The 144,179-nt window shown below is 42.4% G+C and overlaps 2 protein-coding genes and 1 long non-coding RNA gene across 3 annotated transcripts; 2 read left to right on the top strand and 1 right to left on the bottom strand.

The window, feature by feature from the left end:
• Positions 1–9,195: 9,195 nt before the first annotated feature.
• LOC126106888 (uncharacterized) lies at positions 9,196–9,930 on the top strand. The gene is made up of 3 exons (XR_007523415.1): positions 9,196–9,308; positions 9,463–9,573; positions 9,733–9,930. It is a non-coding gene; the product is annotated as an uncharacterized LOC126106888 (long non-coding RNA).
• A 20,466-nt stretch (positions 9,931–30,396) lies between these two features.
• Positions 30,397–92,114, bottom strand: LOC126106824 (general odorant-binding protein 72-like). Its single transcript, XM_049913219.1, has 7 exons — positions 91,989–92,114; positions 62,489–62,567; positions 51,809–51,861; positions 51,539–51,574; positions 43,737–43,851; positions 36,528–36,592; positions 30,397–30,664 (listed from the first exon to the last, which is right to left on the bottom strand). Exons 1-7 carry the CDS (start codon positions 92,055–92,057, stop codon positions 30,647–30,649), a joined length of 435 nt encoding a protein of 144 aa, XP_049769176.1. The 5' UTR covers positions 92,058–92,114; the 3' UTR covers positions 30,397–30,646.
• A 12,544-nt stretch (positions 92,115–104,658) lies between these two features.
• LOC126106178 (uncharacterized) lies at positions 104,659–106,704 on the top strand. The gene is made up of 2 exons (XM_049912416.1): positions 104,659–105,107; positions 106,249–106,704. The coding sequence occupies exons 1-2, from the start codon at positions 104,760–104,762 to the stop codon at positions 106,702–106,704; spliced, it is 804 nt and encodes a 267-aa protein (XP_049768373.1). The 5' UTR covers positions 104,659–104,759.
• The last annotated feature ends 37,475 nt before the right edge of the window (positions 106,705–144,179 follow it).

The raw sequence follows: 144,179 nt of genomic DNA, 5'->3' as shown, positions 1-144,179 counted from the left end.
TGATTGTTGCTTGGTCTCAGGTGTAAAGTGGCATGCCAAGGTTTCGTCGCCCGTGACGATTGAGTCAAGAAAGTTGTTCTGTTGGGCTGCAAGGCGGTGAAGAAATGCGCGGGAAGCATCAACTCGTTGCCCCATGTGGTCCTCAGTCAGCATGCGTGGCACCCATCTTGAACACACCTTCCGGTAGTTCAATGTTTCCGTTAAAATTCTGTGAGCGGTGCTTCGGGAAGCCTCAGGAACCAACGTGCAGAGATCATCCAGGATGATCCGCCGATCTTCAAGCATGGTTTGCTCAACCTTCAGCACTGTCTCCTCAGAAATTGACGGTCTCTCGCTCCTTGGTTCGTCGTTAATTTAGGTCCTACCAGCTGCAAGCTCTCTACACCACTTACGAACATTTTTGACATCCATGCACGACTCACCATACACTTCCGTCAGTTGGCGATGGATCTCAATCGGCGCAGTGCCCTTTGCGTTCAAAAACCGAATAACTACGCGCAATTCGCACTTGGCAAAACTAGCACTCGTGGAAAAAACGGTATTGCTTATCCACAGCCTGGGGGATGTTTCCAGAATGAGATTTTCACTCTGCAGCGGAGCGTGCGCTGATATGAAACTTCCTGGCAGAATAAAACTGTGTATCCCAGGCTGTGGATAAGCCATGACTCCGCAATATCCTTTGTTCCAGGAGTGTTAGCACTGCAAGTTTCGCAGGAGAGCTTCTGTGAAGTTTGGGAAGTAGGAGACGAGGTACTGGCAGAAGTAAAGCTCTGAGGACGGAGCGTGGGTCCTGCTAGGGTAGCACGGTTGGTAGAATACTTGCCCGCGAAAGGGAAAGGTCCTGAGTTCTAGTCTCGGTCCGGCACACAGTTTTAATCTGCTTGGAAGTTTCAGTGTGACCAACTGCCACGCAAACAGAGTTCTGTGCTTATAAAAAAATTGGAGACCTTACTTTTGGGATTACCGTCGTAATTACAATCGCACATCATTCAATGCTAGTCCACCGTGTATTTCAGAACCTTACAGGATTTTGTAAGCAATAATAGTTACATGATCACGTAAATACAATTTACATTCACAAACGTAAAGAAATATATGTAATTATTGTTGTTATTTTGCACTTAGTAGTGCGGTCTTCATCAGGACCAAACGAACAAGCAACCGAAAAAAAAGAAAAAAAATAGAGAGAGAGTGAGAGAGAAGTTGACGATTTCCAGTTCCACTTTTACACATTCTTTTACATTCCTTTCTCTACCAATGGTACCAACACTACCGGTAATTCTACCATTTACTATCTTATTTATACTGAGCTGACTGAAGTCATGGGATGCCACTTAATGTCCTGTCGGACCTCTTCTTGCCCAGCGTAGTGCAGCAGATCGACGTGGCATGGAATCATCAAGGCTTTGGAAGTCCCCTGCAGAAATACTGAGATATGCTTCCTCTATAGCCCCACATAATTGCGGAAGTGTTGACGGTGCAGGGTTTTCTACACGAACTGACCTCTGCGTAAATGTGGATGGGGTTCACGTCGCACGATGTGGGTGGCCAAATCTTTCCCTCGAGCTATCTATAATGTTCTTCAAACCAATTATGAGCAGCTGGCACACAATGACATGGTGAATTGTCATCCATAAAAATTCCATCGTAGTTTGTTAACATCATGACCAATAATTGCAGCAAATGCTGTCCAAGTAACCGAAAATAACGATTTCCAGTCAATGATCGGTTCAGCTGGACCAGAGATCCCCGCCCGTTCCATGCAAACACAGGCCACACCATTATGGAGGAATCACCAGCATGCTCAGTGCTTTTCTGAAAGCTTGGTTCCATGGCACGCTCGATCCCTACAATAAGCTATTAGCCACGGAAATACCGACTCATCTGGCCAGGCCACGATTTTCCAGTTCTCTACGGTCCAACCGATATGGTCACGAGCCTAGGAGAGGCGCTGCAGGCGATGCGCTGTTAGCAAAGGCACTCGCGTCATTCGTCTACCGCCATATCGCATTAACGACAAATTCCTCCACACTGTCGTAACGGGTACGTTCGTCGTACGTCCCACATTGATTTCTGCGGTTATTTCACACAGTGCTTCTTGTCTGTTATCACTGACAACTCTACGCAAACGCCACTGCTCTCGGTCCTGAAGAGAAGGCCGTTGGCTGCTGCGTTGTCTGTGGTGAAAGGTTATAATGAAACGGCCTTACCCAAAAGTCATAGGAAATGTCTGATACCACCCTTTTTGTATGCATCCGGGTGGTTGTCGGACGATTTGGTGCTTCCTAGGACGTTACAGAGATACACATACAAGTGTCATTCGACTCAGTTTACTAGAAAGCTGAATATTTTGTGAAGACTTGTAAAATGGTTTTGGAGGAACGTATATTGTCATCATTATCAAGAAATTGATGTCATCAACAAAATTACGTACAAATGCTGGATTGAATGTATAATAAAGAAACTGAAGGGATAAATATTTTGCGGAAAATATTAAAATGCTGTGGAAGTGTTTGCATAGGTGGCTGCGCCTCTAATTACCATAATTACAATCGAGTAACGAGTTAACACAGAAAACACCTTTATCTTAAGAAGCAGCTTGAAAGTTATTGCCAAGCGATGTATTTTCATTTGTTATTTGTTTTCATGTCTTCCTTTGCAATTAATAGTCTTTGTAATTACCTTTATTATTAACTCTCCAACTGTTTACATTTCACAGTTTTCCAATTTCAGAATTTGACCCTTTATTTGTAACTTTTTCGTATCCAGTCGGTTAAAGCACACGATTTGTAATATCATTGAATGTTAGGAACCAAATCCATACTGTAAATAATTACGAAACTAAAATATACGAGAGACATTGTTGTAATTCAAGTTCAGAATGCCGGCTGGTGTGGCCGAGCGGTTCTAGGCGCTTCAGTCTGGAATCCCGCGACCGCTGCGGTCGCAGGTTCGAATCCTGCCTCAGGCATGGATATGGATGTGTGTGATGTCCTTAGGTTAGTTAGGTTTAAGTAGTTCTAAGTTCTGGGGGACTGATGACCTCGGATGTTAAGTCCCATAGTGCTCAGAGCCATTTGAACCAAATTCAGAATGATTTTCTTATGGAAAACTAAAGATATTATTAGAAAAGATTGTTATTCAAATATTGTATTTTATATCTTATTCGGCTGTAACATCAGTTTCTTTACGTTTTGTAAACTTTAGTTGTAACAATGAAATTTTACAAATTTAATAATGCTTTTTTTTGGAAGCTATTGTTAAAATCCTATATAAATCGATGCAGCGAAACTGCGAGTCAGTTGTTGTTGTTGAGTCTGCTTGAGAGTACGTTTGTCAAAGAGCTCAGTGATGTCGGTGAAGTGCTTTGTTTAAACGTGTCGAGCAGGGGGGCGCAGAAAGCTATGCGCAGAAAGCAACGTGTTTTCTCAGTTGTGCGCATGACGTCACGGTGGAAGCAGCTGTGCCAAACAGTACACAGTTCGAATTGTGTGTGATTGTTTTTCTTGTGTTGTTTTGTGTTTGAAGGAGTATTTTGTGTGGTGTCACCGCCAGACACCACACTTTCTAGGTGGTAGCTTAAATCGGCCGCGGTCCATTAGTACATGTCGGACCCGCGTGTCGCCACTGTCAGTACTTGCAGACCTAGCGCCACCACATGGCAGGTCTAGAAAGACGGACTAGCACTCGCCCCAGTTGTACGCCGACTTTGCTAGCGACTACACTGACGAAGCCTTGCTCTCAGTTGCCGAGAGACAGTTAGAATAGCCTTCAGCTAAGTCCATGGCTACGACCTAGCAAGGCGTCATTAGCCTTACAGTGATTGTAATTAACCGTATCTGGAGATAGTCTCATTTGTATCGTCAATAGCGATGTACCACAAGGATGAATTAAAGTTAAGTATTCAAGGAGCTGCATACTTTTCTTATAGCATTAATTAAGTATCCTGTTCCAGAACTCATGCCAGCCGGCGTGTGTGTACGCGTGCCTTTCGGCTACCTCAAAGTGGCGTGGCTGTTTTGCTACGCCACAACATTTTGATTGAGTTCTTTCTTCTGAGGTACTCAGTCAACAGCGGAAACATTCGGAATTCGGGAGTGTTAACGGTTTTTGCTGTAATTGATATTTGATTCGGAACTGAAATAGTTAGCGATAGTGGACAGCGGGATCAACATTGTGTTCGCCAGCTCTATAGTTTATGGTTCGTCCTGTGAAATTCTTATTGGAGAATCTACAAGTGAGTGAGAAAATTAATTTTTACAATGCCAGGCTGTGCTGTAAGGGGCTGTTTTTCCTACAATTGGAGCACAAAGGGAACTGAGGTAATGTATCACAGTTTCCCGCGTAATGAAACATTACAAAAACTGTGGTTGTCGAAATGTTGTAGGAAAGACAGTGTAAATGTTGCGCATGCAAGAATATGTTCTCGCCATTTCGCAGAAACAGATTACTTAAGGGATTTTCGGTCTGAATTGCTTAATTTGCCCCGAAAAAGAATGCTCAAGCCAGATGCAGTTCCTTCGTGCAATTTGCCGTGCAGTAGTGCGACTGTCAATGTGTCACCCGCAACAGAAGACAGAACCAAACGGTATAAGAAACGAGAACTACATAAGAAATCTGTGGGAGCCCTGGAAAAGCTGTCACCAAATAAGAAACATCATAATAAGAGCACATGTACAGATGACAGTTTTTTTTTTCAGACACAGGTAAAGTTACTTTGATGAATACTATAGCGGCTTTAGAAAGAAGGAATGCTGTTCTTACAAACAAGTGTGTGCAACTTCGAGCTCTTAAGTAAATTCATTTCAATGCGATTAAATGAATAGTTTCTGATTTATTTGAGCCGAGGTTTCGAATTTCAAGTGTGTGTCAGTGTGGTTGTGATCTGACATTTTACCGATGTGTGAGGCATAAGCTGCGAAAGAATATAACTCATCAGTTTTAACTGTAATATTTTAGCAGCAGAAAAGCAGTGTAGACATCTCATTTCTGGTATAAACAAAATCTTCCGCCAAAAACTTGACGTAAACGCGCATGCCGTATCGTCTGCTTGTGAGCGCTTGCTTCCACTCTGACGTCACTAGGCCAGCCAATGGCAGAGCAGAGCGCTTACTGCCCAACCTTATTATTTAGTAACCTTGGTGTCGAGAATGCTGTTCTGTTGCCAATAAATAATGAGAAGTTGGAAATTTATGTTCTTTCATCAAAATAAACTCCAGGAAAATGTTAAGTAAGTAACGATCAAGAAGATTGTAGTATCGTTACAAGGTGATGCCTAAAATTTTGTATTCCCAGCACACTCTTGACCTGTGGATCTCGGAATGTTGAAGTCTCTAAAGATTTCCGGAAAAGAAAGTCCGATACGTCTAGCTGCAACTTTCAAAGTGTGTTAATTACCTTTGTGCAGTCACAACCACGCTGTAAATCTTTTCGCATGAATCAGCTGACTGTGAAAGACAGCTGCGCCAGTCAGCCACCCTTTTATACCTTGTGTATACCATACTTACCGCCGTTTGAATATGTGCACATCGCTATCCCATGTCTACCGGCTGTGTCTACGTCGCATACCTAAACTATTTATCTGTAGTTTTGGTAGAGCGCAACTCTACATACGATTCCATGTCACACTGGTGGCGATTGGTGGAACTCTTGATGGCACTCAAGAATCTACTGCGTTCTCATCTGACAGCATATTGGTGACGTTTCATCAGTGGCACCTATAGCACGTGTCTCTATAAACGGACTGCGAGATGTTGATGTTCTTCCTCTGACCAACCCTTCCAGGTGCTCCACGTTTTTGTTAGTAAGTGTGTAAAAGAAGAAAATCAATTTATGAAACTTGTCGATAGCTCTTTCGTCGTTGCGTATTCCCGTATTTCTGATCGGCATTTCAACGCGTTATTGGGCCCGCATACTACCTCTTGCCCCGACGCACAAGCTTGTACAATCGTATGTGGCTTCTTGTGGGCCACTTCCGTTCTGAGCTAAGCTTCTGTCGTTTTCCGTCGCTCTCTTGTAGGTATTGGCTCAAATGGCTGTGAGCACTATGGGACTCAATATCCGAGGTCATCAGTCCCCTAGAACTTAGAACTACTTAAACCAAAATAATCTAAGGACATCACACACATCCATGCCCGAGGCAGGATTCGAACCTGCGACCGTTGCAGTCGCGCGGTTCCGGACTGAAGCGCCTAGAATCGCTCAGTCACCGTGGCCGGCTCTTGTAGGTATTATGTCTTACGCTTGACCCGGAATGCAACACCTTGGTGTCTCCCTTGCGATAATAGTAGTGAATTAATATCGTTTGTGGGTGACAGAAAGGACAGAGAACGTGCTCAGCGCCGAGATGTCGTTAACACACAACACAAGGGAGAGCTTCCATCGGTTACAGATACAGTGGCCGTTGCCGAACGCCGATATCTGATAACGTGACCGTTAGGTCAAGGTTGAATGATCAGTTATTGAACTGTTAAGATCATCATCGCTCCTTGGCAAAGGTCCACCATTCTCCAGAAAAGCCTGGCCAGTGTGTCAACCTTGGAACATTGTGAACACATGTCCTAAAATGCCACCCGTCGAGATTTCAGCAGGATTGTCCCGGAATTTTAAATACTGTCCAGGACACAGGGTACAGGAACTCGGTACATACTTTCATTGCGTCTTGGACCTAATTTGCGAATCATGTGTGTGGTGTCACCGCCAGACACCACACTTGCTAGGTGGTAGCCTTTAAATCGGCCGCGGTCCGCTAGTATACGTCGGACCCGCGCGTCGCCACTGTCAGTGATTGCAGACCCAGCGCCGCCACACGGCAGGTCTAAAGAGACGTCCTAGCACTCGCCCCAGTTGTACAGCCGACTTTGCTAGAGATGGTTCACTGACAATTTACGCTCTCATTTGCCGAGACGATAGTTAGCATAGCCTTCAGCTACGTCATTTGCTACGACCTAGCAAGGCGCCATTATCATTTGCTATTTATCTTGTGATGCATGTACCGTCAGACCGATGTTCACCAATTATGGATTAAAGTTAAGTATTCCAGAAGCTACGTACTTTTCTTCCTACTATAAACTCCTATAACTGTTCCAGACCTCACGCCAGCCTGCGTGAGCTTAGACGCGTGCCTTTCGGCTACCAATCATAGTGGCTTGGCTGTCTTGCCAAGTCACAACAATGTGTACGAAGAGAAAGAATAATTTGTTAATTTTCTCTCCCCGTCACTGTAGATGATTTAAAATACACATTTGTCTTATGTTAAATTAGGGTTTTTTAGATAGTTAAGTTCTCAGCGGATTTCATATCCAATTCGAGCACTCTAGAATCAGAAACGATAGGCATTCGGGAAAAATACTTCGTCCCGGAATGATGGAGACAGTTCGTCAAACTCGTCAGCCCCAAAGAATAAGGGTAAAAGAAATACGGCTTTCAACAAAGACGAGTTTGAAAACAAAGATTTTTCCATACATGGTTCGTGAGAGAAAACAACATCAAAACAATGTATGTAATTTTCCCTGTTGCGATTTCGAGAGAAAATCTGAAGGAAGGAAAGCTATATTCAATCATCATAAGACAAAAACATATTCGACACAAGGATAGTGTCATAAAAGTAAAACAATTACAACTTTCTTTGTGAAGAAACATAGTCTGAGGAAGATGCCGTGATATGTGCGTAATTTGCATCTGTTTATCACACTGTCTGTAAAACACGCCCTTATCTATAAGTAATTAGATTGCCAAATGAAATTGCATCATTCCTCGTTTCCAAACAATAATACTGCATCTGAAATTTCTTGTGGCAGAACTAACGCCATAGAAACAGTCACGCTTCATGAAGCATTATATTTTTCAGCGTCGGCGCTAATGCGCTGCTTCCTGGACTCACGTAGGTGCGCTGGCCGCAGATCTAATCCGCCTGGCGGATTAACGACAAGGCCCTGGATGTGGTTCTTAGGCAGTTTTCCACATCCCATTAGGTGAATACCGGGCTGGTCCCCATGTCCCACCTCAAGTTACATGACCTACAGACATTTGAAAAACGTTTGCGCTATTTCATGAATTACACTCGACGCAGACAGCTGGGATACACTAATTCCGTCCCGGGGGTACGGGGTGGTGACAGAAAGGGCATCCAGCCACCCTCTGACACTAACGTCGCCAAATCCATAGCCAAAAATTATTAATACCTGAACTTGGATGTGAAGGATCATGTGTATAACCATTATTTATGTCCGCCCCAGTAGCTGAGTGGTCAGCGTGACGGATTGCCGTCCTCCGGGCCCGGGTTCGATTCCCGGCTGGGTCGGAGATTTTCTCCGCTCAGGGACTGGGTGTTGTGTTGTGTTCATCATCATTTCATCCCCATCCGGCGTGCAGGTCGCCCAATGTGGCGCCGAATGTAATAAGACCTGCGCCAAGGCGGCCGGACCTGCCCCGCGAGGGGCCTCCCGGCCAATGACGCCAAACGCTCATTTCATTTCCATGCCATTATTTATGCAATCTTTGCTCCAAAAATCAATCTGTAGTGATTTATCTGAATTTTGCATCCGAAAATGATAAACTGAACTTAGTGATGCAGTGCCATAACATAAAACCAATAACCATTGAAATGAATGTCCGCACTTAAAACATATTACACAGCGAGCAAAAAACAAAACCGTGAAAACTTACATGTGCATATTCCGGCAAAAACAGTGGCAGAAAGCGAAACATGTGGAAATTCAATAAACTCCCGCGTACAAACTACGTTATTGGGAAGTAAACAAACCTATGTAAACTCGCATATGCAAATCCCAGTGAAAACAGTGGCGGAAAACGATTCGTGCGGTAATCTGTAAGCAAATATAAGTGGAAAACTGTGGCGTATAAGAAAAAAGATAAATGTGAAAGAAATCAAGCAAAACAGATCGACAAAAGTGATTTCTTTGTCATCGGCGATTCCATGTTAAAAAATGTAGTGGTTCCGAACTGTAAAGTCGATGTTCGCCCTGGAATCCGACCACAGCAGATTGTGAAACATTTCAACAACATTAGGAACTAGTGATGGGGTAAACTGCGATTTTCCGATATCTGTGATTTCTGTGAATGCTACTTTTCAGTATCTGTTATTCTTAACTGTGATTTGTCGCAGTTAAGGAACATAGGTCGTGTATCCCTCCGCCACTGCTATTTCTGCGATTTCTGCTACTTCCGCGATTTCTGCGATTTCTGTGACTTCTGCTACTTCTGCGATTTCTGCGACTTACCACCGTATGAAAAAGTTACATCTGTCAACACAGAAAATTGCATCTCAACAAACCTGTCATTGGCAAGTATGTTTTACGTTTTTTCTTCCGTTGGCTTTAATTTTGTATTAAAGAAACAACTGTGAAAATATTAATAGTGTAATTAATATGTAAGTAGCCGTACAGTACCGTAATAGTTCGTATTTAGAAAATGAATTCTAACATATTGTTATGTTCACAGGTACCTGAACTACATTTCAGTCACTCAGTAAAGTGATAACTCAAAATATCATTGTCAACAGATCTGAAGAAATTGCCACTGCGTCTTTAGACCGTTTTCGTCAGACGAGAGGTTAGTTTTTAAGCGTTTCGATGGACTTAATTACTTCAGTGAGATCGTTCTTGCAAATGTGATATTTATTATAGCAAATATTAGCAATCTACTCTGTCAATTATATTGCTAGTAATTAATGACAGCAAAAATTGTTTAATAATCCTTGTGTTTTTGCAGACACAGTTCTGACTCTGATTACTGGTTGCTGTATGTATCTATCCACATCAAGGCTGTTTTTGAGAGAGACTCGCGAAGATTCAAGACAGCTCTTAGAGGATTTGCAGTTTAAAAGTGAAGTAATTGTGAAATAAGTGTGTGAATGATTAAACTGTGTTTTATTGACGTTGTTGTGCGATTTTAAAGGAATAATAAATGTCAAATACAGTGAGTGAATAATAAAAATCTCATTTTCCACATGTTTAAGCCGTCCTATACCCATAATTTTCCGCCACTTACTTATTGGTAAACACTTGTTGGAGAGTGACATGCCCCCCCCCCCCCCCCCGCCTTTCTCCACAATCTTGGTGTGACACTGACCTGTAACATATCCCGAAGTCTACAATATGCATTTTGAGGCTGTTGATATGAAAGTGGTAAGTACAGATCTTCCAGTTAAATCAGGAATAGCTTAAGTGCATTACTTGAAAATAACACAGGAAAAGTTTACTTATGTAGGTGGTAGTAGTGTCGGCAAAAAGTTCTTGTGTGTGAAGTTGCCATGTAGAACACCAGGTGTAAAACTTTTCTCCCGAGTCTTGAACTGTGTCGGAACGAAAGTGAGGCATTCATATGACTGTTTTCATTTCTCTACACTTATACAGATGTCTGAGTTCTGCTGTGTTAGCATTGCAAAGTCCTGTAGGCATGTGGAGTATTAACCAAAACTGTCATATTGGAAGCAGAATCAAACACATTTGTTACGTTACTTGATATTTTCAGGAGAAAAAGGCAATGTTGCTTCTTATTAATATAATACATTCAGAGTCACAGCAGTATTTGACTAACCATAACTGATGCTGAATGTGCATGTCGTCATATAATATGAAGGGCTTATTTCAATAGTGGTACAAGTCCATTACCTCCACTTTTCTGTCTTATAATGCTTCTGAAATTAGTGATCCAAACAAACATAAATAAAGGTTCATCTCTAGCAAGAAGCCATATGTTTGAATATTTCTGCTATCTCAAATGCAGATTTGTCAGCGCTCATTTAACTTTATGACTCTGTATCTCAAAATGAACAAAAATGGACTTGTACCACTATTGAAATAAGCCCTTCATATGCACACACAGCACATCGACCTCGTGAGGCACAAGGCTCTCATAACGAAGTACGTACGTCGGTCAACAGATGACACTAGGAATAATATGTTAACTGCGCTTTTTAGTTGCTACTTGCGACTCTTAGTTGCGATTTGTCACAGAAATCGCAGTTTGACTGGTAGCGAATAGCGTAGTATGAACTTTGCTCAACAGATGGCAGTGCTAACTGCGCTTTTTAGTTGCTACTTGCGACTCTTAGTTGCGACTTGTCACGGAAATCGCAGTTAGACTCGATACCGTATCGCAGAGATGGACGTAGTACAAACTTTGGCCATCAGATGGCACTGTTAACTGCGCTTTTTAGTTGCTACTTGCGACTCTTAGTTGCGACTTGTCACGGAAATCGCAGTTGGACTCCATAGCGTACCGCAGAGATGGACGTAGTACGAACTTTGGCCAAAAGATGCCACTGTTAACCGCGCTTTTTAGTTGCTACTTGCGACTCTTAGTTGCGACTTGTCACCGAAATCGCAGAAAGCAGTGCTTAATTCGACCAATAGATGGCTCACGTCTTTGAATATGAAATATTACTTGCGACTGCTAATTGTGACTGAAATCGCAGTTAGAATCTGTAAAGTTGCTACTGTGATATCTGTGACTTCTCAGTCACTGTGATTTCTAACAGATACGCGATTTCCTGCCCACTACTATTAGGAACACGGAAAAATCCAACCAAAACAACAATGATTCCAACACAAAAAATTTTAAAGGCGTGATAATTCACGTAGGGACAAACTCTATTAGAAGCAGCAGACAAGAAGAAATCATAAATGATATTCGTAATGTAATTCGGTCAGCCAAAGGTTTGTTTACAAGCTCCAGAATTGTTATCAACGGAATTCTACAAAGAAGATCGGTGAGTAACGCGTATACAAACAAAATAAACACTGGCATTAGGGAACAGTGCGACGAACTTGGTGTTGCATTTGTTGACCCAAATAAATTTCTCGACGACAAATGTCTGGGTAGGGATGGCCTGCACCTAAACAGACTAGGTGCAATGACTTTCAGTAAAATGCTCCTGGATTTATGTAAAATTATAAAAAATAAGGGAAACTAATACGGGCTGCAGGGGGTGACTATCCAAGAATACCATATGCAAACAAAAAACGTGAGTGTAATCATAATAAGGAAGCAGTTGAACCAAAACAGAACGACATTAAAACGAAAAAAAGTGGGAATGCAAATAGTGCCGGAAAAAGTTACTTAACAGTTGTTCACCAAAATATATTTTCCCTAGCAAATAAGACCCAACAGCTAGAAGTGGAGCTGGAGTCTACAGAGTCTACAGAGCTAGGATTATCTGATCACTCAGCTCAAATCATTAATATAAAAGTGGCTCCAGAAGAAACAAAGAAAATGCATATTTATAGACGATTTTTTTCTAAAAAAAGAGACATGAGTTTGCCAAACAGATAGCAGGACAAAAATGGGACTCAGTATACTCAGAGGTAGATGCAAATGAAAAATTCAAAAATTTCATGACATTGTTCAAATTAAATTTTGAAGAAACATTTCCTAAAGTATTATGTCCATTATCAACAGCAGGAAAAAGCAAGTGGGTCACAAAAGGAATCAAAAAATCATCTGAAACACTAAAGTACCTGAGCTCTATTAAACACAGCCAAACTAATCCTGCTTTCTCACTCTTTTATAAAAGATATAGGAAAACATATAGGAAAATACTGCTTGCAGCAAAGAGAGCTCACAACTCCAAAATAGTGCACTCTGCTGAAAACAAAACTAAGGCAGTATGGAAAATAGTGAAGCAGGAAACTGGTACCAGGAAATTGAATCTGTCAAACTTGAAAATCAAAGAGGAAGGGACTCTAATAAAAGACCCAATATATTTGACAAACTATATAAATGATTATTTTAGTGGCATAGGAATAAAATTACAGGAAAATTTTCTAACAGCCCCTCAGGTCAAAAAGCCAAATAATGGTGTATCACACTCAATGGTGTTATTCCCTACAACACAGGAAGAAGTCTATAAAGCAGTCAGCAAACTGAGAAACAAAAACTCAGCTGGTCTGGATGAAGTTCCCATTTTTATAATTAAGGACTGTATCAAGAGCCTACTTCCACCTTTAGTTGATATTATAAATCAATCTTTCAAGCAGGGCTACTTTCCAGACTATTTAAAATATGCGAAATTACTACCTCTCTTCAAAAAAGGTGATGCAGAAATAATTGAAAATTATAGGCCAATTTCTCTACTATCATGCTTTGCAAAAATATTAGAAACTATTATGAAAGATAGGCTAATGAATTATTTAAATAAATACAACTTATTGTCTGTTGACCAGTTTGGATTTCGATCAGGGAAAAGCACAGAATCAGCAACAGCACACCTCACAAAACACATTCTAGAAGCATTAGATAAAGGGAACTACACAACTGGTATATTTCTTGATCTAACTAAAGCGTTTGATACAGTAGACCACAACATATTGTTAAATGAGTTAGATGAACTTGGAATAAGGGGACTTGTGAACAAATGGTTCCAGTCATACCTAAAAAATAGAAGACAGATAACTGAAATCTCACATATTTCAAGTTGCTCAAACTATATTGTTAAGTATACTTCAGACCCAAATTATGTAAATATAGGTGTCCCACAGGGTAGTGTCCTTGGCCCAGTACTATTCCTCATTTACATAAACGACTTCCCACAGAGCATCAAGCATGGACAAACAATATTGTTTGCAGATGACTCAAATGTTCTAATCAGTGACAAATCACCAGATGCACTAAAAGAAAAAGCCAAACAAACACTAAACAGTGTATGTGAGTGGGCATCCAATAATAAACTAACACTAAATCTTAAAAAAACAAATGCTGTTAACTTCTATGTCTGCAAAAAACCACACTATAACAACTTTAAGTTAAACAATGAAACTATAGAATGTGTAGACTACACAAAATTTCTTGGTATGCATGTTGACAGTCAGTTAAAGTGGGAAGAACATATTAAAATACTTAGTAACAGAATCACTACAGCATGCTATGCTCTGAGAATTCTGACTGCAGTTTGTGATACTACATGTGTCAGATCTGTATATTTTTCTTATATCCACTCTGTTATTACCTATGGAATAATATTTTGGGGAGTCAACAGTAAAAATATTCAAATAGTTTTCAAATTACAGAAAAGAGCAATTCGTATAATAACCAAAAGTGGCAGTAGGGCTCACTGCCTTGAACATTTCCAAAAGCTGGAAATCCTTACTGTCCCCTGTGAATACATTTTTCAAAGTGTTATGTATGTAAAAAAAAATATTGACTGCTATATGAAAAATTCTTTAGTACACAGCTATGAAACTAGAAACCAATACAATCTGCATCTAGAGAGGAAAAATAAAGTTAAAACTCAGCAGAGCTTGTTGTACAATGCTGTTAAATTATATAATAAATTACCCCAAAAAATAAAAGATATTGACACAATCGGACAGTTCAAAACAAAACTAAAATTTTTTTTATTAAATAAAAGTTATTACGCAGTAATGGACTATCTGAATTAAAGCATGTAGTGTAATTAAAGTAGCCTGCATTGTAATACATGAGGAAATAATTATAATATGAAATCAAAATTGTACAGTACTATAAGAAAATTACAAATTACACAAGGATATAAAACTAATTTAAGATACCTCAAAAATGTGTGTAAATACAAATTTTATATGTATAATTGTAGGTATATTGTATTGTATATGATTTTGCTGACGAAATCCACACAATGTAAATTGTTACATGGATTAATAAAGAAATCAATCAATCAATCAAAGCATTTCTTGGCTTCACTAATCATCAGAGTTTCCTTGTAAACCACTTGTTTAATTTTCTCCTCATATAAAAGTCCAGATGTACCAGGTCTTTGTTTATCCAAAATGACTGATACAGCAATCTCCAATTGTTCAGTTAAGAAGGTCGAGAGATCATAGTGTAAAAATACCTGCATGTTGGTTTGAGTGGGCCTGTAATTACGGTGTGGAGGACAGGGTCCTGAGTAGTTTCAGCAGACGTTTGAGCCATGCAAACATTCTACATCTACATCTACATCCATACTCCGCAAGCCACCTGACGGTGTGTGGCGGAGGGTACCTTGAGTACCTCTATCGGTTCTTCCTTCTATTCCAGTCTCGTATTGTTCATGGAAAGAAGGATTGTCGGTATGCCTCTGTGTGGGCTCTAATCTCTCTGATTTTATCCTCATGGTCTCTTCGCGAGATATAAGTAGGAGGGAGCAATATACTGCTTGACTCTTCGGTGAAGGTATGTTCTCGAAACTTCAATAAAAGCCCGTACCGAGCTACTGAGCGTCTCTCCTGCAGAGTCTTCCACTGGAGTTTATCTATCATCTCCGTAACGCTTTCGCAATTACTGAATGATCCTGTAACGAAGCGCGCTGCTCTCCGTAGGATCTTCTCTATATCTTCTATCAACCCTATCTGGTACGGATCCCACACTGCTGAGCAGTATTCAAGCAGTGGGCGAACAAGCGTACTGTAACCTACTTCCTTTGTTTTCGGATTGCATTTCCTTAGGATTCTTCCAATGAATCTCAGTCTGGCATCTGCTTTACCGACGCTCAACATTATATGATCATTCCATTTTAAATCACTCCTAATGCGTACTCCCAGATAATTTATGGTATTAACTGCTTCCAGTTGCTGACCTGCTATTTTGTAGCTAAATGATAAAGGATCTATCTTTCTGTGTATTCGCAGCACATTACACTTGTCTACATTGAGATTCAATTGCCATTCCCTGCACCATGCGTCAATTCGTTGCAGATCCTCCTGCATTTCAGTACAATTTTCCATTGTTACAACCTCTCGATACACCACAGCATCATCTGCAAAAAGCCTCCGTGAACTTCCGATGTCATCCACCAGGTCATTTATGTATATTGTGAATAGCAACGGTCCTATGACACTCCCCTGCGGCACACCTGAAATCACTCTTACTTCGGAGGACTTCTCTCCATTGAGAATGACATGCTGCGTCCTGTTATCTAGGAACTCATCAATCCAATCACACAATTGGTCTGATAGTCCATATGCTCTTACTTTGTTCATTAAACGACTGTGGGGAACTGTATCGAACGCCTTGCGGAAGTCAAGAAACACGGCATCTACCTGTGAACCCGTGTCTATGGCCCTCTGAGTCTCGTGGACGAATAGCGCGAGCTGGGTTTCACATGACCGTCTTTTTCGAAACCCATGCTGATTCCTACAGAGTAGATTTCTCGTCTCCAGAAAAGTCATTATACTCGAACACAATACGTGTTCCAAAATTCTACAACTGGGGAACTTCTGTATGTGGGTTTCAATGTGCGATAGATTTCTAGGCAGGAACGCTGAATATAGAGGACTTCAGGGAAAGAACTTAAGCTCTTATATTGCAGCCCAGCTTGGAAAACTTTTGTGGCAAATTGCTCTAGAAATAACACAGGACAAGATGTCTATGTGTGCAAATGGGACCAGAGTATTTCCAGTTACAAACATTCTCTGTTAGTGGTACTTAGCCGTTGCGTTACATATCTGGGAAGATTAGCTGGGCGATACCAAGGGGCTTAGCCAGCAGGCACTGATGCACCTTCACTGATGTACAGACAGAACTGTCACCAGAAGCTACTGAGATTGAAATTCCACCAAATAGAACTTACCTACAAACATTTAGTGCAGGCACCACAACATGCAAAACTAGACACATTATTTCTAAACTGTGACATCCTTACTCAGAAATTAAAAATATGCAAATTATTTATGTCTTAGGTTATCAATAAAATATTCATGTAAATGTAATGTTTCATGACGAGCTACATATGCATTTTAAATACGTAGTGTTTGATATCATTTTGATCCACATTTGAGTATTTTTTTTATTATGAATGAATGATGATTCATTCGTAGTAAAAAAACTCAAATGTGATTCAAAATAATATCAATCACTACATATTTAAAATGAATACTCTTTTAATTAATGGTGGCTGGTTGCCTAAAAAGATTTTTTAAACCGCATCATCTACATCTGCATGCATACCTTGCAAGCTACCATAACATGCGTGGTGGAGGGTACCCTGTACATCTGCTAATAATTTCCTTTCGTGTTCCACTCACAAACAGAGCTAGAGAAAAATGTCTACCTACATTCCTCTGCATGAGCCCCAATTTCTTGTGTCTTATCTTCATAGTCCTTATGCGAAATGTGTTGGTGACAGTAGAATTTATCTGCAGTCAGCTTCAAATGTCAGTTCTCTAAATTTTCTCAATTAATGCTCCCTGAAAAGAGTGCCACCTTCCCTCCAGGGACTTCCATTGAAGCATCTCTGAAACACTTGTGTGTTGTTTGAACCTACCAATAAAAAGTATAGCACTCCACCTCTGATAGCTTGATGTCTTCCTTAAATTTGACATGTACGGATCCCAAACACTCATGCAGCACTCATTAATAGTTCACACTAATGTCCTGTGTGTGGTCTCCTATACAGATGAACCACACTTACCCAAAATTCTCCCAATAAACGTAAGCTGATCAATTACCTTCCCTAACACAGTCCTCACTTGCTAGTTCCATTTCAGGAACTCGGATGTATTTGTGCATCTCCACTGAAGTTGGATTCATTGCCCAGCTAGGCCTATCGAATTATATGGATGTGTGGTATCTGTTCTTTCAGATATGTTCAAAAAAGCAGACACCAGACAGAATCCACAGCCGTTATACATTATATGTAAACTGTAGATTGAGAGGGGAAGAAAGGAAAGAAAAGAGGAGGGGTCACTGCTGTCATCTGCATTGGGACATTACGTGGAATTGGCAGCAATGTGTAAAAATGTGTACCGGACCAGGATTCAAACCCATGATCTCCTGCTTACTAGGTGGGTGTGTAACCACGGCACCATCCAGGATACAGAGTTACCGCAACTGCACGGTCTATCTCGGCTCGCTTCACGGCCAATCCACATTCCTATCGAGCATCATCTATCCACAGCCCCTGTCCGTTTCCTCCATATTCACTCTTCTGAGAATCCCACAGGAGGTCAGATGTATTAGTGAATATGCACTGAAGAAGGTGGATTCACTGCCCAACTCTATCAAATCATATGAATGTGTAGGACTCTCGGAAGAGCAAATATTGAGGGAATGAACGGGGACTGCGGGTAGGTGACACTTGATGGGAGTGTGGACTGGGCGTGAGACAAGCCAAGATAGTCTATTCAGTTGTGATAACACTGTGTCCCGCATGACGCAATGGTTACTGCGCATGCCTAGTAACCAGGAGATCCCAGGCTCGAATCCTGGTACTGTGAACATTTTCAGTCATCACGCCGAATCTGCATGATGTCCCAATGCAGCCGATAGCAACGATCCCTCCCCTTTCCTTTCTTCCCCTCTTCACCTTCAATTTACGTATAATGTATAACAGCTACGGATTCTACACGGTTTCTGTTCTTTCGGACATCTCCGAAAGAGCTGACACCACACATTCATATAATTCTATGTTATTTACGTATTTTTTCGTGAGTTTTTTTGCCACCACCATGGATCCTTGCTCCTTCCATCTGCGTCAGTACAGAAAAGATTCCTGATCCCTAGCCAGAACCCAGTCCCACATACTGTTCCTTTGTTGTTGCTTGGCTCGTGGAATCCCCCCCACCAAATGGCCTTAGCACCAAATTACCAATCCCCAGCTGCACCCTTCCTTCCACAATGACCTCCATCTGTTTAGATTCCACCAATCCTTAGCTCTCACCAACACAATCTTGCAAAACCATATCAACTAGGTCCAAACCTCCTTGCAATATCCTCTCTCGATTTGTAAAATTCCCAGATCTCATAGCACACACTGAAACTCTTGCCCTAGAGGAATTAAAGCAACACGCACATCGCCACCTCAAAAAACTCTCCAACCTGCTCATTTTATCCCGCCTTGGACTTCCACCGTCCACCACCTCTACAACAACCTCTAAACCTCCACCAAGTCCCCTCATACCTGAGAAACAGTCTTGCAGACTTACTACTTTTACTCCGTGCTCCAGAACTCCCTCCCACCACTAAACAGAATTCAGATCTGAAACACAGTCATGAACCTTTCCTCCAAAAGCCTTGGCACTGCAAAAGCATCAGTCCTTTTGAAAAGCATCATGTTTTTCCTCACCTCAAGTTCAATCGTGCATGGCTTATTAAAGACCTTCTCCCCTTCTCTACTGTAGAAACACTTTTCTGTCACCAATCCTACCAAACAGACTGAACCAAAGACCATTGTTGAGCCCTGCCTGACTCACTTCACTCCTCTATCCAACCGTGATCCACCTTCACTGCTCCCAAATCATCCCCTATTAATTTTCCAGGATTTCTTAACTTCAAACCTTGCCTCACCATCATTCCACAAATCTCTCAATATGCAAACCAACCTTAAATCCTTCCTAAACACCCAGAAACCCAAACCCCTCAGCTGGTTCAGATTCATTGATGACATCTTTGTGATCAGGCTCCAAGATGAGGACACCCTATCTCCATTCCTCGAGAACCTTTACACCTTCTCCCCCATTCACTTCACCTGGTCCTAAACCCATCAAGCCACCTTCCTTGATGTTGACCTCCACCTCAAAGATGGCTATATCAGTACCTCTGTCCATTCAAATCAACCAACCATCAGCAATACCTCCACTTCGGCAGCTCCCACCCACTCCCACACATTCCACACCAAGAAGCCCCTTCCATAAACCCCAACCACATGTGGCCGTCACATCTGTAGTGACGAGTGGCCTCTCTTGAAGTACAAACATCAAAATAAAATTTGCTCACATCTGTCCTAGAGTTCCAGAACCTGTACAGAAAATCTGAATAGAAATCAACATAAACATCATTTCTGCCCTTGTTATTGCTCATGAAAACCACACATTGCATGTTGTACCACCATACACCATACACCCCCCATGAACCATGGACCTTGCCGCTGGTGGGGAGGCTTGCGTGCCTCAGCGATACAGATGGCCGTACCGTAGGTGCAACCACAACGGAGGGGTATCTGTTGAGAGGCCAGACAAACATGTGGTTCCTGAAGAGGGGCAGCAGCCTTTTCAGTAGTTGCAGGGGCAACAATCTGGATGATTGACTGATCTGGCCTTGTAACATTAACCAAAACGGCCTTGCTGTGCTGGTACTGCGAACGGCTGAAAGCAAGGGGAAACTACAGCCGTAATTTTTCCCGAGGACATGCAGCTCTACTGTATGATTAAATGATGATGGCGTCCTCTTGGGTAAAATATTCCGGAGGTAAAATAGTCCCCCATTCGGATCTCCGGGCGGGGACTACTCAGGAGGACGTCGTTATCAGGAGAAAGAAAACTGGCGTTCTACGGATCGGAGCGTGGAATGTCAGATCCCTTAATCGGGCAGGTAGGTTAGAAAATTTAAAAAGGGAAATGGATAGGTTAAAGTTAGATATAGTGGGAATTAGTGAAGTTCGGTGGCAGGAGGAACAAGACTTTTGGTCAGGTGATTACAGGGTTATAAATACAAAATCAAATAGGGGTAATGCAGGAGTAGGTTTAATAATGAATAAAAAAATAGGAGTGCGGGTTAGCTACTACAAACAGCATAGTGAACGCATTATTGTGGCCAAGATAGACACAAAGCCCATGCCTACTACAGTAGTACAAGTTTATATGCCAACTACCTCTGCAGATGATGAAGAAATAGATGAAATGTATGACGAGATAAAAGAAATTATTCAGGTAGTGAAAGGAGATGAAAATTTAATAGTCATGGGTGACTGGAATTCGTCAGTAGGAAAAGGGAGAGAAGGAAACATAGTAGGTGAATATGGATTGGGGGGAAGGAATGAAAGAGGAAGCCGCCTTGTAGAATTTTGCACAGAGCATAACTTAATCATAGCCAACACTTGGTTCAAGAATCATAAAAGAAGGTTGTATACCTGGAAGAATCCTGGAGATACTAGTAGGTATCAGATAGATTATATAATGGTAAGACAGAGATTTAGGAACCAGGTTTTAAATTGTAAGACATTTCCTGGGGCAGATGTGGATTCTGACCACAATCTATTGGTTATGAACTGCAGATTGAAACTGAAGAAACTGCAAAAAGGTGGGAATTTAAGGAGATGGGACCTGGATAAACTGAAAGAACCAGAGGTTGTAGAGAGTTTCAGGGAGCGCATAAGGGAACAATTGACAGGAATGGGGGAAAGAAATACAGTAGAAGAAGAATGGGTAGCTCTGAGGGATGAAGTAGTGAAGGCAGCAGAGGATCAAGTAGGTAAAAAGACGAGGGCTAATAGAAATCCTTGGGTAACAGAAGAAATATTGAATTTAATTGATGAAAGGAGAAAATACAAAAATGCAGTAAATGAAGCAGGTAAAAAGGAATACAAACGTCTCAAAAATAATATCGACAGGAAGTGCAAAATGGCTAAGCAGGAATGGCTAGAGGACAAATGTAAGGATGTAGAGGCTTGTCTCACTAGGGGTAAGATAGATACTGCCCACAGGAAAATTAAAGAGACCTTTGGAGAGAAGAGAACCACTTGTATGAATATCAAGAGCTCAGTTGGCAACCCAGTTCTAAGCAAAGAAGGGAAGGCAGAAAGGTGGAAGGAGTATATAGAGGGTTTATACAAGGGCGATGTACTTGAGGACAATATTATGGAATTGGAAGAGGATGTAGATGAAGACGAAATGGGAGATAAGATACTGCGTGAAGAGTTTGACAGAGCACTGAAAGACCTGAGTCGAAACAAGGCCCCGGGAGTAGACAACATTCCATTTGAACTATTGATGGCCTCGGGAGAGCCAGTCATGACAAAACTCTACCATCTGGTGAGCACGATGTATGAGACAGGCGAAATACCCTCAGACTTCAAGAAGAATATAATAATTCCAATCCCAAAGAAAGCAGGTGTTGACAGATGTGAAAATTACCGAACTATCAGTTTAATAAGTCACAGCTGCAAAATACTAACGCGAATTCTTTACAGACGAATGGAAAAACTGGTAGAAGCCGACCTCGGGGAAGATCAGTTTGGATTCCGTAGAAATGTTGGAACACGTGAGGCAATACTGACCTTACGACTTATTTTAGAAGAAAGATTAAGAAAAGGCAAACCTACGTTTCTAGCATTTGTAGACTTAGAGAAAGCTTTTGACAATGTTGACTGGAATACTCTCTTTCAAATTCTGAAGGTGGCAGGGGTAAAATACAGGGAGCGAAAGGCTATTTACAGTTTGTACAGAAACCAGATGGCAGTTATAAGAGTCGAGGGGCATGAGAGGGAAGCAGCGGTTGGGAAGGGAGTGAGACAGGGTTGTAGCCTCTCCCCAATGTTATTCAATCTGTATATTGAGCAAGCAGTAAAGGAAACAAAAGAAAAATTCGGAGTAGGTATTAAAATTCATGGAGAAGAAGTAAAAACTCTGAGGTTCGCCGATGACATTGTAATTCTGACAGAGACAGCAAAGGACTTGGAAGAGCAGTTGAACGGAATGGACAGTGTCTTGAAAGAAGGATATAAGATGAACATCAACAAAAGCAAAACGAGGATAATGGAATGTAGTCAAATTAAGTCGGGTGATGCTGAGGGAATTAGATTAGGAAATGAGACACTTAAAGTAGTAAAGGAATTTTGCTATTTAGGGAGTAAAATAACTGATGATGGTCGAAGTAGAGAGGATATAAAATGTAGACTGGCAATGGCAAGGAAAGCGTTTCTCAAGAAGAGGAATTTGTTAACATCGAGTATAGATTTAAGTGTCAGGAAGTCGTTTCTGAAAGTATTTGTATGGAGTGTAGCTATGTATGGAAGTGAAACATGGACGATAACTAGTTTGGACAAGAAGAGAATAGAAGCTTTCGAAATGTGGTGCTACAGAAGAATGCTGAAGATAAGGTGGGTAGATTACGTAACTAATGATGAGGTATTGAATAGGATTGGGGAGAAGAGAAGTTTGTGGCACAACTTGACTAGAAGAAGGGATCGGTTGGTAGGACATGTTTTGAGGCATCAAGGGATCACAAATTTAGCATTGGAGGGCAGTGTGGAGGGTAAAAATCGTAGAGGGAGACCAAGAGATGAATACACTAAGCAGATTCAGAAGGATGTAGGTTGCAGTAGATACTGGGAGATGAAGAAACTTGCACAGGATAGAGTAGCATGGAGAGCTGCATCAAACCAGTCTCAGGACTGAAGACCACAACAACAACAACAACAACCACCATACAGCGAGACCTTCAGAGGTGGTAGTCCAGATTGCTGTACACACTGGTACATCTAATATCCAGTAGCACATCCTCTTGCATTGATGCATGCTTGTATTCGTCATGGCGTAATATCCACAAGTTCATCAAGGCACTGTTAGTTCAGATTTGGCGCAGATCCCTCGCCAAAGTGGTTGGTGGGTCACATCGTCCGTAAACAGCCCTTTTCAATCTATCCTAGGCATGTTCAATAGCGTTCATGTCTGGAGAACATGCTGGCCACTCTAGTCGAGTGATGTCGTTATCTTGAAGGAAGTCATTCACAAGATGTGCACAATGGGGGCGCGAATTGTCATCCATGAAGACGAATGCCTTGCCGCTGCTGCCGATATTGTTGCACTGTTGATCGGAGGATGACATTCATGTATCATACAGCTGTTACAGCGCCTTCCATGACCACCAGTGGCATACGTTGGCCCCACATAATGCCACCCCAAAACAGCAGGTAACCTCCACCTTGCTGCACTTGCTGGACAGTGTGTCTAAGGCGTATATCCGGACCGGGTTGCCTCCATACACGCCTCCGATGATTGTCTGGTTGAAGAGAATGTGATGCCAATCCTGAGTGATGCATTTGGCATGGTGAGATGGTTACAAAGCTGGCCCTCATCATGGACATCAGGAATGAAGTTGCATATCATGCAGCCTATTGCGCACAGTTTGAGTCATAACACGATGACCTATGGCTGCACGAAAAGCACTATTCAACATGCTGGCAGGGTTCCCCCGAGCCATAGTCCATAGGTAGCGGTCATCCACTAGTTCCTGCCTCTCTGTATCTCCTCCATGTCTGAACAATGTTGCTTTGGTTCACTCCGAGATGCCTGGACACTTTTCTTGTTGAGAGCCCTTCCTGGTATAACGTAACAATGTGGATGTGGTCAAACCATGGGTTTGACTGCCCAGGCATGGTTGAACTACAGACAACATGAGCTGTGTACCTTCCTTCCTGGTGGAATGACTGGAACTGATAGGCTGTCAGACCCACTCCGTCTAATAGGCACTGCTCATGCATGGTTGTTTACATCTTTGGGCGGGTTTAGTGACATCTCTGAACACTCAAAGGGACTGCGTCTGTGTTACAATTTCCGCTGTCAACGTCTATCTTCAGGAGTTCTGGGAACCAGGGTGATGCAAAACTTTTTTCGATGTGTTTATATGGAAGGTCTAATTGAGGCCTTTACAGATTGTAATTACCCTCTCAACCTCGTACAAAAACAGATCTCCCATGACTCCTCTTTCCAGTCCCCCAACATCTCCCAAACCTCCACCAGCTGGCCACAGAGGAGTATTCCCCTCGCGACCCAGTACCACCCAGGACTGGAGCAACTTAATTTCCTTCTCTGCCTGGGTTTCGACTACTTCTCGTTGTACCCTGAAATGAGAAGTGTCCTTCTCACTATGCTTCCTGCTCCTCCCACAGTGGCATCCTGCCACCCATCGAACCTACATAATATCCTCATTTATCCCTACACAACCCCTGTTCTAAGCCCCTTGCCTCATGGCTCATATTTCTGTACTACACCTAGACCTGTCCCATACATCCTCCCACCACCACCACCCACTCCATTACGATCATAAACATCATCTATTCCATCAAAGACAGGGCTACCTGTGAAACCAGTCATGTGATCTACAAGCTATCCTACAATCACTGTGCTGCATTCTACATGGGCATGACAACCAACAAGCAGTCTGTCTGCATGAATGGCCACCAACAAACTGTGGCCAAGAAACAACTGGACTACCATCTTGCTGAGCACGCCACCCAACATGATGTCTTTCATTTTAATGACTGCTTCACAACCTGTGCTATCTGGATCCTTCTCACCGACACTGGCGTTTCTGAATTGTGCAGGTGGGAACTCTCCCTGCAATATATCATATATTCACGTAAGCCTCCTGGTCTCAACCTTTGTTAGTCATTGTCCTTACCCATCTAGCCCCTTCCTCCTTCAAATTCAAGCACTACACAGCCCTCTATTTCACCAGCACACTCAGTATTTTCAACTCTCTTCTTTTCTGCTAATACCCCCCTCTCCCCTGCCCTCCATCTAACCTCCCGACTGCAAGCAGCTGCTTCAGTCTCCACGTCATCCCTGCATGCTTACAGCAGCTCTTTACCATCCCCTGCCCCTACCATCATATCCCTGCACCCTCTGCCCCAGCCTCCTCCTTAGCCCCACCCGTTTGCGTCTACCATAATGCCCTGCTGTTCACAGTCTGGCTCCAGCAGCCAGAGACTGTGATCATGTATGTGTGAGTTGTGTTTGCATGAGTGTGTGTGTATCTGTATGTTGTCTAATTTTTAAAAGGGCCTTGTTGGTCGAAAGCTAATTGTGTGACAGTGCTTTTGTTGTGTCTTTCTGCGACTCAGCATCTCTGCTATATGGTGAGTAACATCTATCCTTTTCTTTGTATTGTTACATTCCAACCTGGATTTTCTATTGTTTCATTTTGTAGGGGATAGATGTGCATATAAATGTAGAAGTAAGTATGCCAGAATGTGTGAGGATGTGCTGAAGTGTAGTGTCTTCGTTTTTTTTTTCTCTCAATGTCAGGAGAGGTATTACATGTGATGCATATGACTTGATCAACTTTCCTGCTTTGCTGACAAAAGTTACAACCCTCTGCCACTAGATGACCTCGAATTGAAGCATATAAGATGATAGTGCATAACATAACTATGAGAATATGCAAGAAACAGAATGCTGTATCTGAGTTTCTAACTGCAGAAAACATATTTCCAATTGAAATCCATATAACAATGAAAGCTGTGTACAGTGATGATTGTCTCGACATCAGTAATGTATGACATTGGGTTATTCATACATGAAATTAAAGGTATGATGGTGCTAATTTCAACGTGTGTGACAGAGCTCAGAGTGGAAGACTGTGTACAAAAACCAACAAGACCCATCAAACTGGATTGATGAACTCATCAGAGAAAATCATTAGGTAACACAACACAGCTATCAGGTATGTGTAGAATGTCACAAGAGTGTGTACAAGCCGACATTGCAGAAATGCAGTGCAGAAAAGCTGTGTGCTCAGTGGGTGCCTGAGAAGTTTGGCAGCTCAGTGAGTGGGGGAATGCTGTCAAAGATATAAGTTTAAGAATAGTGTTAACAGTTTAGTGAAGGTAGAAGATGTGACAAATTGTAAAGAGTCTGAGGATAAGGCAAATTAGACATGTAACAATCAAAAACTAGTCAGTCATATGAAATTGTGCCCCACAAAATAGCTATGGCAGAAATTGTTATACATTCATATCTCTGACTCATATTTTGCAGATTCAGACAAACAATAATGAACTTTTAACAGCAGAAGTAGACTTTCAGATCTCTGACTCATATTATGCAGATTCGGGTAAAAAATAATGACCTTTTAGCAGCAGAAGTAGACATTAATTGCCATACACTAGATACAGCACTGAGAGTAAAATTTCATTGGGTCCAACTGGATAACAAATTAAACTGAAGTCAACACATGGATAAAGTAATCAAGAAACTCATTTCAGAATATTACACCCTTAGAAACATCTCTCACTTGTTGACCTAAAGACAGTAGTGCTGATTTATATTTCATATCTTCACTTTCTATTGTCTTATGGAATTGCACTACTGGCCATTAAAATTGCTACACCATGAAGATGATGTGCTAAAGATGTGAAATTTAACCGACAAGAAGAAGATTCTGTGATATTCAAATGATTAGCTTTTCAGAGCATTCACACAAGATTGGCGCCGGTAATGACACCTACAACGTGCTGACATGAGGAAAGTTTCCAACTGATTTCTCATACACAAACAGCAGTTGACTGGTGTTGCCTGGTGAAACATTGTTGTGATGCCTCGTGTAAGGAGGAGAAATGCTTACCATCATGTTTCCGACTTGATAATGGTCAGATTGTAGCCTATCGTGATTGTGGTTTATCGTATCGCGACATTGCTGCTTGCGTTGGTCGAGATCCAATGTCTGTGTTGTGACTCGCCGATCATTCAAAGTGCTGCCGCACAATTACGCGTGTCCTCTATGTGCGGTGCTGTCTGCCAGCCATGCAGCAGCGGCACCACCTAAGCGGCCAGCCGAGCAGCGGCCGCTAGACTGGGACTCAGTGCTCATTCGAATGCTAACGTGTACACATGTCTTGCTTGTCAACTTACTCTGTGACTTATATGTGTTGTGTCGTTCTGAAATATATGTGTTAAACTTGACGTTATAACAGTCTGTTAGCAGAATATGGAATTGGTGGGTTCAGGAGGGTAATACGGAAAGCTGTGCTGGATCCCAACGGCCTTGTATCATTAACAGTCGAGATGACAGGCATCTTATCCACATGGCTGTAACAGATTGTGCAGCCACGTCTCAATTCCTGAGTCAACAGGTGGGGATGTTTGCAAGACAACAACCATCTATACGAACAGTTTGATGATGTTTGCAGCAGCATGGACTATCAGCTCAGAGACCACGGCTGCGGTTACCCTTGATGCTGCATCACAGACAGGAGCGCCTGCGATGGTGTACTCAATGACGAACCTGGGTGCACGAATGGCAAAACGTCATTTTTTTTCATGTATCCAGGTTCTGTTTACAGCATCATAATGGTCACATCCATGTTTGGTGACATCGCGGTGAACGCACATTGGAAGTGTGTATTCGTCATCGCCATACCGGTGTATCACCCAGCGTGATGGTATGGGGTGCCATTGGTTACATGTCTCGCTCACCTCTTGTTCACACTGATGGCACTTTGAACAGTGGAGGCTACATTTCAGATGTGTTATGACCCGTGGCTCTACCCTTCATTCGATCCCTGTGAAATCCTACATTTCATCAGGATAATGCACGACCGCAAGTTGCAGGTCCTGTATGGGCCTTTCTGGATACAGAACATGTTCAACTGCTGTCCTGGCCAGCACATTCTCCAGATCTCTCACCAACTGAAAACGTCTGGTCAATGGTGGCCGAGCAAGTGGCTCGTTACAATATGCCAATCACTACTCTTGATGAACTGTGGTATCGTGTTGAAGCTGCATGGGCAGCTGTACCTGTACACGCCATCCAAGCTCTGTTTGACCCAATGCCCAGGCCTATCAAGGCTGTTATTACGGCCAGAGGTGGTTGTTCTGGGTACTGATTTTTCAGGATATATGCACCCAAATTGCGTGAAAATGTAATCACATGTCAATTCTAGTATAATATATTTGTCCAATGAATACCCGTTTATCATCTGCATTTCTTCTTGGTGTAGCAATTTTAATGGCCAGTAGTGTTTCTTATGGGGCAGTGCATCTAAAGTAACTGAACTGTTTGTTTAGCAGAAGTGAGCAATAAGAATATTGTGTAAAGTATGTAAACATAAGGTTTATAAAAGCTTTGTTACAGATCTCAGAATTCTTGCACGCACTTTGAGAATGCATTTACTCCTTAATGGTGTTTGTTGCTGATAATGAAAGTCAGTTTCATCTCAACTGTGGTTTACGCAGTCACAAATACAACACAAAAATAATTCACTGCAAGCTAGCATTATATTGGTTAGTGCTATTAATGCTTATGATACCTAAACTGTAGGAAATGAATTAGCGAGAAAGCTGTTGCTTTGGGAAAATACTGCTACCTCCTCAGTTTTTCTATACAGCTAATTTTTATCTGTTATTAGTAGCTTAATATTTTCTTGATTCCAATGGTATTTTCTCACATCTGTAAATGCTGAACCTTATTGACAGGATGTTTTTACTTGTCATGCAGATTTAATACAAACACTGTTGCTTGCAATGTAGCTATTAGATGTTTTCAATCCCTGAATCTAGATATTCAGGTTATATTTAAAAATAGTATCTTATCAAGTATGTTGTTAATTTCCTTTTTATGTGATGGGAATTCCCAATTTCTTGATTTGTATTAGATGAGAACTTGTTGAATACCTTCTTACCAGGGCATATAGTTCCAATGTAGACCCTAAACTAAGAGGCGAAATCTACATCAAAATTAACCCTAAACAAGGAGGCAAAATATACATCAAAATTATTTTTGTGTCTTGTAATAGTGTGTGATGAAAAGTAATGCCTCCAAATGTTTTAAGATTTTTAATATACAACAGATGTTGCTAACATTCAACATCTTTATTCTTCATGTCTACATATTTGCAGCCTTCTGAGACTAAAGGGCTCCAAATTGCAGAATGTTTGTGCAGGAGAAAGAGTGTGCTGTAATTGAGCTTTGAAGGCTTCGTCCACATGTGGTGCACCCTTCCCTTTAACATTACAACGCCAGACCACACACAAGTGCTGCAACATTTGCAACAATCTGACTCTTGGGTTTGCTATCATCAGTCATTCTCCATACGGCCTCAACTTGGCCCAATTCACTTTTAATCCGTTTCCAAAACTTAAAAGGTCACCTTCAAGAAATTCACTTGAATAATTATGAAGTGGTGCATGCAAAGGTGTTATTATGACCCTTGAAACAAAAACAAACATTCTACAGTGATGGTATCAACAAACTGGCCTCACTTTGGGAGAAATGTGCTTGTCTCCAGGGTGACTATATTGAGAAATAAATATGTAGGTATGAAGAGTAAAGTTGTAGAATGCTAATAAAATTTAAAACGGTCTAAGAGTTTTCACACAAAATATTGAGAGGTGTGTCCATATATTTATCATCTTGTATTGCTGCTAGATCTACTTCCATATGTTCCTTCAGAAAGTACAACTATTTTGTCTTTCTATTAGTTTCCAATTACTTTTAGTCAAGACTCTGTAAGAGCTTATTTAGCTAACATGTGGCCATAGGCAGTATACTGCAGTTAATTTTGTTTATTGCTTCATTCTTGCATAACTCACAGCTTTGGGTCTCTGCAGATTAACCTTCAGTCTTTATGTTCCATATATATTATGTGAATGAGTAAATGAAAGACTGAGTGCATGGTCTAATTCAGTATGTGATTAAATACTTAACATTAACTCAAAGGTCTCCTGCATACCCACAATAGTTTTACTACTCTGGTGTAGATAAACACACATTTGATTATCTTACACAATGCTATCTGCTAGAACAAAGCGTACTCATTTTCAAACTGACAATGCTTGTTTACGGCTTTCTCCAGAACACACTCTTTGTGCTTCCAATAAAATAACATTTGCTGTTTTACAATGCTAGTTCAACACAATATAAAACATGGAAAATTTATAATAGTAAAATTCTGCACATTATATCATTTAGAAAACACAGTAATTAATTTAATGGAGTCAGCTCTTTATTTTTTATGTTTTCATGTGGTCATCACAGATTTGGCATACATAACATATTTACATACATATTAATTTTAGTATATTGCTCACTTTTGGAACTACCATCAGATGATCATTGTGACTCATGCTACAAGAAAGATAGAAAATACTGTCTCAGTCTGCTCGTGTAATTAATGCTGCTACTTCACTGGAATGAAAGATGAAACCATGTGATGTTTGGCAGGTAGTGCACATCATGGGAACAAGAAAATCTAGAAAAGAAAAAGAAAAAAGTATCATTAGTAAAACCTTCTTGTAAGAACTGAAATGTACCTATTGTTCAGTGTGTAGAACAAAATAAGAAATAGAATAATTTAATTAGGAAATATTAGACTTAAATAAGATATTTAGCATGAGCTGAAGTGTTCTAAACATTGTTCCTCCTTTTCTCTTATTTTGCTCATTCCTAGACATAAAAAATTTATTTTACATAGTAAGGTTTTCATGGTATATAGTCAGTAGATTTTTGGGAGTCCAACAAAGCTGACAGTTTAGTCTTTATGTACGGTATTTTGATGACCGATTTGTTTGTCCATCTGATTATGCATCAAGAACAACTAATATCCGTATTTACAACAGCTGACAAAAATGGTTTGGTCAGTCATCAAAAACTGTACACAAAAATTGAAATTATCAACTCACCTGGGAAATTAAAAATACACTGTCATTTGCCTAATGTTAAGTATTATGGGCCAACTACAGTCTAATGCTCAGAAGGAAATAGTATGCACTTAAATCAAAATGGAAAGAAAGTCAATCAATTCTTGTATTACTAGTTTGGTGATGCAATTAGTCGATGCCTATCAGTGAAAAAATGGTGTAGAGTATCTTCATTTTCTGAACTCATGTTTGTGTTGTGTACTTTGTGTACTTGTGGTTTCCACCAGTGCATTGCATGTTACATTTGGCAACTATCTTCTTGTAGTGTTGCATGTACTTAATTGGTGATTTAATAAAGTGTGTGGTTTTAATATCACTCATACATTACTGTGGACTGAAGTACCTACAAGCAGTGGCTTCAAAGAAGGCCATGGACGATCAGGAACCCATTACACAAAAGGAACATATGGTGACCTTATAAGTTAATGGCAAGCCTACGGAAGTTTCCATCAAACATTTCAAGCCGGCCTATCTGAGCCTAGAGGCTTACACTGTAGGTTAGGCTCCCTATTGTCACCTGATGCCTATGTCGTATAATGTAGCAGTGCACAAGTCTATTCTGTTCACCAGACCAGTCTGTACATCCAGTGTTTACATCAACTGATGCAGTTGCTGATGAGACTACGCCGTCAACTGATCAGTCACCAGTTTCTCCTGTTCTATGTCCAGTCTGCAAGAGGGCTGGCAGGATTGTGTGGCACAAATCTCTCTTCATCCCAGAAACTCCACTCTATGAGGGGGAGGGTGTGTGTGTGTGTGGGGGGGGGGGGGGCTGTGTGAGGGGACAATTAGTTGAAGACTGAGAAGTGAAGTGCAGAGTATTTTTGTTTACTGAATTCATGTTTGCTCTGGCGCTTGTTTTCCCTGTCAGCACATTGCATGGTTTGTTTAGTGAGTATCTTCTTTGTAGTGTTACATGTATTCAAGGGGCAGTTTAATAAAGTGCACGATTTTAATATTGTTTATGCTTTGATGTGGATTTTGTTTCTGACAATCATGGCACATGTAGTTCGGAAAAAAGTGCGCTGAAGCAAGGTATTGTTGTTGTCCTGCAGATTTTGAATCTCTATCCTTTGTTCTTTATATACTTAGTGAAGTATGCTACATAACAATGAAGGATAATGGCAGAGCAGACTGTACAGTAAACATCACTGAAACATGACAGCCTAACTGTTTATAAATAAAAATCATGAAAAATGTCTTTCCTGGGATTTGTCACAGTGCTGCAAGTTGGCCAAGTAAGTTGGTTATCCACAGGCTCAAAACTAATGGAACGCAAGACACAGCACATTTTTTCCATTTGATTTACAATTATCATCAATTAAGTGTTAATTCCTATTTTCCCACGTTTGTTGGCTTCTTATCCTGCAAACAGTCTTTCATCACATCAAGATTTTCCCATTTCTTTGTTCATTAGACTACTTTATTCTTACCCTGCTACAGCTGGAATCACTAATGCAAGGAGTAGTCATAAGGTTTTAATTTTCACCTCAATGAAGAAACACACATTGTGACTATATAATTTGCTGTTGGTGTTAATCCTCTGCATGTCCGCTATGCATTGTGACACATTCTTACCAATTGTGGATCGCTTTGAGGAGATTTTGGTTGTGGAAGTAAGGGTGAGGGGAGCACTAATTGGCAGTGGGAGCAAATACACCTAGATGGCCAGCTGCCTGTGATGCCCACCTACAAACTTGTCATGCTGTTTGGTATTATGTTTGTTTGACAGTTTTCCTCTTATGACTGTAATATCTTAGGACTACATCTTGGTAGTCCCAAAAGACACTCAGTGTACCCTGCCTGGTCACAATCAGGTCCTCACCTTTTTCAGCAGAGGGGAATCCACATATTTCCACTGCTTGCTTTGCTCCTTTGTTTTGCGTCAAAGTAATACATCCAGCACTTGTCCATGGTGATTAGGTGGCTAAAACAATCATCTTGATTGGCATAACACAGCTTCAACATTTCTGTTGCTACCCTGCTCCATCAAGGTTTTTGAATGTGCATGAGAAGTTGCAGAACCCGATAAGGGGCAAGCTTCCTCTTGTTCAAAATATCCTACAAGATTTTGAAAACTGGTCTGTGGCTAAATTTCATGTTTTTCACTGTGAGCTGGGTTATGATGTGCTGTCGTTCCTGATTACTAGACTTTGCACAAATGCCCAGCACTAAATTCCAAACTTCTGGTGTCTCAGGGAGTGAGGACTCAGGCACGGTCTATAGTGAACCATCTTTTGATGTGTATGATAAGCTTGGTGCAACCCTCCCCCCGCTACTTCCATGCCCCCAAACCCCCACCTCCTTTCACCGTTGGTGCCCATCTCTTTGATTATCATCAACAAGAGAAGACAGTTTGAAGGCTGTCTACCATGCACTATTTGGGTCTGCCATGAGATATGACCTGATCTTCCAGGGAAATATTTCAGAGTACTATGAAAGTTTTATATTAGAGAAATAAGCTATGCAAAGAATGACATCTAAGAAGGAAGATAAAAACTGTAAACTGCTGTTCCAGTTGTTGAATATCTTACCACTGCCATGCATTTACATACTTAAACACATTAATTATACAAAAAACACTTAGAATGCTTACACAAAAAATCTAATTCTCCCTCCCCCCTGAAACTATAAACAAAATGCAATTACAAGTTATAACATATAACTCAAAAGTATATGAAAATGATGTCAAATGTATTGGAATAAAAATATACACTCATCTTCTAGCAAACAACATATTAATCAAGTGTTCAATAAAGAAGAATCAAAATAAACAAACAGCTATTAACTCATTGTTTCTATTCTACTAATGAATTTCTAGAAACAAAATTGTAATCTTCAAAAAATCTCTAACTTCTCTCAGTATTGTTGTGTGTTCTTTCTAAGCACATAGATACAATATTTTACGTGGCATGTTTCTTTGTGAAGCTGAAATGTTACAGGTAAAATTGTCCTGTACAGTTACATTTATCACTACATTTAGGAAATCACCACAGCCTCACACATGTTAGTCTAAGTATCTACAGCTGGATATCTTGACTGCTGTAGCAGTAATTTTGTTTACAGGCCACTGTGTAGAGTTATGATTAAAATTCAGAGAACAACATTAAGTAACTGAATATCACCACTTTCATATAACTTAAACAATTTGGGCAGCGCATGCCAGGGAAGTTCTCTGGAGGCTCGAATCTTATTTGTTTCATATTTAATTGGTGCTTGGAGTGACATCTCATCGCAATGATGGGAGGTGTGAGCTGCTGCACTGATCAGTCTGTCCAATTACAGTGTCAGAAGGGCATAGTTTGCCCAACCACAATAGAGTTTGGCGTGAGCTGAGCTACTTTCTCACTGCCGAACTCCAGTGTGAGTCCAGTGTGAGCTACATTTTCTGTGCTTCCTTTTCTCAAACTAACTGCGTACCAAAAGCTCTGATCTTATCAGCTCAATATCTGACACATACTGCTTTGCAGGTCATTTAGGAAGCCAGTGGCAGCTCTCACCAGCCAGTCAGTTGTGGTAGCTCTTGCCAGCCTGGCACTACGGTTGGGTGTCTTATTTGTATCTCCTGTGCCGATACACATTCCTTGTGAATCAGACTCTTTATTAGTGGATACTGTATCAAAATCTCTACAGTAGTTCATGAGATTATCACAAAAATACAAAGAGGAACTGTGACTTTAATTTATACAGGATGTCTCACAAAGGTGTTAACACTGTTTGGATCTTAATAACCAAGAAGGTATTAATGATAACGTAATGCAGTTATGCTTATATGGTGCTCCCTTGACTAGTATGTGTAGCCATTCATTTGTTTTTCTTCTGTTTATTTTTGGTTGCCAGTAACTACACATAAATAACAAAATGGCTGGAAACTTGTCCTTCAACAAAAGAAAGTGGATTTTAAAGTGTTACTGGAAATGTGAAAACATGAAAGAAGTGGAGATATGATGTTGGACAGATTTTGATGCTACACCACTGTTACATGTAACAACAACAAAATTACATGGCAAATTTGTGATGGAAGGAAGTGTGTGTGATTTGAAGAAGGGATGTTGTGGTAAGATGAAATCAGGAGTGGATGAAAGAGATGTGGATGTAGTTGTAGAAGCTTTCACAAGATCCCCAAAGCAGCCCACACGTCAAGCTGCATGTGAAACAGGTGTATACAAATTGAGTTTTAAATCCAGCAGAGTGAAAACCCTACATTGCCAGGTTGCTTGATATGATGAATGAGAAGGACACAGATAGGCACCTTGAATTTCGTGAATGTATTTGCAATAATGAACAGTTGACTGATGTTATTGTTTGGTCTGATGAAGTGACATTTAAATTGAATGGAACCATCATTCACCATAATTTGTGCAAGAGACAAGCCCCACATTACAAAAGAATGATCTGATAATCTGGGGTATGGTATGTCTGTCAGGGGACTTGTACGATGCCCCCTCCCCCATTAAAAAAAAAAAAAAAAACAATGACAGGAATAAAGTACCTTACCATGTTGCAGGAATGAATTGTACCAGCTGTTCACTGAGCTGAAGATTGTTTTTCCAACAAGATGGTGTGGTAATTCTTGAATGAAATATTTGTTGAGAGGAGAAAGGTCAAAAAGGAAGTGCTGAGTTTTCACCCAGATTTCCCAATCAAACACTAGTGGACTTATTCCTGTGTGGTACTCTATGCCACAAGGCCATGTTTGCAGGATGACTTGAGAGAGGTGATTGTGACTGCCTGTGAATCCACTCCAGTGTCAACCCCAACACATGTGTGTTGATCTGTTCTGCAGTGGTGCATACACAGTATTGGGGGTGATGTATGGATTAGACATTGTAAGAAGAAAAATATTCTGCAATGAGGAAACATTATTCATGATACATGTAAGCCTTATATCACAAAAAGATTAGATGATCTTACTTTTCTGTTCTGTTGACAAATTACTGATTGAAGGGGTCAGTGAAAGAAAATGCTAACCCTCAACTTAGTAAGGGTCACTTGATGTGTTGCTTCTTCAGTGGACCACACACTGATACAGAATAGTTCCCTAAGAATTGTTAAAAACATTGTCTTCTACATATATTGTTGTTCATTATTGTATTTATGTTCTTGTCTTTGAATTTAACCGAACATTTAACACACAATGTCTCAAAATGGTCCTGTGGGTTAGCACTTCCATCCACTGACCCTTTCAATCAGTAACTTGTCAACTGAACAGGAAAGTAAAATCATCTAATCTATTTTGTGACATAAGGGTTAAATGTCTCATAAAAAGTTAAATCATGGTCTCTGTCTTTCCTTGTGGCAGGATATTTGTCTTCTTACAATGTCTAAAAGTACTGCCCTGCTTCTCAGGATTAAAATCTGAAACTCTTTCACTGATGTATTTTCAAACTTTTATAATGAACCTCAATCACTCACCTCTTTGTCAGCTTCATAACTGCATTTAGTCAACTGATACGCCATTTCACAATCATCTTCTCCAACTGCAACAAAAACAGTCATTTGCAGTAATTTTGTTATGTACATATCCTTGGTGCCAAAACCATATCAGGCTTAAGTAAGTGAATAATAAGCCCACAAAGAAATAATCACAATATTTTAGGAATCTTGAGCAAAATGCCAAACTGAATAATGAATCAAAAGGATTTCATATATATTTTTCCAAATTAGCCTCTTTTCTACTAATTTTAGTATTTTGAATTTAGCCAAGTAGATGACAACAGTCAAACAACAGTTGATAATTACAGCAGATTCTAAGAAATGCTTTGCTTTATTAATCCACTACCTGATAAACCTGGCATTGCCCAGGTATTCAGTTTACCAGTTTTCTATTAGAAACAAAAACAAAAAATTAACTGTGTTTGTAAATATAAAAAAAGTTCCCCTCCTTGTATTCATGAAAACACTTGTGAAATTATGAAACAGTCATATAAAGAAATGCACGTTGTACAAACGTATATATACAAATGTATATGTATGTACAGTACCAAAACTAAGAAACATAGTGCACAAATTACAAATTCTCTCTAATGTTTATTTAACTCAGAACTTGATTATAAACAATATTTGCAGCTACATGTCCAGGAGCTATGAGGAATCCATTCTTGGGTGAGCTTGCCCTTGAGAAAGCAAAATAACGTTGTCAGTGAGAAACACATGGAGATGTCAAATCCACTACACAGTATTTAATATACTGTGCCTGGGACTTGTTAATTGTAACAACAAATGCAAGGCTCACTGGAAACTGCCGTCTCTTGAAATGAAAGGTGAGACCTGTCAGAGTAAGAAGTATCTTTTGAACTATGTGTTGTAAAATGATATATTTGTGTAGGCACATTCAGCAACATATGTGGATACTGTCTGTGAAATATGTTATGAAAAGAGTTACAAGCAAAGAATTAATAAATTTATGCATCATTTACAATGTGGCAGTTTTTGAATGAACTCAGTGACATGACAATGAAATGATCACACGGTATTGTTGGTTCGGAGGTCCCATCCAGGGAAGTTTGGCTGTCAGGTTGTAACTCTTACTTCAGTCAATACCACATTGGAGGAGTGTCAATGACGATAATGAAAGGTTAACACATTACCACTCAGCTAAGCAGGTGGACACTCAGTGACATATCTTCTAATCTAGGTGTCATATAGTGGCATAAAATACATACATACATTTTTTGACAATGGAGAATCCAGGATGGAAAGTAACAATATCATGAAAAGGATAGTTGTTACTCATCATATAGGGGAGGTGCTGAGTCGCAGATAGACACAACAAAAAGATTGTCAGAAAATGAGCTTTTGGCCAACATGATGAATGAATAAAAGAAAATACACTGCTTTTGATGTGGATAATCAATGCTACACAATGACAAAGTCATTCACAGAGGTTCTTTTACTTTTTGCTCTTTGTGTAAGAGGAAAGAACTGCAATGCAGCTACCAAACATGTTTATTTTACATACCCATCATAAAATTGCTTGACAAACAGTAAAAACAGTAATGTGTTGTAAACAACACTATGTGTTAACAGTCATAGGTAACTATTTTCTTTGAAAAATGTCAGCATCATCAAGTAAATATGAATCTAAAATAATAGAGATTTAGTATAGCTGAGAAAGCAGCAGCTTTCGATCATTGTACTTAGTGAGTAGCAAGAATAGCATTATGCAGAACTGTGACAGTTTACTGTTAATACAGTTCACATTAAGATTCTCTGATTTGATGGTGTTTTGCTATTGTTTACCATCACTCATTACATATCCTTGAAGATTTTCCTTCTTGATTGGATCACCAGAATATGATGAACAAGTGAATGAATGAACATTATACCTCCAGTTCGCATTGCATTGAAAATGGAGCAGTAAACGAATATGCCAAATAAATACACACTGACTAAAAAAAAGAAGCACCCAGAAAGGGCTTCTCCTTCTTGAAAAGATCTTCAGAATATTTTGAATGAATTAACACTATACCTCCATTTTGTATTGCACTGAAAATGGAGCAATAATGCTTTGAAACCAATATGCAAAATAAAAATACACTGCCTGCCAGGCTGAAGGAAGCCAGCCCATAACTGTTGTAACTGGACCTTGATGTCCTGGATACTTCAACTCAAATGGGGTTGATGTTTGAGTTGACTCCACATAACCTGTATTGGAAACAGATCTCGGGATCCTGCTACTCATGAGAGTATCCCAGCATCATGCAGACAGGTTGTAGACACATATGTCACACATGTCCTTTTGAAAAAAGGCACCACAATACTGTCACATGATAAATAACACATTGGTACACAGGTTGTTCATGATGTACCATCAATCGCTACCAGCTGTGGACCTAAAGTCATACCCAATGATTCCCCACACCGTGACACAGGAATAGCAGAGCAGTGTCTCCCCAAAAAAATTGGAAGAATCCAAATGCATTGACAATGGTCACTGGGGATAGTGCAGAACCGTGATTCATCTCTGAATATAATGTAATGCATTCATCAGCAGTCCATGCTTCCTGATGATGGCACCACTCCGAACACTGCTGACCGAGTGAGGTGGTGCAGTGGTTAGCACACTGGACTCACATTTAGGAGGATGGTTCAAATGTGCATCCAGCCATCCTGACTTAGGTTCTCCATGATTTCTCTAAATTGCTTTGGGCAAATGATGGGATGGTTCCTTTGAAGGGGCATGAAGGAATTCCTTCCCCATCCTTCTCTAATTTGATGGGACCGATGACCTTGCTGTTCGGTCGCCTCCCCCAAATCAACCAACCAAACACAGCCATCTCACAGAACAATAATTCTGTCGTCTGTCTGCCCATAGTCTCCAACCGATTTTGCGTGGTGACAGAGAATGTTGCAGGGTGTGTATTACTTATTCTTGAATGGCAGATGCAGATGTGAAGGCATTATGATGGGTGTAGTGCATAATACAGTGATCCTCCCTTGTGATAGTCACATGTGGTCAATTGGTGTGGGGCAGCAGAGGATGGGGGGGTGGGGGGTGGGGGTGGGGGTGGAGGGCAGGTGGGCTGCTGTGGCCTGTTGTGGACCACTGTGGGCTATGGCAGGACAAAGCCTCTCCATCGTTTCTAGGTCCGTGGTTCAATACACAATACACAATATGAATTATGTAAGTATTTCATAAAGTATGAATGTATGATTTATGAACATCTTCAGTGCAGTAGTGTGATCAATGTAAATAAGTTTTGAACACAGATTTTTCTCTATGATCATGCATGGCTACAACAGCTCAGTGTACTGAACATCTACATTTTGTGACAAATTTGTTACTACATTTTAAACAAAAATATGTTAGAGATTTTTTCGACTTCTTCCACATACACATGGACTGTGGATCTGGAATCTGTTGAAGGTACATTAGCGTACTTTATCTTTTTTCTTTGTAAATATGTATTGTGCATTTATGTTTTAGGACATACACATCCTAGGAGATCATTCATTGTGGGTCTATGTAATGAAAAGTACATCTAATCCAATCAGTAATTGAGAAGGGAGTGTGACAGGGTTGTATCTATCCCTGATGTTATTCAGTCTACACACTGAGCAAGCCATGAAGGAAATCAAGGAGAAACTTACAAAGGGAATTATAGTACAGGGAGAAGAAGTCAATACATTGAAGTTTCCCAATGATATTGTAATTTTGTCAGACAGCAATATCAATTTAACAGAATCAATAGTCTCTTGAAAAGTGGTTATAAGAGGAAAAGTCAACAAAAGCAAAACAAGGATGATAGAATGTACTCAAATTAAATCACATAATGCTGAGGGAATTAGATTAGAAAATGAGACATCTGGGCAGCAAAATAAGTGATGGTGGCAAAAGTAGAGAGGACATACACTGAGCAGATGAAAGTCACAGATAACTCATAATACTGCGTCGCACTTCCTTCCGCCAAGTGTAATGCAGCAGCTCGACATGGCATGGACTCAAAAAGTCATTGGAAGTCCCCTGCAGAAATATTGAACCATGCTGCCTCTATAGCTGTCAGTTATTGTGAAAGTGTTGCTGGTGCAGGATTTTGTGCAAAAACTGGATCCTCAACTATATCCCATAAATGTTTGATGGGATTCATGTCAGGCTCCTGAATTATTCAGAATATTCTTCAAACCAATTGCAAACAATTGTGGGCCAGTGATATGGCATATTTTCATCCATAAAAATTTCCATCATTGTTTGGGAACATGAAGTCCATGAATCACAGCAAATTTTCTCCAAATAGCCAAACATAACCTTTCCAGTCAATGATCAGTTCAGTTGGGCAAGAGGACCCAGTCTGTTCCATGTAAACACAGCCCACATCATTTGAAGCTAGCAGCAGCTAGCACAGTGCCTTGTTGTCAACCTGGGTCCATGGCTTCATGGGGTTTGCACCACACTTGAACCATACCATCTGCTCTTACCAACTGAAATGAGAACTCATGTAACCAGGCCTCTGTTTTCCAGTCATCTAGGGTCCAATTGATATGGCCATGAGCACAGAACGGGCACTGCAGGTGATGTTGTGCTGTTAGAAATGGCTTTCGCATTGGTTGTCTGCTGCCATAGCTTGCTGACACAAAATTTTGCCGCACTGTTCTAACAGATACACTCTTCATATGTCCCACATTGATTTCTGCAGTTATTTCATGCAGTGCTGCTTGTCTGTTAGCACTGAAAGCTCTACACAAACACTGCTGCTCTCAGTTGTTATATGAAGGTCATCAGCCACTGGGTTGTCTGTGGTGAGAGGTAATGCCTGGAATTTGATATTTCCAGCACACTCTTGACACTGTGTGTCTCAGAACATTGAATTACTCAATGATTTCTGAAACAGAATGTCCCATGCATCAAGCTCCAATTACCATTTCATGTTCAAAGTCTCTTAATTCCTGTCATGCGGTCATAATTATGTCGGAAACCTTTTCACATGAATCACTTGAGTACCAATGACAGTTCTGCCAATGCACTGCTCTTTTGTACATGATACTGCTACCGCCTGTATGTGTGCACATACCATGAATTTTGTCATCTCAGTGTAATTTCAAATGTTTGAACATCTTTTCTGAAGTTCCTTGTCGGGAGCATTCGGACAAGAAGGGAATAGAAGACTCTGAAACACGGTTGTCCAGGAGAATGCTGAGCATTGGATGAGTATATTGGATAAATAAGGAGGTACTACTGAACTGAATCAAGGAGAAAAGAAATTGATGGCACAACTTGACTGAGACATCAAGGAGTCTTTCAGTTTGGTAATAGAAGGAAGTGTGGGGAGTAAAAATTGTAGAGGCAGACCAAGGCTTGGCTACAGTAAGCAGGTTGAAATGGTTGTAGGTTGCAGTAATTATGCAAAAATGAAGAGGCTTACACAGGACAGACTGCATCAAACCATCTTTTGGACTGTAGATCACAACAGTAACTTAGCTTGATATGAGTAAATATTAAATATACATTATTTTCATTCTGGTGTTCAAAAAACCAATGTTTATAAAGGTTGCAGCTGGTTCTGGTTCTTTGATGATAAGTTCGTGATCTGGACTCAGGCCCAAGACAACCTATCTTCATTCCTTCAAAATCTCAACACCTTCTCTCCCATGTGCTTCACCCAGTCCTCCTCAAGCCGGTCTACAACTTTCCTAGATGTCGAAATCCTCCTTCTGATGGCTCCAATCATACCTCTGTCCATGCTTAACCCACCAACCACCCACAGTACCTGCATTCCAACAGCTGCCATCCCATTCATACCAAAAAATCCCTCCCCTACAGCCTTGCCATACAGGGACTGAGTATCTATACTGACAAGAACTCCCTTACTCAGTATGCTGAGTGTCTCACCGAGGACTTCACAGACAGGCACTATCCCCCAGATTTAGTCCACAAATGGATCTCCCATGCTGTTGCTCCTCACACTCATAATCCTCTCACCACTCCCAAGAACCAGACTCAAAGGAATGCCCCCCTTGTCACCCAGTACCACTCCAGACTGAAACAATTGAACCATACCCTTCACCAGAGCTTCAATTAACTATCATTGTGCTCTGAAATGAGGGACAACCTACCTTAGATCCTTCCCAACCCACCTAAAGTGGTGTTCCATCACCCACCCAACCTCTGCAACATTCTAGTCCATCTCTATGCCGTTCCCAATCCAACCCCCTTGCCACAAGGATCATATTCCTGTAGAAGATCCAACCCATCCATCCAACACTTCCTATTCCAGTCCTGTCACAGGCTTATCAGAGGCCAGGCCAGCTGTGAAAGTAGTCATGTCATCCACCAGCTCTGCTGCAACCATTGTATAGCTTCTTATTTTGGTATGATTGCTAAGTGGCTGTCCACCAGGATGAATGGCTACTGCCAAACTGTGGCCAAGAGCAAAGTAGATCACCCTGTGACACAACATGAAGCTGAACATGACACACTTGATTTCAATGGCTGCTTCACTATCCAAACCATCTGGATCCTTCCCTCCACCACCAGCTTTTTTGAACTGCACAGGTGAGAGTTATCCTTACATTCTCTGCTGCCATGATTATTCTGGTCTCAACCTATGGTAACATACTGTCCCCACACCCTCCAACCAGCAGTTTCCACCCCCTCCGTTCTGGCACCCCCTCCCCATTCTTATCTCACTGTCCTCTGCCAATGCATCCACCCATCCTTCCCTACTCCTCTCCTTTTTCACTCCATTTTCCCCAGCTACCTCCCCCACAACCTTGGGGAGTTGCATCTGTCGGCAGTCTAGTTCCTTGTACACTCTGCCAGACAATACTCCTCTCTCTCCCTCCACCCATTTACTGTTATCCTTCCTCCCCCCCCCCCCCCCCCACCTCCCCCGCCACCTCCAGATTGCTGCTTCCATTATATGTGGCAGCTGCATTCTGTCTGAGTGGCTGGAGTTGGTGGTCATGTGTGCGTGAAGTGTGCTTGCTTTTGTGAACAAATAGTACATATTTCTCTTTCTTTTTCTGATGCAGGCTGTGACCAAAGTTTATGTGTAAGTGTCCTTTAATTGCTCCTGTTTGCAACTTAACGTACCATCTTTATGATAAGTAGCACTATCTTTTCCTAAATTGTTGACAGAGTTTCCATTGTTTAATATATAGAGTGCAGAGAAGAGGGAGCAGTACCTGCTTTGTCGCTGCAAGCATCCAGCATAGCTAGGAATCTGTCCTTGAGGTCAGGGGGCAGCATCTTCTCAGCCTGGTTCTTCGCAGCGTTGACATTGTAACGGCCCTGGCGCAGCTGTAACAGGCATGTGATATACACTCTGAATGATGTAGCCATACTTACTGTCCTTTCTAATAAATGGGAAGACTTGTCTCTAATTATATAAATTTGAACAGTTCTCAGGTCCATAAACAAAAGTATTTTCCATTTTTCAATCACATAAGTATTTTTAATACTGATTATTTTATTTTGCACTTTGTATACTGTTTGCATTCCATTTGTATATCCAACCAAGCCTACAGTATCATTTTTTAATGTGTTGTATAGAAAGATTTGCACTATCCAGCAAGTTTTATTTTCAATAGGCTTCTAGCAGAACTAAAAAAAAAAAAAATTCATTGTGGACTTTCCTTGTATTCTGTAGAGGTGAGTAGTTGGGAACCTTTCTCTGTACTGTGTGATTCATATGATTGCTTTCTTTTTTATTGTGTTTTGTTAATTCTTTAACTCTTTGTTTATAAATTTTCTAATCAGCACTCTGTAGACTATGCAGTGACTCATACCATTCTCAAGTAAGTTTGCCTCAAGTGGTTCCATGGAACCTTATAAATAAATAAATTCTTTATATAAAAAAGGTAGGACTTGGAATGGATAGAGTAAGGAAAGAGATGATGAGAGAAATACTGAAAGAGAATCCCATGTGAGATACCATGCAAAAGGCAAGGTTAACACAGTATGGGCATGTTATAAGAATGGGAGTTGCCCACATACTGAGACAGGTCCACTGAATGAAAATAGTAGGCAAGAATCCCAGCAGAAGACAGAAAGACAGATGAATCAGTGGAGTGAAGGAATGTGTCAAGAAGTGGGGAGAAGACTGGGGCAGAGTAAAGAGAGAAGTGTGTCAGGGCAGGGAAAGATGGAAGTGGTGGGTGGGGGAGGTCTCTATGTTCCAACCAGACTCAGCCAGGGCTGCAAACCGAAGAATAAGAATAAGAAGAAGAAAAGATAATGTAGTATGAATAGAGATATGGTTAATGAAGATGGCAGAATCTGAATAGGAATGATTGAACCTGGGGGAAAAGTAATGCAAAAGAAATAGCAAAATTATTTACAGAATGCCTGCAGAATAAGATAATGTAACTACTCATGGAAAAAGCTGTAATTTTTGTTTTGACTCACATACCTGTAGCAATGAAAATGAATTACACTCTGACTGGGATTCATATACTCTGGAAAAACTATTGATCTGGTATCAAAAACAAGGGCTATCTATCTCTGAGAAAGAAGGAGATGTTTCAAACTATGGTTGTGTACCACTAGCTATATAGAGGGTGGCACAATGTCATGCATGGGTTGCAATGCCTTAAAATTTTTTTTGTAATTTGCTAATTTATTTTTTTGTTTTCAGGATTGTGAAGTACATTTGGGACATGTACCATGGAGAGATTAAGTCATGAACAGTGCATGAAACTGATAGAACGTTATTTTCAAAATCAAAGATCTATCATCCATAGAGAACACAATGTTGGCACTTCAATGTGTGCAACCATCCTCGTCAGACTACAATTCTCCATTTTGTAGCTTGCTTTTAGCATCATTATTCAGTTTGTGATCACCCATGAATGGGCAGATGACATTCAGTTCAGACTCCAAAAAATGTTGGAGTGTGGTACAGAATTAATGACAACCCCAAACATCAAACTAGAGACATGGTACTCAGCTTGGAATGGATCAAAGGTCACTGCAAAGAATTTTAATAATGGAGTTGAAATTGTTCCCATACAAAGTGCAGCTGGTGCACTCTGTTGCATACCTCTGAAATAAAGCAATTTCAGACAAAGCTTTATTTAACATGTTACTCTTATTTTGATGCATACATTACACCCATGAAGTGTGTACAGTGACTTCTGAATCACACTGTATATTAGCACTGGAAAACTGCAAAGTATCTGTCTTCTTTGTGAAATAATGAACAATGTACTATGACAAGCTGCTCTTTGTGAGACTGTGAAGGGCAGTCATTTGAAAGACATAACTTTTCCCATATAGTGTTTCTACATTCCCCAACCATATACCTCATATTGTAGACAGGAGTAAATATATGCATTTCCAAACAAGAAAGTTATACGCTATACACACCCATGCACAATTTCTGTGTCATTCCATATATCAGTGCTGCAGCCTCCATTACATGTCATTAGGATAGTAGGAAATTCAGAATCTGTAGCAGAATCAGGCAAAAATATTCCACAACATCAGAACTTTTATCAGCAGCCTTAGAGAAGGACTTTAGATTCCTACACTGGGAAAAAGAAGAAGGAATTTGTTGTAACGGTGACTGGAACGGTCGCGGGGTTGAAGTGACGGCCAGTGCGGCGGCCCATGAACAACAGCACAACGGGAGAGGACGGACATGACCAACAAAGGACAGAACGAACAATAACAAGATCAAAACAATGGAGTCAAGAAAAACTGACAACCATGCCCACTCGTACACAAAACAAGAAAGTAAATAAGCTCTCTAAGGTGAGGCGATGTGTCCACAGATGTACGCAAGGTTAGACTGGCTGGCTGAGTGAGAGGCAGGCGCTTAAATACTCAATTGGGGGTGCCGCTATTGGCTGCTGAAACCATATGGCATCCTCACACTAAATGCTGGCCAGGAGGCATGCACCACCACAGCTTACGGCATGATGGTTCAGAGACCTCTAGGGGTCTTCGACGTCCATGACGTCTGGCGAGGATTCAAATTCTGCGGCGTGTGGTACCAGAGAATTTGTTTCAACCATCTTCATTTTGCTTGTGGCATTGTGGCGTTTGCCTTCAGTGCACATAAAATCAACAAATAATAGTGTAAGTTTAAAAGTAGACTGAAAATAAGTTCTAACACTAAAAACCTATAACACTGGGGGACAATTTGTAACTTAATTTCTGTTGACTTCTATTCTTAGGCTGTTTTAGAGGTAAATGGACATGCTGATTCCAAAACTGTAATTAGTTTTTTCCTATCACATCAAGTTTTGTTTCTGCAGTTGTTGTGCATGTGATTATGCTTGTGACAGATAACTAGTTTGTTACAGAAAGCAGTGCTGCACTCTGTCGGTAAACCTTAAACCAGTGACGACTGGAGGGGATACGGATGCGACGCAACAGGTTTAGATTCATATTGCCTAGACTAAAGTGGTCAGTTATGTATGAGACGCTGTAGTAAACAGGTGTACTTGTCACTCTGATATAGTGAAGCCAGTTTCCAACACGTAGTGCAAGAATTTGTACTTACACAAGATTAGCAGTATTTACTTCTTATTCATATACAGGGTGTTACAAAAAGGTATGGCCAAACTTTCAGGAAACATTCCTCACACACAAATAAAGAAAAGATGTTATGTGGACATGTGTCCGGAAACGCTTACTTTCCATGTTAGAACTCATTTTAGTTTCGTCAGTATGTACTGTACTTCCTCAATTCACCGCCATGATTTCATATGGGATACTCTACCTGTGCTGCTAGAACATGTGCCTTTACAAGTACAACACAACATGTGGCTCATGCACGATGGAGCTCCTGCACATATCAGTTGAAGTGTTTGTACGCTTCTCAACAACAGATTCGGTGACCGATGGATTGGTAGAGGCGGACCAATTCCATGGCCTCCACACTCTCCTGACCTCAACCCTCTTGACTTTCATTTATGGGGGCATTTGAAAGCTCTTGTCTATGCAACCCCGGTACCAAATGGAGAGACTCTTCGTGCTCGTATTGTGGACAGCTGTGATACAGTACGCCATTCTCCAGGGCTGCATCAGCGCATCAGGGATTCCATGCGACGGAGGGTGGATGCATGTATCCTCGCTAACATTTTGAACATTTCCTGTAACAAAGTGTTTGAAGTCACGCTGGTACGTTCTGTTGCTGTGTGTTTCCATTCCATGATTAATGTGATTAGAAGAGAAGTAATAAAATGAACTCTAACATGGAAAGTAAGTGTTTCCGGACACATGTCCACATAACATATTTTCTTCCTTTGTGTGTGAGGAATGTTTCCTGAAAGTTTGGCTGTACCTTTTTGTAACACCCCGTATAGACAAAAAAGTTTCTTTATGTCTGCCACTGGTAGTTCATGTCGTAAGTGCTTAAACGGCCTTGATTCGTTTTGTTATATATGTGGCAGTTTTATCATTCCCTGTCAACAGACAAACATCAGTAATTTTGTCAGGGAAGCCTGTTTTGCTTATTTTAAAGTAAAAATTGGTGACCAAAATAAATCATGGGCCCTTCACAAAGTCTTCAAGTAGTGTGTGGAGAGTTTGTGAATGTGGACAAAAGGAACATGCGATAAACTTCTGTTTGGTATACCAATGATTTGGCGAGAACCCAAAGACCACTCCAGTGATTGTTACTTTTGTGTAGTAAGAGCGTCAGGATATAACATAAATTACCCTAGTTTAAAGTCAGCTATACACCCTGTGCCACATTCTGCTGAAATTCCAGTGCCAGTGTTTCAAGAATTACCCTCTTTGGAAATACAATAAGATGCGTCAGGCGAAGATCGAAGTGACTGCACCGACAAAGATTTTAAAGGTGATGATGATTCTGTTTGTAAAGGATTTAATCAGCATGTTATTGGTATGGGATTTGGGACTATCCAAAAAAGCATCAGAACTTCTAACGTCAAGACTGCACGAAAAAAACTTGTTAGAAAAAGGAGCTAAAATCACCTACTTCTGATCGAGAGAAAGTGCATTTCTGCCATTCTTTCAGAGTGTTGATGCATTTGTGTACTGCCACAACATACCTGTTTTAATAGAGGAATTGGGAAGTTCAGACTATAATGCAACCAAATGGCGATTGTTTATAGATAGCTCAAAACGTAGCTTGAAGTGTGTTCTCCTTCACAATGGAGATTTATATGGTTCAGTCCCAATAGGCCATTCAGTTTTCTTGCATGAAAAATACGAAGGCATAAAGAAGGTCACTGATGTGTTGCAATAGAACTTGCACCAATGGATCATCTGTGTTGACCTTAAAATGGCTTCTTTCCTTCTTGGCCAGCAACATAGATATACCAAGTATCCGTATTTTCTGTGTATGTGAGACAGCAGAGTTTGTGAGAAGCATTGGGTGCAGTCAAAGTGGCTGCCAAGATCTGACCTGAAACCTGGTGATCCAGACATTGTAAATCATCCACTTATCGACAGAAAAATCATTTCTGCCTTTGCTTATAAAACTAGGTCTCATGAAGCAATTTGTTAAGAGCTCTGTCAACTGAAGGGGACTGTTTTAAGTATATCATTTCGGCATTTCCTAGCTTGTCATATGAGAAGATGAAGGCTGGTGTCTTTGGTGGGCCACAGATTCAGAAACTTATTAAAGATGAACGTTTCATAGAAACAATGACCAAACTTGAAAAGAATGCTTGGTTGGCATTCAAAAGTATTGTCAAGGACCTTCTAGGAAATACGTGAGCCCAGAATTACGTCGAAATTGTTCAAAAACTCTTAGGGAGCTTTAAAAAGCTTGGTTGTAACATGAGTATCAAGCTGCATTTCTTACATAGCCATCTTGCTAACTTTCCAGAAAATCTTGGTCTTGTTAGTGATAAACAGGGTGAGCGATTCCACCACGATTTGAAGGTCATGGAAGCAAGGTATCAAGGTAGATGGGATGTCGGAATGATGGCTGACTACTGTTGGAGCATCAAGCGAGAATGTCCCCAGATGGAACATTGTAGGAAAAGTTATAAGTGAAAATTTATACCCTAATATCTTTGTTTTTATTATTTTTATAAACACAATGTAAGTTTGAATATTATAATAACCTTTGAATGAATAAAATATTCTAATATTCTACTACATTTGGTTAGTACCCACTTTATTTTCCTTTTTACGCCAAGTTTTAATTACTTTTAGGGTCAAGAGAGAGTATCCTGTAGTTTAAACACTTGACATGATAGAGAAAAACTACTAACAGTTTTGAATTAGAGACCAAAAATTAGTTAAGAACAAGTCACAGATCTAGGACAACAAAATGGCTGTTCCCCAGTGTAATCAGTAGTGAAAAGAAAACTGGATAGAGCTACAATCAACTCATAGAACCAGTTGATGAGAACTGGTCTCTGTTTTTAGGGCACATCAATACAGTGGCTCGATGGTCAACAAAAGAAATGATCAGAACAGCAAGTATGATCTGGAGTGGTGCTGTAAACCACGTAGAGTTTTCTATACCATGCTTTCAGTGTACTTGAGACACAAAGTTTATAATCAGTATGTAATACAAAATTCATTGTATGGCACTGAGACATGCCATAATCACTCAAAAACTGATGGCCTACCACTGAGCTGTAGAGATATGTATACTGAGAATTATGAGTAGACAGAACAGAAAGCAGCATCAGGTGGTCACTAAGCAATACATTGTCAGACTGGATAAAACACTGACTGCGAGCAATAAGTGTGAAGAGATTAAATCAACAGTGTATAAAGAATTTTCATGTTATTAAGCTAATTTGTTCCAAGTATGTATAAATGTAAATGAATTATACATTAGGTATAACTGAATGAGTTGGTGCATTTTTTAAGACACTCACCTCAGACGTGGGACAATGGAGTCTTATGCTCTGTCTGACCATTCTGATTTATCATTTCCATGGCTTTCCTAAATTACTTCAGGAAAATGATGTAATGGTTCCTTCAACAAGACCACTGCCAGCCACCTCTTCTGTCCTATCCTCATTAAACACGTCTGGATGCTTCATTGTTTCACGGGTGTTGCGTTGGATAATGTTGTTGAAGCTGCTCAATATTTCGATGACACAGCTGCTTGTCATATCCAGTTGCTTACTGTAAGCACCTGAAGATGACAAGCAGCTGTCTCATCGAAATATCGCACAGCTTCCACTACAGTATCCGATGTAACACTCATGAACCAATGGAACAGTTACTATGTCGGGAAAGTCTTAGCACACATGGCTCGTGTGTCTATACTTGTATGTCTGTATATATGATAGATGTTTTACTTTTCATAAGCTGACAGATTCTATATCATTGTAAAATGAGCCATGGATGAATAAATTAATAATACCAATACTAACATTAGACTCCTTTTGCCAGTGACCCGCCGCTCACACTGGACAACAATCTCAAGTTTCAAAAAGACGTATTTGCAAGCTTTACATTCTCTGGGGGAAGACACAACTGAGACAGAATGCTTAAATCTTGTGACATCACATACCTGACAAGCAGTTTGGTTGTTTGCCATTCATCTCAATAACTGTTGTGACATTAATATACTCTATCTTTTCAGATGATACTTCCCTCTACCACTGGCTTGAAACTCACATAATTATTCAAGGAATGGTCAGGAATATTCACACAACTGGGTTGGCCCACAAAATTCAAAAACTTAGCCCATTTGAAAATCTGAGGGACCATCAGGAACAGTGTATCAAATGTCAGTTACAATGGCTATAGCATCCAGTTAATTTGTACAAGACGTTGTGACAGGAGTGTTGACTCCTACATTTGGTATGTTGTCAAGCCCATCCCACATAAAATCACAATACTGATCAATACATGTGGCGGCATAGCATGTTAGTAGTGTGTGAGTGTGTGATGAACTCATTGTTTTATGAGCTTCAGTATGTTGTCTCTTAGTGAAGTATGTTAGCTGCATTACCTGATTTTTATATTTACAGTTAAAATAAAGTAAATGCCACTGGGAAGATAAAAATGAAGAAACTAAATACACAAATACACTTACCACCTGCATTGCACCCATGCAGCATTTCATGTAACACTGAAATAAAAAAGAAAATGGGATGTTACTTACATGTGTCCACATTATAATGAAAATTTAATTATGTAGCTTATGAGCATACAAAAAGAAACAGACTGATGCTATCATCTCTTACGACAAATTAAACTTATGACTGTGATTATCTCAATCAGCTGTTTGGTTGTTGTAATGTGTAAAGTATTTTAAGTAAAATATTTAGACAGATCAACAAAAATAGAAGAAATGGGAACTCACTTTTAGGTTTTGGTCATCAGGAAACTTCCCTTCCTGGATTCCTTCCACAAGTTCTGAAATACAGGAAGCACATGGCATAACTCATTTAGTATTTAGTGTAGTTACTAGAATTTTGTACATAAGGGTCTATCATTTTGTAGATACATAACTGCTGTCAGAAGGCACTTCTTGTTGATTAATGAGTGATAAACCAGCCAGAAAAGCACAGTGATCTATTTATTGCAAAAAAAGAAAACTGAATAAATCAAATTTAAGGCATGCTTCTCCTCCTCTTTTCCTTTATTTTTCTTCAGCATGGTGCTGGGCTATCACAGAGAGAAAGATATAGAAATGTAGTTATATATCTGGCAGCCCTTATGATTCACTACCAGACAAATTAAGACAAGTTAACTGATCTGTAATTGCTGCATTATGCAGGGTAAGTAATTTTCACTTCAAAATTCGTATTGATATTTTACAAATGTTATTGGTTTCAGTGTATGGGAATGTATGAAAAGTGTCAGTATTTATGGGCTGGAATTCTGGGATAGGCCTGTTCATCAAATAATATGTGAAAATATGAGTCACTCAATTACCTACACATGCTTTGTGTCGTACAAACATCCATGGATGTGTAGCTAATTAACTATATTACAACAGAGGTGATGAAGGATTTCTGTGAATTACATTAATAACTAACTACAGTTAGAGAGGACCAATTATTTTGTTTCTCAAAGCAACTTGGAACACTCTATTACGATTTCAAACACATTATTTTATATATCATAAAACAAGTAGAAACATGGCATCTTTAAACAAAAAGGCTGCAACTGTTTTAGTTTTACTGTTGATGAACTACGATTTAACAGTTATGTGAGAAGATTGATTGTTGGTGATGAGTAAGAGTTATTATTCACTATATTATGGAAGATTATTTCCAATAATTTTAAAATGGATTTGCACTAGCAAACTCCAGATACTCAGATACATTGTAGGTGTACCTCTTGTTTTCTGTTGATTATTTGTCATTATATCATTTTACATGATATCATGAGAGTTTAAAACAGGGAGAGCAACCCTAAGCTGTGGCTAAGCCATGTCTCTGGAATACCCTTTCTTCCAGCAGAGCTACTCCTGTGAGTTTCACAGATGAACTTCTGTGAAGTTTGGAAAGTAGGGGATTATGTGCTGGCAGAAGTAAAGCAGAGAGGATGGGTCATGAGTTATGCTGTAGCAGCTCTGTTGGTAGAGTACTTGCTGATAAAACGTGAAGTTCTTGGGTTTGACTTCCGGTCTGGCAAACAATTTTAATCCACTAGGAAGTTTAATATCATTACACACTTCACTGCAGATTGAAAATCCATTCTTGAAACATCCCTCAGGCTTTGGCTAAGACACCCTCTTCAATATCCTTTCTTACAAGAGTGCTAATCCTACAAATTTCATGGAGGAGGAGGAAAAGGAGGAGATTAGTGTTTTACATCCCATCAACAAAGAGGCCATTTGCGATGGAGTACATGCTAGGATTAGGGAAGAGTGGAGAAGGAAAGTAGCCATGCCCTTTCACAGGAACCATCCTGGCAATTTGCCTTAAGAAATTTAGAGGAATCATGGAAAACCTAAATCAGGATGGCAGGATGCAGGTTTGAGCTGTCGTCCTCCTGAATGCGAGTCCAGTGGGCTAACCACTGCAATAACCTACTCCATTCAAGTTTCACAGGAGATCTTTTGTGGTGTTTGGAAGGTAGGAGATAAGGTGCTGATGAAAGTAAAGTAGTGAGTTTTGGTGTCGTACCTAAAATGTTGTTATATGTATATGAACAAAAAACATTATAAAACATGAAAGTAATAAAAGATTTATTATCTTACACAAAACATAATATTTTTTTAAAAAAATACTTATTTCAAAATTTAGGCATTGCCACTTAAAATTATTATGACTAATTTAATGTTTCTGCAATTGTTTTGAAAGATAACATAAAAATATTTTTAACATAAGCAGTTAATCATATTTAAATTTCTCTGGATGTAAAAAATCAATACTTTTTAAGATTTCTGTGCTGTGCATTGCTGTTGAGTTAACATGTTTTGGTGTGAGTAAGTAATGATTGTCTGGTTGAGTTAGTTGTTGTCTGTACTGGGTATGTGAGTCTGTCCATTCTTGGAGAGAGAAATAAGACATATTAGTTGGTTAAAAGCTGTGTAAATTGAAGTTGTGATGATAAGACTGAATAAAAATTGTATGAAGAACTCTGATTTTTCATTAGCGTTTTAATGTAAATGACTCTAGCAGAACCTAATTGGATCTTAACAATCAAGCAAAATCAGAATCATATCTTGACAATGAAGCCAAAATGACAAAGAGCCTACAATGGACAACAAAAGTGAAGTTCAGTAAGTTCCTCTATTATATTATTCAGTTGGATTAACACTTGAGAACACAAACCCAAACTAAATCATGTTTTAATGGGGTTTAAGGTAACATCATATGTTATTTTTGTAAAATCCAGTAATAAGTAATGGTGGAGGAGGTTATAGCAGGGAGTTAAAACGATTAGGTTAGAACGGTGGAGCAACTCATAAGCCAGACATTTCTGTAGTCAAGCGACACTTGAGGTGGTGTGAAGAATAATGCCAATGGAGAGTGGATTACTGGAAATGAGTGATTTGTGCCGTACCCTGTAGCAGTCCAATGGAAGGGTTTGGGTTTGGCAAATTCCTGGAGAATCTCCACTGCCATCATGTGCAGTGCCAACATTGAAGTATGGAGGAGGTGGTGTTACAGTACGGGGATGTCTTTCACGGTCCCCTAACTGTGCTTAAGCAAATGCCAAATGTGGAAGGATACAAACAAGTGTTACAGTAATGTGTACTGCGTACAGCAAAGGAGCAGTCTGGAGACGTTGATTGTTTGTAGCAGCAGGGCAGTGAACCCTATCATAAATTAGCTTCTATGGGGCAATGGTTTGTGGACAATAATGTTCCTGAAATGGACTGGCCTGCCCAGAGTTCTGATGAGACCAGTGTAACACCTTTGGGATGAATCATTACATCTACATTGCTCCAGACCATAGCGTCCGACATTACTATCTTTTCTGGTTTTGGCTCTTGACGAAGAATGAGCTTTCATTCCTCTAGAGGCATTCATACACCTCACTGAAAGTGTCTCCAACAGAGAAAAAACAATCATAAAGGCAAAAGCTGGATACACTCCATATTAATGCCCACTGATACATGTCTAGATACCTAGATAGTGCTGAAAATGTTAATATTTTGAGGCCCCTAAATTTTCCTCTGCAAGATTTCATCGGATATATTTTTGCAGTACACCTCACAGCTTTGTTTTGGAGCTTAATCAGTCTCTCTATGAGTGTGTTGGCAGCACTCATGGTAGACACAGGGAATGTGAAAAAAGAACAGAAATTGGAAATAACATTGGAGAGATGTACAACCAACAAGAATTCTACTTTCACAAGATAATTTGTAGGTTTACAGATGTATTTCAGAGTCCAATGAACACAATACTTTTGCAAACAACTGCATTGCCATTGTCAGGTGTGCTGATTCCCTTATGGTTCGTAGACTGTGTCTCTCTCTTCCCTCAGCTATGTACTTTGGTTGCAAAGTATTCAACAAACTCACATTTAACATAAAGCAATAAATTGAGTATCTCTACCAATTGGAAAGGCAAATTAAAAATATACCTCAGTGACCACTCTTTTCACAAATTGTCTGAATAGGTAGATTCAGGGTCTTCAAAAGTGCAGTTAGCAACATGGAAAGTAGCAGTGTTTGTTGTAAGGTTGGATGACAATTAGTAATGCACTGTAAAAAGGCTTAGAATTTACAGTTGCATGTAAATACACGCATCAAAAAAAGTTTTGCATCACCCCGGTTCCCAGAACTCCTGAAGAAATACATTGACTGTGGATACTGTATCACAGACACAGTCTCCCTGACTGTTCAGAGATGTCACAATATCCACCCAAAGATGTAAACAACCATGCATGAGCAGCACCTATTAGATGGAATGGAGGGGGTCCGACAGTCAGTCAGTTGCAGTCATTCCACCAGGAAGGAGGTACATGGCTCGTGTTGTCCGTAGTTCAACCATGCCCAGATGGTCAATGCCGCAGTTCAATTGTGTCCACATTGTTACTTTCTGCCAGGAAGGGCTCTTAACAAGGGAAGTGTCCAGGCGTCTCAGAGTGAACCAAAGTGATGTTATTCAGACATGAAAGAGATACAGAGAGACAGGAACTGTAGATGACATGTCTTGCTCAGGCTGCCCAAGGGCTACTCTACTACTGCATTGGATGACTGCTACCTATGGATAATGGCTCGGGGGGAACCCTGACAGCAATGCCACCGTGATGAATAATGTTTTTCGTGCAGCCACAGGACATCGTGTTACAACTCAAACTGTGTGCAATAGCCTGCACGATGCGCAACTTCACTCCTGAAATCCATGGTGAGGTCCATCTTTGCAACCACAACACTATGCAGCACAGTAAAGATGGGTCCAACAACATGCTGAATGTACCACTCACCACTGGCATCACATTCTCTTCACTGATGAGTGTCCCATATGACTTCAACCAGACAATCATCGGAAATATGTTTGGAGGCAACTCTTCAGGCTGAATGCCTTAGACACACTGTTCAGCGAGTGCAGCAAGGTGGAGGTTCTCTGCTGTTTTGGGGTGGCATTATGTGGAGCTGACGTATGCCGCTGTGGTCATGAGAGGTGCTGTAATGGCTGTACAATGTGTGAATGCCGTCCTCCGATCGATAGTGCAACCATATCAGCAGCATATTGGTAAGGCATTCATCTTCATGGATGACAATTTGTGCCCCCATCGTGCACATCTTGTGAATGACTTCCTTCAGGGTAACTGCATTAGTCGACCAGAGTGGCCAGCATGTTCTCCAGACATGAACCCTATTGAAAATTCCTGGGGTGTATTGAAAAAGACTGTTTATAGATGACGTGATCCACCAACCACTCTGAGGGATCTACACCGAATCACCATTGAGGACTGGGACAATCTGGATCGACAGTGCCTTGATGAGCTTGTGGATAGTATGCCACAATGAATACAGACATGCATCAATGCAAGAGGATGTGTTACTGTGTATTAGAGGTACCGGTATGTACTGAAATGTGGGCCACCACCTCTGAAGGTCTCACTGTATGGTGGTACAACATGCAATGTGTGGTTTTCGAGAGCAATAAAAAGTGCTACTGATAGCAGCTAAACAGAAGCTGTAGTGTAACTGAGGGGGCAGGAGCTTTTTTTCAAAATAGCAGCTTTCTTAGCAATGTAATGGATGAAATTTAGATGGAAAAGTATGAACTGCATTAAGCAACATAGTGGTAGTTTTTGGTTGACACATACATAGATAAAGTTTCTATGACTTTTTTGTGTTGTGTTAATGTGTACTGAGCTGTACAGGCTCATATCGATAACCTTTCTCTGGAAGTTATTTACGCTGGTTACCCAGCAACAAGTCTGGGAGTGTCCCCAGAGAGGGCGCAGCCTGTTGTCTTGGAGGAAGCTTGAAGGTGCTTGCATTCAGGTTGGATTCAGTCAGTTTTTCAGCCTTGCACTGGAGTGGCTTGGTTCATAAGAGTCAACTATGGTCAAGCACTGGCTGAAGACACTGTTTCAGTACTGTACTATGAGAGGAAGTGTGCATTTTTGTGTGTTCTGGGAAACATGCTTGTGGCTGCACAAATTTGTTTGCCTTCTTGTATCAGCAAGTCAGCTTCTTTGTTGCTTAAAGTTTTATGAGTTAAATTATTTATTTTCGTGCTTCAAGACTCCTTTCAATTTATTCAACTTTATATTCTCAATTCTTGTAACTAACATTGTCAAGTCCCCACTCATGGCTTTAAGATTGTTACTGTTTTTAAAATTGTTAGTTCTAAGGATCTGCGCTAGTGAATTATTCTGAATTTAATGTAATTTTCTTTACAATGTTTACAAAATTCTTGGATCTTTACAAGGAATTAGTTGCCCCTATTTAAACTGTAGATTACTATTTTATTCTTTTTATACTCTGTTTTAAATTCAATTGTTTCTTTTTGTTGGTGTAATTATCACTCTGTTGAATTCTTTATTGCTGGTGTTTCTGGCTGTTCATATTTTGTTAGTAATTGAGGCTTAAGAATCACCAGAAAAATTGTCCTGGTTTTCATGTAAATTTGGATGTTGTAGTATGACCAGTGGCTGCATGAACGTAGATGGAAATTGTGTGGGCTGGCACCTCCAGTACTGGTGGTCAGAGCTAATTTTTTGCTGAATGTCTTATCAGTTTATTGTAAAGCACCTCTTTCAGTACTTGTGTTTGATTTTTCAACACCCATGTTTTATTGTAAATTTTTGGAGGTTTTTGTGTTAATCACTCTAGACATGACCTAAGTAAATAAAAATTTTCGACCTCTATATGAATAATGTTTATTTGGCCACCTGGCACTTCCAACTCCTTTCTCACTTGTTTGACATCTGTGAAGATTCCTTCTAGAGGGGACCTACAGAGCATGATGAATGGATGAATAAATGAATGAAATGAATGTGTTCCCTGGGACTCCATATGTCCTCAGTTGTGATGGTCATGAGGTGTTTGGATCGTCTTCTTAATGAAACAAAGAATGGGTTTCATGCCTTATTCATATTGCAGCCAAAGTCAGACCTGATCATCTGGTATCTTATTTAAATCTAAATGGCTCCTTCAATGACACAGTTTAAGTATTTAGACATTTTTGTCAGAAATTTATTACAGTTGCAATCCAGTTCACATAATTTGAGCAGACAGTGTTTTATAATAACCAAATTGTTAGGCTGCAATAACCAGGCTGCTAAGTTCTGGTTGCAGTAGTAATCTTCAACAACGTGCACTGTTTGCCCAAGTAGCACCCATATTTTATTCAGTGGGCAGAAAGCAGTCTTTACATGGCGTTTCATGTGAAGGCATTTTATTTGTTTCTGCCAGTTGTATTGTTGGTACAGGGTGAAGGGCTTGCTGAATCTGCCAGTCTGCATAGTCATTCATAGAAAAGACTGCCTTCAAGTGCTCCAGTTCTCAAGTGAAACTACCGGTACCTGTACATGAGTGTGTGCAAGGCATATGCAAGAACACTTTCCATATCGTGTTCTCCTGTGTTAGACAGTGGCAACTATTTATGTGCAACTACAAATAAGTGTGCATCTTCTTGCAGTACAAGATAACCTGAGTCCAGCACAGAAACGTGTTCTCGCCCTGAGTGCCAGGTGAATCGACCCTGTAGTTCCAAAGGGGCAGCTGCCACAGTTGAATGTCACGTATTCACTTGCACACTTCAGTCATTTAGTCTGCTGTCTCATTACTACACAGAATGACAACCTAGTCTTCAAACACTATGGACACAGAAATGTGTGGTTGATAGGATTGCAGGTACTGCTGTCGGAGGTTCAAGAACATTTTTCCGCATGAGAGATTTATCTGTTGACACCTACCCTGTCACTTTTTCCCTTTTACACTTTCACTCTTGTCAATTTTTGCTGATAACTGAGATATGCACTGTATACATATGGTAATTCTGAGGTGTCAGATATTCTGCCAGATATCAGCGTCATTCACGCATAATACTTTGACAGCACGACTCATTATCTTCACAGGTGTTAACCTGAGACTGCTCATCAAGTGGAAAGGATCTGGTATTTTAGCTATGATCAACTCCATTCACGGTCAGTTCCAGGTGTTTGGTCTGCAGTCTGCTGCCAATAGCAGTGTTCCAGGGAATTCTCTTTCAGTTTTGCCGTTTGGTGCACCTGTCTCCATGCTATCATTCTGTTTTTGGTGCTGTGTGGTGCGAGGTGTTCCCTCTGCAGTCCACTCTCACTAGAAATGTTCTTACATGTTCCACCTTTGGTCCAGTGCTCCAGATATAATGGTGGTGTTTTGTCTTTGGTCTAGTGTGCCCATCAGTGCAGTGGCATTCTTTTTTTTTTTTTGTCCAGTATGGTTCTAGGCGTTTCTTATGCAGTCCACTTCCACTAAAAATTTCCTGTGATATTCTATCTTCAGCTGGTGCATCTAGCACTCTGTCTGGGGTTAGTTCCCCATGGCTGCACCATCAGTTCTTCTTTTTGTGGAGTTCTGCTATTGCCCCCATTGCACTCTCAGCAACTGCAGTACAGAATTGCAGGCTCTCCAGAGTTGGTACCCAGTGTCACAATTCGTTAGGATTTGCGTCACCTTTGTCTCAATAGATTTTCTTATGTCTCCATGCTATCATTCTGTTTTTGGTGCTGTGTGGTGCGAGGTGTTCCCTCTGCAGTCCACTCTCACTAGAAATGTTCTTACATGTTCCACCTTTGGTCCAGTGCTCCAGATATAATGGTGGTGTTTTGTCTTTGGTCTAGTGTGCCCATCAGTGCAGTGGCATTCTTTTTTTTTTTTGTCCAGTATGGTTCTAGGCGTTTCTTATGCAGTCCACTTCCACTAAAAATTTCCTGTGATATTCTATCTTCAGCTGGTGCATCTAGCACTCTGTCTGGGGTTAGTTCCCCATGGCTGCACCATCAGTTCTTCTTTTTGTGGAGTTCTGCTATTGCCCCCATTGCACTCTCAGCAACTGCAGTACAGAATTGCAGGCTCTCCAGAGTTGGTACCCAGTGTCACAATTCGTTAGGATTTGCGTCACCTTTGTCTCAATAGATTTTCTTAGAACACTGTCCCAGCATTTGGGTGTCTGTTCCAGGAATGATTGAGTTCCAGACAGTGCTTGGCAATGGTTGATTTAGTTGCCTGTCTTCTGTCCTAGTTGTTTTGCTTTGGTTGCTCCTTTGTTTATGTGATTTTTCCTTTTTAGGTACTTTAGTGAGAAATTTTTGACTTCAAACATCTATAGCTATCAAATTATTGGTGGTACGAACACAACCCATTATGAGACTGTTTACAGACTTTACAACTGCAGCTCACAATTTATACAAGGTACACACTTGTAAGCAGGCTTCAGCTGTCAAACTTCACCTCCACTACCATGAAATGGCCATTTGCAATGGAGCCCCCAGCACCACCACTGCGGCTGTTCCTTGCCCTACCTCCAGTTACAGGCCAAGTTTCTTCTGTTCTCCATTTTACCAGGGCATTCAGCTCTCCACCCACTTCATCTTCCATGACAAAAGTTACATTTGGAATTTCATCTTAGAGCTGAAGATCACTTTATGTCCGTGTTCACATTCAGATAGCAAGGTTTTGAAAAGAGAACTGTCTTGAGCAAACACACTCTTATTCTTTTTTAACCTGTACATGTTTTGGTGAAGTTGAACTATTGTCACTGGCTTAGTTTTCTCTTTTAATAGCACATACTGACATTCATGTAGCTGTCAGCCATCTGCAGCACAGCTGATATTTTGAAACAGTTCATAATCTGCAATTTTTGCTGTTCCAGGGTGTCATGACTGTACTCGCAAACGCATACTGTCACACTGTTTGCAAAATATTTGGACATATGGAGTTGACAAGAGCGATGAATTCATCCAGTCTGTCTCCTCAATTTGGCCATATTACCTAGGTATCATCACAATAACAGAAGAAACAAGTCAGTTTCTATTGAGATGATACCAGGGCTTCCTCTGCAAAGTGCTCCAAGTGGTTATTGATCTCAACCAATGAAACTTCCCATGTCGTCTCCTCCCATCTGGTCTAGAAAGTACTATTGCGAAGAAAATATGTTGGTGTTAAGACATGCATGAAGAAGTTGAAGATGTACAAGTAGAATTTTTGATCAATAAGTTCCAAGGACTACAGCAAAAAAAGGGATGACATCAAAGCTAATAAGAATGTTGGAAATATTCAGCTTTAAGATGCTGCGGTATTGCACAAAATCTACAGAATTGAGAATATGATGTGAACATTTACCAACATAAGGGCTATGCATGTGCTCCAGGTACTTAATGCATAAGTACATTGGTGTTTCAATGTTGCTCACACTTGGGCACAAAGTGCTCTTTCTTCTTACCTTTAGGCATATTGGATAGCTTCAAACGTGACTGTATTCAATACACTGGAGGTATGAATTAAAAAATGCCTTCAGTCATAACTTCCCGTTTTTTATTAAGTACTAAATGCATTTCGGACCCTGTGGTTCCTTCATCAGGTGTAATTAGCGTGGCATGTATTAAGGCAGATTACACCTAATGATAGACCCACAAGGTGCAAAATGCATTGTGTACTTAATAAAACACAAGAAGTTGTGACTGAAGGCATTTTTTAGTTCATACCCCCCGTGCTCTTTCTTTATGAGCTTTGGGAACCCCAGAACTAGTGCTCTTAGTTGTAGCTCCTTAATTATTTCATCTAGTAGGGCTGGGGCTTCTGTACTTTCTCAGTGGAATCAGTGACCGTCTCCTGGTATGCATTATCCTCTACCAAACATTGCATTTACTTGATGTAGTCTTTGTTGAACAGCACTGCCGTTGCATTGTCTTTGTCAGAAAACAAGATGGTTCTTTTCAAGAACTGATCAGTTTCATAGGTTTCATTCACTTCCTCATCTGTTTCACATGGCAATCTACTAAGTTAATAATGTAGTTTGCCAAAATATTGTGCCCACTGGCTTTCCAATTTGTCATGTGTTACACTGGGAGAAACTAAATAGTGACAAGGTGTTTACATTAATCAACAGAAGTTTTCATATGTGGCACACAGTACCTAGGTCGACTGATGTCTTCTTGAGGCACATGTTCCTCACTATTTTGCTTGTCTGCCTCAGCTGCTCCAGTGACAGGGCCTACAACAAAATGGCCAAATGATTTAGATAGAAAGTTGAATCTACATATCAAAAAACACAAGCTGCAACATACTCACAAGTAATAACATTGATGCAGGAAGTATAGAACTACATTACATTACATTTACATAAAATAATCCTTGATTATGAATACAACATTTCGTAATGATGTGGAACTTGTTGCTTTAGTCAATTTAGTATTGATCACAAGAAATTGGCGTGAGACCAGTGATTTTGGCCAACAATGACCATTTTCAGAAGTCAGGAAAAGGGAAACCAAATACAGTTGCTGGACAATGTTCATCTTGTAAACACTAAACCCCGAAATAATGAAAAGATGCTATAAGGGTGTTAACTAGAAGAAAAGTTTCTGCACTGACATGACAGGAAGCGGAGCAATCTGTTCTCCCATTCCCATCTGTCATGTAGAGATAGACAATGTGGCACTGCTGCATGTGGTTACCATGCGTCCTGACACGCCCTTCAGATGTTCTTCACAGCGAATCTTGCTCTCTTTCCAATACTCTTGGCTCCATTTGGATTGTGTTGCATATGTTGGGCAGATGCTCCTGTAACATCTGTACATTGTCAATGGGCTATGCATACACCAATGCTTTTAAATGTTCGCACAGCCAGAAATCGAATGGATTCAAGTCCCGTTAACAGGAAGGCAATAGCACCGGACCTCCTCGGCCAGTCTATTGCCCACGAAACACTGCAAAGATCTACTGTCATACGCTCTGTTCCATCATGCATAAACCAATCATTCTCTTAAACCAATCATTGTCTTTGTGCAAGGGTAACATTCTCCAGTAGCGCTTGTATTTCGTTGTGCATACGTTGGTGATATACATTACCTGTTAAATTGTTTGGTAAACTGCATGGACCTATGAGTCCTTCACTGACAACTCCTGCAGTTATATTGATACTGAAGAGCCCCTGACGGCTATTTCTCGACAGGTATTGGTTTCTGGACGTACAAAGGGCATTCAAAAAGTTTTGCAGAGTCGTCTCTAATTTTTTTATTTTTGCAGGAGGAGAATGAAATTTTTTGTGAACATACTTGGAACATTTAGCCATAAGTTGGTGTATAAAAGTATTTTCTTTTATTTAAAGGTGAGCCATAACGGACCGTGAAGTAGATGTCACGTTGTGACAACGGTTGGTGATGCGAGTCCCTCTTCAAGACTGGCGATGACGCTGCCACCTCGATTCACAGGAAGATGCTCCCTGTTTATGGGGAGCACACAGTGAATTGCAGCAGTATCCAGCGGTGGTTGCAGAGCTCTAAAGAAGGTGATTTCTCTCTACTGGACAATCCGCGATGCAGTAGACCATCGACGGCAGTGAGTGACGTGAATAAATAGACCATTGATCAAATCATCCAAAATGACAGACGTGTGACGACACAGCAGCGTGCTGAAATGAATCGTTTGTCATTGGGTAGTGTGGTATCTCTGATACAGTCACTAGGGTGCAGAAAAATCTGTGCACGCTGGGTGCCTAGATTATTGACAAGAGAAATGAAAATGATGTGGAAGAAGACGTTTACTGAAGAGTGGAGTTTTTTGATGGCGTCATTACCCAGGACGAAACATGGTTGTTTTTGTCTGAATATGAGAGCAAAACCCAATCCATGGATTGGCATCATCCGGGTTACCCTTGGAAGAAGAAACCAAGACTTTCATGAACAGCAGGCCGAAAGGTGACGGCCTCCTTCTTCTGGGACGGAAAATTGTTGCTCATCCTCCCTACAGTCTGGACTTGGGTCCGTCTGATTTTCACTTCTTTGGTCGTCTGAAGGCCCACCTGCGTGGTAAAACATTTGATAGTGAGAAGGACCTTATTTCCTGGGTCAAGCGATGGTGTAAAAGTCAATCTCCAGAATTTTACCAAAGTGCCTTTACGTCATGGAAAGAACGTTTGGCCAGATGCGTCACAGCTGATGGAGGCTACATTGAGTAGGCTCAATGTATAGCTAAATGTTCCAAGTATGTTGACAAAAAATTTCAATTTCCTGCTGCAAAAAATAAAAAAAATATAGAGACAACTGTGTAAAACTTTTTGAATGCCATTTGTATGTTTATAGGACTTTTGACCAGTACTATCTCCTAGAGGAATATGTGACATCATTTTTAACAAACTGTATATAGAGTTTAAAAATATGATGAAACATATCTCATTGAAACAGACAAAGCCCTATATTATCTTAATATGTTTAAACCAAAGTGGCATCGTCGATAGATTTAAACAAAATTACCTTGGCGGCTTCAAAAGGGTGTAATAATGTAAGGGACGACCAGAAATTTTTGGTTTGAGGGTGTTGCTGCACCATATATGCTACATAGTGTGCCTGCGATGCCGGTATATAAGCACCGTTTTTCCGACGTGCATTTGGTAAATGTGGAAACGTAAACTATGGTCACGTTATTACCAAATTTACAAAATGTGTCAAAACAGGACCAACGAGCTGTTATTTTGTTGGCTAAAAAAAAAAAAATGAGCGTATGGCATTGTTGGCGGGGAGGCCCCTATTCGGGGAAGTTCGGCCACCAATTGCAAGTCTTATTTTATTTGACGCCACATTGGGCGACTTGCGCGCCGGTGATGAGGATGAAGTGATGACCTAGCGTAGAAAATCTCCAACCCGGCCAGGAATTGAACCCGGGCCCACTTGCGTGGGAGGCGAGCACGTGACCAACGAGCTAAGCACGCGGACTTATTGTCTGCAAAAGCACACCCACCGGCTGGCGGGTGCGTGGGGCAGTATGTCTGTCGAAACCAACCGTTGTGGAATGGTGTGGCAACGGGCGCCGCTGCTTCAAGATAACGCGCGACGCCATATCGCAGAGGTTATGCTAACTGAATTGAGAAACACTCGAGCACATGCAGTATATTCCTGATCTCTCCCCATACAGTTGGTCCCTTAAAAAAGGTCTTGAAGGGCTGACGATGCCTGTCAGTAGAGTATGTGCAGCAGGACACGATGTTTTACCAAACGGTTATCCTTAGACAGGTGCGTCAGTGGGATGATTGCTTCAGCGCTCACAGCGATTTGACCTGATTGGCATACCGATTCTGGACTGTATGGCCTTCGAATGGAATTTTTATCACTCCTTATAAATTGCAAGCCAGGCCACAGTGCAGGGAGAATCATAATGTGAATGGCTTGGTGTTCTTAGCAAATGGACTTGTACTTGTCACACAAAACCATGTTTCTGAAATAGTCGCAGCAGGTGTCGTTACTATACACATATGTACAATTACGTAAACAACGTACAAATGGTTGAAATGGCTCTAAGCACTATGGGACTTAACATCTGAGGTCATCAGTCCTCTAGACCTAGAACTACTCAAACCTAACTAACCTAAGGACATCACATACATCCATGCCCGAGGCAGGATTCGAACTTGCGACCGTAGCAGCCGCGTCGTTCCGGACTGAAGCACCTAGAACCGCTCGGTCACAGCGGCGGTAAAAAGACGTACAATGTACTAAAAAACTATGGGGGCGGGGGGGAGGCGGGAGGAGCAGAGAACTAGGCTATTCACTCAACATTTGTTATAGGTAGATTATCTTGATTAATTTCATGATTACCTTCAAAGTAAACCTTTTCGTATTATTAAAGCGACATATTTTTGAAGATCAAATACAATATGCTTTTACGATTAAATCTAATATACAAGGGGAAGTCAAAAAGTAAGGGGACTTTTGAGTAAAGGAATTTTCGTTCTGATGATACAAAACTGAAATGAAGATTATTTTTCTACAGAACCTACCTGCACATCAACGCACTTTGTCCAACGTTTCGCAAGGTTTTAGATTCCGTCGAAAAAACAGGTTTTTTGTTGTAACCTATTTTGCACGGCTTCCGCATTGGTTGCAAATCTTCTTCCCCTGAGCGCTTCCTTCAGTGGTCCAAACAGATGGAAGTCGCTTGGAGCCATGTCTGGATTGTATGGCGGGTGTTCCAACAATTCGAATCCCAACTCCTTTATTGTTTCGGCCGTTCGTTTGGCAGAATGTGGCAGAGCGTAATCTTGCTGCAGGATGACACCTTTTCCCAGATTTCCGCGACGTTTGCATCCGATTGAGGGTTTCAGTTTAGTTCGCAACACATCACAAATAGTTCTCACTGTTCACAGTTTCGCCTCTTGGGGTGAAATGAACTACCACACCTTCCGTGTCCCATAATAGTGTTAGCTGATAAGCTGATGGTTGACATTTAAATTTCTTAACCTGTGGTGATGATAGGTGTTTCCAAGCCATGCTTGCTGCCTTACTTTCCGGTTCGTGATAATGTACCCACGTTTCATCTACAGTGACGATTTTCTGAAAAAATCCATCTCCTTCGCGATGATGACGTCCCAAATGCTTGTGAGAGATGTCCATCCTTTACGCCTTACGCTCCGGTGACAATTCTTTCGTTAACCCACCTTGCACACATTTTCCGAAAATTTAGCCTGTCGTGTAAGATGGAATACGCTGAACCATGACTGATATGTAAAGTATTGGCGATCTCCTCCACCATCAGCTCCAAATTGTCCTCAGTTGTTGACGCCGATGGCCTTTCCGGTCCTTCCTCGTCACACAGAGAAGTTCTTCCTTGTTTGAAGCGCTCTATCCATTCGCAGATCATCATTCGCGATAAACAGTTGTCACCATACTGCGCTTGGATTCGACGAATAATTTCCGCAGGTTTAACACCTTCCGCAAACAAAAAGCTAATCACTCCCCTCATTTCCTCCTTGGTGCGCAGCGACAATGCAGTTGCTATGTTTCACTGTTTGCTACAATACAACGAGTAACGCCGGAATAAGAGTGACTTGTTGTATAGAATTGTTGCAGACGACAACACTTCAACGCTGTATACCAGGAACATTACCATACCATACGACGAGAAATTGCAAAAGTCCCTTTACTTTTTGACTTCCCTTCGTCATTCAACGAAATGATAAAGCTGTAAAATATTTAGAAAAGATATTTTTATTCTATACCACTAATGTTTATCGATGCTGAATGTGAAAATTCTGATGAAAAATAATCAGCAGTGACGAGCGTTTGATTAATCTTACTCGACGAAAGTAAAATAAAATAAAAAAAAAACAGAGAACAAATTTTAAAATGGCTTATATACTGTTTAGTTACGCAGTTACCGCTAATGAAAGATTTAGCCTGAAATTTAGCAACTTCGTTGACATGAAGCCATCGCAAAACTGTACGAGGTTAAAGTAAAGCACGATTTCCATTTATTTTGTTGTTATTGGTCTGGTGAATCCAATAAAACATGCCCCAGACGTGTATCTGCAGAAGTTTTCCAGAAAATCCGGAGAAGCGGATTATTATACAAGTAAATTTGTTTACTTTCAATGAGAATGTAGAAACGTTAATGTCTTGTTGGCAACCATTAGTGAGTTGTGTCAGTCGTTTCCTAACCTTGAAACGAGATAGTTTTCTGTGTTGTTCAGCGAAATAACATACCAACAATAGTGTATTTAGTGAAACCACGTAGTAACTTTTGTAGTTTGCGGATTATTTATGAAATCGGGATGCCTTTCAAATTTACGACAGCGGAATACGCCGATATGGTGTTTATTTATGACAAACTTGATGGTAATGCTACAGCTGCAGTTAACGAATATTGCGTACATTATGTAACTCGGAGGATTCCTAATGCACGAACCATTAACGGAGTATTTCGAATGTTACGGGAGACAGGTTCTCTACGTAACGTTCATAATCAGTAGGAGCACTCGATAAGTGAAGACGATGATGGGTTTGCATTAACCTTATACAGTTTTGCGATGGCTTCATATTAGCGAAGTTGCTAAATTTCAGGCTAAATCTTTTATTAGCCGTAACTCCATAACTAAACATTTTCGGACCTATGTTTATATGAACGTTTTTCTTTAGTTTTACTTGTAGAATGACATATTAAAGTACTTGCCTACCTTCGTGAATCACCCTGTATGTCATGCTTATTACTCACAAGGGAACCTCCCCACCGCACCCCCCTCAGATTTAGTTGTAAGTTGGCACAGTGGATAGGCCTTGAAAAACTGAACACAGATCAATCGAGAAAACAGGAAGAAGTTGTGTGGAACTATGAAAAAATAAGCAAAATATACAAACTGAGTAGTCCATGCGAAGATATGCAACATCAAGGATATTCTGAGCTCAGGAGCGCCGTGGTCCCGTGGTTAGCGTGAGCAGCTGCGGAACAAGAGATCCTTGGTTCAAGTCTTCCTTTGAGCGTAAAATTTTATTTTTTATTTTCAGACAATTATCAAAGTTCAGGCACTCACACATAATCAACTGCGCTCTCCAAAATTCCAGGACATGTTCGGATTTGCTTGGACAAATGCAGGATTTGACGGTCTACACACGGAAAAATTTGAAAACGTTAAAAACATATGTTTTGACAGAGCACAGGGAAAAGTGTGTGACTGTGAAACTGTATGATTCATTTGTTGCAGTTTATGTGACAAACTCTTATGTTTTCATCACTTTTTTGGGAGTAATTCTCACATCCACAAGAAAACCTAAATCGGGGAATGTAGAAGAATCTTTTTACCCATTCGCCGAGTGTACAAGTTAGGTGGGTCTATAACATATTCCTGTCATGTGACGCACATGCCCTCACCAGTGTCGTATAGAATATATCAGACGTGTTTTCCTGTGGAGGAATCGGTTGACCTATGACCTTGCGATCAAATGTTTTCGGTTCCCATTGGAGAGGCACGTCCTTTCGTCTACTAATCGCACGGTTTTGCGGTGCGGTCGCAAAACACAAAAACTAAACTTATTACAGTGAACAGAGACGTCAATGAACGAATGGACAGATCATAACTTTGCGAAAATAAAGAAAAATTTTTCATTTGAGGGGAGACTTGAACCAGGGAACTCTCGTTTCACAGTTGCTCACGCTAACCACGGGACCACGGCGCTCCTGAATTCAGATCTTTGAAGGTCAACGAAGGCCAAAAAGGTGGTATGAACGTCCATTTACAGAAGGTGTTCGAAGTGATGACCATTGGTATGAATGCAGTGCTACAATCTTCTTATCAGGGATTGAGTGGTATTCCTTATCACTTCGGCACTTATCGAAGCAGATGCTCTGACAATTTTCTCTCGTATATCGTGCAAATAGTAAATATTCGCAGAATATGGCGTATCCATCTAACGCGCCATTGACATGTAAACACCATTCGACGGTTTCGCAATACAACACTAATAGGAACGATAAGACTAGTATCGTCGAATCAAGCGAATGTGAATGATGTATTCCTTCGAAGCACAAGACGATATGCTTCACACTTACGGAGAATGCCAACGAAATTCAGTGAGAGCTAGAGATTTATATGCTGAAAGATATCCTCAACGTACTCCCCTGCGCGTTGTACATTTAAATATGTGTATGATAAATTGAGAACAACTGGATCTTAAACGCATCGAAAACATATCCGGCAAAGGAAAGTTACTGACGAGGAAACGGAAATTGGTACTCTTGCCACTGTGGTTCGAGATCCTTGTGTTAGTTCGCGTTAAATCGCAAGGGAATTTTGCGTGAGCCAGAGTAGTGTTGTTCGTTTTCTTCATTGCCATAAATATCATCTTTACCATATAAGTCTCCACCAAGAATTAACTAGTACGGATTGTATGCGTCGCATTAAATTCTGTGGATGGGCTCAACTTCAGATTCAGAGGGATGACACATTTATTAATTGGACTATATTTTCTGACGAGGCTACATTCACGATTATATTAATTAATTTGCATAGCATGCATTATTGGGCAACTGGAAATCCATGTTGGCTGCGGCATGTCGCACACCAAAAACCGTGGTCGGTGAATGTATGGTGTGGGATTCTGGAGCACAGAGTTATAGGCCCCTATTTCACCGAAGGAAATCTTAATGGTAGGAAGTACACCACATTCCTGCAAGAAACGTTAAGTCTGTTATTGGAAGAAATACCTTTAGGAACAAGGAACAGAATGTGGTATCAACACGATGGGTGTCTGGCACATTTTTCGTTGATGGCTAGAAATGAGTTGCAGAGACAATTCCCCAATCTTTGGATTGGACGCGGAGGAGATGTGTCGTGGCCGGCTCGTTCGCCAGACTTGACGGCTCTGGATTTTTTCTTGTGGGGATTCGTAAAAGACATTGTTTATAAAGAAGATCCAACTACACCTGAAAATATGCGAGAGAGACTTTCAGAGCATGTGCTTCGATAAGTCCCAATGTGATAAGGAATACCACTCAGTCCATGATAAGAATATTGTAGCACTACAATGATATCAATGGTCATCTCTTCGAACACCTTCTGTAAATGGACGTTCATGCCACCTTTGTGACCTTCGTTGACCTTCAAAGACTTTACTGTTACACATCACTGGATTCGTCTCGATAGCCGCTATCAGAAAATAAGTACTAAACTATAGCATCCCATTAAAAAAAAAGTCAGAGTTGACCTTCATATACTTGACGCGAGCCCACCTAGCAACAAAAAGCGTCATATTATGGCCCCCGTTGTACCATGCAACTTTGTTCCACAAACTTTTCAGCTCCTATCATACTTTAGGAGTTATTCTTGGTGGCAACAGCTAGTGACTCACCCTGTATAATGATTCCAGGTACTTGTTGGTTCAAATGGCTCTGAGCACTATGGGACTTAACTTCTGAGGTCATCAGTCCCCTATAACTTAGAACTACTGAAACTTAACTATCCTAAGGACATCACACACATCAATGCCCGAGACAGGATTCGAACCTGTGACCGTAGCGGTCGCACGGTTCTACACTGTAGCGCCTAGAACCGCTCGGCCACCCCGGCCGGCAGGTACTTGTTGTTTCTACAGTACAGATGTTTGTTATTCTCTTATTATTAGGTAACAAACAGCTCTTGGACCGCAAGTTTCGCCAGGTCAAGTTACTACTTGGTTCTACTCAAGATTTTGTGATCTTATTATTCCATATAATTATGTCGTCCTGCAGTTGTAGCCAGATGGCCTATGTACATAAGGATGTCCCATTTTTGGCGTTTTAGAATACATTTCAGTTAAACAATTAACTCTCCATTTTCTGCACTGTGGCCTGTATAGTGGCGCAAACTGCCGCTACCCGTTTTGTTTGTGTTGCAGTGTCTCGATATAGATCAAAATGGTTCAAATGGCTCTGAGCACTATGGGACTTAACAGCTAAGGTCATCAATCCTCTAGAACTTAGAACTACTTAAACCTAACTAACCTAAGGACATCAGACACATCCATCCCCGAGGCAGGATTCGAACCTGCGACCGTAGCGGTCTCGCGGTTCCAGACTGACGCGCCTAGAACCGCACGGCCACACCGGCCGGCGATATAGATCAGTTGCATATTTTCACACCAGTGAGTGTCGCGAATGTGTATGTTAGACTATGGTTCCGAGTGTGATATTCGTTCGGTGGTTACACGCTCACGCGCATGTGTGTGTGTTTGCGTGTGTGTGCGTGTTTGTCAGTGGTGCGGCCAGCTCTGAGACAAGAGGGAAATTTTGAGTGGAGCAAATCGTAAATGAAAGTATTTTTTAAGTGCATGTAGTAGAGAGATTAAGAGGATCTCACCAAGAAAACAGAGGTTATTCACTGGAGAGCCAAAGAAACTGATAGCCCTGCCTAATATCGTGTAAGCCTCCCCGCGAGCACGCAGGAGTGTCGCAACACGACGTGGCATGGACTCGACTAATGTCTGAAGTAGTACTGGAGGGAATTGACACTATGGATCCTGCAAGGCTGTCCATAAATCGGTACGAGTACACAATTCCGAAGACGGCAAGAGCTGACAAGTGCGAGAATTATCGCACAATCAGCATAACAACTCATGCATCGAAGCTGCTTACAAGAATAATATACAGAAGAATGGAAAATTGAGAATGCGCTAGGTGACGATCAGTTTGGCTTTAGGAAAAGTAAAGGGTCGAGAGACGCAATTCTGACGCTACGTCTAATAATGGATGCAAGGCTAAAGAAAAATCAAGACACTTTCACAGGATTTGTCGACCTGGAAAAAGCGTTCGACAATATAAAATGGTGCAAGTTGTTCGAGATTCTGAAAAAAGTAGGGGTAAGCTATAGGGAGAGACGGGTCATATACAATATGTACAACAACCAAGAGGGAATAATAAGAGTGGACGATCAAGAACGAAGTGCTCGTATTAAGAAGGGTGTAAGACAAGGCAGTAGCCTTTCGCCCCTACTCTTCAATCTGTACATCGAGGAAGCAATGATGGAAGTAAAAGAAAGGTTCAGGAGTGGAATTAAAATACGAGGTGAAAGGATATCAGTGATACGATTCGCTGATGACATTGCTATCCTGAGTGAAAGTGAAGAAGAATTAAATGATCTGCTGAACGGAATGAACAGTCTAATGAGAACACAGTATGGTTTGAGAGTAAATCGGAGAAAGGCGAAGGTAATGAGAAGTAGTAGAAATGAGAACAGCGAGAAACTTAACATCAGGATTGATGGTCACGAAGTCAATGAAGTTAAGGAATTCTGCAACCTAGGCAGTTAAATAACCAATGACGGACGGAGCAAAGAGGACATCAAAAGCAGACTCGCTATGGCAAAAAAGGCATTTCTGGCCAAGAGAAGTCTATTAATATCAAATACCAGCCTTAATTTGAGGAAGAAATTTCTGAGGATGTATGTCTGGAGTACAGCATTGTATGGTAGTGAAACATGGACTGTGCAAAAACCGGAACAGAAGAGAATCGAAGCATTTGAGATGTGTTGCTATAGACGAATGTTGAAAATTAGGTGGACTGATAAGGTAATGAATGAGGAGGTTCTACGCAGAATCGGAGAGGAAAGGAATATGTGGAAAACACTGATAAGGAGAAGGGACAGGATGATAGGACATCTGCTAAGACATGAGGGAATGACTTCCATGGTACTAGAGGGAGCTGTAGAGGGCAAAAACTGTAGAGGAAGACAGAGATTGGAATACGTCAAGCAAATAATTGAGGACGTAGGTTGCAAGTGCTACTCTGAGAGGAATAGGTCAGCACAGGAAAGGAATTCGTGGCGGGCCCCATCAAACCAGTCAGTAGACTGATGACAAAAAAAACAAAAAAAAAACAAAAAAAAGGGGGTGGAGATCTCTTCTGAACAGCACGATGCAAGGCGTACGAGATATGGTCAGTAAGTCTGGGGAGTCTGGTGGCCAGCGAAAGTGTTTAAAGACAGAAGAGTGTTCCTGGTGCCACTCTGTAACATTCTGAACGTGTGGGGTGTTGCATCGTCCTGCTAGAATTGCTGAAGTTCGTCGGAATGTATAATGGACATGAATGGATGCAGGTGATCAGACAGGATGCTTACGTACGTGTCACCTGTCAGAGTCGTATCTAGACTTATCAGCGGCCGCTTTTTAACCCAACTGCACACGCCCTATACCATTACAGAGCCTCCATTAGCTTGAACTGTCCCCTGCTGACATGCAGGGTCCACGGATTCATGAGGTTCTCTCCATACCCGTACACGTCCATTCGCTCTATACAATTTGAAAAGAGACTCGTCCGACCAGGCTACATGTTTTCAGTCATTAACAGTCCAATGTCGTTGTTGACGGGCCCAGGCGAGGATTAAAGCTTTATGTTGTGCAGTCTTCAAGGGTACACGAGTGAGCCTCCGGCTCCGATAGCCCATATCGATGATGTTTCGTTAAATGGTTCGCACACTGACACTTGCTGATGGCCCAGCATTGAACTCTGCGGCGATTTGCGGAAGAGTTACACTTCTGTCACGTGGAACGATTCAGTCGTCGTTGGTCCCGTTCTTGCAGGATCTTTTTCCCGTCGCAGCGATGTCGGAGATTTGATGTTTTACAGGATTCCTGATATTCACGATACACTCGTGAAATGATTGTACGGCAAATCCCCATTTCATCGCTACCTCGGAATGCTGTGTCCCATCGCTCGTGCGTCGACTATAACAACACGTTCAAACTCTCTTAAATCGTGAGAACCTGCCATTGTAGCAGAAGTAACCGATCTAACAACTGCACCAGACGGTTCTTGTTTTATATAGGCGTTTCCGACCGCAGCGCCGTATTCTGCCTGTTTACATATCTCTGTATTTGAATACGAATGCCTATGCCAGTATCTTTGGCTCTTCAGTGTAACTAAAGAATGAAAACCATTCCATTGAACTTTCACGGGAATAAATTCCAGCAAAGAGAGGAAAGGTTTAGAAACCTAATGTTGTGATTGCCAAGTTAACAGTACGCTCAAATTTCGGGTAAAATTTATGTTGGAAAGTGTATTTGACAAATTTGATTTCTTTGGAGTATATTGGATTCACTGTACTACCAAAACTGTGATCATTCGAGTAACTGCCAAGTTAGCATGGGGTTGAAGGAGCATTTGCAGCCTTGTAAGTAAAGTGCCTCGGGGCTGCGGCTTGCAGGGAACGCCGAGAATAGTATGGGTATTCTCTGCAGAGTTCCGAAAGGTCGTGCTCCCAATTTGCTACAGAGCTGGAAATTTACGACACCAAAGAAGCAAGAGCCTGGAAGAGAGCTTAAAAGGACAAAATGATTTTGTGGCCAATACCTGCCTTATTTTGTTTCACAGTGTCTTACACTAATTGTCTGCCGGCCGCTCTGACTGAGCGGTTCTAGGCGCTTCAGTCCGGAACCGCGCTGCTGTTACGGTCGCAGGTTCGAATCCGGTCTCGGGCATGGATGTGTGTGATGTCTTTAGGTTATTTAGGTTTAGGTAGTTCTAAGTCTAGGGGCTGATGACCTCAGATGTTAAGTCCCATAATGCTCAGAGCAATTTGAACCATTTTGAACTAATCGTCTAACGCCTCCACTGGTATTACCTCGTACAAAGCGCATATATGCTTTATTTTTTTATTGTGCTCGTGTGACCCTCATTTTTGACTGTGGCTTCTGTGTGTTTACAATGTACTCTATCTAACCAAAAATATCTGGACGCTTATTAGTAGACATTAATATGGGGTGTGTCCACCCTTAGCCGCTGTGACGGCTTCAACTCTGCTAGGTACCCTTTGAACGAAATGTGTGGTGTCACCGCCAGACACCACACTTGCTAGGTGGTAGCTTTAAATCGGCCGCGGTCCATTAGTACATGTCGGACCCGCGTGTCGCCACTGCCAGTAATTGCAGACCGAGCGCCACCACACGGCAGGTCTAGAGAGACTGACTAGGACTCGCTCCAGTTGTACGACGACTTTGCTAGCGACTACACTGACGAAGCCTTTCTCTCATTTGCCGAGAGATAGTTAGAATAGCCTTCAGCTAAGTCCATGGCTACGACCTAGCAAGGCGCCATTAACCATTTCTGGAGAGAGTCTCACTTGTATCATCAAGAATGCTGTATACAAATGATGGATTAAAGTTAAGTATTCCAGAAGCTACGTACTTTTCTTTATATCATTCATTACGTATCCTGTTTCAGACCTAAATCCAGCCTGCGTGAGTTGACGCGTGCATATCGGCCTTCTCTAGCTATATAGCAAAATGTATGAGTATCGGTGTAGGAATGTCAGCTCATTCTTCGTCAAGACCGACATCAGAGATGGTAGTGTTGTCTACTGAGTTTCCTTTGGCGGGAAACCAGGGCACCGCATATATTCATAGCGCTTGCAGAATATCCTCGGAGACACTGAACAAAAGCACGGTGAGTCGTTGCGCGAGGTGTCTGTCTTCATCGTAACAAGATCGCTTAAACCTATTCGAGCGCCCGAGTGCCGGACGGCAATACACAGCCGTGACTCTTGCAGTATTGGAACGTGCGGACACTCTCATTCGAGGTGATCGTCGAATTACAGTCAAACACGTCGCTGCACAGTTGGACGTCTCTGTTGATAGGGCTCACACACTCGTCCACCAGTTGGAATACTCAGAGATGTGTGCCATCTGGGTTCCTCGCCGCTTAACAGAAGAGGAACGAAGAACCATCTGCGTGGAATTGCTTGTTCGTAACGATGCTGATAGTGACAGTTTTTTTCGAACATCGTCACAGGCGATGAGACAAGGCTCGTCACTAAGAACCAGAAACGAAACGGCAGTTCTTGGAATGGCGCCACAACACCACACATCGGAAGAAGACGTTCATAACCTCATCCTGAGTCGGGGAAGTCACGGGGACGTTCTTCTGGAACTCAGAAGGGGTTGTTCTGTTCGACGTTCTCCCTCATGGTGCAACGATCAACTCTGAAGTGTGTTGTGCTACCGTCAGGAAAGTGAAGAAATGACTTCAGTGTGTTCGTCGCCACAAAAATGCAAACGAATCCATGATAACACAAGGCTTCACAAAAGTCTGCGCACCTGCGAGGAGCTCACAAAACTTTATTCGATTATTCTTCCTCAACCACCCTACACCCCGGATCTCGCAGCTTCCGACTTCGATCTATTTGGCCCAATGAAGGATGCACACCTTGGGAAGCAGTACGTGGATGATGGGGAGGCCATTGATGCAGCAAGACGTCGACCACTAGAGCCGTACCATGCGGGCATACAGGGCCTCTCAGTAAGGTGTAGAAGTCCATCGCATTGACCGGATATTATATTGAAACATGAGGTTTAGTGGGCTAAAGAGTGGGGAAAAATATGGCTATTGGATTCCTGAATGAAACCAACCCGCTTTCAGAAAGAAAAAGTGCTGCATTACTTATTGAACACCCGAAGTATCCACTTGTCAAAATAGATCACACAGAAAGTGTGACGAATTCTTCAAGTGTTAAATTCTCTGGTCACCTAATTTCTCGTAATGGTGACTTACCTCGGCCTACACGTTTCTCAACTCTCGGCGTGTGAAATGTATTTTGTTTTTGTTTCCTGTTTATCGGAGGAACTTTCTTTCATGAAGACAATATTATCGAAAGGGAAGAGGAGGTAGATGAAGAGGAGATGGTAGATACGACACGGAGAGGAGAATTTGACAGAACACTGAAAAGACGTAAGTCGCAACAAGGCACTTGGAGTAGACGACATTCCCTCATAATTATCGATATCACTGGGACAACATGCCGTGAAAAAAACTATACCACGTGTTCTGCCACACATATGAGAGAGAGGCGAAATAACCACAGACATGAAGAAGAAGCAAATAATTCCAATTCAAAGAAGAAAGGTGCTGAAAGGCGTGAATATTACTCAACCATGAGTTTAGGAACATGGTTTCAATTGGTTCAAATGGCTCTAAGCACTATGGGACTTAACATCTGAGGTCATCAGTCCCCTAGACTTAAAAACTACTTAAACCTAACTAACCTAAGGACATCACACACATCCATGCCCGAGGCAGGATTCGAACCTGCGACCGTAGCACGAGCGGAACATGGTTTCAGTCACGAGAATTATTTACAGACGAATGAAAAGAGTAGCGGGAGCCAGCAACGAGGAGTATCTGTTTGAGCCAAAGAGAAATGTGACAACACGTAAGTAAACCTAATGCTAAGACTTATCTTAGAGTGAAGAAACGCAGCCCTACGTTTATAGCATTAGTGGATATAGGGAAACCTTTTTACACTTTGAACTGGAATACACCTATTAATATTCTGAAGGTAGCACCGATAAAACGCAGGGAGTGAAAGATTATATAGGAGGGGTGTTCAATATACAGGGTTATTACAAATGATTGAAGCGATTTCACAGCTCTACAATAACTTTATTATTGGAGATATTTTCACAATGCTTTGCACACACATACGAAAACTCAAAAAGTTTTTTTAGGCATTCACAAATGTTCGATATGTGCCCCTTTAGTGATTCGGCAGACGTCAAGCCGATAATCAAGTTCCTCCCACACTCGGCGCAGCATGTCCCCATCAATGAGTTCAAAAGCACTGTTGATGCGAGCTCGCAGTTCTGGCACGTTTCTTGGTAGAGGAGGTTTAAACACTGAATCTTTCACATCACTATGCGTGAAACTTGCCCGCACGCGTTCAACCGTTTCTTCGCTCACTGCAGGCCGACCCATTGATTTCCCCTTACAGAGGCATCCAGAAGCTTTAAACTGCGCATACCATCGCCGAATGGAGTTATCAGTTGGTGGATCTTTGTTGAACTTCGTCCTGAAGTGTCGTTGCACTGTTATGACTGACTGATGTGAGTGCATTTCAAGCACGACATACGCTTTCTCGGCTCCTGTCGCCATTTTGTCTCACTGCGCTCTCGAGCGCTCTGACGGCAGAAAGCTGAAGTGTGGCTTCAGCCGAACAAAACTTTATGAGTTTTTCTACGTATCTGTAGTGTGTCGTGACCATATGTCAATGAATGGAGCTACAGTGAATTTATGAAATCGCTTCAATAATTTGTAATAGCCCTGTATAATGAACACACTCTTTTTCTGAAAACGGGTTAGTCTTATTCAGGATTCCAATAGATTATATTATTCCCCGCGCTTTTGGGTACAAAAACTTATTTTTCAACATACTCTTCGTTCAGTACGACAGCCTTAAGCCATCTTAGTGGGAGGGCCTCTATGCCCGCATGGTACCACTCTACTGGTCGACGTCGGAACCAACGCCTTGCTACACCAGTAACCTCCACATCATCCATGTACTGTTTCCCGCGGAGTGCGTCCTTCATTGGGCCAAACAGATGGAAGTCGGAAGGCGCGAGATCGGGGCTGTAGGGTGGATCAGGAAGAACAGCCACATACGTTCAGCATCATGCACCTCAGACCACTGAATCACGATTCTGAGTTTACGACACGAACAGTTACCCTGCTGGGGCATCGGGAAAGGCATCAAGCATTAAGTGATGCAGATGGTCCCCTTCAATGTATACGTAGTCCACAGCCGTCCGAGTGCCTTCGATAACTGCCACAGGTCCCAGTGAAGCACGGGTCAATCTCCACCATAGAATAATACTGCCCCATTGGCCTCCATCCATGGTGCGTTGCATGTTTCGAACAGTCGTTCACCTGACGGCGTATCCAGATACGACCACCGGCTGGTGTAGCAGCAGACCAGATTCTCCCGAACAGAGGACACGTTTCCATTGATTCGTTGTTCAGTCCCGATGATACTGTGTCCACTGCAATCGTGGATCGCTGAATGGGTGGATTTAGAGCTGTTGGGCACTAAATAGCTTGGTCATCAGCGCCCTAGCTCAAGATCGTTGGACTGTGTTGTGAGTAGTCACTGTTATTAAAACGAAAAGCAAAGGCCATAAATCAACAGCCACGGTCACATATATTTGACATACATTCTCCAGATTATCTGTTCATTCCATTGTCACATGTTAGCAACATTAATAAAACAGTGGATGGCATAAAGGTGGCTGGATGATCGTGGACCTGATAGGATGAACCAACCACCCAAAAACACCTTCCAATTAAATTGGTGCACAAAATGTCAACAGTTTTCTTGCTGTTGTCTCGTCATCGCCTACAACTGGGGGTACGTCCATGAGAAGACCAACGGTTATTCTCCTATTAGACTTCAAAACACACGACGTTAAAACAAAATGTACAGCGAATGTGACGCCACAAATACTGCTTTTTGGAGGATATTCATGCCACAAGAGATAAACATGGGTCATTGGGCAGTGTCCGATACGAATGCAAATGAAGACCACTTTGTGTCTTTTTTGTGTTCGGAAAGATATTCATCTTGGTCGAATAGTTGATTCTATCGAATGCAGCTTGTTGTTGGCCATTTTCACACTCAGCCGTCACTCTCTTTGTTACCCATACCCACCACGACACGTCAGACTGTGGGGGGGGGGGGGGGGGGGGGTTCAAATGGTTCAAATGGCTCTGAGCACAATGGGACTTAACTTCTAAGGCTATCAGTCCCCTAGAACTTAGAACTACTTAAACCTAACTAACCTAAGGACATCACACACATCCATGCCCGAGGCAGGATTCGAACCTGCGACCGTAGCGGCCGCGCGGTTCCAGACTGTAGCGCCTTTAACCGCATGGCCACCACGGCCGGCTGTGGGGGGGGGGGGGGGGAGCAGGGAGGGGGGGGCGTTAAGGTCGACTGCTGTAGTGATTTCCTGGCAGACTGCTTTAGGTGCTCTGTCAGCTTCTTCACCGCCGTCGTAACTGACGATGCGTTGGGTCAACATTACAGGTGCATTCAAGTTCTAAGGCCTCCGATTTTTTTTTCTAATTAACTACTCACCCGAAATCGATAAAACTGGCGATACTTCTCGACGTAATCGCCCTGCAGACGTACACATTTTTCACAGCGCTGAGGGCATGATTCCATGACAGCGGCGAAGGCTTCTTTAGGAGTCTGTTTTGACCACTGGAAAATCGCTGAGGCAATAGCAGCACGGCTGGTGAATGTGCGGCCACGGAGAGTGTCTTTCATTGTTGGAAAAAGTCTAAAGTCACTAGGAGCCAGGTCAGGTGAGTATGGAGCACTTCAAAGTTGTTATCACGAAGAAACTGTTGTGTAACGTTAGCTCGATGTGCGGGTGCGTTGTCTTGGTGGAACAGCACACGCGCAGCCCTTCCCGGACGTTTTTGTTGCAGTGCAGGAAGGAATTTGTTCTTCAAAACATTTTCGTAGGATGCACCTGTTACCGTAGTGCCCTTTGGAACGCAATGGGTAAGGATTACGCCCTCGCTGTCCCAGAACATGGACACCATCATTTTTTCAGCACTGGCAGTTACCTGAAATTTTTTGGGTGGCGGTGAATCTGTGTACTTCCATTGAGCTGACTGGCGCTTTGTATCTGGATTGAAAAATGGCATCCACGTCCCATCCATTGTCACAACCGACGAAAAGAAAGTCCCATTCATGCTGTCGTTGCGCGTCAACATTGCTTGGCAACATGCCACACGGGCAGCCGTGTGGTCGTCCGTCAGCATTCGTGGCACCCACCTGGATGACACTTTTCGCATTTTCAGGTCGTCATGCAGGATTGTGTGCACAGAACCCACAGAAATGCCAACTCTGGAGGCGATCTGTTCAACAGTCATTCGGCGATCCCCCAAAACAATTCTCTCCACTTTCTCGATCATGTCGTCAGACCGGCTTGTGCGAGCCCGAGGTTGTTTCGGTTTGTTGTCACACGATGTTCTGCCTTCATTAAACTGTCGCACCCACGTACGCACTTTCGACACATCCATAACTCCATCACCACATGTCTCCTTCAACTGTCGATGAATTTCAATTGGTTTCACACCACGCAAATTCAGAAAACGAATGATTGCACGCTGTTCAAGTAAGGAAAACGTCGCCATTTTAAGTATTTAAAACAGTTCTCATTCTCGCCGCTGGCGGTAAAATTCCATTTACCGTATGGTGCTGCCATCTCTGGGACGTATTGACAATGAACGCGGCCTCATTTTAAAACAATGCGCATGTTTCTATCTCTTTCCAGACCAGAGAAAAAAAATCAGAGCCCTTAGAACTTGAATGCACCTCATAATAACATGTAGAGGTCAGCTGCTGTAGAGCCCCATGTTTAACACTGGACGGTGTTCTCCAAAACACTTATGCCTGCATTGTAGTCTCTACCATCAGACCTGCCAAAGACCACTGCCTATCCTGCTTTACAAAGCGGGCGACCTTCGACCCTCCACTTTCTGTGATGAGGCATGGACCTCCAAGACCTTGTCGCCTTCAAGAGGTTTCACTGTCCTTCAACCACTTGCCACAGACGTTCACGATAGGCGCACACGAACAACCGCTTCGCCGTTCCTGATGTTCAAGTTCCAGGTGCCGGGTCACAAGAATCTGCCCTTTTTCAAAGTCGCTTATGCCAGTGGATTTTCTCATTTTCGGCCAGTATCGTTGCCAGAATGACTGTCTATTCGTCTCTGCTCTGTTTACATACTTTCCTTGCCCGTCAAGTGTGAGCTGCGCCACCAGGCGGCCTTCAGTCTCGCTGTGGGCAGTGCTCATAGAGTTTTGGGTCATACGATTACGAACGTTTATTGAGGCAAGGTATAGAATCGCTATAAAAAGTCGCATTCTCAAGTCTTTGGCAGTAACGTCATATGGCCTTATTTTATAAGGAACTATGTAATAGCAGTGCCTGCGTTATTAACAAGTGTGATATGAAGTTCCTTCGGACGTGTATACATCGTACTTCTTAATAACATGAGCATGCTTCTTAGTATTTATTCGCCAATACTAAGCCTTTGATTTTCAGTAAATATGCCCTTCCTGGACAGGAATATGTTCTGATGAGCCAAAACATTATGACCACCTGCTTAATAGCTTGTTTGTCCGTCTTTGGAGGGAAATACATCACTGATTCTACGTTTCAGGGACCAGACAGGTTGTTGGTAGGTTTGTGGAGGCATGTGGCATTAGATGTTTACGCACAGGTAATGTAATTCGCGTAAATAAAGAGCCGCTGGTTTGGGTACGGGGTGGTAGTGCGATATATCGATCCAGATGGATGATGATGTTTAATTTGTGGGCGCTCAACTGCATGGTCATCAGCACCCGTACAAAGTCCCAATTTTTATACAGTCTAAGTTTTTTGCACAGTCCAATCTAGCCACTGTCACGAGTGATGAAGATAATGATGAAATGATGAGGACAACGCAAACAGCCAGTCCCTGTCCAGAGAAAATCCCTAACCTGGCCGGGAATCGAACCCAGGATCCCGTGATCCAGAGGCAGCAACGCTAGCCACTAGACCACGAGCTGTGGACCAACCGAGATGGGTTTAATAGGATTGGCATCAGACGAATTTAGCCGAGACGTCAACATGGGTTCACTATAATGTTCATCAAACCACTGTAGCAGGGTTGTGGCCCGAGACACAGACAGTTGTGCTGAATGTGACATCGCCGTCGGGGAATACATCAGCAGGTGGTCTGCAGCTGTGAGCCTGTCTTCAGTTAATACCACAGGTCCCATGCAAGCGCAGAAGAATGTCTCCCATAGCATAATACTGCTCCCACCAGTCTACATCCATGGCGCGCTGCACGTTTCATGCCGCCGATCACCTCAAGGACGGCGTTTCTGAAGACGACCAGCGACCTAATGTAACAAACATGTGACTCACCCTAACAGCCGACACGTTTCCATTGATCGGTGGTCGAATCCCGATGGTCCAGTGCCCACAGTCCTCATATCTGACGATGTCGTTTGGTCAACGTGTGAACACCTAGAGGGGGTCCGCTGCTGAGCTCCATGATCAACAGTGTGCGATAAACGGTATGATCCAAAACACTTGTGCATGCACTAGTACTGTGATCTTTCAGCAGAGATGCTCAGATCACGAGCCATTCAATTTTACAGAGCAGACAAGCCTCCGAACACCAAGTTTTGTGAAGGGTCGTGAATGTCCAACCATTTAGCCGCTACCTCTCCATAAATTCTCACGGCAGTAGAGAATTTCGCCCTTCTCGAAATACTAGTTCACAGGCTCTGCTTCATAATAATCTGCACTTTGTGAAGGTAGCATATCTCAATGGATTTTCCCATTTATAGCCCAAATCTTCACTTGGGTCATACACCGTCTGTGTCTGCTTCGCCTACATACTTTTTTTACCACGCCACGTGCCCGCAGTGCCACTGGGCAGCATCCAAAGTCGCGCTGGGCAGTGGACGTAATGATTTCGCTGATCAGTATACGCAACGTGCGAGTGCATGTTGTGACATATGGACGACGACGTACGGAAGTTTGGATCTGGCAGTGATACGCGTCGCGTAAAGTGGGAAATCCATGTTCAAGAGCCCGTCCAGCACAAACTTTCACTGTCGTCATTCTAATATACAGGCGATGGTGGTTCATATTCGCAGTTGCGAATACAATTCCTACGCTACTGGCCATTAAAATTGCTACACCAAGAAGAAAGGCAGATGATAAACGGGTATTCATTTGATAAATATATTATACTAGAAATGACATGTGATTACATTTTCCCGCAGTTTGGGTGCATAGATTCTGACAAATCAGTACCCAGAACAACCACCTCTGGCCGTAATAACGGACTTGATACGCCTGGGCATTGAGTCAAACAGAGCTTGGTTGGCGTGTACAGGTACAGCTGCCCAAGCAGCTTCAACACGATACCACAGTTCATCAAGAGTAGTGACCGGCATATTGTGACGAGCCAGTTGCTCCGTCACCATTGACCAGACGTTTTCAGTTGGTGAGAGATCTGGAGGATGTGCTGGCCAGGACAGCATTCGAACATTTTCTGTATCCAGAAATTTGCGGTCGTGCATTATCCTGCTGAAATGTACGGTTTCGCAAGAATCGAATAAAGGGTAGAGCCACGGGTCGTAACACATCTGAAATGTAACGTACACTGTTCAAACTGCCGTCAATGAGAACAACAGGTGACCGAGATGTGTAACCAATGGCACCCCTATCCATCACGCCGGATGATACGCCAATATGGCGATGGCGAATACACGCTTCCAATGTGCGTTCAGCGCGATGTCGCCAAACACGGATGTGACGATCATGATGCTGTATACAGAACCTGGATTCATCCGAAAAGCCAGCCTGTGTGGCCGTGCGATTCTAGGCGCTTCAGTCTGGAACCGCGTGACCGCTACGGTCGCAGGTTCGAATCCTGCCTCGGGCATGGATGTGCGTGATGTCCTTAGGTTAGTTAGGTTTAAGTAGTTCTAAGTTCTAGGGGACTGATGACCACAGATGTTATGTCCCATAGTGCTCAGAGCCATTTGAACCATCAGAAATCATCCGAAAAAATGGCGTTTTGCCATTCGTGCACCCAGGTTCGTCGTTGAGTACACCATCGCAGGCACTCCTGTCTGTGATGCAGCGTCAAGGGTAACCGCAGCCATGGTCTCCGAACTGATAGTCCATGCTGCTGCAAACGTCGTCGAACTGTTCGTGCAAGTGGTTGTTGTCTTGCAAACGTCCCCATCTGTTGTCTCAGGGATCGAGACGTCGCTGCGCGATCCGTTACAGCCGTGAGGATAAGATGCTTGTCATCTCGACTGCTAGTGATACGAGGCCGTTGGAATCCAGCACGGCGTTCCGTGTTACCCGCCTGAACCCACCGATTCCATATTCTGCTAACAGTCATTGGATCTCGACCAACGCGAGCAGCAATGTCGCGATACGATAAACCGCAATCGCGATAGGGTACAATCCGACTTTTATCAAAGTCGGAAACATGATGGTACGCATTTCTCCTCCTTACACGAGGCATCACAACAACGTTTCACCAGGCAACGCCGGTCAACTGCTGTTTGTGTATGAGAAATCGGTTGGAAACTGTCCTCATGGCAGCACGTTGTAGGTGTCGCCACCGGCGCCAAAGTTGTGTGAATGCTCTGAAAAGCTAATCATTTGCATATCACAGCATCTTCTTCCTGTCGGTTAAATTTCGCGTCTGTAGCACGTCATCTTCGTGGTGTAGTAATTTTAATGGTCGGTAGTGTATATAAGAAGGGACTGTTGCAACATATTGTCCTTATCACTTTTGAAAACGGGAGAGTTTGTGCTACCACCGAAGGGCCCAACTGCGTTGCTGGACCTTATTGTAGTTCATCGTAAGCTAGGCAGGAAAATTATCATTTAGAGTTTCCTCATAACGGGGTCATCCCTGATACGAGAAAGATGAAGAAGGAAAGAGGCTGTGTCATTTTTTAAGGAACCGTTCAAGCATTCGCCTTAATCGATTTAAGGAAACCATAGAAAACCTACGAGGTAGCATCGATAAGCACCAGTAATTTCTTGTGTGCGCAAATGGTTACCAGCAGACTAAAATACCGCTAGGCGTCTCCATACATCTTCCCTGAACCAGAGCGCTTAGCCGCTGCGACCTGAGTGGTCTGGTTGGTATTGGTGAGTCTATTTCCAATGTGCTGTTTAAGTGAGCTTGCGGTTTGCAATGTCTCACTTGAAAGAATAGCGTGTCTGTGTAAAAACTCGTGTTGAACTGTCGATGTAAGCTTTTTCAGAAAACGCTTTAGCGCAGACACAGACTTGAGGACAGGTATAAGGTTTAAAAAACGAGCGAACATTGCTTTGTGATGATCGTTCTGGTCGCCCGTCGACTGGCGTAAATGTGCAGGAAGTGAAGGATCTGATTCTGCAGGTTCGTAGACACACCGCCCGAGACCTCTGCGACACGTTGAGGATAAGTTATGGCGGATGTGAAAGTATTCTGTCAGAAGAGTTGAACTTGGGAAGGATAGCGGCGAAGTTTTAGCGACAACTGGTTCAAGATGATCAGAAGAACTCAAACAACTGCTTCCAGACAATACAGGCTTTCTTTCACAGATTGTCACTAGTTTTGTAAGTAGGCTGTTTAGGTTCTTATATTGGGAACGCCGCCGCCACGTAGCGCTCTCTGTATGAAAATGACTGGCTGTGCTGTGTGCAGTCTGTGGCTAGTTTGCATTGTTGTCTGCCATTGTAGTGTTGGGCAGCGGCAGCTGGATGTGAACAGCGCGTAGCGTTGCGCAGTTGGAGGTGAGCTGCCAGCAGTGGTGGATGTGGGGAGAGAAATACCGGAGATTTGAAATTTGTAAGACTGGATGGCATATATATTATGATTATTAAGGTAAATACATTGTTTGTGTGGTGTCACCGCCAGACACCACACTTGCTAGGTGGTAGCTTTAAATCGGCCGCGGTCCATTAGTACATGTCGGACCCGCATGTCGCCTCTGTCAGTAATTGCAGACCGAGCGCCACCACACGGCAGGTCTAGAGAGACGTACTAGCACTCGCCCCAGTTGTACGGACGACTTTGCTAGCGACTACACTGACGAAGCCTTTCTCTCATTTGCCGAGAGATAGTTAGAATCGCCTTCAGCTAAGTCCATGGCTACGACCTAGCAAGGCGCCATTAACCATTTCTAGAGAGAGTCTCACTTGTATCATCAAGAACGCTGTATACAAATGATGGATTAAAGTTAAGTATTCCAGCAGCTACGTACTTTTCTTTATAGCATTCATTACGTATCCTGTTTCAGACCTCACGCCAGCCGGCGTGAGCTTATAGCGTGCATTTCGGTCTCCTCCAACAAAACAGTGTTGACACGTCTGCCGACACTTCAGTTTGTTCTCTATTAAAATCTTTCATTTGCTAACTATGCCTATCAGTAGTTAGTGCCTTCAGTAGTTTGAATCTTTTATTTAGCTGGCAGTAGTGGCGCTCGCTGTATTGCAGTAGTTCGAGTAACGAAGATTTTTGGTGAGGTAAGTGATTTGTGAAAGGTACAGGTTAATGTTAGTCAGGGCCATTCCTTTGTAGGGATTTCTGAAAGTCAGATTGCGTTGCGCTAAAAAATATTGTGTGTCAGTTTAAGCACAGTCTTGTATAATTGTTCTAAGGGGACGTTTCATAGTTTCAACGGTTAGGTTTATGAGTGCGATCCTGAAACTAAGCAATCATCGTCGCAATGGAGGAGTCATTCTTTACCCAAAAATGTTCGACAAGTCATGAGTTGTTTTCAGTCGTTGTTGGTCGGCTTTTTTGACGGTGACGGGATTTTTCACAAAGAAGTTGTTCCCCCTCGTCGGGCAGTCAATAAAGCGTTCCATCACTGTATTGTAAGACGTTTGATGGGGGACGCGAGGAGGAAACGACGACGGAAGTGACGTGCGAAAAGCTGGGTGCTCCACCATGGCAATGCACAACTGCATACATTGAACATAAAAACAAGATGTCAAATGTTCCTCACCCGCACTTTTCACCACACTAAGCTCGTAATGGGTTCTTACTCTTTCCCCGCGATCAAAATCAAACCGAAGAGACGCAGGTTTGATACAGCAGAGGAGATTCGGCCGTAAACGCGGACGGAGCTAAACTTCTTAACAAAGAAAGACTTGCAGGACGCAGTTCATATGGGACAGAAACGTTGGGGCGGTTGTATTCGCTTCCAAGGGAACTACTTCGAAGGTGATGGCACAGAGTAAGATGTAGGTAAGACGTAATAATTTTAAATAACGTGTCGCTGTTGTGGTCTTCAGTCCGAACGCTGCTTTGGTGGAGCTCTCCGTCCTACTCCATCCTGTGGGAGCCTCTCCTTCTCTAAATAACGCCTGCAACCTACATCCACTAGATCCATTTGAATCTGCTTACATCATTTAACATTGGTCTCTACCTACACTTACCCCTTACCCACTCACCCCGTTGCACACACATACACACTTTCTTCCATTACGAAACTGGCGATTCCTTGATACCATTAGTTGTGTCCTACCACCTGATCGCTTATTTTAGCCAAGTTATACCATAAATTTCTTTTTTCCCCTAATTCGAGACAGTAGTCCCTCTACCCATCCACTCTTCAGCGTTCTTCTGCAGCACCATATATCAAAAAATTTGATTCTATTCGTGTCTGAATTGACTATAGCCCACGTTTCACTTCCTTACCAATCTGCACTCTGTACAAATACCACCAGAAAAGGCTTCCCAACATTTATATGTATTTTAGATGTTAACAGATTTGCCTTTTTCAGAAACGCTTTTCTTGCTATTGCAGTCTTCATTTTTAAATCATCTCTACTTCGCTGTATACAAGGAGGAGAAAAACAGTGTCATGAAATTTTAGCCATGGATATCTGATGCCAGTAGGAACCAAAATTACTAATGTTGTGTATGAAACTTCCTGGCAGATTAAAACTGTGTGCGCCGACCGAGACTCGAACTCGGGACCTTTGCCTTTCGCGTGCAAGTGCTCTAGCATATGAGCTACCCAAGCACGACTCACGGCCGGCCCTCACAGCTTTACTTCTGCCAGTATCTCGTCTCCTACCTTCCAAACTTTACTGAAGTTCTCCTGCGAACCTTGCAGAACTAGCACTCCTGAAAGAAAGGATACTGCGGAGACATCCGGACGTGAGTCGTGCTTCGGTTGCTCAGATGGTAGAGCACTTGCCCGCGAAAGGCAAAGGTCCCGAGTTCGAGCCTCGGTCCGGCATACAGTTTTAATCTGCCAGGAAGTTTCATATCAGCGCACACTCCGCTGCAGAGTGAAAGTCTCATTCTGGAAACATCCCCCAGGCTGTGGCTAAGCCATGTCTCCGCAGTATCCTTTCTTTCAGGAGTGCTAGTTCTGTAAGGTTTGCAGGAGAGCTTCTGTAAAGTTTGGAAGGTAGGAGACGAGATACTGGCAGAAGAAAAGCTGTGAGGGCCGGGCGTGAGTGGTGCTTCGGTAGCTCAGTCGGTAGAGCACTTGCCCGCGAAAGGCAAAGGTCCCGAGATCGAGTCTCGGTCCGGCACACAGTTTTAATCTGTCAGGAAGTTTCACATCAGCGCACACTCCGCTGCAGAGTGAAAGTCTCATTCTGGAATGTTGTGTATGTCGACAACGCACCGTTTCTAACTACAGAAACTTGGCACCAGGCACTCCGATTGGCCGCGGGATTGTCCTGTTGCCGAATGCTCTGGACAACGCATGACTGTGAATGCTTTGCCTGCCGGAGATCGCGATGTATACCAGGCGGCCCGCACGCTCCGAAGTAGCGCACCAGGCTTCCACTCTGGGGGGAATCTGCTGGGGTCTCGACACGTCCATTGTAGTTTCATGATAAGACGTACCGGGAACAAACTCGTCAACAGCTATTAGTTCGCGCACAGAAAGTCTTTTACAAATTGAGTCGGCCGTGAAAAGGGCCTTTTTGTAGCTAGGACATCATTTACTTAAAGCAGGTGCTGGAACTGGCGACCCTCTGACGCGACACAAACTTGGTAACGACGAACGGTGTTTTGTCGAACTCATTCAACTATTCCTGGCATTACCCTGATGTGACTGGCGGCATGTTGAATTCGATTCATTAATTACTCTTCGTTTCTAGGTGGTTCGCGTCCAGGAGGGAGAACTAGAAACTTGAAGAATCCCCACAGGAAAAAGTCCGGTGGCGTGAGGTCTGGTGATCGCGGGGACCACGTCCTACGAGCACCTCTGCCAATTACCCGGCTGTCGAAGAGTTCACCTAAATATCCGCGCACTTCACGACATGTGCGGACGCCCCATCGTGCTCCAACTACGTGCATAGCCGTATGTCCAGGGGAACATCTTCCAGCAGGCCGGGTAGAGTTTCTTGCAAAAAGTGAACACAATTTGCGCCGTTAAGTCGAGGAGGTAGACGAACCATCCCAATCAGAAGGTCACCCACAATTTCTACCCAAATGATGAGCAAAAATCATTCCTGGTGTCCGTGGATGTACCTGACGTGAGGATTTCCCCTCGCTCAGTAATGAACATTTCGAATGTTGTAAAGGCCATCCCGAAGGAAGGTGCACTCGTCGGTAAACAACACAATGGTGGGGAAGTCGGCATCTCGTGCAACAAGTCGCAGAAACCACTGGCAAAACCCTAGCTTGTGTTCATAGTCCGCCACAGGATTTAAGTCTCGGACGGGTGGAAACTAAATGGAAGCTGGCCGTCATCCCTCGGAACCTCCCAGACTAACTGATGGGTGACCTCCAAGTCGTGGCAACCGCTCGAGTGCTTGTCGGAGGTGCTTGCTCGAAGCGCTCGAGAACAGTCTCTTCAAATGCAGCATCCCGTAGTGTTCGAGGTCTTCCAGCATCAACATGATATCCCGGTAACAAGCCTGTTTCGCCAAGTCGCCGGTGAATTGCTGTAAACGCTTGTAGGTCTGGGTGGCGTCTTGCTGGGTACCGTTCCTCATACAACCGTCGAGCACCATGCGCATTACCGTCAGCTAGTCCATACACAAAAACAACATCTCGTTGGTCTCGAATGAATAATGTGCCGCCATGCTTACTGTATGACTAAATCGTAGGTGACGTGTGTGTGCTCCGAATTCCTATGTCGAGAGGTGGAGACAAAGAGCGTGACCTATTCGACACGTGTGCGTATCACGTTGGGGCAGCGATGGAGCGAGGGAAGTTTGTATGTGTGAACAGCAACCATAGCGCTGCCCGTCAACTGATGAACGGCAACAGGGCAATCCCACGGCCAATCGGAGCGCGTGGCGCCAAGTTTCTGTAGTTCAAAAACGGTGCGTTGTCAACCTACACAACATTAGTAATTTTGCTTCCTACTGGTATCAGCTACCCAGGGTTAAAATTTCGTGACACAAGTTTTCTGTGCCCTGTATACGCAGACTGAAGTGACGAATGAAAATTTTACCAAGGCTGGGATTCGAACCCAAATCTCCTGCTCACTAGGCAGACGCGCTAACGACAGCTCCACCCTGGCACAGTGGCTTTTGACGAATGCACCGACTACCCTACCATGCCCTCTTCCTCAATCCAGATTCCTATTCTCTACTCCCTTTGGGGGAATTCTAGACAGCAATTCTTAAATCTGTATGGTTGGATCAGGAAATCGAACTCTGCTTCTCCCGGAAGTGAGAAGTGCTGGTACTCCATTTGCGGTCCTTGGCAGTAGTCAGAATGGAATGCTAGTCTTTTGTATGGCAGCCACACACTCTGACCACTCAGCTACGGCAACAGCAAAGGCACCTTGTCTTTAACAGCAATACAGAGAAGATACGAGTGTAGCTAGAGACAGCACCTGCGTGTGAACAGCGGCGACCACGATCAACAGGTAGGCGGTGAGCGCCGCGGAGGTCCCCTTGTCCATGGTGGCTGCTGCAGGTGATGGTCGCACAGAACGCTGGGGAAGAATATCGCTACGGGAGCTGCGTGCCTCCTTATGAGAAGACGGCGCGGCCTTGCCGCTGGAAAATGATAGATTACCGCCAGTAATTACACGTGGGGGGCGTGACTGGCCCTTGTAGGTCTCCTGTACTGCCGTGTGTGCTGGGAGGACGGCAGTGGAGGAAACGACCGTGACAAGATGGATGTCCGACATCAAGGGCCACGACAGAGCGAGCTGGCGCGCTGTTGAGGCTCTTGGCTCGCATTTGGGTGGACAACGGCTCAAGCTCATGTTTTTTTTGTAAGTTATTTACTGCAAAAAAAATGAGCTTCCTCAAGGATCAGTTCTAGCACCCTTGCTCTTCAACCTACACAGTGACATGCCTAATAGCAAAACGTTTTGCCATGTCAGTGACCATGCAATAGTCTACGCTTGAGGAAGGAGAAAATATCTTGTCTAGAGACTTAGAAACTCTCAGTATTGATTACAAAGCATGGAGACTCAAATCAAACACAAACAAGGCAGAAATCTCCACTCTCAAACAGCACACTATCAGCTCAGTGTGAATTTCTGTCGACACAGGATCAGACACAGTTACAGACTGAGTAGCTTGGTGTCACACTCGACCGGTCTTTAATGTACAGAAGACACCTGGAAAATACTAGCTTCAAGCTAAAGACACAACTTCAGAAGGAAACTGGCTGACACAACCTAGGGTGCTGAAGCATCCATTGGATGCAATGCAGCTTTGGCACTAATATACCCAGTTGCTGAGTACTATGTCCCAGTATGGCAACACAGTGCTTATACAAGGAAACTGGACAGCCATCTGAATGAATCAATCAGCATTATTATAGGTGCACAAAAAGCACATCAATGCCTTGGCTACACATAATAAGTAACATTCCACCACCTGAACTGCAATGCCAACCATCGGCCAATCTATTCCCGAACCTTCCAATTCATACCATCTTAAATGACCCTCCTCCAGACAAATTGATGTGTTATACTGTGGGATACCAGAAGAAACAATCTGTTTATTTAATATGTCAAGGGTTGTATCAACGACAGCAGCACTAGGCCATTGAAATCATTCAATGGCGAAAGATGAAAATTTGTGCCAGACCGCGAGTCGGATACCCCACTTTCCGTGAGCAGTCACCTTAATCGCTTTGGCTATCTGAGAATGCTTCACGTCGAGTCCAAATTCTCAACTTATTGCACACTCATAAGTTGCGTTCCTGCCCATTTTAATTAACTTTCTCGCAGCATTTCCTATATTCCCCCAAGAGGATTGGGCCCTATTGTGCCTCTGCACTGACAATAAAACAGCAGTCAATCTTACAGTTGTTATACGTGTAACTTATGTGTGGTGTCGATTCTGTCGGACATGTCCAACAGAGCAGGCACCACGCATTTACAGTGATTAGCCAAAACATTACGACCACCTACCTAATAGTCGCTAAGTCCACCTTCGGCATGGACGCCGGCCGCAGTGGCCGTGCGATTCAAATGGTTCAAATAGCCCTGAGCACTATGCGACTTAACATCTGAGGCCATCAGTCCCCTAGAACTTAGAACTACTTAAACCTAACTAACCTAAGGACATCACATACATCCATGTCGGAGGCAGGATTCGAACCTGCGACCGTAGCGGTCGCTCGGTTCCAGACTGTAGCGCCTTGAACCGTTCGGCCGCCGGCCATTGTGGCCGAGCGGTTCTAGGCGCTTCAGTACGGAACCACGTGACCGCTACGGTCGCAGGTTCGAATCCTGCCTCGCACATGGATGTATGTGATGTCCTTAGGTTAGTTAGGTTTAAGTAGTTCTAAGTTATAGGGGACTGATGGCCTCAGATGTTAAGTCCCATAGTGCTCAGAGCCATTTGAACTATTTTTTTTTCGGCACGGACAACAGCGGCAGTACGTCGTGCCATGGAAAGAATGAGGCCTTGGCAGGTTGATGGAGAGAGTTGGGACCACATTTACACACAGTTCTCGTAAATTCCGGGGACGGGGGAAGGCGATGACCTCTGACGCCACCTTCAATCACATCCCAGATGTGTTCGCTTGGGTTCAGATCTTTAGAGCTGAGGGGCCAGCATATCAATTGGAACTCGCCACTGTGTTCGTCGAGACACTCCATCACACTCCTGGCCTTGTGACGTGGGGCATTATCTTATTGAGGAATGCTACTGTCGTCGGAAACAAGATCGTCATTAAGGGATACACGTGGTTTGCAACCAGTGTACGGTACTTCTTGGCCTTAATGGTGCCTTTCACGAGCTCCACTGTACTCATGGATGCCCATGTGAACGTTCCTTTGAGCATAATGGAGCCGCTCACAGCTTGTCCCCGTCCGGCAGGAGCTGTTCCCTTGGAAGGCGACGGATTCGCACCCTCCTGTCGTCATGAAGAAGAGTATATTGGGATTCATCAGCAACGCTCTGCCTCTGGGCAGTCCACTACCGATGCTCACGTGCTCGTTTCAGTCGTAGTTGCCGATGTGGTGTTAACGTTGCGTCATGCATGTCTTGTCCTCTGTAGAGGCCCATCGGGTATCTGTGTATTCAGACACACTTGCACTCTGCGCAACACTAAAGCCTGATGTTAGTTCCGCCACAGTTCATGGCCTGTCGTGTTATACCACTCTGCCCAGCCTACGTCGTCCGAAATCTGTAACGAGGGGTGGCCGCCCAACCCCACTGCTTTGGCTGTAGTTTCGCTTTGGTTTCACCACGTGTTGGAGACACTCACCACAGAACTCCTCGAACGTCCAACAAGTCGTGCAGTTTCCGAAATGCTCGTGCCGAGCTTCCGGGCCATCACAATCTCCCCTCGGTCAAACTCGGATAGATTGCGCGCCTTCCCCATTCTACACACAGACATCACGTTCACTGAACGCACCGTGCGTGGGTCTGACTAACAGTCATTCCTCGCCAGGTGGTGCTGCTATCGCCTGGACAGGTTTATATCAACAGTAGGTCGGTGGTCGTAATGTTCTAGCTTATCAATGTATTGTATAAACGAGAAATTTGGTATTAAAGAAGATTGCTGCAACAGATGGACTGTTGCAACAATAAAACAAAAAGGTGTTCAAGATCCAGCTGCCAACCTACCAGGATACGATCTGAAGAGAAGTGACTGAACGAGACTGAAAACAGGATAATAACAGGTCGAGCTGGGTGCAATGTTGTGATGCACAAAAGAGGACTGCGAAAGTCTCGAGCCTGCGACTGCAGGGCCCCAGAACAAACTGTTCAGCGCATTGTCAGAGTCTAGACTCTGAGGAAGTACTGAGGATCATTGATTGACCTTCTGAATGAAGCTCCCTCTGCTATCAGTTAATTCACTATATGTTGAACTCTGATTAAATGTACCTTCTTTAATTAATAGTCAGTTATAGAGTTTAAACTATCTGAGTACCCAGCGTTGCTCGAGTACGTATTTATTCTAATCTCCTATTAGTCCATCTTCTCCTTCCCCTCTCTCTGACTGACTGCCTCCTCCTGTCGCCCCCCCCCCCCTGTATCCATCTCCTCTCCCCCACTCCCCACACTCTCTCCTCTTTTTCTCCTCCTCACTCTCTCTGTCCAACGGCTCCTCCCCGTCTCTCCATCTGCTTCTTCCCCTTCTGCCCATCTTCTCCTCCCCGCTTCTCTCTCCAGGTCACCATGCTCACTCCAAGAGGGAGCTGGAGTTTCTTAACGCTACAGTACTTCTGTCCTGATCGTAACTAATATGTAAACCAAATTTCGTTGAAATCATTAAAGGGATTTAAAATCAGCTTTCTACATGTGGTTTTGCCTCTGTATGAACATGTCAAATATACAGGGTGTCCCAGCTATCTTGTCCACCCAAAATATCTCTGGAACAATAACAGCTATTGGAAAACGACTTTCACCAGTATCAATATAGGGCTGGGGCCCATGAATGTACATATTTTGAAACATTCTAAAACGAAAGCATATGTGTTTTTTAACACAAACTTATGTTTTTTTAAAAGGACCTCCTATATTTTTTCTTCAGCAATCCATAGCATGACAAAGCACATACGCAATGGCGTTGATTGCGTCGCAATATTCCCATTACATCCCGAGATATTGAGACGCGAAGTTGACGCTTGAAACTCCCGACATGCGCTGCTAGCGCACGTCCTGAGGCTCAGGCGTGAACCCCATGCTGCCCGTAATCGCGATGTGATTGACATGTGTAATCACACCTCCATACTTATCAAGAGGTCCGAAACAATAATACGGTCTGCTGCCATCAACTCTCATAAGCACATAATGGTTTCCCTCTTGTACGTTTTACGCATCTACATACACAACATGAACCAGTACCGATCGGTGTACACCCGTCAGGTTGTCTTATTCATCCTGCACACCCAAAATAAGGTTTATCTGATGCGTTATATGACCCACTGTGCCTGTCATGTTACAGAACCGCATCACCCCTAGCCTATGGGATAAATATCTGCTGGAATGTACGACTTTAATACAGGATGGCAGCAGACCGTATTATTCGTTTCGGACCTCTTGATAAGTATGGAAGTGTGATTACGCATGTCAATCACATCGCGATTACGGGCAGCATGGGGTTCACGCCTGAGCCTCAGGACGTGCGCTAGCAGCGCATGTCGGGAGTTTCAAGCGTCAACTTCGCGTCTCAATATCTCGGGATGTAATGGGAATATTGCGATGCAATCAACGCCATTGCGTATGTGCTTTGTCATGCTATGGATTGCTGAAGAAAAAATATAGGAGGTCCTTTTAAAAAAACATAAGTTTGTGTTAAAAAACACATATGCTTTCGTTTTAGAATGTTTCAAAATATGTACATTCATGGGCCGCAGCCCTACATTGATACCGGTGAAAGTCGTTTTCCAATAGCTGTTATTGTTCCAGAGATATTTTGGGTGGATAAGATAGCTGGGACACCCTGTATATATTTCACATATACTTAACATATTTCACATGCATCTCTGTACATATTTCACCTGTATCTCTAACGAATTTGGCATTGCAGTTTCATTTTCACGTATCTCAATGTTTATGACATCATATCTCCTGTACCATGTGCTATAAAATGACATAATTTTGCAGGTACGCTGAGGAGCCAAAGAAACTGGTACACCTGCCTAATATTGTGTAGGACCCTCGCGAGCACGCAGAAGTGCTGCAACACAACATTGCACGGACTCGACTAATGTCTAAAGTAGTGCTGGAGGGAACTGACACCATGAACCTGCAGGGCTGTCCATAAATCCGTAAGACAGGATGGAGATCTCTTCTGAACAGCACGTTGCAAGGTGTCCCAGATATGCTCAGTAATGTTCATGTCTGGGGAGTCTGGTGGCTAGCTGAAGTGTTTAACTCAGAAGAATGTTCCTGGAGCCACTCTCTAGCAGTTATGGACGTGTGGGATGTTGCATTGTCCTGCTGGAATTTCCCAAGACCGTCGGAATGCATAATGGACATGAATGGATGGAGTCAATCAGACAGGACGCTTACGTAATAGTCACCTGTCAGAGTCGCATCTAGATGTATCAGGGGTCCCATATCACTATAACTGCACGTGCCTTACACCATTACAGAGTCTCCACCAGCTTGAACAGTCCCCTGCTGAGATACAGGGTCCATGGATTTATGTTGTCTCTATACTCGTACACGTCAATCCGCTCGGTACAATTTGAAACGAGCCTTGTGCGACCAGGCTACATGTTCACAGTCATCAACAGTCCAATGTGTGTTGACGAGCTAAGGCGAGACGTAAGGCTTTGTGTCGTGCAGTGATCAAGGGTACACGACTGGGCCTTCGGCTCCGAAAGCCCATATCGATGATGTTTCGTTGAATGATTCGCACGCTGACACTTGTTAATGGCCCAGCATTGAACTCTGCAGCAGTTTGCGGAAGGGTAGTACTTCGGCCATGTTGAACGATTCTCTTCAGTCGTCGTTGATCCTGTTCTTCCAGGATCTTTTTTTTTATGTTTTACCGGATTTCTGATATTCACGGTACACTCGTGAAATGGTCGTATGGAAAAATCACCACTTCCTCGCTACCTGCTGTGTCCGATCGCTCGTACGCCGACTATAACACCACGTTCAAACTCAAATCTTGATAACCAACCATTGTAATAGCAGTAACAGATCTAACAACTGTGCCATATACTTGTTGTCTTGTATAGGCGTTGCCGACCGCAGCGCCGTATTTTGTCTGTTTACATATGTCTGTATTTGAAAACGCATGCCTGTACCAGTTTCTTTGGCGCTTCATTGCACGTCGAGCGCTGTACGTGGCTATTGTCTGCGAAATTTCTTGTGAACAGAGTTAGTAGTAAAGGATTAATAAATTAAAATGTGATACACGTGGCCACAGTTTTCTTGCATCTAAATATTTGACGTTATATCTCCTGAATAATGTGTCGCACAATGACTTATTTCTGTTGGGACATTCAGTGACTTATGTAAATATTGTCTTCGAAATATGTTACGAACAGAGTTAGCAATAAAGAAGTAATAAATTAAAATGTCGATCATGACGCAGCAGTTTTTCACGTATCTCAGTATTTGATGTCTTATGCCCTGAATTGTATACCGTACGTACAATAACATATTTTTGTAGGTATATTCGGTGGGCTATGTACACTCATGCTCATAAATGAAGGATAATTGCAGAATGTGGTGCCACACAACGTGGCACTACACAAAACTGGCGCTGATAGAATAGTCACATGGGAAACACACACGACACATATCTGTAAGTCGACGGTTTTGGTGATAAGTTGAGAAGACCGTCCCGAAACACATGTGCTACAAAACACCACAGTTTACTGCGCATTTACCCCGACATCAATATGGGATATGATCACCACGCACACGTACACAGGTATATTCTGGATCAGGTGGTCGAGTAGCTGCTGGGGTGTAGACTCTCATTCTTGCACCAGTGCCTGTCGGAGCTCCTGAAGTGTCCTAGGGGTTTGAAGACGTGCAGCGATACGTCGACCGAGAGCGTCCCAGACGTGCTAGATGGGGTTTAGGCCTGATCTGTTTCAAGGTACGACGGCAGCTAGGTGGGGCCGTGTGTTATCATGCATCAGGAGGAAGGTGGGACCCACTGCACCCCTGAAAAGGCGGACATACCGGTGCAAATGGACATCTCGATACATCTGACCTGTTACAGTTCCTCTGTCAAAGACACGCAGGGGTGTACGTGCACCAATCATAATCCGACCCCACACCATCAAATCACGACCTCCATACAGGTCCCTTTGAAGGACATTAAGTTGTTGGTATTTGATTCTTGGTTCATGCCAGATGAAAACCCTGCGAGAATCGCTGTTCGGACTATACCTGGACTCGTTCGTGAACATAACCTGGGACCACTATTCCAATGAGCATGTACTGTGTTCTTGACACCAGGCTTTACGGGCTCTCCTGTGACCAGGGGTCAGTGGAATGCACCTTGCGGGTCTCCGGGCGAATAATCTATGTCTGTTCAGTCGTCTGTAGACTGTGTGTCTGGAGACAGCTGTTCCAGAGGCCGCGGTAAGGTCCCGAGGAAGGCTACCTGCAGTAGTCCGTGGGCGTCTAAGAGCACTGATGGTGAGATATCGGTCTTCTTGTGGTGTTGTACACTGTGGACGTCCCGTACAGTAGCGCCTGGACACGTTTCTGTCTGCTGGAATCGTTGCCATAGTCTTGAGATCACACTTTGTGGCACACGGAGGGCCCGTTCTACGACCTGCTGTGTTTGACCAGCTCCAGTCGCCCTAGTATTCTACCCCCTCGTAAGGTCATCAATATGTGTTCTTAGAGCCATTTTCAACACACAGCCACCATTAATACGCCTGAAAACGTCTGCACACTTACTCGCTGCACCGTACTCTGACATGCTCCAATACACCTCTGCGTATGTGGACTGCTGCCAGCGACACCATGCGACGACCGCAGGTCAGATGCACCGCATGGTCATACCCCGAGGTGATTGAAACCCGCAAACCGCCCACCAGAGCGTTGTTTCACCATGTATCAGCATTATCCTTAATTTATGAGCATGAATGTAGATGCTGTCTGCTAAACATGTTGTGAATAGGTTAGCAGTAAATCATTAATAAATTTAAACGTCTTGCATGATGCAGCAGTTCTCCACCGATTTCAGCGTTTATGACGTCACATGTCCTGAATTACATGTCGTACACTGATATAAAATTGCTGGTTCAGTCAGTGCTAACTATCAATAGTTTCTGCAAAATGTGTTGAGAGCACAGTTCGTAGATGAGAACTATTAAATTAAAACGTCATGCTTCATGCGGATGTTTAACTGGATGAACAGCGAAAATGTAGTAAACGATAAACTTTTTTCCTATCGTCATTTTGTGGAATTTCTCAGCGAGAAAATGTTTCGTAAGGGTTTTAAATTAAAGTTCGCTGCAAGTTACTAACTGCTCTCACTCTCAAATAGTTGATGACTAAACTGTGGATATTCGAGTATAGTTCAATAATTAAAAGCAACGGTAGTAACATTAATAGTGCAACGGGAATTCCACAGTTAAATGCAGAGGAGAGAGCAGATAGGTGGAAAGAATACATTGAAAGCCTCTATGAGGGTGAAGATTTGTCTGATGTGATAGAAGAAGAAACAGGAGTCGATTTAGAAGAGATAGGGGATCCAGTATTAGAATCGGAATTTAAAAGAGCTTTGGAGGACTTGCGGTCAAATAAGGCAGAAGGGATAAATAACATTCCATCAGAATTTCTAAAATCATTGGGGGAAGTGGCAACAAAACGACTATTCACGTTGGTGTGTAGAATATATGAGTCTGGCGATATACCATCTGACTTTCGGAAAAGCATCATCCACACAATTCCCAAGACGGCAAGAGCTGACAAGTGCGAGAATTATCGCACAATCAGCTTAACAGCTCATGCATCGAAGCTGCTTACAAGAATAATATATAGAAGAATGGAAAAGAAAATTGAGAATGTGCTAGGTGACGATCAGTTTGGCTTTAGGAAAAGTAAAGGGACGAGAGAGGCAATTCTGACGTTACGGCTAATAATGGAAGCAAGGCTAAAGAAAAATCAAGACACTTTCATAGGATTTGTCGACTTGGAAAAAGCGTTCGACAATATAAAATGGTGCAAGCTGTTCGAGCTTCTGAAAAAAGTAGGGGTAAGCTATAGGGAGAGACGGGTCATATACAATAAGTACAACAACCAAGAGCGAGTAATAAGAGTGGACGATCAAGAACGAAGTGCTCGTATTAAGAAGGGTGTAAGACAAGGCTGTAGCCTTTCGCCCCTACTCTTCAATCTGTACATCGAGGAAGCAATGATGGAAATAAAAGAAAGATTCGGGAGTGGAATTAAAAAACAAGGTGAAAGGATATCAATGATACGATTCGCTGATGACATTGCTATCCTGAGTGAAAGTGAAGAAGATCTGCTGAACGGAATGAACAGTCTAATGAGTACACAATATGGTTTGAGAGTAAATCGGAGAAAGACGAAGGTAATGAGAAGTAGTAGAAATGAGAACAGCGAGAAACTTAACATCAGGATTGATGGTAACGAAGTCAATGAAGGCAAGGAATTCTGCTAACTAGGCAGTAAAATAACCAATGACGGACGGAGCAAGGAGGACATCAAAAACAGACTCGCTATGGTAAAAAAGGCATTTCTGGCCAAGAGAAGTCTACTAATATCAAATGCCGGCCTTAATTTGAGGAAGAAATTTCTGAGGATGTACGTTTGGAGTACAGCATTGTATGGTAGTGAAACATGGACTGTGGGAAAACCGGAACAGAAGAGAATCGAAGCATTTGAGATGTGTTGCTATAGACGAATGTTGAAAATTAGGTGGACTGATAAGGTAAGGAATGAGGAGGTTCTACGCAGAATCGGAGAGGAAAGGAATATGTGGAAAACACTGATAAGGAGAAGGGACAGGATGATAGAACATCTGCTAAGACATGAGGGAATGACTTCCATGGTACTAGAGGAAGTTGTAGAGGGTAAAAACTGTAGAGGAAGACAGAGATTGGAATACGTCAAGCAAATAATTGAGGACCTAGGTTGCAAGTGATACTCTGAGATGAAGAGGTTAGCACAGGAAAGGAATTCGTGGCGGGCCGCATCAAACCAGTCAGTAGACTGATGACAAAAAAAAAAAAAAAAAAAAAAAAGACATGAGGAATGCACTTGAGGTTTATGTTTATTTTGGCTAGGCGATAGTATGAGGGGCTCTGATGAGCGCTCGCCAGTAAATACGCTGAGAAAGAGAGCTGGTCGCTTTCATGTAGATACATTTTTGATGTCAAGATTTTAACAGCAAATTACCGAAGTATTGGTAACAAAGTCCGTCAATTTACAGCTCTCCTGGAAAACTGCCGCGCTCAAATTATACACGGAACCTTGAGTTGAGTTGAATACAACTCGAAGTAGAAAGCACCTAAATATATATATAAAAAAAATGGCTCTGAGCACTATGAGACTTAACATCTATGGTCATCAGTCCCCTAGAACTTAGAACTACTTAAACCTAACTAACCTAAGGACAGCACACAACACCCAGTCATCACGAGGCAGAGAAAGTCCCTGACCCCGCCGGGAATCGAACCCGGGAACCCGGACGCGGGAAGCGAGAACGCTACCGCACGACCACGAGCTGCGGACACCTAAATATTTAGCGAGGCGTGAACAGTAGATAAAAAATACGGATTAGACATCGAAGGAGGGGAACTGTTCATAACAATCGACAAAAATGTTAGTTCTGGCGAGATCGAAATTGAGCCTTGTTATAAAGTTATCTGGACGCGTTTAGCCGCCCGAGGTTAATCATCGGACTTTTTTAACATCCACTCGATTCCGCCTTGAACGTTGTAGAATCATTCAAAGGAAGTACCCAAACCATCCAATATTAGTTGGAGGTGTGTTTAACCTACCGATTATTGACTGGGATGTCTATGGATTCATTGCATAACCTTGAAGACTTGGCACGTTAACTGTGCAATGCAACCGCGGGTCAACTGAAGAATGGGATGCATCCCGTACGCTTTGGCCAATGACGTTATAGTTTACTCATAAATATTAATGCCTTTATTTTCCAGCCATAGATAATAAATCGGTTATTTTCTGTGGCGAGGCGTCATCATTGTAAATTGAAATAAATGAATGTCTTTTTAAAAGACAGGGCTAGACATTGTGTACGATTTTTGTCTCTTGTATTAATTTAAATCATTTGTTCGTTCCAATTCATTCCTAGTTCGATATATTTTATAGGAACTGTTTTTCACTCTAGACAATTCTTACATTTTGATTTTCGTTTGCAGATGTGAACTTATCTGTTCCATTGAATATGGAAGACTTGAAGCAGGGTTCGACAACAGCAATACAGAATACAAAATTTTCATTTCTCGCTTTTTCTCGCCTTCGCTAGCACTAGCAGTATTTTTCAGTCGATACTAGTGATATCGAAGGCGAAACGAACGACATAAAAAAGTTGTATCCCGTACGTCAGTTTACCTATATAGGTCAGCTGAAGAATAGGTAACTAGTGCTAGAAAAGACGAAAAAAGCAAAATACGCAACATTGGCATCCTGTACTTCACTTGAACTATGAAGGTAGTATCCTGTTCTTCAGATGAACTACAAACGTCAACGGAAGTATGGGATACAAATTTTTTGTATGTCGCTGTTTTTTGTCTTCGCTAGTTTTCAGCAGTTCAGTAGTTTTGAAGTAGGATACACAAATTTTACTGTTGTATGTTTTTTCGCCGTTGTTAATACTACTCCGATCTTTTTCAGTCGATGCTATTAGTATCGAATGCGGAAAAAAAGTATGGGATACAAATTTCAGGTGTGTCGCTTTCCTTCGCATTCGTGTAGTTCAATTGAGGTACGTTCGTCGATTTTTACGTCTTCACTAACGTTAGTATCCTGTTCTTCAGCTCACCTATATAGGTCAGCTGAAGGAAGGGATACCTATTTACTTATTTTGGTCAACTGAAGAATAGGATACTGGTCTTCTCAAAGGCGAAACAATCGACATACGTTAAATTTGTATCCCATATTGCAGTTAACCTATACAGATCAGTAAAAGTTCGGGAAACAACTTTTATATGGCCCTAGTATCCCAGTCTTCAGTTGAACTACATAGGTGAACTGATGAATAGGATACTAGGACTCAAAGAAGCGACATGCTTAACATTATTTCGAAATATGAATGTACACGGCATATGTTTATCATTTGTTTTCTCTGTCCTGCATTCCTTTGTTTCTCAACATCTGTCTTAGCTGTTAAGGTACGTTTACACTGGGATACATGTATCGCGACATGTATGAGCGACATGTCAATTTGACATGTCGCGATACATCACCTCATACAAAAAGTCACGGAACTTGTATGCGGACCCTCGAGCTCATACATGTCGCGTATACATTTTGTATATCGCTTTTTGGCCATATACGCGACATGTATGAGCGACATTTTAAGAACTCGCGCATGCGCAGTACTATCATTTCCTGTCGTCGCCTGCCGCTTATTTTGACGATTAGCGCATGCGTAGTACCAGGCTCTTTGGCGGCTGTTTTGAGTTTTGGAGCTGCCGACTGTCGTTTGTTGTGTAGTTATTTGTGTATTTTGTCGTGTGTTGTGCCCGCGTGTTTTAAAATTTGCGATGACTTCTTGGTCCAAACAAAATACACTGCATTTTATAGAGGCAGTGCGCAGGCATCCCTGTATATGGGATGTGAAAATACGAGACTATAAGAACACTCACAAAAGGTACGACGAGTGGGAGGAAATTGCCAAGGCATTTAACGTGTCAAGGAAGGAATGTGAGGACAAGTGGCATAATTTAAAAAGCCAATATAGTCGCGAGTTAGCGAAACGGAAGAGCAGCAAAGGAAGTGGAAGTGCTACAAGCAATGTGTACCACACTTCATGGTATGCTTTTGAAAGTATGCAGTTCATAAGAGACAATTACAAACCACTCTCTCATAGGAGCACACATGAAGTAGTACCAGTAAGCAAATTTGTTATATTATTTTATTAATCATATATTTGGCAACATTTTTTCGTGCTAATGCTTTACATAATGTGAATATTTACAATTTCACTGAAAAACATGATTCTCCATACTGCTATGGTTTGAAGTCCTGAATACTGCAGAAGAATAGAGCATATTACTTTATGTCATCATTTAACAATGATGTGCAACTTATTTTCCATACTGCCATGGGATGGAGCCCTGAATACTGCAGAAGTATTCAGCATATTCTCTTCTGTTGTCATTCAGCAATGAAGTTCTTCGGCCAGTTCTGGGCAGTGGCTCCAGAACAGTAGGGGTTTCCATCCAGGACCCAGGTATTACGTTGCCATCATCTCCCTCTCTGTCGTATGTTCCTGCTGGACAATAACTTTGAGATTTTCTGTTTTGAAGAAAATTATGTAAATAAACACAGGCTAGTGCCACCACTGTAGCTTTCCCCGGACTGAGAAGCATTTGCTTCCTCAGCACTCTGTAAACAGCACTTATAATCCCAAATACATTTTCTATTACTCTTCTTGCCCTGCATGCTCTATAGTTAAAAATACGTTGCCAACTATTTTTTTCATGCAGACCTGGAAATGGTTTCACAATATTTTCCTCTAGGCCAAAGGCTTCGTCAGCGACGAAAACATATGGAACAGGCTTGCTCCTACCAGGAAGAGGAGTTGATGGTGGTATATTTAGAGTTTTTGTTTCTAACATTTTGTAAAATGTGGTGTCTTTAAGGACACCACCATCTGAAATCCTCCCCTGCGTGCCAACATCAGCGTAAATTATTCTATAATTAGCATCAGCAACTGCTAGCAAAACAATGCTGAAGCGCTGTTTATAATTAAAATAAACTGTTCCACTGTTGGGTGGTGCCACAATGTCAATGTGCCTCCCATCTATAGCTCCCAAACACCTGGGGAAATTCCATTTTCCTTCATATTCTTTGGCAATTTTCAGCCATTCCTCTGCAGTAGCAGGAAGCTGGAAAGAAAATTGTTACTCTTTTAATTTAATTTACGCATGGACACTCAAAGAAATTCTAAATACATTAAGATACTTTGATTATAATGTGTGTATAACATATAGCTCACTTTGCCTTAGAAATGTGTTATGTATTTTAAAGGTCATGGAAGCCCCAGCCAGAGAAGGAGATGGTGAAGGAGAAGGAGAAGGAAGCATTAGTTTCCCTTTCGATGTCACAGAAATGGAGGAGGTGACATTTGCCACGCCCCCAGAAGACATTGTGGAAGTGGAAACCACTCCACTCATCTCTGTGCCTCCACATGAAAGTGGATGTGCAACCGTGCCACCCTGTACCACTCCAAGTCCGAGTGGAAGTGGTAGATCAAGTGCACTGAAGAGAGCCAGGAGAGACCTGGGTGAAGACCGAGAAGGTCTTTTACAGACCTTAAGAAAAGTTGGCGACAATTTAGCAGGCAGGAAAAGGGACCAGTTTACCCACTTGGGTGACTTGGTCGCCAATAAGCTCAGATTTCTGTATGAAAATGGCCATACTACAATTATGGCAAACTTGAGAACGGAATCTACAGATGTTTGCAGGAGGCAAACGATGAATTAATAAATGCAAATGCAACATAATTTATGTATTCTTTAAAAACATGTATAAACATTGAAATATGCATGTAATGTGCTGTCAAGTACTATTTAATAAAACTAAATACAAATTAATGTTGTTGGATATCTTTACTGTGAAGAAAGTGTCCTCAGAAATTGTGATATTGTATTACTGAGTGAAGCATGTCAGTCGATCCAAAGAACTTAAAGCTAACCCATTTCAGCAAAATTTGAGAAATTTATGCTGAAAAAGGTATGTGCCGTTAAAATTTTAGTTCCTTTTCCAGCATCCTCACGTGGTTATGTTGGCAACATCAACGGCGCGGTAGAAAATTTGTGCTGCTGTTCCTGGTTGACAGTTACTTGTATGTACCCTCGTCCGCTCGTTAAAAGTAATTGCCCTCGTAAAACGAAGATTTCATGACAAAACATTTGCATTGTCGCGCGATTACTAATGCCAACGACTCACACACGATTGTCGGCATTAGCATCCGTTGCCAACATTATCACGCGAGGCCGCCGGAATAATAGCAAAAAACTGATGTACGCGCCAGATGCATGAAAAAATTATATAATGTATTACATACTCTGATATATATATATATATATATAAAACTTTTACCTTCACTTCTTGGGATAAAACTTGCACAATGGCCTCGCAAACACGAAGAATAATGTTGCATATGGCACTTTTTGATATTCTATGCAGATACATTAACGTCGAAAAGGAATCCCCAGTGGCCAAAAAACGGAGTGTTACTGCCAACTGATCCTCTGGTGGAATCGCTTCCCGAAAGTTTGTGTTGGTTTTGGAAACAAGAGGAGCAACAAGAGATACCAAACCGCGGAAATCCTCCATACTCATCCTAACATAATTTCTAAAATATGCGCCATCCTCTAGCGTTAATTCCTGAACGAGCATTGCGTAAGCTCCGTGAGTAGCGCGTTTGCGAAGAAACTCTCTCTGCCACCATCTACGCTTCCTCCGCATTTTCTTCCTATCATCTTCCAAAAGAGCAAGTGTACCAGCACATAAAAATGTGAAATCTTCCAAATCGTCGTCGGAAACCATCGCACAGTGATACAAATCAGTGTAAACGCACGCTCATACATGTATGAAGTTGATACTTGTCAGCTCATACAAGTCGCGATACATGTCGCAAAGTCGCATATACATGTATCTCATACATGTGCCGATACAAATCGCAGTGTAAACGCACCTTTAAATCTACACAATACATCATCAATGGTAGCTTCTTACGTCATCGGCCAAAGCCGACGGGTCGTATCCCATTCTTCAGTAATCCCGAAATATGAATGCATATGGTATATGTCTAACATTTGTTTTCTCTGTCCTGCATTCCTTTGTTTCTCAACATCCGTCTTAGCTAAATCTGTGCAATACATCATCTGTGATAGCTTCTGACGTCATCGACCAAAGCCGACGGGTTGTATCCCATTCTTCAGTAACCCCGCAACCGCATCACAGTATTTACACGTACGTAGTGGAGTCAGCTTGCAACAAGATACATTATACAGCATGGTGTTCATTTCATTTTGCCTACCCCCTATAAAAAATCTAACATACTGCCCATGACGAAGCGAATATCTTTCCGCCTACTTTTATGTTACACTATTGCCGACAAAGCATTGGAAGCAATAACTACTGTAAAATACATAGAATAACCATCTGGAGCAACCTTACGTGGTATGACCACACCAATCGAGTAATAGGAGAAGCACAAACCAGGCTCAGATTCATTGCGAGAATCTTCCTGTTGTTGTTGTGGTCGTCAGTCCGAAGACTGGATTGATGCAGCTCTCCATGTCTATCCTGTGCGAGCCTCTTCGGATAACTACTGCAACTTACATCCTTCTAAACCTGCTTACTGCATTCATCTTTTAGTCTCCCTCTATGATGTTTATCCCCCACACTTCCCGCCAGTAGCAAATTGACGATCCCTTGACGTCTCAGAAGGTGCCCGCTCAACCTATCCCTTCATCTATTCTCCCCAGTTCTATTCAGTACCTCCTCATTAGCTATGTGATCAACACACCAAATCTTCAGCACTCTTCTGTAGCACAATATTTCAAAAGCTTCTATTCTCTTAGCGTCTAAACTGTTTATCGCCCAAGTTTCACTTCAGCACATGGCTACGCTCCGTACAAATACTTTCAGAAAAGACTTCCTAACACTTAAATCTATATATGATGTTAACAAATTTCTCTTCTTCAGAAATGCTTTTATTGTCATTGCCAGTCTACATTTTATAACCTCTCTGTTTTGCATCGTCATTTTACTGCCCAAATAGCGAAACTCATCTACTACTTTAAGTTTCTCGCTTCCTAATCTAAATCCATCAATATCATTTGATTTAATTCGACTACATTCTATTATCTTTGTTTGCTTCTGTTGATATTCATCTTACATCCTACTTTCAAGACCTTTCAAGACCTTGCCCATTCTGTTCAACTGCTCTTCCAAGTCCTTTGTTGTCTCTGATAGAATTACAATGTCACTGGCAAACCTCAGAGTTTTTATTTCTTCTCCGTGAACTTTAATTCCTTCTCCAAAATTTTCTTTTGTTTCCTTTATTGCTTGCTCAGTATACAGATTGATTAACATCGGGGATAAGCTGCAATCCCAACTACTACCTCCCTTTCGTGCCCCTCGACTCTTATAACTGCCGCCTAGTTTCTGTGCAAGTTGTAAATAGGTTTTCACTACTTGTGTTTTACCCATGCTACCTTCACAATTTCAAAGAGAGTATTCCAATCAACATTGTCAAAAGCTTTTTGTAAGTCTACAAAGGCTATAAACGTAGGTTTACCTACCCTTTACCTATATTCTATCTTAATAAAATGAAATTCATCCACGACTGAAGAGGAACACTCGTTCGACCGATTCTTGAGTACTGTTGGTCAATCTCTCAACTCTTACCAGGTTGGATTAATACAAGAGATAGACAAGATGGAACCAAGAGCGGCGCGTTCCGACAGAGAGAGATTTAAGAAGATACTCAACAAACTCGAGTGGCAGGCGCCACAAGAGAGGTGTTGCGCATCAAGGAGATTCAAAAATGGTTCAAATGGCTCTGAGCACTATGGGACTTAACTTCTGAGGTCATCAGTCCCCAAGAACTTAGAACTACTTAAACCTAACTAACTTAAGGACATCACACACATCCATGCCCAAGGCAGGATTCGAACCTGCGACCGTAGCGGTCACGCGGTTCCAGACTGTAGCGCCTAGAACCGCACGGCCAGCCCGGCCGGCGCATCAAGGAGAAGGTTACTGTTGAAATTCCGGGAGCGTGCGCTCCAAGAAAATTTGGAAAGGTATTACTACCTACCACGTACGTATCGCAAAATGATCACGCAGATAAAATTATAGAAATTAGATGTCATACGGAGCTTCCCCAACAGTCTTTCTTCCCACATGCCATCATTAATGGGAAAAGAGGGAGAATAATGATAGTAGAAGTACCCTCCACCACACACCGAAATGTGGCTTGACGAGTATACATGTTGATGCAGACGTGGTGTTCTTTTTACACCTGAACGAATGGAAGCGAACACAAAAGAATGCGCATTCACAGACAGGTCACTGCTGCTCACTACCATTCTGTTGTATCTGTTGAAACGTAACTGTCCTATTTGCCATGGCGATTTTCAAGGAGTTCTGGCCGTAAATGTAAAGGAAGTTGTGGATTTGATGTCCTCAGTCTCTGTAGTATTGATATAACCATATTCTTTGTATGTCTGTTTCTGAGACCACAGATGTTGGTCAGAGAGGTTACTTCTTTTGAAATGAGTAGGAGGCAGTGTATGTTGGTAACTCTGGAAATGTAGTCGCTTTGAAAAAGATGGAAGCTGGCCTGTCGTGCAGTGGAGGAAGAATTATTTGCAAAGCTTTTTGTATTAATATGTTCTAATAAAAAAAATGCGGTAATGAGATCATGTAAACGCAAGAATGTCAAAAGGAGAATTTTAAAAATAATTTAGTTTTTATGTATATCTGTAACCTTATAGTTTCTTATTGCTAGAAAATTGATTATGATTGAACCTTGGTGCAGAAATTTTATAAGGCAACATATGGCTTTGTCTTATAATTCAAACAAGCGTTAAGGAACGTAGTTGTACACAGGAAAGTTATAAAGAAATATTTCTCTAACTTGTCTAGTTGTGTGAAATTTATGAAAAAGTGTATTGTTGTTATAGCTTAATGAAGCATAGTTAGGTTTAGTTACTCATTTTTCATTCTTTATCTTTATCAGTGTTTTGCATACTCGCATTGGACATCGCGAGTTGGGTGCTGACGAAGTGATAAGGTATAGTCTTGCATTGCACATCGTAAATAAGGGAAATGTATTTTTTTTTGACAGTTTGTCGTCACCTTAATAGTAACAGGTTGGAGAACAGACGAGCGTTGCGTTCGCACAGGTAGGCCAACAAATTTAATTATCATCAAAATTCATATCCATTGTAAGGCACAGTGATTGTCAGAGTTTTATTTGTGAAAATAATATTTTACTTCAGAGGCTTAATACCACTAGATCTCAGTAAAGTTCTGACTTGTGAGTTTTCAAGCAGTTTTGTCAGAACGTCAGATGCGCTAAATTTTATGTTCATTTGCTGTGTAATTAAATTAACAGTTCTGGTTGTTTGCAAGACTAAAGACTAACAATATTCAGAGCCAACATTGTAATCTGTATCATTTGTTTCGCAGTCAGATAGAATATGTAAATCTCATTGAAAATGGATTACTTTCTCGCAGAGGAATTGTTTATTGTACCGGCTAGTCTGGATCTCGCATTGTGTAGCGTGAGCTCCACAGTATTTCCATTCAGAAATAAATTTTCATATAGTTTTGTTGCTCTGCATTGAGATTTACATGTTTCATTAGTTTTATACATTTGTCAGACACTTACAAACACGAGTTTAGAAGTTTAACATTAAACTTTCACCGTGCTTAAAAGTTTAGCACTAAACTTCCACTGTGGACAAACGGTTGCAGTGGACGGAACGGAAGAAGTTGGGAGCTAACGAGCACAGCGTGCAGACACTGCGTTATAGATTCTTAGCGCTAATAATCGGCAGAGAGGGTTGGCGACTGGAGAGGAATCCGCCAAGGCTCTATCATTATCAGTGCCAATTCCGATACCTGACAAGCCCCCTCCGTGTAGGTACGGGACCAAGGCAACAGAAGACGAAGAACCGGCGCGTGGGATACAACACTAACTACACTCGTGCTCATAAATTAAGGATAATACTGATACATGGTGAAACAACGCTCTGGTGGGCGGTTTTGCGGGTTTAAATCACCTCGGGGTATGACCATGCAGTGCATTTGACCTGCGGTCGTCGCACGGTGGCGCTGGCAGCAGTGCACATACGCAGAGGTGAATGGAAATGAGCGTTTGGCTTCGTTGTGCGGGAGGCCCCTTACGGGGCAATACGCAGAGGTGTGTTGGTGCATGTCAGATTACGGTGCAACTAGTAAGTGCGCGGACGTTTTCAGACGTGCTAATTGTGACTGTGTGTTGAAAATGGTTCAAAGAACACATATTGATGTCATGAGGGGTAGAATACTACGGCGACTGGAAACTGGTCAAAAACAGCAGGTCGTAGCACGGGCCCTCCGTGTGCCACAAATTGTGATCTCATAATTATGGCAATGATTCCAGCAGACAGGAAACGTGTCCAGGCGCTACAGTACGGGACGTCCACAGTGTACAACACCACAAGAAGACCGATATCTCACCATCAGTGCCCGCTGATGGCCACGAAGTACTGAAGGTAGCCTTGCTCGGGACCTTACCGCAGCCACTGGAACAGTTGTCTCCAGACACACAGTCCACAGACGACTGAACAGGCACGGTTTATTCTCCCGAGGACCTTCAGGGTGCATTCCCCCGACCCCTGGTCACAGGGAGAGTCAAGAACACAGTACATGGTCATTGGAATAGTGGTCTCAGGTTATGTTCACGGACGAGTCCAACTATAGCCCGAACAGTGATTCTCGCCGGGTTTTCATCTGGCGTGAACCAGGAACCAGATACCAACCCCTTGATGTCCTTGAAAGGGACCTGTATGGAGGTCGTGGTTTGATGGTGTGGGGTGGGATTATGATTGCTGCGCGTACACCCCTGCATGTCTTACACAGAGGAACTGTAACAGGTCAGGAGCATCGGGACGTCATTTTGCACCAATATGTCCGCCTTTTCAGGGGTGCAGTGGGTCCCACCTTCCTCCTGATGGATGGTAACGCACGGCCCCTACCTTGAAACAGAAGATAGCAGGCGAATGGAGCGGCCTGCCAGTTCTCCAGACCTAAACCCCATCGAGCGCGTCTGGGACGCCCTCAGTCGACATATCGCTGCACGTCTTCAAACCCTAGGATACTTCAGGAGCTCTGACAGGCACTGGTGCAAGAATACGAAGCTATACCCCAGCAGCTGCTCGACCACCTGATCCAGAGTATGCCAAACCGTTGTGCGGCCTGTTTACATGTGCATGGTGATCATATCCCATTTTGGTGTAGGGGTACATGCGCAGGAAGCAGTGGCGTTTTGTAGCAAATGTGTTTCGGGACTGTTTTCTCGACTTATCAGACTTACAGATCTGTGTCGTGTTTGTTCCAAATGTGCCTATGCTATTAGCGCCAGTTTTGTGCAGTGCCACGTTGTCTGGCACCACATTCTGCAATTATCCATAATTTATGAGCATGAGTGTAGTTAGAGCTGCGACGCAAAAGTTTATAATTCAGAGAGTATAATTTTGTATGGCGGAGACTGCAGTTTTTGACGAAGTAAGAAAAATGACATAGGAAAGGAAGAATTAAGGTGTCTCGATTTGTACGTAAGCGTGACATGTGTGAAGGTAGTGCGCTTAACACTGAACTGCGATCCTTAGCGTTAGTTGCAAACTTCGCGCATAGTTCGGCTAACGCTTTTCGTTCCCTTCTAGTTACTGCTGAGCAGGAATTTTAAAAGCGTTACACTAATTAACTACGACCAGCATTACCTGACGAAATCTTAACATTTACACTCTGGTTTTTAGCAACCGAAGACATTTACGATAGCGATAGTTTTGCATTTCAGTAACGAACATGGGTCATCGAGTGCATTTTCTCTAGTCTTCCGCCAGATGTTCGCAGTTTTGTTTTTGCGATGTGTAGCTGAGGTCCCCAAACAAATGTCGCTGATCATACGACTTCGAGCAAGGATGGAAAGCGTCCGTTTGCTTCCCATTACAGACAAAATGATTTTTAAACAGGAATTTGCCGTGCCCATTCGATAGAGCGCTCCCGGATTAGGCTGCTGTGATATTCGTTTTACTCGTACCTATTAACAGGGACAGTAAAACACGAGAAGTAACAAATAGTACTCCAGCAGCTACTGAGTAGCGCGCTGCTGCGTGGCGATAGTAGTCAGCGCGGTTCAGGCCGGTGCTGTCGCTGTTAGGCTGCTGTTTACTCATCTTGTTTCACTATCTCTTATAATACATACCAGTACTACGAATATCACAGGAGACTAATCCGCGAGCGCTCTATCAAAAATTCCATTTTAAAAATAATTTTGAAACTTCCTGGCAGATTAAAACTGTGTGCCGGTCCAAGACTCGAACTCGGGACCTTTGCCTTTTGCGGGCAAGTGCTCTACGAACTGAGCTACCCAAGCACGACTCACGGCCCATCCTCACAGCTTTACATCTGCCAGTACCTCGTCTCCTACCTTGCCAGCGAAAGGCAAAGGTCCCGAGTTCGAGTCTCGGTCCGGCACACAGTTTTATCTGCCAGGAAGTTTCGTATCAGCGCACACTCCACTGCAGAGTTAAAATCTCATTCTGGAAACATCCCCCAGGCTGTGGCTAAGCCATGTCTCCGCAATATCCTTTCTTTCAGGAGTGCTAGTTCTGCAAGTTTCACAGGAGAGCTTCTGTTAAATTTGGAAGGTAGGAGACGAGGTACTGGCAGAAGTAAAGCTGTGAGGACGGGGCGTGAGTCGTGCTTGGGTAGCTCAGTTGGTAGAGCACTTACCAGCGGAAGACAAAGGTCCCGAGTTCGAGTCTCGGTCCGGCACATAGTTTTAATCTGCCAGGAAGTTTCATATCAGCGCACACTCCGCTGCAGAGTGAAAATCTCATTCTGAGAATAATTTTGTTTGTCATGTGAAACAGACGGACGCTTTCCATCCACAGAAGAGAGAATAGTTCAAAAGAAAAAGACAGGCAGTACTTGGAAGAGTCAGTTTTGAAAAATTTTGATAAATTAAGTTTCACCTAAAACCTCTTGTGAAATAACTAAAATTATTAAATCTTTGAAAAATAAATGTTCTATTGGAGTAGATGACATCTCTAGTAAGATATTAAAACAATGTGGAGCAATTACAGCTGATGTTCTGAGTCACATATGTAATGCATCACTAACTCGAGGTATTTCCCCAGACAAGTTAAGATATGCCATTGTCAGGCCTCTTTACAAAAAGGGGGACACCACAGATGTCAATAATTATCGCCCATTATCCTTGCTTACAGCATTTTAAAAAATCTTCAAGAAAATAATCTACCCAAGAATAGTTAGCCATCTCAACAGTAATGGGATCCTTAGTAAATCACAGTTCGGATTTCAGAAACGCTATTCCACTGAGACAGTAATATACAATTCCACTGTCCACATAACAGAGTCTTTAAATAGTAAAATGTCACCAACAGGAATTTACTGTGACTTGGCAAAAGCATTTGATTGTGTGAACCATGACATTATGTTACAGAAATTACAATTCTATGGTGTAAATGGAATAGCATATGAGTAGTTTAAGTAATGCCTACAGAACAGGAAACAAAAACGTTCTTTATATTGTTCAAGTGATTTAAATAAGTTTGCCACTTCATCTAACTGGGGTGAAATCATGGGTCCCCTTCTATTCTTGATACATGTTAACGACCTACCTTCTTATCTGAAACAAGAAGCTGAACCGACACTGTTTGCTGATGATAAAAGGATCATTATTAATCCAGTGATAGAAATTCCGATTGAAAATGGTACAAATAAGGTCTTTGGAAAAGTCATTAATTGGTTTTCTGCAAATGAGCTTGCTCTAAACTTTGAAAACAGACAGTACATCCAATTGTCTTCAATAAATATAACGCATCAACAGAATTCAGTAGACAGGGTAGAGCATACTAAGCTTTTGGGTGTGCATATAGATGAGAATCTTAATTAGAAATTCATATTTTGGATCTTCTAAAGCGACTAGGTTCAGCAACTTTTGAAATCAGAATAATTGCCAATTTTGAGGATATAGAAATTAGTAAGCTAACATACTTTGCATACTTTGACTCTCTGATGTCATACGAAATAATATTTTGGCGTAACCCAACACGTAGACAAAAAGAATTCGCTGCTCAAAAGAAAGTGGTTTGAATAATGTGTGGGGTTCATAGTCACACGTCCGGTAGGCATCTTTTCAAAAGATTGGAAATTCTCATAACAGCCTTACAGTAAATTTACTCACTAATGAAATTTGTTCTCAACAACATATATCAGTCTAAAAACAACAGTGACATTCATGATTATAATACCAGAAAAAGAAAGACTTACACTATCCTTTACTCGACCTACCTTTGGCACAGAAAGGGGTAAAATATGCTGCTATAAAAATTTTTGACAAATTACCAGATTAAATGAAATGTCTGACAGACAGTAGTAATAGCATTAAAAATAAACTGAAATCATATCTCCTTGACAACTCCCTCTATACCATAGATGAATTCTTGAACAGGAATTAATAAATCTATTAATATAATATATGCATGTTGTGCCATTTAAGGGAATGGGGTAAATAATAGAAATAGTAATCTACACTCCTGGAAATGGAAAAAAGAACACATTGACACCGGTGTATCAGACCCACCATACTTGCTCCGGACACTGCGAGAGGGCTGTACAAGCAATGATCACACGCACGGCACAGCGGACACACCAGGAACCGCGGTGTTGGCCGTCGAATGGCGCTAGCTGCGCAGCATTTGTGCACCGCCGCCGTCAGTGTCAGCCAGTTTGCCGTGGCATACGGAGCTCCATCGCAGTCTTTAACACTGGTAGCATGCCGCGACAGCGTGGACGTGAACCGTACGTGCAGTTGACGGACTTTGAGCGAGGGCGTATAGTGGGCATGCGGGAGGCCGGGTGGACATACCGCCGAATTGCTCAACACGTGGGGCGTGAGGTCTCCACAGTACATCGATGTTGTCGCCAGTGGTCGGCGGAAGGTGCACGTGCCCGTCGACCTGGGACCGGACCGCAGCGACGCACGGATGCACGCCAAGACCGTAGGATCCTACGCAGTGCCGTAGGGGACCGCACCGCCACTTCCCAGCAAATTAGGGACACTGTTGCTCCTGGGGTATCGGCGAGGACCATTCGCAACCGTCTCCATGAAGCTGGGCTACGGTCCCGCACACCGTTAGGCCGTCTTCCGCTCACGCCCCAACATCGCCCAGCCCGCCTCCAGTGGTGTCGCGACAGGCGTGAATGGAGGGACGAATGGAGACGTGTCGTCTTCAGCGATGAGAGTCGCTTCTGCCTTGGTGCCATTGATGGTCGTATGCGTGTTTGGCACCGTGCAGGTGAGCGCCACAATCAGGACTGCATACGACCGAGGCACACAGGGCCAACACCCGGCATCATGGTGTGGGGAGCGATCTCCTACACTGGCCGTACACCACTGGTGATCGTCGAGGGGACACTGAATAGTGCACGGTACATCCAAACCGTCATCGAACCCATCGTTCTACCATTCCTAGACCGGCAAGGGAACTTGCTGTTCCAACAGGACAATGCACGTCCGCATGTATCCCGTGCCACCCAACGTGCTCTAGAAGGTGTAAGTCAACTACCCTGGCCAGCAACATCTCCGGATCTGTCCCCCATTGAGCATGTTTGGGACTGGATGAAGCGTCGTCTCACGCGGTCTGCACGTCCAGCACGAACGCTGGTCCAACTGAGGCGCCAGGTGGAAATGGCATGGCAAGCCGTTCCACAGGACTACATCCAGCATCTCTACGATCGTCTCCATGGGAGAATAGCAGCCTGCATTGCTGCGAAAGGTGGATATACACTGTACTAGTGCCGACATTGTGCATGCTCTGTTGCCTGTGTCTATGTGCCTGTGGTTCTGTCAGTGTGATCATGTGATGTATGTGACCCCAGGAATGTGTCAATAAAGTTTCCCCTTCCTGGGACAATGAATTCACGGTGTTCTTATTTCAATTTCCAGGAGTATATATATATATATATATATATATATATATATATATATATATATATATTTAAAATCTTGTATCATATGTGCATTGCTTGTGCATTTGACATGTTTCACATCATAACGGCTTCCGCACCGTGATACTGATCGATGGAACACGCAACCAACTACCCAACTGCTCTGTGCGTCGCATGAAAGGCGTGATGAGTAAGACTTTTTTTGGGCTGAACTCAGCTACACATCGCAATAACAGAATTGCAAACATCTGCCGAAACACCAGATAAAATGCACCTGGTGACTCTATTAAGGGTGACCCTGCACATCGGATAATTTCTTAATTCAGCGATGACATATACGACGCATTTCTTGGATTTTATTGAAGTGGGTAGTGAAATCTGAAACATACGTAAGACCTGTTACGTACGCTACTTGATGAAATCTGCTGTATACTTTACTAGAGGGGAGTTAGCAGGAACCCGAGTAAGTTATTTTTATTTTCATCAGAAATCTCTGTTGTAACAGTAATGCATCAGTCATGTAATTACAGATACCACGAACGTAAGCAACGAGAATCCTCAACTGTTTTCTAATTATTTTTTTTTATTTTAATCAGCGAGACACACATTCGCACGAATACCAAATAACAATGCCTGTCTTATTAAGGAAGGAAAATCGCATCGTAATTCTTAATGACATAGGCACTGCTATTTCGTATTTATTCGCTAATAGCAGGCCAACGACTCTCAATAAACTTGTCCCTCCTGGGCGGGAATATACGTAACGTACGAGTGCAGGTGAAACATAAGGACGACGACGTATGGAATTCTGGGTCTGGCCTTGATTCGTGCACGGATAGCTGAAGTGTTGTCGACACGGTGGCTCAGCTTAAACTGAGTGAATGGATCAGCGCTGAACTTGAACGGATGTCATGGAACGGCCACTTCGAACAAACGCAAGGAACAATAACGAACGAAACTAGACTAATAAAAGTGGTCAAGGTGGCCGCTGGCGTAAAGCGCGAAATCCGAGTTCGAATCCCAGCCTAGCACAAATTTTCATTGTCGTCATTCTAATATACAACCAAAGATGGTTTATATTTGCAACTGCGAATGCATTTCCTGTGCATATTCATACGTTTAATTTTCAGTTAACTTATTGGCCTTTTTCCTTTTAATAAAAATAAATACGAAAATGGATGTTATCCACTCCAGTCTCAGCTGATACTTGCATCTAATGAATTTTGCATATTTCTCACGTCCCCAGCTGGGACTTTCAGTGCTTTGGGAATTTTCTGCCAAACACATTTCTTTTCCTTCGTGTCTGTGCTGTAGATCTCTTGGAATGCAAACAAATCTAACGTACGTGCAGAGATTGGTCTAAAATATGGAAATACCGTGACGAATGTATGCTTGAAGATAAATGCAGATTCTAACCAAAATTGTAGATTACGCTCTTATACACCGAAGAGTCAAAGAAACTGGTATGCCTGCCTAGGGCCACCGCTAGCACGCAGAGTGCCGTGGCATGGACTCGACTAACGTCTGAAGTAGTGCTGGAGAGAGTTGAGACCACGGATCTTGCAGGGCTGTCCATAAATCCGTAAGAGTACGAGAGGGTGGAGATCTCTTCTGAACCGCACGTTGCAAGGCATCCCGGATATGCTCAATAATGTTGATGTCTGGGGAGTTTGGCGGCCAGCGGAAGTGGAGCCACTCTGTAGCAATTAAGGACGTGTGGAGTCCAGGCGAGGCGTTAAGCTTTGTGTCGTGCACTCATCAAAGGTACACGAGTGGGCCTTCGGCTCAGAAAGCCTATATCGATGGTGTTTCGTCGAATGGTTTGCACGCTGACCCTTACTGATAGCCCAGCACTGAAATCTGCAGTAGTCTGAGGAAGGGTTGCACTTCTGTCACGTTGAACGATTCTCTTCAGTCGTCGTTGGTCCTGTTCTTGCAGGATCTTTTCCCGGTCACAGCGATGGAAATTTGTGGTAAGGTCTTATGGGACAAAACTGCTGACGACATCGGTCCCTAAGCTTACGCACTACTTCATCTAACTTAAACTAATTTATACTAAGGACGACACATACTCCCGAGGGAGGACTCGAACCTACCCCGCGGGGCTCGCAGCGATGTCGGAGATTTGACGTTTTACCGGATTCCTGACATTCATGGTACACTCGTGAAATCGTTGTACGGGAAAATTCCCACTTGATCGTTACCTCGGAGGTGCTGAGTCCTATCGTTCGTGGGCCGACTATAACACCACGTTCAAACTCACTTAAGTCTTGATAACCGGCCATTGTAGCAGCAGTAGCCGATCTAACAACTTGTTGTCTTATACAAAGTGCATTCAAGTTCTAAGGCCTCCGATTTTTTTTCTCCGGACTGGAAAGAGATAGAAACATGCGCATTGTTTTAAAATGAGCCCGCGTTCATTGTCAATACGTCCCAGAGATGGCAGCACTGTACGGCAGATGGAATTTTACCGCCTGTGGCGAGAATGAGAACTGTTTTAAATACTTAAAATGGCGACGTTTTCCTTACTTGAACAGCGTGCAATCATTCGTTTTCTGAATTTGCGTGGTGTGAAACCAATTGAAATTCATCGACAGTTGAAGGAGACATGTGATGATGGAGTTATGGATGTGTCGAAAGTGCGTTTGTGGGTGCGACAGTTTAATGAAGGCAGAACATCGTGTGACAACAAACCGAAACAACCTCGGGCTCGCACAAGCCGGTCTGACGACATGATCGAGAAAGTGGAGAGAATTGTTTTGGGGGATCGCCGAATGACTGTTGAACAGATCGCCTCCAGAGTTGGCATTTCTGTGGGTTCTGTGCACACAGTCCTCCATGACGACCTGAAAATTCGAAAAGTGTCATCCAGGTGGGTGCCACGAATGCTGACGGACGACCACACGGCTGCCCGTGTGGCATGTTGCCGAGCAATGTTGACGCACAACGACAGCATGAATGGGACTTTCTTTTCGTCGGTTGTGACAATGGATGAGAAGTGGATGCCATTTTTCAATCCAGAAACAAAGCGCCAGTCAGCTCAATGGAAGCACACTGATTCACTGCCACCCAAAAAATTTCGGGTAACCGCCAGTGCTTAAAAAATGATGGTATCCATGTTCTGGGACAGCGAGGGCGTAATCCTTACCCATTGTGTTCCAAAGGGCACTACGGTAACAGGTGCATCCTACGAAAATGTTTTGAAGAACAAATTCCTTTTTGCACTGCCCGGGAAGGGCTGCGCGTGTGCTGTTTCACCGAGACAACGCAACCGCACATCGAGCAACAGTTTCATCGTGATAACAACTTTGAAGTGATTCCTCATGCTCCCTACTCACCTGACCTGGCTCCTAGTGACTTTTGGCTTTTTCCAACAATGAATGACACTCTCCGTGGCCGCACATTCACCAGCCGTGCTGCTATTGCCTCAGCGATTTTCCAGTGGTCAAAACAGACTCCTAAAGAAGCCTTCGCCGCTGCCATGGAATCATGGCGTCAGCGTTGTGAAAAATGTGTACGTCTGCAGGGCGATTACGTCGAGAAGTAACGCCAGTTTCATCGATTTCGGGTGAGTAGTTAATTAGAAGAAAAATCGGAGGCCTTAGAACTTGAATGCACCTCGTATAGTCGTCGTCGACCGCAGCGCCGTGTTCTGGCTATTTACATATCTCTGTATTTGAACACGCATGCCTATACCAGTTTCTTTGGCACTTCAGTGTATTTGACCACGAAAGGCACGTGTGTAATGTCCTCAATACTTTGCACTTGTCTGTCATGGTCAGAACAAAATTCTGTATTGTTGTGACTGCAGTATGTTGAAGCTAAGGAAATCCGAACGGTGGGAAATTGTTAGTGCTCGTATGGTGCGTACTTCCGTAACCAAAGCGTTTACTGTTTCAAGAGCGATTACATATACACGGAAAGTGGAAAAACATCAATCAGTAAGTCACAACGCGGACGGAAGTGTGTGTTACGTAATGGTGTTAGCGATTATTGAAGAGGATTTTGACGAAAAGTTAGAGGAAGGCAGTTGCATACGTCACTGCAGAGCTGTATGTCGCGTTCGCGAACGCCGTCAGTTCGGAAACAACACGAAGGAACCCAATAAGCAGGGAATACAGGGCGAGCTGAAATTCTAAAACCACTCATCACTGACGCAAATGCTCGTGACAACAAGTCGTAGTGCCGAAACGATAAAACCTGAATAGAAGAATGTGATTTGGTCGGATGAGTTTTCTTTCACACTGTTTCCATGTCCTGGCGGAGTTCACTTTCCAAAAGTGAAACATGGCGGGGGTTCGGTGCTGATTTGGACAACCACATCGTGGTGTTCGCCCCTACTGTTCAATCTCTGCATCGAAGAAGCAGTGTTGGAAGTAAAAGAAAATTTCAGGAGTGGAATTAAAATTCAAGGTGAAACGATGCCAATGATACGATTCGCTGATGACATTGCAGTCTTCAGTGAAAGTGAAGAAGAATTATATGATGAGCTAAATGAAGTGAACAGCAATGAGTACAGAATAAGGGTTGAGAGTAAATGGAAGAAAGACGAAAGTAATGAGAATACAAATAAGTACAGCAAGAAACTTAACATCAGTATTGATAGTGAAAGGAGTATACGGGGCACACTTGTATGTGGCACCAGAATAAAATAAGAATATTTATAAATTAAAATGAAACTAGAGTACTATAAACAATGAATGTCTCTGATGGGCTCGATAATGCGGATCGCTGGCTGCGCGCTACCGCAGAGCCGAAGATACTGTACTGCTTTGTTGGAGTAAGACAGCGCTGGGGGCTCAGTTGTAGGTAGCTGTCTGCGAGGGAAAGACGATGGAGTAGGCAGTCTTTCGGGTGTGCTGTGTGAAGCCACCAAGAGTTAGATTAATGTAGGTATGTCAATATTGTTGAACGTGGAAGCAGAAGTCTCCAGGCAAATAAAGTAAAGATTTAAATAATTATGATTTCTGTTTTTCCCAGCACGTTAGTATAAATTAGCTGGCTGATAATTTTTAATTGTTGAGTAACCCCAGAATGTACGTACTCTGTTTTGATAAAAAGTCTAGTTAAATATTTAATTTTTGTAGTGCTTTTAAGATTTGTTAACAGAGCTATGTGTAATTTGATGATTTGCATTTATGTTGGATTAATGAAGTTAGATAATACTTGGTGTTTAAATCTCATTGTTTGTGAACCAGATGTGAGTAATGTAGCTTCAATTCTCAGATGTTTTTGAAAAGACAAACTTAACTTGTACTATAACTTTTCTAAAAAAAAAAAGAGTGTTAGTAATTCACTATAATTAGTACCGCCTCCCAGTCCAGATCATATATTTTTTAAGGAAGTTGAATTTTCTTAAATGTTCTCCTTTATCGGCAAAATGAATTTCATGTGCATTTCAAGTATTATCTTATCATTGCACACTGTTGAGCGTGTAATTAACATATTCATATTTTTTATGAGAGACCAGAATATATCGCGTTACTCCGTTGCTGCTGTAGAGGTAAGACAATTTAATTTGTTTGTTATGAGTACAGGGCCTTAGGTTTTAATGCTTGAGGGGCTGAATGCATATTGCAGTGACTGATTCCTTTATTGGTATTGGGAGTTGCATTGCCCAACCGATTCGTAAAGTTTTGCTACCAATAACACGGATTAAACACACCACTTGCACTTACAACACGCTGCACCACAATTCGAGTTCTGTATCCATTCCACGGTACAGACATTCATTCAACGTAATCTTAAAGCTTTTATTATTTCAATCATATTAAAGAACGTTACAATGGTCACATAGAAGATGAAGTTAAGGAATTCTGTTACCTAGGCAGTAAAATAACCAATGACGGACGGTGCAAGGAGGACATCAAAATTGTGGTGTCACCGCCAGACACCACACTTGCTAGGTGGTAGCCTTTAAATCGGCCGCGGTCCTTTAGTATACGTCGGACCCGCGTGTCGCCACTATCAGTGATTGGAGACCGAGCGCCGCCACATGGCAGGTCTAGAGAGACTTCCTAGCATTCGCCCCAGTTGTACAGCCGACTTTGCTAGCGATGGTTCACTGACAAATTACGCTCTCATTTGCCGAGACGATAGCATAGCCTTCAGCTACGTCATTTGATACGACCTAGCAAGGCGCCATTACCAGTTACTATTGATGCTGTAAAACATGTACCGTCAAGAGCGATGTTCACCAATTATGAATTAAAGTTAAGTATTCCAGTAGTTACGTACGTTCTTTTCTACTATAAATTACCTTGTCCTGTTCCAGACCTCACGCCAGCCTGCGTGAGCTTAAACGCGTGCCTTTCGGCTTCCTTATAGTGGGTTGGCTGTCTTGCCAACCCAAAACAAAAACCATACTAGCACTGGCAAAAAGGACATTTATGGTCAAGAGAAGTCTTCTAGTATCAAACATGGACCTTAATTTGAGGAAGGAATTTCTGAGAATATACATTTGGAGCACATCGTTGTATGATACTGAAACATGGACTGAGAGAAACGCGGAACAGAAGAGAATCGAAGCATCTGAGATGTGGTGCTACAGAAGAACGCTGAAAATTAGGTGGACTGACAAGATAAGGAATGAAAGGTTCTGTGCAGACTCGGAGAGGAAAGGAATATGACGACAACACTGACAAGGAGAAGGGCAGGATGATAGGACTTTGTTAAGACACAAGAGAATGACTTCCATGGTATCAGAGGAAGTTGTAGATGGCAAAAACTGTAGAGGAAGACCGAGATTGGAATACATCCAGCAAATAATTGAGGACGAAGGTTGCGAGCACTACTCCGAGATGAAGAGGTTGGCACACATGAGGAATTCGAGGCGGGCCGCATCAAACCAGTCAGAAGACTGATGACTCAAAAAAAAAAAAAAAAAAAAAAGCACGTGGTATTCCACGGGTCCTGAAACTCTCCCTAAGGTCGCATTGCACGTAAGGATTATGTGTGCATTTTGGCCGATCACGTCCATCCCATGGTACAGTGTTTGTTCCTCGATGGTGATTCTGTGTTCCCAGACCACAGGGCGCCTGTTCTCACAGCCCATACCGTGCAGGACTGATTAACACGAGGGTGAATTGTCACACCTCCACTGGCCCCTAGAGTTACCAGATCTCAATATTATTCAATCTTTGTGGCGTACTTTGGAGAGATGGGCGCATGTTCGATATCCATTTCCATCACCTTTACCTGAACACTATCTTGCAGGAAAAATGGTATAAGGTTTCCTTTAAAAAGATACAACACCTGTATTTTTCCATTCTGAGACGAGTGGAAGTTGTTCTGAATGCCAGTGGCTTTCCTACACTGCATTAGGCACGGTAATGTATTAGTTTTTAGTGTTACCGTTCTTCCGTACAACCCGTGTATATTCTTCTGCCAGAAACTTTACATTTTCTTCGGACCACTCCATTTCTCACGCACCCCATTTCAACAACTATAGTAGTTCGCGAAGAAGACAGCAGACGATTGCTCTCTATGCTGTTAGTGCCGAAGCGGAGACGACGCGAATTTCCTTTCGCGCTGCCCTAAAAGACCGACAACCAATGGAAAACCAGCGAAGACAAGCGAATGCGAACCGAATACGACCGAATGCAGCTCGCTCGCAGCTCGCCTAGCGTTTACACCAGAGAGGGTTGCCGTTCGTTTCAGTTCGCTCATGTGTACAGAGAATATAACGTTCTCCGTCGACCAGCTGAAGTCCCTCGCAGCTATGAGGTTTCCTGGCGCAAGGTTTTCCACGCCGTCGCACGCGGCAGATTTCTGGTCCGCCATGCGTAAAGGCAGGCCGGTTGCGTAACGCATCCTTGATGGCAACCCGTGCGAAGCCGGCATCCGCTGTGCGTCATTCCATTAGCAGACGCGTCACACGGACCATCGTTACAATTATGAGTAGGACAGAGGTCAGTCTTTCCAAAACACTCCGGCACGTATCGGAAAAGCCACGGACATGACGCACTCACATACACAAACCGATAAGACGGGTAGCTCTATACAGGGTGAACCCCACCCCATCGACCAATTTTCGGAGGTTGTTTAGGAATTTTTCTGAGTATCTATCTGCTTCTAACTTCCGTCTTCTGTACATACAAGGGACGATCAAATGAAAACGAGACAGATGCAAAAAAGGTGAGCAGTCTGTTTATTTTTTCCAAAAGTAATAGCCACAATTGTTAATACATTTGTCACATGTGGAGCAAAAGAAGCATTGGCCTTCATGAAAAAATGTTTGCGGTTGCCTGCGGAACCACTCAGGTGGTGCACCTCTTCGCCTGAAGCACGAATGTCTCTCTTGAGGGTTTCAAAAATATAGAAATCGCACAGGGAGAGATCAGGACTGTATGATAGATGTGTAAGATCTTCCTAGTGAAACTTCTATAGAGTAGTGGAAACAACCTTGGCAACATTTGGGCGGGCATTTTGTTTCGACTACGCTGCAGAACTTTCATTTACACATCCTCCATACATTTCCGATATCTGCCCATATTTTTGGAGCTCTGAAAAACATTCGTGGATGTCGATTAGCTCCAAACGAAGCAAGGCAAATGCAAACGTTTTTCCATGGAAGCACTTACCGCCTTGTCTGACAGTATTAACAGCTGTGATACATTATTTTTGGAATGACTTTGTGTCCACCTGTCTCGCTCTTATTTGACCACTTCTTGCACATAAATTAAAGTCCCCCGTCATGGTGTTTGTGTATACTCAGAAGTACTGTAGGAATTTTCACACTGTTTTCATTAATAGGTAGGCTGGTTTGCGAAGAAGGTTCCTTTATGTAATTTACTAACGAACTCGACAATAACTCACAGTTGCTAAATGTGTCTGAGAATTGGATATACGTCCTAATCTCGTTCTGCCCCGTATCTTTGTCCATCTCGTCCTCCTTTTCCTCTCTCTCTTTCCATAATCTCATCCCCTCTATCTCTCTCCATTTCTTCCTGCCTTTCTCTCCGTTCATCTCCTTCTTCTCCTCTCTGTGTCCAGTTCCTCCCAGCCCCACCCCCCTCTCCATCTCCTCTTCCACCCCCTCCCTGTCTTTGAGTCTTGGTCATTGTTACTGCAAACGAAACCTTGAGTGGGTGCTGAATTCGCTTAAAATGAATGGGATAATCGTTGGTACCCCCCATGAACCATGGACCTTGCCGTTGGTGGGGAGGCTTGCGTGCCTCAGCGATACAGATGGCCGTACCGTAGGTGCAACCACAACGGAGGGGTATCTGTTGAGAGGCCAGACAAACATGTGGTTCCTGAAGAGGGGCAGCAGCCTTTTCAGTAGTTGCAGGGGCAACAGTCTGGATGATTGACTGATCTGACCTGTAACATTAACCAAAACGGCCTTGCTGTGCTGGTACTGCGAACGGCTGAAAGCAAGGGGAAACTACAGCCGTATTTTTTCCCGAGGACATGCAGCTCTACTGTATGATTAAATGATGATGGCGTCCTCTTGGGTAAAATATTCCGGAGGTAAAATAGTCCCCCATTCGGATCTCCGGGCGGGGACTACTCAGGAGGACGTCGTTATCAGGAGAAAGAAAACTGGCCTTCTACGGATCGGAGCGTGGAATGTCAGATCCCTTAATCGGGCAGGTAGGTTAGAAAATTTAAAAAGGGAAATGGATAGGTTAAAGTTAGATATAGTGGGAATTAGTGAAGTTCGGTGGCAGGAGGAACAAGACTTTTGGTCAGGTGATTACAGGGTTATAAATACAAAATCAAATAGGGGTAATGCAGGAGTAGGTTTAATAATGAATAAAAAAATAGGAGTGCGGGTTAGCTACTACAAACAGCATAGTGAACGCATTATTGTGGCCACGATAGACACAAAGCCCATGCCTACTACAGTAGTACAAGTTTATATGCCAACTACCTCTGCAGATGATGAAGAAATAGATGAAATGTATGACGAGATAAAAGAAATTATTCAGGTAGTGAAGGGAGACGAAAATTTAATAGTCATGGGTGACTGGAATTCGTCAGTAGGAAAAGGGAGAGAAGGAAACATAGTAGGTGAATATGGATTGGGGGGAAGGAATGAAAGAGGAAGCCGCCTTGTAGAATTTTGCACAGAGCATAACTTAATCATAGCCAACACTTGGTTCAAGAATCATAAAAGAAGGTTGTATACCTGGAAGAATCCTGGAGATACTAAAAGGTATCAGATAGATTATATAATGGTAAGACAGAGATTTAGGAACCAGGTTTTAAATTGTAAGACATTTCCTGGGGCAGATGTGGATTCTGACCACAATCTATTGGTTATGAACTGCAGGTTGAAACTGAAGAAACTGCAAAAACGTGGGAATTTAAGGAGATGGGACCTGGATAAACCGAAAGAACCAGAGGTTGTAGAGAGTTTCAGGGAGAGCATAAGGGAACAATTGACAGGAATGGGGGAAAGAAATACAGTAGAAGAAGAATGGGTAGCTCTGAGGGATGAAGTAGTGAAGGCAGCAGAGGATCAAGTAGGTAAAAAGACGAGGGCTAGTAGAAATCCTTGAGTAACAGAAGAAATATTGAATTTAATTGATGAAAGGAGAAAATATAAAAATGCAGTAAATGAAGCAGGCAAAAAGGAATACAAACGTCTCAAAAATGAGATCGACAGGAAGTGCAAAATGGCTAAGCAGGGATGGCTAGAGGACAAATGTAAGGATGTAGAGGCTTGTCTCACTAGGGGTAAGATAGATACTGCCTACAGGAAAATTAAAGAGACCTTTGGAGAGAAGAGAACCACTTGTATGAATATCAAGAGCTCAGATGGCAACCCAGTTCTAAGCAAAGAAGGGAAGGCGGAAAGGTGGAAGGAGTATATAGAGGGTTTATACAAGGACGATGTACTTGAGGACAATATTATGGAAATGGAAGAGGATGTAGATGAAGACGAAATGGGAGATAAGATACTGCGTGAAGAGTTTGATAGAGCACTGAAAGACCTGAGTCGAAACAAGGCCCCCGGAGTAGACAACATTCCATTTGAACTACTGATGGCCTTGGGAGAGCCAGTCATGAAAAAACTCAACCATCTGGGGAGCACGATGTATGAGACAGGCGAAATACCCTCAGACTTCAACAAGAATATAATAATTCCAATCCCAAAGAAAGCAGGTGTTGACAGATGTGAAAATTACCGAACAATCAGTTTAATAAGTCACAGCTGCAAAATACTAACGCGAATTCTTTACAGACGAATGGAAAAACTGGTAGAAGCCGACCTCGGGGAAGATCAGTTTGGATTCCGTAGAAATGTTGGAACACGTGAGGCAATACTGACCTTACGACTTATCTTAGAAGAAAGATTAAGAAAAGGCAAACCTACGTTTCTAGCATTTGTAGACTTAGAGAAAGCTTTTGACAATGTTAACTGGAATACTCTCTTTCAAATTCTGAAGGTGGCAGGGGTAAAATACAGGGAGCGAAAGGCTATTTACAGTTTGTACAGAAACCAGATGGCAGTTATAAGAGTCGAGGGGCATGAAAGGGAAGCAGTGGTTGGGAAAGGAGTAAGACAGAGTTGTAGCCTCTCCCCGATGTTATTCAATCTGTATATTGAGCAAGCAGTAAAGGAAACAAAAGAAAAATTCGGAGTAGGTATTAAAATTCATGGAGAAGAAGTAAAAACTTTGAGGTTCGCCGATGACATTGTAATTCTGTCAGAGACAGCAAAGGACTTGGAAGAGCAGTTGAACGGAATGGACAGTGTCTTGAAAGGAGGATATACGATGAACATCAACAAAAGCAAAACGAGGATAATGGAATGTAGTCAAATTAAGTCGGGTGATGCTGAGGGAATTAGATTAGGAAATGAGACACTTAAAGTAGTAAAGGAGTTTTGCTATTTAGGGAGTAAAATAACCGATGATGGTCGAAGTAGAGAGGATATAAAATGTAGACTGGCAGTGGCAAGGAAAGCGTTTCTCAAGAAGAGGAATTTGTTAACATCGAGTATAGATTTAAGTGTCAGAAAGTCGTTTCTGAAAGTATTTGTATGGAGTGTAGCCATGTATGGAAGTGAAACATGGACGATAACTAGTTTGGACAAGAAGAGAATAGAAGCTTTCGAAATGTGGTGCTACAGAAGAATGCTGAAGATAAGGTGGGTAGATCACGTAACTAATGAGGAGGTATTGAATAGGATTGGGGAGAAGAGAAGTTTGTGGCACAACTTGACTAGAAGAAGGGATCGGTTGGTAGGACATGTTTTGAGGCATCAAGGGATCACAAATTTAGCATTGGAGGGCAGTGTGGAGGGTAAAAATCGTAGAGGGAGACCAAGAGATGAATACACAAAGCAGATTCAGAAGGATGTAGGTTGCAGTAGATACTGGGAGATGAAGAAGCTTGCACAGGATAGAGTAGCATGGAGAGCTGCATCAAACCAGTCTCAGGACTGAAGACCACAACAACAACAATCGTTGGTAGTTTTGGTATGCGGTATATGTGAGAGAAATCTCCAGCTCCCCGGTAATGTGGGGATAGGAGCTTCAATGACAGTGTTTCGCATAATTTTAATCAGCTGCAAACAACATTCCGGATGATTCATATTCCGCAGTATTATTCTAATCACAGGCCAAGAAGCCACAGAATCTGCGAGGAAGAAAACAAAACTGCACATTGTTATAGGCACAACTTTTCTTTAAAATTATGTATAAGGAGAAAGAATGAATTTGGGAGAAACCATTTGTCTGCTGTCGTAACACAAACTAACTGAAAATGCTAACGAAACTGCACATTTTCACAGCACAGCATTTTCTTCCTCGCAGTTAGCCTTAACAGAAAATCTGCACATTGTTGTTTTAAAAAAATATGTAGCGTATGTCAGTATGAATGTTTGTTGGAGCAGGGCGTAAAAATTTGAAGTAAATTGGTGGAACACTTTTCCGAGTTCTTTGATAAGAACGTTTCCATGTTACGTATTAAAAATATATGTTTCTAACACAGCTCTACAAAAAAATTTTTTTTTTCTTGTTGCCAGGGATATTTGAATGTATACTGGGTATATTTGGTATGTTGAATCTGAAAACGGATTTCTCCAGTTGGCTCTAGTTTCTTAGATACAGCCTACCTCTGACGTGTACAGTTTAATCGTTAAATTATCAGTAAATCGGTTGTGAATTCCATAATTCTGTAAGCCTGTTCATTTTATATTTTGTGATTGCATATGTACAAATGTAATATCTTGTATGTTACACGTAATAGATGAGAAGGTGAGATTATGGGACGAGGAAGTAATTTGAGACAGCCCCTTGTGTCTCACGATTTCAAGGAGAATCAGTTGGTCACACTGCTGCATTGAAGGTCAGGGTCTCCCACTCCTTGTTTGTGTTCAGAGCGCCAGTCGAGCGTGGAACGAACGTGTGAGAGGACGCGATTTGTGTAATAGCTGTTAAAAGTTTTTTTTTATATGTTAGTGAAGAATTTCTCGTTCAGTGTATCAAGAAAAAGGTATGTGGCGATTAGTTATTACATTATTGTTAGTTAAATGTAAGTTATAGATCATATTGTAATATATATTGTCTTATTAGTTCCATCTTATGATATTTATAATACTATATTTTTGCAAATATAATTTTTATTTTATTTTATTCTGTTCATAGATAAACATAAGTTCTTCGGGAAGAGGTTTTCAACTCTTGTGATGTGTTCTGCTGTATTTGTGGAGAATACACTCTGCAAGAACAATGGAAGAACATCACCGACTTCGAGAAACAGGCTTATGTTGCTTATTTTGGGACTAAACTGGGAGACCAAGATAAACATTGGCTCCTCATAAAGTTTTTAAAAGCTGTCTCGAGTCTTTATGACTGCAGACTAATGGCAGACGAAAGGGTTTAAACTATAGAGGGCCAATGGTGTGGCGACAGCTCCCCCCCCCCCCCCCCCCAAAAAAAAAAAATAAAACGTAATGGTTATTTTTGCATTGTCAGTGTAAAAGGTTTCACCGCTACAAGAAGCATAAGTGGGAATATCCCCATTTAGAATCACAAGACAACCTGTGCCATTTAGCGATGACATTCCCGTATCAGTGTTCACCACTCTGCCAAAACTACTTCCTTCAGATGATGATTTACAAGACTTGAATACTAGTAGTAGTGAATCTGAATACGAAAGAAGTTCCACAAGATGTTAGATCTTCAGTCAGTAAGAGCTTAACGATTCTTTAAGAGACCTCAGTCTTTTTAAACAGTCTTCTGAACTCTTGGCATCTAGACTAAATCAGAAGAATTGTCTACAACCAGGAACTAAAATCACAGCTTACTGGACAAGAGAAGATCTACTTCCATACTTCAGTCAAGACGATGCACTTGTTTACTGCAGCGACATCCCATGATTACTACTAAAAGTGGGACTACCAAAATATCAACCTCAAGACTGGAGGCTTTTTATTGATTGCTCAACCAGAAGACTAAAAAGTGAGTTGCTGCATATTGCAAACTGCTATGCATCCACTCCAATTGGCCACTCGACGAGACTTTATGAGGAATACGAAAATATCCAATGATCCTCCAGAAACTTCGTTATAGTCAACGCCAGTGGCCTATCTCTGTAGATTTAAAAATGGATAACTTGTTGCTTTGACAGCAAAGTGAATACATAAAATACCTCGCTTTATTTGCATATTTGCATGTTGTGCAGCAGATCTCTGGGAAAAAGTTTCATGGCTACCAAGAGATACCTTTACTACAAGAGCAGCTAATATCCTTAAAGAACCATTAGTTGACAGGGACAAAATCATTCTTCCACCATTTCATATCAAGCTTGGTCTAATGAAGCAATTTGTGAAAGCATTGGACAAGAATAGTGACTGTTTCAAATATATATGCAGGGACTCAGTAATGAAAAATTAGAAGCTGGTGTATTTGATGGTCCCCAGATTTGGAAGCGTATACATGATTTGCAATTAAGGTTATGAATTGAATTGAAGCACCTGCCTGGAACAGTTTTGTCTCTGTTGTCAAGAATTTCTTTGGTAACCACGAAGCACATAATTGTGAGGAGCTGGTGCAAAACGTGCTCAGAAACTTCAAAAGCTTGGGGGCTAATAGGAGCATTAAGATTCACTACCTCCACAACCAGACAATCTTGGTGTCTACAGCGAGGAACAAGCTGAAAGATTCCATATGGATTTTCAGGTGATGGAAGTACGATATCAAGGTAGATGGGACATGCACATGATGGAAGACTACTGCTGGAATCTTCGATGTGACTGTCCTGACGATCAACACAAGAGAAAATCACACAGGTGGAGTTTTTCCATATGGTAATTGTGGTGGTTTTAGAAGACTGTCTGGTTTTTCCTTTGTTCTTCTATTACAAGCTGAATCAACAATGAAACTGCATTTTTGTGATCCTTTTCGTATGCTTTTCTCATTTTCATTTGACTGAGTATGCAATGTATCTCAATTAATATTTTGAATTTTAGTTTGTTTGTTTATCTACATATTGTACGTTATCACAATAAATAGAGCCAATCTAGCAAAACGAGTGACATTCGAATTCAGGGGCATAAAGTTTCCCTTAATTGAGTGTCAATTAATTGGCAACAAAATCACTAGTGACAAGTGTAATATACACTCCTGGAAATTGAAATAAGAACACCGTGAATTCATTGTCCCAGGAAGGGGAAACTTTATTGACACATTCCTGGGGTCAGATACATCACATGATCAAACTGACAGAACCACAGGCACATAGACACAGGCAACAGAGCATGCACAATGTCGGCACTAGTACAGTGTATATCCACCTTTCGCAGCAATGCAGGCTGCTATTCTCCCATGGAGACGATCGTAGAGATGCTGGATGTAGTCCTGTGGAACGGCTTGCCATGCCATTTCCACCTGGCGCCTCAGTTGGACCAGCGTTTGTGCTGGACGTGCAGACCGCGTGAGACGACGCTTCATCCAGTCCCAAACATGCTCAATGGGGGACAGATCCGGAGATCTTGCTGGCCAGGGTAGTTGACTTACACCTTCTAGAGCACGTTGGGTGGCACGGGATACATGTGGACGTGCATTGTCCTGTTGGAACAGCAAGTTCCCTTGCCGGTCTAGGAATGGTAGAACGATGGGTTCGATGACGGTTTGGATGTACCGTGCACTATTCAGTGTCCCCTCGACGATCACCAGTGGTATACGGCCAGTGTAGGAGATCGCTCCCCACACCATGATGCCGGGTGTTGGCCCTGTGTGCCTCGGTCGTATGCAGTCCTGATTGTGGCGCTCACCTGCACGGCGCCAAACACGCATACGACCATCATTGGCACCAAGGCAGAAGCGACTCTCATCGCTGAAGACGACACGTCTCCATTCGTCCCTCCATTCACGCCTGTCGCGACACCACTGGAGGCGGGCTGCACGATGTTGGGGCGTGAGCGGAAGACGGCCTAACGGTGTGCGGGACCGTAGCCCAGCTTCATGGAGACGGTTGCGAATGGTCCTCGCCGATACCCCAGGAGCAACAGTGTCCCTAATTTGCTGGGAAGTGGCGGTGCGGTCCCCTACGGCACTGCGTAGGATCCTACGGTCTTGGCGTGCATCCGTGCGTCACTGCGGTCCGGTCCCAGGTCGACGGGCACGTGCACCTTCCGCCGACCACTGGCGACAACATCGATGTACTGTGGAGACCTCACGCCCCACGTGTTGAGCAATTCGGCGGTACGTCCACCCGGCCTCCCGAATGCCCACTATATGCCCTCGCTCAAAGTCCGTCAACTGCACATACGGTTCACGTCCACGCTGTCGCGGCATGCTACCAGTGTTAAAGACTGCGATGGAGCTCCGTATGGCACGGCAAACTGGTTGACACTGACGGCGGCGGTGCACAAATGCTGCGCAGCTAGCGCCATTCAACGGCCAACACCGCGGTTCCTGGTGTGTCCGCTGTGCCGTGCGTGTGATCATTGCTTGTACAGCCCTCTCGCAGTGTCCGGAGCAAGTATGGTGGGTCTGACACACCGGTGTCAATGTGTTCTTTTTTCCATTTCCAGGAGTGTATATATATATAAAGTAAATATTTGAACTACATGGACCACGTACTTTTCGAGAATTTTGCCAACAAAGTTTGGCTTATTTTTTCTTTCTTTCTTGGGGCCTTTGTCCAGTGTCACGCGGTGTCGGCCGTTTTACTATTGATTTGGCTGTGTTAGTTGGAGAGGGTGGCCAGATGCCGTTCCTGCCACCACCCCAAACCCCCCGGGATGGAATTAGTGTACCCCAGCTGGCTACATCTACTGGAAGTCATAGAAGAGTGCGAAAGTTTTCAAATGTCTGCAAGTCGTGTAACTGAAGTGCAACTTGGGGACCAGCCCAGTCTTCACCCAGCGGGATGTGGGAAACTGAAAACCGCATCCAGGCTGGCCGGTATACTGGCCCTCGTCGTTAATCCGCCGGATTCGATCCGGGTCCGGCGCACCTACCTGCGTCCAGGAAGCAGCACATTAGCGGTCTCGGCTACCCTGGCAGGTCAAAGTTTGGCTTATATATACGAAACTTCTGTTCAAATGTTTATAGAGAATCATGTAAAAATCTGAAGTACATCGGTCAGAACTTTTCAGGATCTCTTTTGTTGCCCATATTTCACTTTGTGAGATGCCTAAGATATGATACATCCCAGATCAACAAGAGGGAGGTTTATTTACAAAACAACAGGACACTGACAAAACAAAAACTTTGTCTCACAAAAATTAATTAATACAAAACTCTCTTAGTGTTCTATCAGGTGTGCGCCTAGAATACAATAAAGCAACTTAAGATGATGGAACCTAGAGGCTAAACCAATGAAGTTTCCATGGGTAGGAAGTAGAGCGTACTCGACTGAAGCTGGCCATAGATACTTCTCGGGGGCAATGTTGGAGAGGTCCAGAGTCCCGCTGTGGCGGCTGCTACCAGGATTGCCGTCGCATGAGTTGACCCAGAGCGTCGGCAGAGAACTGCTGATGAGTGGAACTGTGCCGCTGTAAACTGCCACTGTGCGGAGGTGCACTTGTGGATCTATTTCCGCACACGTGACTCGGCAGAGGGTAGCAGATCGGTTCTATGCGTTACAGTCTGGAACCGCGCGACCGCAACGGTCGCAGGTTCGAATCCTACATGGTTGTGTGTGATGTCCTTAGGTTAGTTAGGTTTAAGTAGTTCTTAGTTCTAGGGGACTGATGACCTTAGAAGTTAAGTCCCTTAGTGCTCAGAGCCATTTGAACCATTTTGGTAGCAGATCCCAATGAGGTGGACTTCTGCCGTCTACTGGTTTTGATATGATTGTTTCTGGTAGATTAAGTTCTGGGAGGCAACTTTTGGACTTATGTATGTGATTCTTCAGACGCATGGTGGCATGAGATAATATGGGTTTGGTAGTAGGAATGAGAGAGGAGAAAGCCTAGTTGAGTTCTGCAATAAATTTCAGATGGTAATTAGTGAAAACTCTGTTCAAGAATCACACGAGAAGAAGGTACACTTGGAAAAGGCTGAGAGATACAGGAAGAGTTCAGGCAGAGATTACGGAATTAGATATTGGATTTAAGGCGTAGCCGGGGGCAGATACACTGATCAGCCAAAATATTGTAATCATCGACCTACTACCGATATAGATCCATCCAGGCGACAACAGCATCACCTGACGAGGAATGAGTGCTAATCAGACACACGCACGGTGCATGTAGTATCTGTGACTGTGCTGTCGATTTGTAGAATGAAATTACGAAGACGAAAATGAATATTTTTTAATAATTTTGCACGGAATATACATTTTAATGATATTCTGGGCGGATAAATTAAAAAAAAAGGTACATGGACAGGATCTGAACCCCTACCACCAGAGTGGTAGACGTGCCTTAGCAGCTACGCTACGCTCGCTTAGTTGAAATTGGATGACGTTACGGGCATAGGAGGAACACTTAAAACTTCAACATCGATTTTTTTCAGAACCTAGCGGCCGTCACATGAAAAACCGCTAGTTAGGTACCAATGGCTAATGACACGTCTCACTACAACAGTGGTCATCAGACCTCTTTGCTCAAGAGCCAATACTCACATTGCTCAGCAGCACCCCGGGACACATTGGTTCTGACCTCATTATTAATTGGTAACCTACATAAGCTAGTATGTTATCGGCAGTGCTCAATTTTCTAAAATTTTAGTTGCCGAAACGCACTTCTTCAAACAACACCCCTCCCTCGCCCCCCCCTTTCCCCCAGCCATAAAAATCACAGCTTTCGATTTTTTAACACTTGTGAAAAACTCACAATGAAAAATCATTTTAAAAAAATACTGTTCTAAAATTCTGGTTCTTAAAACATAATTTCTTGTAATTGAAACAATATATCAAGAAGATTTAATGTAAAGACGCAACTTGTGTTGAACTACCTCATCTTGGTTATGCTGTTGATCTTACGTCGATGGCAGTCGTAAACATAAAACAGCCGACTTGAAGGTTATCGATATGTACCGATCAGCCGGTCGGAGTGGCCAAGCGGTTCTAGGCGCTACAGTCTGGAACCGCGCGACCGCTAAGGTCGCAGGTTCGAATCCTTCATCGGGCATGGATGTGTGTGATGTCCTTAGGTTAGTTAGGTTTAAGTAGTTTTAAGTCCTAGGGGACTGATGACCTCAGAAGTTAAGTCCCATAGTGGTCAGAGCCATTTGAACCATTTTTGTACCGATCACTTATCTTGGGAATACTGTACACATCTCTGTTTATAGCATTTGTAGACTTAGGGGAAGCTTTTGACAATGTTGACTGGAATATTCTCTTTCAAATTCTAACGGTGGCAGGGGTGAAATACAGGGAGCGAAAGGCTACTTACGATTTGTACAGAAACCAGACGGCAGTTATAAGATTTGAGGGGCACGAAAAAAGCAGCGGTTGAGAAGGGAGTGAGACAGGGTTGTAGCCTCTCCCCGATGTTATTCAATCTGTATATTGAGCAACCAGTAAAGGAAACGAAAGAAGAATTTGGAGTAGGCATTAAAGTCCAAGCAGAAGAAATAAACACTTTGGGGTTTGCCGATGACATTGTAACTCTGTCACGGACAGCAAAGGGCTTGAAAGAGCAGTTGAACAGAATGGACAGTGTCTTGAAAGGAGGATATAAGACGAACATAAAAAAAGCAAAACGATAATGGAATGTAGTCGAATTAAATCAGATGATGCTGAGGGGATTAGATTACGAAATGCGCCACTTAAAGTGGTAGATACGTTTTGCTTTTTGGGCAGCAAAATAACCGATAATGGTCGAAGTAGGGAGGATACAAAATGTAGACTGACAATGGCAAGAAAAGCGTTTCAGAAGAAGAGAAATTTGTTAACATCGAGTATAGACTTAAGCGTCAAAAGGGCTTTCTGAAAGTATTTGTATGGATGTAACCATGTATGGAAGTGAAATATGGACGATAAACAGTTCAGACAGGAAGAAAGTAGAGCCTTTTGAGACGTGGTGCTACCGAAGAGAGCTGAAGATTAGATGGGTAGATCACATAACTAATGAGGAGGTACTGAATAGAACTGGGAAGAAAGGAAATTTGTGGAACAACCAGACTAGAAGAAGGGATTGCTTTGTGGGACACATTCTCGGACATCAATGGATCACCAGTTTAGTTCCGGATGGAAGTGTGGAGGGTAAAAATCGTTGACGAGACCAAGAGATGAATACAGTTAGCACATCAGAAAGATGTATGTTGCTGTAGTTTCTTAGAGATGAATAGCCTTGCACAGAATAGAGTAAGATTGAGAGCTGCATCAAACCAGTCTCAGGACTGAAGACCACAATAGCAACAACTGTTATACACACACACACACACACACACACACACATACACACAGTACCTCACCTCACGCCTCTGCCTATCACCTCACGTTAGTCACCCGATAGGTAACATTGCGATTTAAAACAGGTATACTATTTTAAATCTTCGGTGCTTACTTGTTCATGTGAGTTAAAAATTCCTGGGAGGTGCCGAAAACCGTACCGGCGCATTCCGGTCGAAAGTAAGCCCTGGTTTGAGCCCCAAGCCGATTAGCTACAGTAAGGGCGTGAGAAGTTGTCCACTGTCCCAACCTACTGGTAGTTAAGTCTGCACGTTCGCAACATTTCATTTGTTGAAAGGTGGCTACACTGAGCCACAGCGCCAAAGATCGCGCCAGAGAGTATTGTTCCGCCTCCTCCACTGGCAGTGCTTATTGAGACGTAGCGGCAGGCAGTTCTTGCCGAGAAGTTGTGGTGGACACTGCTTGTAGCTGAAGTTGGAATGAGATGGGGTAGTAGTGAGTGTTTGTTCGATGTTTTATGCAGTTATGTGATGGGAGAGATAGCAGATGTTATTCCAATGGAGATATTGTAATGGTCAGAGTGCTTTTCGTCAATATATATGAAGGTAATAAATATTATGTTGTCTATTTATTTGTGTGTCCTGAATAATGTGTCATTACAGGTTCAGTCAACAAAGCATCTGGCTTGTGTTCGTGTATTAGAGTGTAATTCTGGGTTTCTTGCACAATTATAGTATTTCTAATTTTCTTTTATCACGTCAGTATAAATGATATTTAAAAATTCTTGTCTTGTTGAAGAAGAACCGTGCCAGATGTGCGTTGAGTCATACTACCACATACAGAACAGCTACACTTGTGCTTTGTTGGATTCGTAGATTTTATAGTTGCTGGGGACTTAATTAGTTAATTGTGTTAACAGAAATTTTCTTACATTCTTTGATGTCATTCTATGCAGTCAGATAGCGTAACAATTAGTTGTCAGGGCCAGCCGTTGACGAGACTTGCGTAATCGGACATACAGCTACTAAAAAATATTTGCATTCATATTTAATTTTAATTTAGCCCCCATGCACGTGGCGACCGCTGCTTCGGATCGTCCCTTGGAATCTTCTGATTGTAAAAATAGTAGACAGTAGTATTGTAGTAGTAATTTGTAGTTTAGTAATTGTAGTCTATTTTGCATGTGTAGATTGGTAATTGTCATTCTACTATTGTTCGTTAATCGTGTTTGAAGGAAGCATTTCTTGTGATTGATATTGTTGGTGATAAAGTGTCATTGTGTGTAATTTTCATATAGTGACGAGTTTTGTATGTTTTGTAAATGATTACGCGATCGATGAAAAAGGCAAAAATGATGGATAGTGAGAATGACGAAATTGTTAACATGGCGAACTCGCCAACAGAGGAAAACAGTATGATGGATAATGAAGTGGAAAACAATGTAATAAGTCGGGAAAATAGTCCGGAACCATTTCAAAATTTTTCTCAATCAGAAAATTCACAGAACCCGAGATTAACGACAGAAGATTCTGGAATAGTATCGAATACAGATAGCTTTATGGCTATGCAGAAGGAAGTTAGTTTTGTGGGAAATGTTAGGGGCGAAAAGAATTTCGAACAACTTAACATGGAGCAGTTGATGAGTGCAATATTAAATTTGGGATCTGAATTAAAAACAGTGGCAACACGGTTAGACTCACAAATAGGAACAATTAAAACTGAGATGGGAACAATGGGATCACAGTTACGATCTGAATTAAAAACAGATAGGGGAACAATGGAAAAACGGTTAGACTCACTGGGATCACAAATGAGAACAATGGAAACACGGATAGATTCACGAATAGGGACATGTTTCACAAATATGAAAGATGAATTAAAGAAAGAAATCAGAGAAGAAGTACAACCGATTTTGAATGCTCACAATAATAGATTAGTTGCAGTAGAGATTAGACAAAGGGAACAGGATAGAGAACAGGAGGAAAGAGATCGCGTGACAGTACAGCAATTTTCAGAGTTAAATTTACAACGTGCACACGATAAGAAAGAAATATTTGAGAGAATCGAGGAATCCGTACCAAATGACAGATTAAATAACTTAACACAACAATATGAGCAGTTAACTACCAAATGTGACCATACCGAAACGCGAGTCGCGACACTTACGGAAGACGTAAATAAACAGAAAGAACAAATTGGTGACCTATCGGAAAGAGTTGAGGAGATTTCAGATAAATTGACAAGTCTTAGCTTAAATGGGGACAGAGATTCAGATGACACAGCTCCATTGCCATTTTCAGAAACCGAAGAGTACCAGAACATAAATAAGCATGTTGAAAATCAGGGAAAATTTAATGAACGCGTTAAAAGGGAAGTTGAGGCATTACGAAAGCAAGTCAAGCAAATTGAAGGCGAAATCGTAGGAAAATATAGCAGAAGAAATTTAGAATCACAGGTAGCAGAGGGCTTTGAAGAAAATAATTTGTTTCATTTACGGGATGCAACAAGAGATCGCCAGGCGCGCGAACTTGACAATAATCGACATTGGGACTGGGACAGACGCGGTAGGTCTTTGCCGCCACGAGGCGAAAACTTTGACTATAAACACTTTTTGACTGTTCGGAAATTTAAGATCTTCCGCAATTCTAAGAATGACATACATCCATGTTCATGGTTAGATCAATTTATGTACGCACTTCCACTAAATTTGCCACTAAGTCACAAACTGAAATTTATGTGCAGCTATTAAAGTCCTCAGGGGATTCACTATTCTTAAGTGAATATGTGCTGTAGCGTGCACAGGGCCTCGAGCTGTAGTGGTGCTATTTCTCTTTTAGTTTTCTGTACCGCTGCCTACTCTTTCACTATTCTTTGCATCTATCGAAACAACTCTTCTACTATCAATCTATCTAGTGAGTAAGTAAAAAAATAACCGGATATGACTATTTACCTAAATGTGATTTCGTAAATTACCGTTTGGACTTTACCTTCAGCAGCATTCATTTGTACCTTAAATGAAATTTTACCAATTTATCTTCGTAACAATAGTACTTCATATGTTGACGACATTCTTATTGCTAAACGTTCTTGGAGTGAGCACAACAAAATTTTGGATTCATTATTACGTATCTTTGCAAGAGTTGGCATTACAGTGAACTTAGAAAAAATCTGAATTTGGTCGTTCTCAGGTGAAATTACTCGGTCACATTATTTCTACAGCAGGTATTCTTCCTCATCCAGAGAAGTTAGACGCTATTCGTAATTATGCTGTTCCTACCACAAAACGTGATGTTCGTAGTTTCCTTGGTGTCTGTAATTTTCTTCGAAGCTTTGTTAAATTGGACGATTTGGCCACACCTCGTTTTTGCGATCTATCTGGAAAGTTCTTTTTAAACGAAAATCGGTCGACAACTCTGTTTGGTTAGTTTGTATTCCTGATGAGTGGGTTAATAAGCTGATTTGGTATACGCATTTCAGTTATGCACACTTTGGTCCCAGAAAATGCTTTCATAAATTACGAGAAAATTGCTACTTCAATAATATGGAAAGACGTATTCGATTTGTTCTTGCCAAATGCAAATTATGTCAAAAGGCTAAACCACCAACAGTATCTCACAGAGCACCGTTGTTTCCTATCATTCCAGCAAAATTAAAGGACATGGCAGCAGTTGATTTGTTCGGACCAGTGGTTCGATCTACTAATGGTTTTGCGTACATTTTCGTAGCAGTGGAGTTGACATCAAAGTATGTGTGTTTTACACCTTTACGCAAAGCAACAGCTCGTTCAGTGTCTAATGCTTTCATTAACCATTTTCTTAAAGAAGTGGGTCATGTTGATAAGGTTATATCAGATAATGGATCACAGTTTCGTTCTAAAATTTGGCTTCGTACTCTACAGCGTCGTAAAATTAAACCAATCTTCATTTCACTTTTTCACCCTCAATCTAACGCTTCAGAGAGATGGATGAAGGAAATCAATAAATTGTGTCGTCTTTATTGTCATCAGAATCACAGGACGTGGGATCAGTATCTTCATATTTTTCAAAACATTCTGAATGAACTTCCTAACGACTCAACTTCTTTACCGCCTATACTGATATTAAAAAATAAAGCACCGACAAATCGCATTTCTGAAATCGTTCCTTTTCCGCCTACACGGAAACTGCGGCATTCTGAAATTGTCAACCTGGCTCTACGAAATATTACATCTGCGGCTGCTAGAAGAGAGAAATCAGCTAAGCGTCCTGGTCGTTTAAAAATCTTGTCAGTTGGTCAGAAAGTGTTAATTAAGTCTCATCGTTTGTCTCACAAAGGAAAAGGCTTGTGTCGCAAATTTTTTCTGCTTTATAACGGTCCATATAGAATTCGCAAAATTATTCATGATAACACTGTAGAAGTAGAAACTCTTAAATCTCGGCGTTCTAAGGGAATACATCATATATCTAACGTTAAAATTTTTGTGGAATGACATACTTTCGAGAAACCAACAGTTTACGTAAACATGCAGAGAGTACAAGGATACCGCGCTGTGTTTTGGCGGCGGCACATACTCAAAGCAACAGTGAAGTCTGCGCGCCGCACAAGGCAGTCGTTGACCGCAAACAATTGCTTTCTACGTCACGCGCCTACAGCTGATCGAGCGCTTGGTGCGAATGCACTGACAGCCGTAAACAAATACACAGTCTTTCTCCGAATAAAATCAGTATAAAGCTATAGTGACTTGATGAATTCTGTTATTAACATTCAGTATTTTTCAGGATACGGTTCTATAAAATATTTAAGAACTTCAGGTAAATTCTGTGCGGGTCCGACGTTAAGACGACTTGCTATCGAGAAATTTTCAGGAAGAATGTAATTTCCAAGAAGAAACTAATAAACTAAAAAAAAGGTAACTGTTAATTGAGTTCATTTTCAGGTAACATATTTCCACTTAGGTACGTACTTTAGACGTAATTTGCTGCTCGCGATTACGTGATTCATACTTTGTGCTAAATTTCATGTTCTATGAATTTACTTGTGAAGCGATGTGCTTGCGTACGTTAACTGATTTTGACAATGATTATTAATGAACTGAGTTGTAACTTGTGTATATTATGCATCGCTTGGCTGCACTGATTTTTCACTGATGTCATATTTTTTAATTATGTGCCTGCTGTGCCTACTTATTTAAATTATAATTGTCACCTGATTAATTGTGCTGATGTGGTTAGGTATGTAAGTTATACTTTGTGATTTATCTGCTTGCGCCTTCATGTTTACTTATTAAGATTACATATGAACATTTATTTGCTTACGCTGATACTATGCTAATGACCTGTTTAGTACGTAAGATATATGTTTACTGCTATGCGTATGGATTGCACATTTACACATTTCTGCTTGTTGTCATAACTATACTTTAATTTGGTATATAGAAATGCTGATAT

The sequence above is a fragment of the Schistocerca cancellata genome, chromosome 10, assembly GCF_023864275.1.
Source record: "Schistocerca cancellata isolate TAMUIC-IGC-003103 chromosome 10, iqSchCanc2.1, whole genome shotgun sequence".
NCBI classification, from domain to species: domain Eukaryota; kingdom Metazoa; phylum Arthropoda; class Insecta; order Orthoptera; family Acrididae; genus Schistocerca; species Schistocerca cancellata.
This window is presented reverse-complemented; position numbering and strand designations above follow the sequence as displayed.

What these genes read in the sequence shown, in the direction of transcription:
- LOC126106824 (XM_049913219.1), bottom strand. Translation starts at nt 92,057, where the DNA reads ATGGACAAGGGGACCTCCGCGGCGCTCACCGCCTACCTGTTGATCGTG. An exon ending in TCGCCGCTGTTCACACGCAG is followed by an intron (nt 62,568 to 91,988) that starts GTGCTGTCTCTA and finishes ATTTTGTTGTAG; the next exon opens with GCCCTGTCACTGGAGCAGCT. An exon ending in GAAGACATCAGTCGACCTAG is followed by an intron (nt 51,862 to 62,488) that starts GTACTGTGTGCC and finishes CCTGTATTTCAG; the next exon opens with AACTTGTGGAAGGAATCCAG.
- LOC126106178 (XM_049912416.1), top strand. Translation starts at nt 104,760, where the DNA reads ATGACTTCTTGGTCCAAACAAAATACACTGCATTTTATAGAGGCAGTG. An exon ending in GCACACATGAAGTAGTACCA is followed by an intron (nt 105,108 to 106,248) that starts GTAAGCAAATTT and finishes TGTATTTTAAAG; the next exon opens with GTCATGGAAGCCCCAGCCAG.